The sequence below is a fragment of the Zingiber officinale genome, chromosome 4B (genome assembly GCF_018446385.1).
Source record: "Zingiber officinale cultivar Zhangliang chromosome 4B, Zo_v1.1, whole genome shotgun sequence".
In the NCBI taxonomy this organism is placed as follows: Eukaryota; Viridiplantae; Streptophyta; class Magnoliopsida; order Zingiberales; family Zingiberaceae; genus Zingiber; species Zingiber officinale.
In genome coordinates this window covers 113156473-113262467 of record NC_055993.1, presented here as the reverse complement: position 1 = coordinate 113262467, position 105995 = coordinate 113156473, and the positions used below count along the sequence as shown (strand labels likewise).

General features: G+C 38.0%; 3 protein-coding genes and 1 pseudogene across 19 annotated transcripts; 3 read left to right on the top strand and 1 right to left on the bottom strand.

Moving 5' to 3' along the window:
• The first annotated feature begins 38758 nt into the window (after positions 1–38758).
• On the top strand, positions 38759–39900 carry LOC121978542 (annotated as a pseudogene).
• A 389-nt stretch (positions 39901–40289) lies between these two features.
• Positions 40290–41926, top strand: LOC121977861 (60S acidic ribosomal protein P3-like). Its single transcript, XM_042530270.1, has 2 exons — positions 40290–40566; positions 41632–41926. Exons 1-2 carry the CDS (start codon positions 40369–40371, stop codon positions 41803–41805), a joined length of 372 nt encoding a protein of 123 aa, XP_042386204.1. The 5' UTR covers positions 40290–40368; the 3' UTR covers positions 41806–41926.
• Positions 41927–57981: 16055 nt separating this feature from the next.
• Positions 57982–71523, top strand: LOC121976090 (oxysterol-binding protein-related protein 4B-like). 2 transcript variants are annotated; one of them, XM_042528094.1, is made up of 7 exons: positions 57982–58107; positions 62615–62791; positions 66439–66684; positions 68196–68292; positions 68382–68676; positions 68784–68886; positions 71157–71523. In XM_042528094.1, the coding sequence occupies exons 1-7, from the start codon at positions 58060–58062 to the stop codon at positions 71430–71432; spliced, it is 1242 nt and encodes a 413-aa protein (XP_042384028.1). In that variant the 5' UTR covers positions 57982–58059; the 3' UTR covers positions 71433–71523. The 2 variants fall into 2 exon arrangements, with proteins under 2 accessions (XP_042384028.1, XP_042384027.1); XM_042528093.1 differs by having other exon boundaries at positions 71154–71523.
• A 3230-nt stretch (positions 71524–74753) lies between these two features.
• Positions 74754–105427, bottom strand: LOC121976088. 16 transcript variants are annotated; one of them, XM_042528087.1, is made up of 12 exons: positions 105179–105423; positions 104430–104500; positions 98007–98077; positions 97823–97900; positions 97315–97743; positions 97050–97250; positions 96498–96939; positions 88329–88389; positions 88131–88246; positions 86154–86244; positions 79169–79216; positions 74765–75019 (listed from the first exon to the last, which is right to left on the bottom strand). In XM_042528087.1, exons 5-12 carry the CDS (start codon positions 97397–97399, stop codon positions 74978–74980), a joined length of 1086 nt encoding a protein of 361 aa, XP_042384021.1. In that variant the 5' UTR covers positions 97400–97743; positions 97823–97900; positions 98007–98077; positions 104430–104500; positions 105179–105423; the 3' UTR covers positions 74765–74977. The 16 variants fall into 16 exon arrangements, 7 of the variants coding, with proteins under 7 accessions (XP_042384019.1, XP_042384026.1, XP_042384024.1 ...); XM_042528092.1 differs by lacking the exon at positions 98007–98077 and having other exon boundaries at positions 74764–75019; positions 97050–97270; positions 105179–105427; XM_042528090.1 differs by lacking the exon at positions 104430–104500 and having other exon boundaries at positions 74764–75019; positions 97050–97270; positions 105179–105427.
• Positions 105428–105995: the final 568 nt, after the last annotated feature.

Sequence of the window (105995 nt, the reverse complement as noted above, 5' to 3'; positions counted from 1 at the left end):
GCCGGAAATCCATAAACCGGGCGTCACCTGCGCGATTAACGCGCGCAAGGGGGGGGGTGCAAATCCCCAGCCCGTGGGCCTTGCGCTCACGGGCGGCCCAGTCTGTTTTTGCTGGTTTGGTTCAGTCTGAACCAAACCAGTTTGGTTTCCGATTCTGGTTCGGTCTGAACCAAAACGTTCCGCGCGTGAGGAAGGGACGCGGACTTCGGTTTTGTTCCGCGCGTGAGGAAGGGACGCGGATGCGACACTGAGGCGCGTTTCCTCGCTAGCGAAGCAGTGCTTCGTACCTTCTCAGAGTGAATAAAAGGGGACTTGCAGCACCTCTATTCTTCACTCAAGCCTCGAGCTTTCTCCCTTCTCTGTGCGATTCTTTCTGCTTTCTTCTCGTCTTTCTTGTCCTGAGGCTTGGTCTTCCGGCGATCTGAGGTTGGGTCCGAGTGTCGCGTCCGTTTTGGAGTGCACCTACGGATGAGACGAGCGGTTGTCGGATCTTGGGAGAATTTTGCCGGAGAGCCTTTGCACCGTGAGGCGGCAATAAATTCTCTAAGGACAGTCGGCGTGCCGACGCTTCAACCGGATAACTATATTCTAAACCCTACTCCTTTATTTATCTGTCTATTGCATGCTTATTTTTGTGTAAATATAATACTGCTTGTATTGCTTTATTATTTTACAACATTTAACACCCTCACCTCCAAGCCCCACCTATTTTTTTACCCTTAAGCCTTTTCCTTATTCTCCATCCACGTTTTTTTTCCTAGTTTTGCTTTTTTTTTTTTTGTTTTTGTTTTTGTTTTTGTTTTTTGTATTGGTTTTATTTTTTTTATTAATCAATTTTTTTATCGGTTTTATTCTTTTTGAATAATTTATTTTTTATTATATGTTTATAATCTTTTATTTATTTTTGAGTTATAGATGGTAGGAGTTATTATTTGTAAAATTATAAAAGGTATAAAAATATAGATGAAAATAAAAATTATATATATATATATATATATATATATATATATATATATATATATATATATATATATAACAAAAAATACTAACAATTAATAGTAAACATATTTATAGTTTACGAAAAAATATTTTTTTCAAATGAAGAGTATATATAATAATACATAAAAAAATACATCAAAATATATAAAAATAGACATTTTAATCAATTTAAAAGGAGGAAAGGTTCTGACATATGTCAAGAGTTGGAAGAGGAGTAATTTAAAGGTAGAAGAATGTTTTGACATGTGTCTAAGGGTTGGAGGGTAGATAATTTAAAAGGAAAGAAGGTTTTGACATATGTCAAGGGTTGGAAGATGAGTAATTTAAAGAGAGTGAAGTTTTGACATGTATCATGTGTCAATAGTTGGAGAGAGGTAATTTTAAAGGAGAGAAATTCTGACATGTGTTAAGGGTTAGATGTGATAATTTAAGTGTCGAATTAGGAAAGTAATTTAAAGGAAGATAGAGATTCTGATCTATATTAAAAATTATATAAAATAAAAAAATAAAAAAATTGATGAAAAAAATTGATTAAAAAAATAAAATTATAAGTAAAGGATTAGGGGTATAAAAGTCATTTACATTGGGGGGGCCTAATAAATTTGCATTTAAACTATTGCTTAGATGTGAATTTTCCCGAAATGCAAAAACTACCTAGGCATTCTCTGAATGGTTAAATGCAACTGTAACTTGCATAGATTTGTCCCTTTCATAAGAATCACTGTGGCCCAAAAGCATAACCTGAATTCACAAAAAAATGTTCTGGTAAGAAAACTTATGAACACATTTAATCTTGGAATCTGAATCAAATGAGGTCAGATAAATTATTGTTGGGTTAACAGAAAAGCGGTTAGGCCACTCTTATCATATGCACACACTAGAACAGACCTTCACGTGGTGCTGATGGATGGCGATGACTGAGTCGGTGGTATTTGAGCTCTGCGCGTACTCAGACAAATACACAGAATGTTAGAGGTTAGAAACCAGGAAAAAATTTCCGGAGTAGACCCTCCGACGCTCAAGTCAAATACTTTTTCCCTAAAATAAAAGTATACAAAGAAAAAAGAACTGTAGAAGATAAGTGCAGAAATACGCGCGTACCTGCTCAAGGGAGAGGATCTTCCTTTTTATATAACCGTGTGTATCTCTGGAGCCTGATCGATGTTAGAGAATGTCGGATGTCAATGTTGGGATCTTAGATGGCTAGAGGGGGGGGGGGGGTGAATAGCCTCTTTAAAAACTTAAGCAGAGAGTTCTACACAGAAACTAGTTAGCGCAGCGGAATAAGCAAACTAAAACAAAACGAAAACCAACACACAAACACTGATACACAGATTTACGAGGTTCGGGGATAACTTGCCCCTACTCCTCGGCGTGTCCGTAAGGTGGACGACTCCTTGATCTTCGGTAGATCGCACCCCGGAAGAATTCCGGCTAAAGATCCTCCTTCTAGGTGGAGTAACCTTCCCACAAAGTCTCAAGAAATATCTGAGTTAAAGCACGAGACTTACAGAAACTCGGTGGCAAAGGAGAATAGAAATGCTTACAACCACGCGAGGATCAGTAGCAGAAACAGAGATCGCAGTTCACCCGAGAGCTCAAGAACTTCGCACAACAGCACACTTTTCTTTCAAGCTTTCTTGTTCTGTTCTTGTTCCCCTCTCGCTGTTTTTACTGCTTCTCAAAACCTGATCTCTGCTGTCACAGATCTGGTCCAAACTACGCAAATCAGCGCTGCAGCCAATCCCTTTTCCTCCTTCTCTGATTCTCTGAACTCACACCAATGATATCACAGTCAACACTGGCGTCTTCTGAGCTCGAACCAATCCCCAGGAGTCAAGCAGATCACAGCCAGATCACAGCAGTATCCGTTGATGCCTGAAATGCACCATGCGCCGCTGAAACCAACAGAAAGACCATTTGTCCGCATTCCTCTTACGAACTTAATTTGAAATTAGGCTTGGAATGATACCTGTTAACCTGCAAACTCAAAAGCTAATAGCACAGAGGATTACATCACATAAATGAAATGAGATATATCAAAAGCAGTGAAGGAATCGTTGATAAGGCGAACAAATCAGAATGTGTGGATCGGTCACCAGACTGATCACAGTGCCTTGGACCGATCAGGCAACAGCCTGATCGGTCTGAGGCCATTCTGATCGGTCGTAGTGACCGATCAGATTGAGTGTGGATCGGTCCACAGACCGATCCACCTCTTTCTCTCTTCTGCGGGCTTTTCTCCTGATCGGTCTCACGGCCGTCAGTTACCTCGATGTGCTGCAGTGTTTTCGATCGATGCTGCGCCGATCGATTTCACTCGATGTGCTCGGTGTCATCGATCGGTCATCGACCGATCCGTGGAACTTAGTTTCACCGATCGGTCGCCGACCGATCCATCGATTCTTGTGTCACCGGATCGGTCTGACCGATCCAATGTGCCATGAAAGTCCACTTAAGTCTCTCTCGACTTAATCCGGAGAACGAGCTACCCTCTCGACTTCATCCGGTCCGAGAACGAGCTACCGAGCCCTCTCGACCTAGTCCGGAGCACAGCTCGAGCCCTCTCCGACTTCGTCGGTCCGGAGAATGAGCTACCGAGCCCTCTCGACCATTCCGTGCCAAGTCGTCATACTTGGACTTTTCCGTGCCAAGCTCCTCGCTTGGACTTTTCACCAGATGTCTTGACCCATCTGGATTTCCCTGGCTTCACTCACGGGACTTTCCCTCCTGATCAACCTCGATCAGTAGTCATTCTGAGTTTAAACACTATCGATACAAACTTAAATCGGTGTCAACATCAAAATAACATCCATGGTGATCAACAATCTCCCCTTTTGTTGTTTGACAACACGATTTAAGTTTAGATCAGAATTGTTCAAATTTTCATAATTTTAGGGGAATCAAGATCCTCCCCCTAAGACGGATACAACACTATGTGAGGGTCTTCACATTTGCATTCATCTAAACTTAGTTATCTTCTCCCCCTTTGTCAAACACCGAAAAAGTACGAATAAGGTAAGATAACTTAAAGAACTCCCCCTTAACCCTTACCGTCTGGTTCTTAAAGCGCTTAGAATTCCCTCTAAGTGTATTCTAAGACAGTAATAAGGAAATAAAAGACAAAACAAGACATGCAAGTGAACAGCATATTAATGACCGATAGAAAATGAAGCATAATAACGAGCAAGTAAATATAAAACTGAGTAGCATAAATACAGGAGTAACATCAGAAGTGCAAACATCCAGGTCAGTCATAAAGACTAACAAATAACATCCAAAATACAGGCAGTCAACAAACAAACTGTATCAATCAACATCCTCACACTGAGGAACATCACCATCATCGGCAGGAGGGGTGAAATCCTGAGGCGGCACGCTGGAGGATGGATAGCCTGGGTAAGACTGCGGAGGCGGGTAGCGTGCCATCCATCCGAGTAGCAACTGCTGTGTCACCACCTGATGACTGCGCATATCATCGAAACGCTGGTCAATATGCCCGCGCAGGTCATCATAGCGCTGGTCTATCCGAATACGCAGGCCATCCAGCTCAGCAGATATCATCTCATCATGCTGATCAAGGCGGCTCTCCAGCTCGGCGATCTGCCAGCGCAGATCAGGATCGGCCTCTCCATCGTCAGCAGCAGGAGGAGCAGCAACAGGAGCAACCTGTCGTGGAGGTCCCCGTGGTAACTCACCCAAAGCTCTCCCATCCTTCCACTGAACACCCCCATTTTGTCCAATGATGCCAGACTTGGAAAATGCCCGTTTCCCAAGTCGGCAATCCTGCCTGACCATTTTGACTACCCTACCCTTAGACACATCTATCTGAAGGGTCTCGAGCCAATCTGTAATTATATGCCCATAAGGCATATAAACAGTAGAGTCGCTGGGCCGAGAATATGAGATGATCGAAGAGTAGATGCTGGACATAATGTCAAAGTCGAGACGCCGACGTAACCCATAAAGCATCAAACAATGATAGGGTCGGATCTCAGTAAGAGGTTTGGATGTGATTGGAAGAATACAGTTTGTGACTATCTTAAAAAGAATATAGTCAGGGGCAGATAGTCGTAGGGCAGCAAAGGTGGGAAAGTCAACATCCAACTCATCCAGGTCATCTGGTCTAGGATGACCGAAGAAGTACTCATAGATGGAGTCAGGTGAGACATCAAGTGGAGGACGTAATGATTCTGGTAAATCAGGATAAATGGAAAAAAGATCCCCCGAACACATTCGGCAGCCTAGATACCCAAAAAATTCTCTGATGGAGAAATCGATAGGTCTTTTAGCGACTCGGGTTTTATAAACACCATCACTGTTCTGATGAAGATTGTTATAGAACTCAGAAACTAGGTCAAGGTTGATGTCCCTTTCTAAGTAGACTACCGAGTCAAGTTTAAAATAGGCTAGGGTTTCGGACACAGAAGGACAAAATTCATCCATATACTTTCGATCCACAGATCGACATGGAAGCAGCTTGAATGTCCTCTGTTGAAATGCTTGCTCAAAATGGCGGTTCGGGAACCTTGAAGAGGAGGAAGGTTGAGGTCGGGTGGGTGCCTGGGACTTGGATTTCTCAGGTGACTTAGATTTAGAGCTCCCTTCACTCACTACTTTCTTTCTAAGGGTCAACAATGTGGTAACATGGGGCAATGAGTGAGCACCGGAGCCACCAGCACAAAAAAAAACATATATGGTGAGAAATGAAACCGAAACGCCAAAGGTCTAGAGAGGTAGAGAGTTACCTTGGTGCCATTTAACTTTAGGCTAGGGCTTCCGAGGGCTAGAGCTTCGTCTAGGGTTCGGCGTGCAACGAGAAGAGAGTGAGGTTAGGGAAGGAGTCGGCTAGGGTTCCGCGTGAAAGAGGAAAAGAAGAAATCAGGAGGTTTTAATGGTTACTGATGGGTATACAGTTGATGAAATGATCGGACGGCTGTCCGATCAGTGAAATCCTGACCGATCAGGGAACGTCCTGATCGGTCAGGGATTGTCCTGATCGGTCGTGGGGACCGATCAGGGAGCTTCTGATCGGTCCCTGGACCGATCAGATGTGGATCGAAGGGTCGATCGTGCGGTGCCTCCTGATCGATCCCTCGATCGATCGGTGAATAGGAATGTCCCGATCGGTCGGGAGACCGATCGGTATCGTTAATCTCCCGATCGGTCGTGGAGACCGATCAGGCATCATCCTGATCGGTCCCTGGACCGATCAGTGTCTGATATAATTTCAGAGGTCAAATTATGAGCCGTTATCTATCGAGAATTCTGAAAAGTTCAGAACTCAAGAATTCAGAATCTCCCAAATTCATAATCTAGAATCTACGAATCAACACCCACAAATATATTTAAAAAAAATTGAGCTCTTATGGTCTGAGCTTGTTTAGAGCCCGAAAGTTTCAAACTTTAAATCCAAAAACTCAGACATTTGGAATCTTAGAATTCCAATCTCAGAAACCCTTATAAAACTATATAGTGAGCCAAGGTATTAATTAAGACTTAGAATTGCTATGATCAGTTTCAAGTTTGTCAAAATATATCCAAGTTAATATTATTTCCTTTAACAACCTATCGTATTGACAATCAAAGTCATGAAATGAATCATACAACCATATCAATCAACACATCAACCAACAACCATAAATAGATAATTTCTAGGCAAAAGTCCAACCAAGATTCCTTGATTGGAATATATGAGTAAGATCTAGGAGCCAAATACACATGAATTATGTAATGGTCGTCCCCATACTCAATTTATGTCTCTTCAACCTAATTATTCAAGGGATGCATGATACATTTTGAATAATTTGATTGATCCTAGCATCTCACCCCATTTCTAGCAAACAAAAATACTTTGTTAAACCTTATAGTTTGTGTGAGATGTTCCCAAGTTGCCCAAATTATTGTCCCAATTACTCTTGTCATTTTAATAGTCCTTATTGATCATGATGAAGTCCTAAGGACTTAAGGAGCCAAACACATTCTCAACTCCCTCCTTAAATGACTAAATTCATTCTCCGGAAGGGGTTTGGTGAAAATATCAGCTAGGTTTGACTTTGACTCAACATATGTGAGTGCAATGTCTCCCCTAGCTACGTGATCTCTTATGAAGTGATGACGCACTTCAATGTGTTTGGTCCTCGAATGATGGACTGGATTTTTAGTTAGGTTGATCGTGCTAATGTTGTCACATAGCACTTGTACACCCTTATAATAAAGTCCATAATCCTCTAGGGTGTGTATCATCCACAACAACTGTGATACACTCTCTCCCATGGTAATATATTCGGCCTCGGTCGTGGAGAGAGCAACACAATGTTGCTTCCGACTTGACCAACTAACTAAAGATGAACCTAAAAATTGGCAGCCCCCACTAGTACTTTTCCGATCCAATTTGCACCCAGCATAATCGGAGTCGGTATAACCTATCAAGTCAAAAGACTCAGTACGTGGGTACCAAAGACCTACTCTAATTGTGCCTTTAAGGTATCTCAGAAGTCTCTTAACTGCAATTAAGTGAGATTCCTTGGCACAGACTTGATACCTAGCGCACATGCCCACAGCAAAGAGTATGTCCGGTCGACTAGCTGTGAGATATAGAAGACTACCAATCATGCTTCTATATTGCGTTAGATCAATTGGTTTTCCACTCTCATCATTGTCAAGGCGAGTGTTTGTCGCCATTGGAGTGGACACTTCCTTAGAGTCACTCATATTGAATTTTCTAAGCATCTCTTGAGTGTATTTTGTCTGATGGACATAAATTCCATCTCGAGTTTGTTTGATTTCAAGTCCAAGGAAGAATGTCAATTCTCCTACTAGACTCATCTCAAACTCACTTTCCATGTGAGAAATGAATTCATTCAAATAGCCCTTGTTATTTGAGCCACAAATTATGTCATCGACATATACTTGGGCTACAAAAATGTTTTCACCATCTCTTTGTAGAAATAGTGTTGGGTCTATTTGGCCTCTTACAAAACCCTTCTCTAGTAAATAGGTTGACAACCTTTCGTACCAAGCTCGAGGTGCTTGTTTAAGCTCATAAAGAGCTTTCTTGAGCTTGTATACGTGGTTCGGAGCTTCGGTACTCACAAACCCCGGTGGTTGCTCAACATAGACCTCTTCTTTGATGAGACCGTTTAAGAAAGCCGATTTAACGTCCATTTGATAGAGCTTGAAACCTCTATGTGCAGCAAAAGCTAGCATTAAACGAATGGACTCTAATCGGGCCACGGGAGCATAAGTCTCATCATAATCGAGACCTTCGACTTGACTATAGCCCTTGGCTACAAGTCTTGCCTTGTTTCTTACAACTTCTCCCTTTTGATTTAACTTATTTTTGAAGACCCATTTAGTTCCAATAATGGTGGTCTTCTTAGGTCTAGGAACTAAGTCCCACACTTGGCTCCTTTCAAATTGACCTAACTCATCTTGCATAGCTAAGATCCAATCAGGATCGTGCAATGCCTCATCAACTATTTTTGGTTCAATCTCTGAAATCAATGCGACTTCATTAGATTCATTTGTAAAGAATGACCTAGTCCTAACCCCTTGTTGGATGTCTCCCACAATTTGATCTTGGGGATGACTAGTGGCTAACCTAGACTGCCTTGGTGTTGGCGGTGCCTCATGAGTGGTCTCACTCGACACAGGCAAGGACTCAATATCAGGCAAAGGATCAGATTGAGTTCTTTGTTGCCTTTGCTCATCAACATCAGAGTCAACTTCGACTCGTTCTTCATTTTGATCATTCAAACTTAGATTTCTAAGTTCAAATTGAATTTCTCCTATATCCCTTGGTTGATCATTTAAGTTAGGGATTTCTTCAAAAGCTACATCAGAGGACTCTTCAATCAATTTAGTCCTATTGTTTTAGACTCGATAGACTTTGCTGGTAAGAGAGTACCCGACCAGTATCCCTAGATCAGCCTTCGCCGAGAACTTCCCAAGATGGTCCTTGGTGTTCAAAATAAACACCTTACAACCAAACACCCTAAGATGTTTAATTGTAGGTGGTTTCCCAAACCAAAGTTCATGGGGAGTCTTTCCTAAAAACCTATGTATTAAAACTCGATTTTGCACATAGCAAGCTGTATTCACAGCTTCAGCCCATAAGTAGCTCGGTAGTGAGTACTCATTGAGCATGCTTCGTGCAGCCTCTTGTAGGACTCGGTTCTTTCTCTCCACAACCCCATTTTGCTGTGGGGTCCTTGGAGTAGAGAACTCATGCCTATATCCCTTTTCTTGACAAAACTCTAGAAACCTATGATTTTGAAATTCCCCACCATGATCACTTCTAATGGTTTTAATTGTTGTAGATTTTTCATTTTCAGTTCTTCTACAAAAGGAAATAAAATATCTATAGTTTGGTCCTTATGTTTCAAAAGAAAGTCCATGTGTATCTAGTAAAATCATCAACGATTACCAAGCAATATCTACTTCCATTCAATGATATTACACTACTGCAATCAAATAGGTCCATGTGCAATAAATCTAAAGCAGTAGATGTACTTACAGTGCTTTTACCTTTATGAACACCTTTTGTTTGCTTACCCTTTTGACATGCATCACATAGTTTGGTCTTGTGGTACTTGATGCTGGATAAGTCTCGCACTAATCCTTGGTTGGCCAACTTCCGGATGTTCTTCATGTTTACATGTGCCAACCTTCTATGCCATAGCCAAGACTCTTCTTCTTTCGACATGAAACACTTAATCAAAGCATTAGTAGCACTTTTAAACGATACTTGATAAATATTATCAACCCTTGTGCCTACTAGTACCGTGTCAAGTGTGTCAATGTGTTTAACCAAACATTGACTTGAATGAAATTCAATTGTGTAACCCGTATCACACAATTGACTGACACTTAGGAGATTAAAAGTCATCCCCTTGACTAGAAGGACATTCTTGATATGGAGACATTCGGATATATGAATGTCTCCAACTCCTACAACCTTAAGGCTACCATTGTTACCAAATGACACATTACCTCTATTTTTGTTTTGAATGGTAGAAAACAGTGATCTGTCCCCGGTCATGTGCTTGGAGCATCCACTATCAACAAACCAAGTTGATAGATGCTCCCCCTCGACCAATGCCTACAAGACACGGAAGATAGAGGTTTTAGGTACCCAAATCTTGGGACCTAATGCTTCTACAACGAAAGACCTAGGAACCCATGCCTTGGTCATACCTTTCCTAGTTCCATGAGCCCTAGAAACATGTGATCTACTATGTTGAGTTCTAGACATTAGAGAAATGAAACTCGACTCCTTGGGTTGATACCCTAGCCCGACCTTGTTGTAGACTGCCCTTTGGGCATTTAGAATCATGTCTAGAGTCTTAGAGCTAGTTGAGAATTTCTCAAGCATTTTCTTGAGTTTCTCAACCTCACCCTTTAACGCCTTGTTCTCATCCTCAAGGACTTCTAGATGTAGGTCATCGACCTCATCTTCCCTAAGGGTCCTTAAGGTTTTTACTTCTTCTTTTAACAATTTATTTTCTGTTTTTGACTTTTTAAGCAATGTAGATAAGTGAGTGATAGTCTTATAACACTTTTCTATATGAGAAGAGGTTACCTCTTCATCATCCGACGATGATGAAGCCGCGGTTGAAGCGTCGCTCGAATCTCCCTCACTTCCGGAGTCCGAAATTCCCTTACCATAAGTGCTAATTGTCGTGTGCTCTTTTCCATCTTCTCTTCTTCCTCCGATGAGCTTGATGAGGACTCATCCCAAGTGGCCTTGAGAGCCTTCTTCTTCTTGGCTCTTTCCTCCTTCTTTTTGGCTCGTTCCTCCTTCTTCTTAAGTTTTGGACACTCACTTCGATAGTGTCCCTTTTTGCTGCACTCATAACACGTAACATTAGTTTTGTCAATATTTTGTTCACTAGGTTTACCTTTTCCTTTGTATCTCCTGCTCCTTCTCATGATTCTTCTTACGAAATTCGCCATCTCACTTGATGATGATCCACTTTCATCATCGGATTCTGAGGAAGAGGTGGATGAGGAAATCTCCTTTTCTTTCTTCTTTTCCTCCTTCCTTCTTCCATCCTTGCTCTTTGGTCCTGCAAACAAAGCAATACCCTTCTCTTTTTGACCTTTGTTAGCAAGCTCATGAAGTTCCATCTCACAGAAAAATTCATCTAATTTAACAATGGAAAGATCCTTGGATACCTTGTAGGCATCTACCATAGATGACCACAAGGCATTCCTAGGAAAATCTTTTAGAGCATACCTTACGAGATCGCGATTCTCCACTCGTTCGTCCACAGACTGTAGACCGTTGATGATCTCCTTGAATCTCCCATGAAGCTCACTTACCGTTTCATTGTCCTTCATAGTTAGATTTTGGAGTTGATTCAAGAATAGGTCCCTCTTGGTAATCCGAGAATCTCGAGTTCCCTCTTGGAGCTCGATGAGTTTGTTCCATAGGTCTCTTGCACTCGAGAACGGACCTACCTTGACGAGTTGGTCCTTGGCGATTCCACGTTGCAAGGTGACCATAGCCTTGGCATCGGCTTGTGCTTTGCGTAGTTGTTCGGTAGACCACCTAGACGAATCAAGTTTCTTACCTTCTTCATCTTTTGGTGGTGTAAAACCCTCCTTGACGGAAAACCACATGGAGATATCGGTCTTGAGGTAATACTCCATGCGGCTTTTCCAGTATTGGAAATCTGCTCCCTCGAAATAGGGTGGACGGTTGGTGCTGAATCCCTCCTTCATGGCCATTGTTTAGCTCTTTGGGTTGTTAAGCCGAAATGAAGAGCACCAGGCTCTGATACCACTTGTTGGGATCTTAGATGGCTAGAGGGGGGGGGTGAATAGCCTCTTTAAAAACTTAAGCAGAGAGTTCTACACAGAAACTAGTTAGCGCAGCGGAATAAGCAAACTAAAACAAAACGAAAACCAACACACAAACACTGATACACAGATTTACGAGGTTCGGGGATAACTTGCCCCTACTCCTCGGCGTGTCCGTAAGGTGGACGACTCCTTGATCTTCGGTAGATCGCACCCCGGAAGAATTCCGGCTAAAGATCCTCCTTCTAGGTGGAGTAACCTTCCCACAAAGTCTCAAGAAATATCTAAGTTAAAGCACGAGACTTACAGAAACTCGGTGGCAAAGGAGAATAGAAATGCTTACAACCACGCGAGGATCAGTAGCAGAAAACAGAGATCGCAGTTCACCCGAGAGCTCAAGAACTTCGCACAACAGCACAGACTTTTCTTTCAAGCTTTCTTGTTCTGTTCTTGTTCCCCTCTCGCTGTTTTTACTGCTTCTCAAAACCTGATCTCTGCTGTCACAGATCTGGTCCAAACTACGCAAATCAGCGCTGCAGCCAATCCCTTTTCCTCCTTCTCTGATTCTCTGAACTCACACCAATGATATCACAGTCAACACTGGCGTCTTCTGAGCTCGAACCAATCCCCAGGAGTCAAGCAGATCGCAGCCAGATCACAGCAGTATCCGTTGATGCCTGAAATGCACCATGCGTCGCTGAAACTAACAGAAAGACCATTTGTCCGCATTCCTCTTTCGAACTTAATTTGAAATTAGGCTTGAAATGATACCTGTTAACCTGCAAACTCAAAAGCTAATAGCACAGAGGATTACATCACATAAATGAAATGAGATATATCAGCGATGAAGGAATCGCTGATAAAGGCGAACAAATCGAATGTGGATCGGTCACTGCATCGATCATGGACCGATCAGCAACAACCGATCGGTTCGAGGATATTCTCGACGGTCGAGTGACCGATCAGATTGAGTGTGGATCGGTCCACGACCGATCCACCTCTTCTCTTCTGGCTTTTCCCGATCGGTCTCGATCGACGATTGCAGTGCATCGAGTAGCCGATCGTCGCAGATCGATCGATTTCACCGTGTGCATCGAGTGTCATCCGATCGGTCATCGACCGATCCGTGGAACTTGTTTCCGGATCGGTCTCGCCGACCGATCCATCGTTTTCAGGATCATCGATCGGTCTACCGACCGATCCAATGTGCCATTGAAAGTCCACTTAAGTCTCTCTCTGACTTAATCCGGAGAACGAGCTACCGAGCCCTCTCCGACTTCATCCGGTCCAGAGAACGAGCTACCGAGCCCTCTCTGACCTAGTTCGGAGAACGAGCTACCAAGCCCTCTCCGACTTCGTCCGGTCCAGAGAACGAGCTACCGAGCCCTCTCTGACCATTCCGTGCCAAGTCGTCATACTTGGACTTTTCCCGTGCCAAGCTCCCTGCTTGGACTTTTCACCAGATGTTTTGACCCATCTGGATTTCCCTTGCCTGGCTTCACTCACCAGAACTTTCCCTCCCAACTGATCAACCTCGATCAGTAGTCATTCTGAGTTTAAACACTATCTGATACAAACTTAAATCAGTGTCAACATCAAAACAACAGCCAGGTCAGACTGTATCAACAGTCAAGACCTGTCGGGTAATGAAGGACGCGTGACACCCTTCTATGAGATGGAAGAAGGTTCCACTAGCAGATGACAGCCGTCCCTTGGAATATTCCCTGAGATGCAGCAGTTATTCTCTGATAGGCGGTTACGCTTCCTTGACCTCGTTGTCACCTAGCGCCTTTTGTCCTACTCGAGTTTGACTAGGTACCACTAGGGATGATCTTTCGAGTATAACACCTAGCTCGAGTCTTGATGAAAAGGACGAGTCATGGCGAGAGTTCCATCTTCCTATTTGGATTGCTAAAGAGCCGACCAGGAGTTGGCCCATTGAGAATCCCAGGCCTAGACATGTAGACTGAACTGAGGAAACTCGATCAGTCGGATCAAGTCAGGCATTACCACGGTTGTGCATCATATCTCAGATCTGGGATACAAATCTGTAAGCACCCGACTGAGAATCATGCGGCTGATGACGTCAGGTAGTCCCACTTTTTTTTTCCCTTACTGCTGACTACCCCGTCCTCTCGATTTCTGACTATCACGTTCCTTTGATTTTTCACTGTTATATCGTCTTGACTTCTGACTGCAACATCTCCTTGACATCTGACTGCAACGTCGTCTTAACTTCTGACTGTTACATCCCCTTGACTTTTAACTGCCATGTCGCCTTGACTTCTGACAGCCACGTCGTCTTGACTTCTGACTACCACGTCGTCTTGACTTCTGGCTGCCACGTCACCTTGACTTCTGACTACCACACCCCCTTGACTTTTGACTGTCATATCACCTTAACTTTTAACTACCACGTCACCTTAACTTTTGACTGTCTGACTTTATCAGACTCTATCATTATGCATCGTATCAACATTGATAAATTCAAGTAGGCTAATTATCTGAGCAGTATAAAATTATAATGAAATTGCACATAACTTTCTTCAGGATAACCGATAAATTCAAGCAGGCTCATTAACTACACAGTAAAAATATGGATGACATTGTAAGTAACTTTCTTCAAAGAAACTAATCATCTTCTATACTTGTTCCTTTTTTACCTGACCTTACATCACCCTCAAGAAGCATATGATGCATTAACCTTGTGCAATAAATCCACTGCATTGAGTTAATTTAGGGGCAACTCAAGAATGGGAATTTATACCTCATTGTGGTGGGTGCAATAACTGTTGGCGACTTTAATAGCAGTAGAGCTCATTACCGCATCAACAAGCCCATCCGCACAGTTGGACAGAGAGCAATGGTCCACCCAGACATGACTAGAACCAAAGATGGAAATTGCATCCCCATCAGCCATGGTTCTCCAACCATAATGGGAAGGAGAACTGCAAACCATAGAATTTCCGGTGGGTTTGCAGGCATGGATGTCGAGCCCATGGATGATGAGATTGGAGATATATTGGATGGTGATACAGTGCATAAAGGTACGATCTGATCCAGGGGACGTGACAGTCAGAAGTCAAGGGGAGGTGACAGTCAGAAGTCAAGGGGAGGTGACAGTCAGAAGTCAAGGGGAGGTGGTAGTCAGAAGTCAAAGGGACTTGACAGTCAGAAATCAAGGGGAGGTGGCAGTCAGAAGTCAAGGGGGCGTGATAGTCAGAAGTCAAGGGAAAGTGACAGTCAGAAGTCAAGGGGAAGTGACAGTCAGAAATCAAAAGGACTTGGCAGTCAGAAGTAAAGGGGACGTGACAGTCAGAAGTTAAGAGGACGTGGCAGTCAAAAACCTGGGGGCTTGTCTGAGTGTGCTCAGTCAGGGGGTGTGACAGTCAGAAGTCAAGGGAGCGTGGCAGTTAGAAGTCAAGGGGGCTTGTCAAGGGCTAATTTATAATAAGGGGGAGTCCCTGGTTCTTGGTCTCTAACGACCTGGGGGCTTATCTGAGTGTGCGCAGGAGGCTCTCGCCTCGTCGTCCTAGTCATCGTCTTCCATCACCATCCCGCAGCAGCCCTTGGAGGAAGTACACGCCAGCAACGCGTCTCAACAACCCCTGTCAACGTCGACAACAGCACAACCGACCTTCATCTGACTCAGCTTCCGGACAGGATCAGATGATAATGCAAGCTCCATTGGCAATGTGGACATTTCTACCACGTCCATCAATTGTCTTGATCCTATTCATGATAAGCTCCTCCTTGAGTGTAATCACCATGTCCTGCTTAAAAGTGATCCAGAGGGGTTCATCCTGGATGACTACATATCTAAGTGTTCCTGGCCGTGGATTCATAGAGTTTCCATCCTGGCCACCAATGGCATTTCGACCAAAGCCAATCCCATAATCAGCAGGTCTTTTCCGATTGTTGTGCCAGTCAGGATCACACCGCTAGCGATCATCAATTGGGTTACCTGTGCCAAATGACAAGTAAGCAAGAGACCTGCGAGCTGTGTTGTTTCTTATGGATAAAATAAGTTCCACATCAATTGTTGTTAATTTCTTCTCCAATAAAACATAAATGGAAACTTAGCAAATCAGCAGAATAACTAGTAAACTTAGCAAATCAACAGAATAACTAGTGATACTGTCCGAACGCTGAATTGATGGACGCTGGGCACGTGGCGCTCTCCAGACCGATGACGTGGCTCTCTGACTGGCCATATGGAGCTCCGGCGAATCTGCAAAGAAGTCGGGCCGGGAAGGGGTTCCCGGCGACGACCCTCCGACGCTCAAATCAGGCAAGAGGAAACGAAGGAAGTGGCTTCGAAAACGGAAGATCGCGTACCTCCGGCGAAATGTGAAGGCTCTTATATAGAGCTGTGGGGAGGCTCGTGCACACCTACCGAGGCGTACACGTGTCCTGGTACCATACCTTAGCATGGGCTTGTCAGAGGAACATGCCTGATGCCATACTGCTACAGTCTGATCACCTCTTTGATGGGACAACAAATCCTTCCTTCGTACGATTATATGTATGGCCTGGTCGTCGAACATACCTGCTGTCAGAAAATGATGTTCCCGAAAGTCCCCTTGTCCTTGTCTTCTTTTTCCCGACGCCATGCGTCCAAGCGCTCGGCCATCTCCAATCGTCCGACCGGGCCTAAGTATAGGTCCGACCAGGTGCTTGGCTGAGACGGCTTCCACAGTCTGGATGTTTTACACTTTGGCCGAGCGGGCAGGCGACCCTATTCCCATGAGTGTCAGAACCCCGAGTCCTCGCCGGGTCGCCTTTGATTCCGCTAGGATCCCGCTCGTCCGGTCGGCATCCTCTTCTTCGGTCGGCCGTTTGACCTTTGACCTCCACGTGGCGTTGACTTACCTCAAAAGGGGGTCCCCCGTCGTTACCGTCGGATCAATTGCCTCCCCTTCAAGTCTAGTCGAAGGAGGTGATTAGTCCGACTGACTAGACCATCAGTTTTCGCCGAGCGACGTCCATAAGCAACTGTCCTCCGCTCGGCTCCCACGGGGGCAGCTAAAACGCCAGTCAACGCCAACCCTCCTCGATATCTTTTCGAAAGTTTCGCCAATCTCCATCATTAAGGTCGAGCACGCGCTCATTAAATGCGTTCCAGTGGCTGAATGCCATGTGGGATGCTGCCGTCATTATACGGCGGCGGCGTGGTGTTCTGACGGGATCGAGGCGGTTCGAAATGGACGGCCAGATGTGGACTTCAGTTCTCGTGACCTGCAATCGACGGCTGAGGCCGCTCGGGCTTAACCCTATAAAGCCTTCGTCTTCACCCATCGTCGTATTTCTGCTGTCGCGTGCTCTTCTGTTTTCGGCGATCTCTGGTGCTATTCCCTCGATCCTCCTCTTCGTTGTAAGGTTCTCCTTCTTTCTCTCTTTGGTTCTTGTGCTTTCTTTGCATTTCTTTCCCGAGTTTCGATCCTCGGGGCATCGTTTCGCTTGCTGTCTTCTTTCTTCTATCCTATACTTTTCTTCGCCTTTTTTGATTTCGTCTGCTCGGACAATGGCTAGCTCCTCACAGCCACAAGACCAAACCCTCGGCCCATGGTATACAACCATGGAGTCGCGCTTTGATCGGCGCGATGCCGATATTTTGATAGACACCTTTGACATCCCCTCCGACCTCGAAATCATCTTACCCACACCCTCCGCTCGGCCACACAAACCGCCATACGAAGCCTTTTGTGTTTTCTGCGACCAGTTCACTGCCGGTCTGCGACTTCCAATTCATCCTTTTATCATTGACGTTTGCAATTTTTTCGGCGTTCCGCTCGGAAGCCTAGTTCCCAACACTTTCCGCCTTCTATGCGGCGTTGTCGTCCTTTTCAAAATCCATAACATTCCCCTCTGACCGGAGGTTTTCTACTATTTCTACTACCCTAAACAGTCTGAGCCGGACACTTACATGTTCCAGGCTCGGCCCGGTTTAGTTTTCTTCAATAAACTACCTTCTTCCAATAAGCATTGGAAAGAATTCTACTTTTATATTTGCCTCCCCGAGCGGGCCCCCTTCCGAACCCAATGGCAGATCGGACCGCCAGTCTCCCCTGAGCTCAAAAGGTTTAAGACCCGACCGGACTATCTTCATGCTGCCAACATGCTGGCCGGCCTGAGGGTCGACATCACCAACTTCTTACCCGAAGGGGTGATGTACATATTCGGCCTGAGTCCGATCAGGACCCCTCTTCTGAGCGGCTTCGTAAGAATCTTATTTGTACACTTGCCTGGATTGCTAACTGATTTTCTTCTTTTTCCTTTGTAGCGAACATTGTCATGGAGTCGGTGATGGCTGGAATTTTGAAGAGGAAGGCGGCGGCGCTCGAGGCCGCGGCGGCCAAAGAGATGGAGACGCTTGGCATCCAGCTGGTCGGCTCAAATGAAGGAGAGAGCGAGACAAATGCTGGGGAGTCGACCGCTCAGGCTTCTCTCCCGGAGCCAGCGGCTGGCACAACTGCTAGTTGAGAGCCTTCCGTCCGGGAGGAAGGCTCGGCTTGTTAGAGTGTATACTAAAAGCCTAGCTTTTGGTATGAACATTTATCTAGAAATAAGAATCACATTGGTCAAATGTCTACATTTATGATAAATGTAGTTGCTCAATTAATTTATATTATAGATAACATGGTGTGTGGTGTCACACACAGAAGATCATGTTATCGGTTCCTTATAAATTATAAACAGTGGCTCACGACCAAGATGGAAAGGAACAAACCATTGGAAGGTCGTAGTGTAATTAGGTATTAGTTTATCTTTACTATATAATTACACTAGTACACTTAGAGTGTATTGAGTAGGACCATTTGAGGTCGTTCCTTTTATACTGACTTTATAAAGGAAAAAAGACCTCAGTTATTATGGAAGTGTGTGCTCTTAATCCTAATATAATAACAAGCACATATATTTGATATTTATTTCTTTAATTTATCAATGGGTGAAATTTAGTTCAATAAATCAATAAGCCCGATAAGTTGGGAAATGATATCACTTATAGTGTGTGTTGTTGATTATAGAAGGAAACTGTGTCCTAGTGATCTAGGTTGAGAATGTCTCCAAGAGGAGCTCATAAGGATTGTCATGTTAAACCCTGCAGGTGGACTTAGTCCGACATGACGATGAAGTTGAGTGGTACTACTCTTGGAGCTAGATATTAATTAAGTGAGTTGTAAGTAACTTACTTAATTAGTGGACATTTGTTATCTTAAACACAGAGAGACTAACACACTCATGATAAGAAGGAGCCCAAAATGTAATTTGGGATTGGTGCGGTAGTTCAATAATAGTTCTCTAGTGGAATGAATTATTATTGATAAAATTAAGTTGTGTGTACGGGGCGAGCACGGGATGCTTAATTTTATCGGGAGACCAAAACCAATTCCTCCTCTCGGTCCCTATCGTAGCCTCTTAATTATAGAGTACTATACCCACCTATACCCACCTTCTTACCCATCCTATAGGGGTCGCCAAGCTAGCTTGGAGACCAAGCTAGCCGACCATGTGTATGTTCATGGGTGAATTCATGTGGTCGTCCTATTAAAATAAAAAGGAATTTTAATTTTAAAATTTTTCTTATGTGGATAATATAATTTTAAAGAGAGTTTAAAAATTTAAATCCTTCCTTTTATAAGATTCTACAAAAGATTAAGAGAAGAGTTAAAATCTCTTTCCTTATTTGTAGATTAAAAGGTTGCTTTTAATTTTGGTAAAACTTTCCTTTTAATTATATTCATGATTTAAAAGAAAGTTTGAAAATTAAATCTCTTTTATTAGTTTCTACAAAAGATTAAGAAAAGATTTAATATCTTTCCTTATTTGTAGATTGAAAGGAGATTTTAATTTTTAGATATAACTTTCCTTTTTGGAAATTATCCACATGTTTAAAAGAAAGATTTTAATTTATAAAATTTCTTTTTATTAACCAATCATGAAGGGATTAAAATTATTGGAGAAATTTTTATAAATTTCTAGAAACAAATTAGAAAGTTTTAATTTTTGTTTTAATTAAAACTCTCCTTGTTTTGGGGAGAAGAGTGGCCGGCCATTATAATTTGAAAAGAGAAAATTATTTTAATTAAATAAAATTTCCTTTTCAATGGCAAAAGAATTAAGGAAGTTTTTATTAAATTTTCCTTATTTGCCAAGACCAAGGATTATAAAAGAGGGGGTAGAGGAGGCTTCAAGGCTAATGACTCTATTCTTTTCTTTCCTCTCCTCTCCTTTGTGTGGCCGAAACCTTCTCATGGTGGAGATAGCTTTGGTGGCCGGATCTAAGAAGGAGAAGAAGGAGAGAAAAGAAGCATCTTTTCTAGCATCCCTTGGAGCATGGTGGTGGTGGCCGAACCTCTTCATCCTAGGAGAAGTTTTGGCCGAAACTTGTAAGGAAGAAGAAGGTGCTTGGTGGTTCTCATCTCGGAAGATCGTTGCCCACACAACGTCCGAGGTTAGAAGAGAAATACGGTAGAAGATCAAGAGGTCTTTCTAAAAGGTATAACTAGTAATTTTTGTTTCCGTATCATACTAGTTATTTTTGGAAATAATACTAAATACAAGAGGCATACGATTCTAGAGTTTTGAATTTGTTTTCGATATAGTGTTCTTTTGTTTTTCTTTCCCTTGTGATTTGATTGTTCTTTTCGGTTAACCTAAAGTTATTTTAGGAAATTAAATATTAGCTTTCCATAAAAGGTTTTGTCTAGTCGGTGGTGGTTGCTCCCATATCCAAGAAGGCCATGTGCCTCGCCACGTCAGTACTGGGAACCAATTATGAAAATTAATATTTAATGAAATTAATAACTTAAGGTGATTTGGGTCGAACGTGTTAAGTTCCGCAGGAGACCCAAGCCAAAACCTAAAAGAACGAATAGATTAAGTTTTGGATCAAATGTGTTAAGTTCCGCAGGAGACCCAAGCCAAAACCTAAAAGAACGAATAGATTAAGTTTTGGATCAAACGTGTTAAGTTCCGCAGGCGATCCAAAATTTAATTTAAAAGAACACATGGTAGCTAGGAAAAAGTTCAGACCTTTGTACAAAATTTTTGTACAGTGGAACCTCTAGGTTTTCCGAGTAGCAACCAACACGGCTCAAGAGGAAGGGCGCCCCCCCCCCCCCCCCCCCGACAAAAGCGGCGCCGCACGGAGACACCACTCCGCTCGGCTTCATCTGCGGTCCATCCTTCCGAGTGGACCACGGCTGATTCTCGAGGCAAAGCTCCAGCGGTCGAGGCGATATCGTCCGATCGAACCCCATCGCAATTGGACGCGTCGGCGGACCCTCTTGAGGTCGTTCCAGTCAGCGTCCTTCCGCCCGCTCCCCGCCAAGTCCAGTGTTCAACAATTTTGTCCCAGTTCTCGGCGCCGGCTTCCGATCCTTCTCCCGCTTCCGCCCAGACGACCCCCAGTCGGCGCCGCACCGTCCGGGTCTCCCTGCATCTCCCCACCGAGGAATTAATGCCCGAAGCCGATCGGCCTACCGCGCCCGAGCACACGATCACTTTGAAAGGGCCTCTAGTCGAAATGTGGGCTGACGCTCAGGCGCGCGTGGCGATGATTCCGCTCAGCAATCTAGCCAACAGCCACATGCAGCAGGCCACTGGGGTAAGCGTGTTCTCTGAAGTCCTTTTTGCATTCTTTCCGATCGGCTATTAATGATTTTGTTAATTGCAGAGATGGGTAGAGGAGATCGCTGTCTCCAATCGTTTAGCGATGGTAGACGAAGAGCTAAAACGGTTAAGGAGCTCGGGTGGCGCTCCTTCCCAAGGCCCATCATATGCTGAGCTGCAGAAGGAGCTTAAAAAGACCCAAGAGTTGTTGGAGGGCGAACGGAAGAAGACGGCCGACCAGACTCATAATTTGGCCGAACTTGATCGTCTGAATAAATCATTGGATCGCAAGATAAGCCTAGCGACCGAGCGGAAGAAGACAGCTATCTCCGATCTGGAGAAGAAGAATGTAGAGGCTCGGGGCCTGGAGCAGAAAGTGAAAGAGCTGATGGAGTAGCTTGATGGAGAGAAGGCGGGCCGCTCGGCCGATGCAAATAAGCATAAGGAAGAGCTGAAAACTCTACAGGAGTCCCTCGCAGCCTCCCAAGCGACATTCAAGGAATATCAAGACGCCGAGCCTGGCCGAGTCGCAGCCCTGCGGTTAAACTACATCCGTTCGGCCGAATTTTCAGAGAAAGTCTGTGAACGGATGTACACTGCCTTCGACCTTGCTATGACCGCCACCACAACATATTTGAAGTCCAAGGGTCTTCTTCCCGACTCCGCTCTTATCCCGGCCGCAGATCAAGTGACGCTCCTCGACAACATCCCGAAGGACCTTTACGATTATCTAGAATAGAAATTTATATGTAATTCGGCCGCTCGGCCAAAAAACTATCCTTTTTGTAATTCGGTCGTTCGGCTTTAATTTCTCTAATGATATGTCATCCTTTTGCTTGCTTTTTTTTTTCTTTGTAAGTCAATACGTGTGATGTCCGCTCGGCTACCCAACTTCTGTTCATGTTTCCTCACCTCTCCCCGTGATTCGCTTTTCATCCCCCCTCCCTTCTGTTCAAAAGGGATTTTTTATGAAGTATTTTGCATAGCTAGTCCGCTCAGCTGAATATATCCCGTTTACCAAATGGGATTTTCGCTAGATGTTCACGAAGTACCTTTGGTGGTCTTCCGGCCGAAGGGTTTATAGTCGCCGGCGTGACTCTCGATCTTTAACGTCGGAGCTCGACGGTCTTCCGGTCGGAGGGTTTATAGTCGCTGGTGCGACTCTCGATATTTAACGTCGGAGCTCGACGGCCTTCCGGCTGGAGGGTTTATAGTCACCGGCGCGACTCTCGATATTTAACGTCGGAGCGCGACGGTCTTCCGGCCGGAGGGTTTATAGTCGCCAGCGCGACTTTCGATATTTAACGTCGGAGCTCGACAGTCTTCCGGCCGGAGGGTTTATAGTCGCCGGCGCGACTCTCAATATTTAACGTCGGAGCTCGACGGTCTTCCGGCCGGAGGGTTTATAGTCGCCGGCGTGACTCTCGATATTTAACGTCGGAGCTCGATGGTCTTCCGGCCGGAGGGTTTATAGTCGCCGGCGCGACTCTCGATATTTAATGTCGGAGCTCGACGATCTTCCGGCCGGAGGGTTTATAGTCGCCGGCGCAACTCTCGATATTTAACGTCGGAGCTCGACGGCCTTTAAGGCTAATTTCAACACTGCCGTTCGGCGAAGGTTGCCAAATGCGTTTCTTATCATTTTGCTTCCTGCATTAAAAGAACACAGGCAACCAAGAGATACACAAAATGAATTACATCAGCGCACCTCTCACCCAGCTCGGTACGGCTGGAGATGATTTGCGCTCCATGGTCGATCCAGTTGTCGTCCGTCCTCATCTTCCAGATAATAAGCATCCGAGCGGAGTTTTTCGATGACTTTGAAGGGACCCGCCCAAGGAGCCTCCAGCTTGCCAACGTCTCCGACCGGCTTTACTTTCTTCCATACTAAGTCGCCAACCTGGAACGCTCTGGGAATCACGCGCCGGTTATAATTCTGCTTCATCCTCTGCCGGTACGCCATCAGCCGGACGGACGCCTTGGCTCGCTCTTCATCGATCAAGTCCAACTCCATGTTCCTCCGCTCGGCGTTGTCATCATCATAGTTCTGGATCCGCACGGACTTGACACCGACTTCAATCGGGACCACTGCTTCGCCTCCATACACTAAATGGAATGGCGTGACTCCCGTTCCCTCCTTTGGGGTCGTGCGGATAGCCCATAAGACGCCCGGCAGTTCGTCCACCCAACTTCCTCCTGTGTGGTCCAGTCGGGCTCGAAGAATTCTGAGCATTTCTGTATTGGTTACTTCCGCTTGGCCGTTACTTTGGGGATACGCCACGGAAGTGAAGTGTTGCTCGATGCCATAACTTTTGCACCATTCTTCGAGCTGCTTCCCGATGAACTGTCGTCCGTTATCAGATACGAGCCGGCGAGGAATGCTGAACCGACATATTATGTGCTGCCAGATAAACTTTTTGACCATTTGTTCTGTGATCTTCGCCAGCGGCTCGGCCTCACCCATTTGGAAAGTAGTCGACCGCCACCAGTAAAAACTTCCGCTGACCGGTCGCCATAGGGAACGGACCCACGATATCCATTCCCCACTGATCGAACGGATAGGAAACTGTAGATGCCTTCATTTCCTCCGCCGGTCGGTGGGAGACGTTGTGGTACTTCTGGCAGGAGAGGCATGTCGCGACGGTCCGAGCAGCGTCTGCTTGTAGGGTTGACCAAAAATATCCGGCCAGCAGGATCTTCTTGGCTAACGATCGTCCGCCCGGATGTCCTCCGCACGATCCTTGCTGCACCTCCTAGAGGATGTACTCTGCGTCTTCCGAGCTCACACATTTCAAAAGTGGGCGGGAGAAAGCCTTCTTGTAGAGTTGATTTCCAACGAGTGTGAACCGGCCGGCTCTCCTCCTTAATAGCTGGGTTGTCTCCCGATCGGAAGGTGTAGCACCCGAGCGGAGAAACTCCATGATGGTTGTCCTCCAATCGCTAGGGAATGCTAGGCCCTCCATCCGGTCGATATGTGCCACCAAGGATACTTGTTCAATTGGTCGTTGTATGACGACCGGTGATATTGAACTTGCAAGTTTGGCTAACTCATCTGCAGCCTGGTTCTCCGCTCGGGGTATCTTCTGGATAATGACCTCTCTGAAGTTGACCTTGAGCTTTTCAAAGGCTTCAGCGTAGAGTTTGAGCCGAGCGTTGTTAATCTCGAAAGTGCCCGAGAGTTGCTGAGCGGCCAACTGGGAGTCCGAATGGATTGTCACCTGACCGGCACCTACATGGCGAGCTGCCTACAAGCCGGCTATGAGGGCTTCATACTCCGCTTCGTTGTTTGTGTCTCTGCATTCCAACCGGACGGATAAATGCATCCGTTCTTCTTGTGGAGAGAGCAATAGCACCCCAATTCCGCTTCCGAGCAGAGTGGACGACCCATCCACAAAAATTTTCCACATAGCTTTGGGCTCGGGCTTTTGCACCTCGGTAACAAAATCTGCCAAGGACTGTGCCTTTATCGCCGACCGGGGTTGATACTGAATATCAACTCACTCAACTCCGTTGTCCATTTGATAAGCCGTCCGGACGCTTCTGGGTTCAACAGCACTCTCCCCAATGGGCTATTCGTCCGGACGATGATTGTATGTGCTAGGAAATAAAGACGAAGTCTCCGAGCGGTGAGGACCAAAGCAAAAGCCAGCTTCTCGAGTCCGGTGTAGCGAGATTCAGCATCTTTTAAAATATAGCTTAAAAATACACAGGTTCTTCTCCACTCGCCCTCACTAATACCAAGCCTACTGCCTGCTCGGTTGAAGATAAATAGATACATAGCGGCTCACCCATAGTTGGCTTGGCTAGCACGGGCAAAGAGTTCAGATATGCCTTCAATTCTTCAAATGCCTTATCGCATTCCTCGTCCCAATGGAACTTAGTAGCTTTGCGCAGGATTTTGAAAAAAGGGAGGCTCCGGTCGGCGGTCTTGGAGATGAATCTGGACAACGCAGTTATCCGACCGGTCAGGCGCTGTACTTCTCTTAGATTTCTCAGGGGCGGCATATCTTGCAACGCTTTGACCTTGCTTGGATTTGCCTCTATGCCCCGCTCGATCACTATATAACCCAAAAAACGCCCTCCTTTCGCTCCAAACAAACATTTCTGAGGGTTGAGTTTGACTCCATACTTCCTCAGCGTTCGGAAGGTCTCCTCCATGTCCGCAAAAAGATCGGCCGCTCGGACGGACTTAATGAGAATATCATCCACGTATACTTCTAAGTTACGTCCGATCTGCTCCTTGAATACTTTATTCATCAAGCGCGGCACTTGGTGGTAAGTTACGTCCGATCTGCTCCTGCGTTCTTTAATCCGAACGGCATTACATTGGAGCAGTAAGTGTCATCGGCTGTGACGAAGCTTACTTTCTCTTGATCTTCGTGGGCGAGCGGCACTTGGTGGTAACCTTGATAGGCGTCTAGCATGCATATTAACTCGCACCAGGCCGTGGAGTCCACCAGCGGATCGATCCGAGGCAGAGGGTAGAAATCTTTTGGGCATGCTTTGTTGAGGTCTCGGAAATCAATGCAAACTCTCCATTTGTTGCCCGATTTGGAGACTAGCACTACGTTCGCCAACCAGCTCGGAAACTGTACTTCACGTATGTGGCCGGCCTCCAAGAGCTTCTCTACCTTCGCTCGGATGACGACATTTTGTTCGGCGCTGAAGTCCCTCTTCTTTTGCTTCACCGGCCGAGCGTCCGGTCGGACGTGAAGCTCATGTTGTGCTATTCTTGGCGAAATTTCCTGCAGCTCATGCGTCGACCAAACGAAAACGTCACAATTTCTCTGAAGATATTTGATTACCTCTTCTTTCTGGCTTGTCTCCAGATTGGCCGCTATAAAGGTGGTTGCTTCCGGTCGGGTCGGGTGGATTTGCACCTCCTCTTTTTCTTCATAAACCAAAGAGGGCGGCTTCTCGGTTATGGCGTTCACCTCGATCCGTGACGTCTTCCGCGCGGAATTAGCTTCGGCTCGGACCATCTCGACGTAGCATCGCCGAGCCGCCAGTTGGTCTCCCGTACTTCTCCAACTTTATCTTCGACCGGGAACTTGATTTTCTGGTAGAAGGTGGAGACAGCCGCTCGGAACTCACTGAGTGCCGGTCGCCCCATGATGACGTTATATGCTAAGGGAGAGTCAACCACGACGAAGTTTGTCGTCCGCGTCCTTCTGAGCGGCTCTTCTCCCAGCGAAATTGCCAATCGGGCTTGTCCGACCGGCAGAACTTCATTGCCCGTAAACCCGTAGAGGGGGGTTGTCATGGGCAGCAGCTCAGCTCGATCGATTTGCAGTTGGTCGAAAGCTTTTTTGAATATGATGTTGACCGAGCTGCCTGTATCAACGAAAATGTGGTGAATAGTATAATTAGCTATTACTGCTTTGATGAAGAGGGCGTCATCATGTGGCACTTCGACTCCCTCCAAGTCCCTGGGCCCGAAGCTGATTTCGGGCCCGCTTGCCCGTTCTTGGCTGCAGCCGACCGCATGAATCTGGAGCTGCCTGACACTTGCTTTCCTTGCTCTGTTGGAATCACCTCCGGTCGGCCCGCCTGCGATGATGTTGATCTCGCCGCGGGACGTGTTGCTTCTATTTTCTTCCTCCCGGGCGGACGACCTAGGCAGCTCTTTAGACACCCGGGGATTATCCTCGTGCCTCTGAGGACGATACCGCTCGGGAGACTGTTGCTGTCGCCTGTCAGATATACGCTAATCGGCTTCATGGTGTCGATGTCTTCTGTCGGATGATGACGATCGGCGATGGCTACTTCGAGGAGTGGGGTGGGCGATCTGGGGAAGGCTTCGGCAGTCTCTTGTATTATGCGTGTTAGTCCAATGGAACGAGCAAAACATTGGGGTCCATACTTTCTTTTTTGGTTTCGGGTTTAGGCCGCTCAGCAGATACCTCTTGAATGGCGTGGGATCTTGCATGTTGCCGAGGGCGGGCTGCTTCAGCTCGCGGTCCTCTAGGCGGCAGGTGACCAGTGTACGGCTTCCGCTCGGCGGGGGATTGTCGCTCGGTTGGAGCTTCTTTCCTTCGGGCCGCTTGGGCTTCTTCCACGTTGATGTACTCATTGGCCCGGTGCAGCATATGATCATAGTCCCGGGGTGGCTTTCGAATGAGCGAGCGGAAGAAGTCACCATCTGTCAGACCCTGAGTGAATACATTCATCATTGTTTCTGAGGTGACCGTTGGAATATCCATGGCCACCCCGGTTGAATCGCTGGATGTAAGCTCGGAGCGATTCTCTGGGCTCTTATTTGATGGCGAATAGACTGACACTAGTCTTCTGATAACGCCGACTGCTTGCAAAATGGTGGAGGAAGGTCGTGCGGAAGTCCTTAAAACTTGTGATGGATCCGTCCGGCAGCCTCCGAAACCACCGTTGCGCCGATCCCGAGAGAGTGGTAAGGAATACCCGGCACTTTACTCCATCTGTGTATTGGTGTAGGGTAGCGGTGTTGTCGAACTTACCCAGATGATCGTCCGGGTCGGTGGTTCCATTGTATTCCCCGATCGTCGGTGGAACATAATGCTTTGGCAGAGGGTCCCGCAGGATGGCCTCTGAAAATTGTCGGTTGATCCGCTCGGGAGAGGCGTCGGTTCGGGGAGCCTTGCCTTTTCTGTTGTCTCACATAGGCGCCTCATCGGCTGAAGATCCTCGATCACGGTGAATTGCTGCAACTTCGGGAGGCGTACGGAATAAGGCTCGATGAAATGGAACCGTGCCAGGCGGTGCTTCCGCTCGGCCTCCGGTCGCGGACGTCGCTTGCTGCTCCATCCGCTCGGCTTGTGCCTTCTGTTTTTGTTATTCCACGAGCTTAGCCGCTCTTACCTCGATTAGAGCGTCAAGCTCCTCCTGGGAGAGCATGACGGCGTGCTGTCGTCCAGCTTCGTCCATCTCTTCTGCTCGGATGCAGGTGCGTTCCCACAGACGGTGCCAAATTGATCCTATCCGAACGCTGAATTGATGGACGCTGGGCATGTGGCGCTCTCCAGACCGATGACGTGGCTCTCTGACTGGCCGTATGGAGCTCCGGCGAACCTGCAAAGAAGTTGGGCCGGGAAGGGGTTCCCGGCGACGACCCTCCGACGCTCAAGTCAGGCAAGAGTAAGCGAAGGAAGTGGCTTCAAAAATGGAAGATCGCGTACCTCCGGCGAAATGTGAAGGCTCTTTTATAGAGCTGTGGGGAGGCTCGTGCACACCTACCGAGGCGTACACGTGTCCTGATACCATACCTTAGCATGGGCTTGTCAGAGGAACATGCCTGATGCCATACTATTACAGTCTGATCACCTCTTTGATGGGACAGCAAATCCTTCCTTCGTACGATTATATGTATGGCCTGGTCGTCGAACATACCTGCTGTCAGAAAATGATGTTCCCGAAAGTCCCCTTGCCCTTGTCTTCTTTTTCCCGACGCCAAGCGTCCAAGCGCTCGGCCATCTCCAATCGTCCGACCGGGCCTAAGTATAGGTCCGACCAGGTGCTTGGCTGAGACGGCTTCCACAGTCTGGATGTTTTATGCTTCGGCCGAGCGGGTTGCCCGCTCGACCCGGCGACCCTATTCCCATGAGCGTCAGAACCCCGAGTCCTCGCCGGGTCGCCTTTGATTCCGCTAGGATCCCGCTCGTCCGGTCGACATCCTCTTCTTCGGTCGGTCGTTTGACCTTTGACCTCCACATGACGTTGACTTACCTCAAAAGGGGGTCCCCCGTCGTTACCGCCGGATCAACTAGTAAACTTAGCAAATCATCAAATAAAAGTATGTTCACACTTATAGACACGTTTATTGTTGATTTATATAGATGTTATCGTACTTCTTGAATTGCACCAGTGCATCAATGGCGTGGGGAGCTCTTCATCTTCTTGCCTTCTTCCTTCTGTGTTTCATCGTCGTTGGACTCGACGTGGTGGTGCCAGTAAATCAGTCGGTGAGGGTGGCCCAAGACAACACTGACAACTTCAACACAATTGGGGAAGCGATTACTTTCGCCCTTAACAACACACTACTTCACCATCTGCATCAGCGAAGGGGTGTACCGGGAGAACGTGATCATGCCCAAGAAGAAAACGAACCTTATTTTGATTGGTGCAGGAACAAATTGGACAGTGATCACATCCAACCGCAGCTTCCGCATGATCTAATATTAAATTAATAATTAATGTTCAAATGCTTATAATGATAATGTGATCAGAGAGACGAACCGGTACACAATGGAGGCGTTGATCAGTGATGGGGATTGGATTCCGGCCACTGGTGTGCAGTTCCAATTAGGGCTGGAAAAAAATATCGAAATATCGAAATACAAAAAAATTGTACCAAAAAATACTGTATATATCGAAATTTTCAGTATACCGAAAAATTCGATACGGTATCATACCATACCGAATTTGTCGGTAACGGTAACAATTTAAAATATTTCGGTATACCGAAATATCGAGTAACTATAGATTAAATGATTAATTTAGATTCTCCTAAAGCCTAAACCAAACCCTAAATGACCCCAAACCATGTTCCCTTCTTGTACAGCCGACGCACACGTCGCGACTCACAATTCTCTCCTTGAGCGGCCGACGCTCACGTCGCGATTCTTCTCCTTGGTTCCTTGGCTCCTTGCGCAGCCGACGCTCACGTCACATCGCCATTCTTCTCCTTCCACAGTCGACCACCGCACGTAGTCGCCGGAGAAGATGCACAGCAACTTAGAAACTTCTTCTCCAGCCCTAATATTTTTTCCCTTCATTGAATCTGAAGAAATCTAATCACCGAGCTCTGTTCTGAGAGCTGTGCTTGCGCAAGTTCTTGTCTGATTTACTGGTGAGTTTTAGCTTTTGTTTCTTTGGTGGATTTATGGTATTTTTAGTAGGGATTGAAGCCTATATGCTTCTCCTATTTTTCCAGCTAGCATTTAGTTATTTCTGGCAAGATTTCGATGAGTCTCCGACGAGCCACCACCCTGGGACCACCAGCTACTAGTTTAATCTTCAATCTTGCATATTTGGATCTGAAATCCCAACTCTTATTCTTATATGATCACTGCTCTTTATTACAAGAGAATTATTTTTTATATATTATATGTAATATATATATAACTTCAGCATGACGGTATTTTATCGATACTATACCAACATTTCGGTATACCGAATATGGTATCGGTATCATTTTTTAGAATACTGATTTTTTCGGTACGATATACGGTATTCAATTTTGGGTACGATATACCGTACCGACTCATGCCTAGTTCCAATCAAACCTGTGCTAGCGAGAAGCAATCAGTTTATTGATTTCTGATGAATTCTTTTTGGAACAATCCTCTTCCAGATTCGATCAAGTTCCTCATTGTCAATTGAGATTCAAATTATGTATCATGCATTTTGTTTAATTCCAAGACGTGTTCTAGAGACTTTAGGTATTTCCTTGAAATGATCTTTGATTGCTCTGAGTTATCTTGTTTGAGTCGTTCCACACCTATTACTCCCCATCATTTTGAATCACTACTACCAAACTCCCTCGTTTCTAGAGACTTTGGCAAGTTGATGAAATTCTGTTCACACTCATCCTTGCTAAAAAAAAAAAATGGTAACAATACACTTTCTTTATTTGCATATGTATTTATGGTAATACGATACTTTGGTAATTTGATGAAGTTATGTTCACACTTATACGTATTTATGGTATACGAGACTTTAGTAATTTGATGAAGTTATGTTCACACTTATACGTACTTTTGTTGCTAATCTATATAAGATGCTATTGCAGTTCTTCAATTGCAGCATTGATTAATGGCGTGGGATTGCGGCAGTGCTATGGCATGGAGAGTTCTTATTATCTTCTGCCTTCTCTACATTAAAAAAAAAATACTATTATTACCGACTGAATATTCCGTCGGTATTTCGTCGATATTTGGCATTACCGACGGAATTCATGATATCGGAAGTATTTTGGTCGGAATTCACTTTACCGACGGAATAGTATACCCATCGGGAATTACCGACGGAATTATATTTTCCGTCGGTAAATTACCGACTGCATATTTTACCCGTCGGTAAAAAACCAAACGGTGGTAAACGGAGATTTCCGACGGAATCCCTGATCCGTCGGTAATTTTCGACGGAATCACTGATTCCGTCGGGAATAGGCCGACGGAATCATCGATTCCGTCGGCAATATATCGCAAACTTTTACTGTTCTTTCGATATTTTACCGACGGAAAATATAATTCCGGCGGTAAAAAACTGAGAAAATTTTAAAACCCAGCCCCTGTTTTACTCGTTTCCCATATACAATTTTAATACAAATACAAACCATCACAAACGATGGCATCACAAACACAATTCATGCATATATCACAATCCACATAATATATTAACAACATACAACAACAAGATCACAATATAAATCAATCCACAATGTCCAAAATACAACATACAACAAATACATAAACATAACTGAACGACAAATAAAAAATCTCCAAAATATAATAAAATCTAAATATCAAGTTCTCACAATCATAAGTATAAGTATCTAAAAGTATATAAGTGAACGACAAATACAAAATATCCAAAATACATACCATGATATATCACCTGTATATATATCCGAATATAATCCTGTAAAAGTCAAATACAATAGATTATGATTAGAATAAATCGATGCAAATGTAATATAACTCAAACATTGTTATATATAACTAATTTTACTTATAAAAAAAATACCTGGATTATATTTTGGATAACCAATAATAGTGGTGATGGTGAATGTATCAGTATGAACTCCTGAAAAATGTAAAACACTTTAAGATAAGCATCTAATAATATCCCAATAGAATAAATATATTTGACTTAATGAATTTCTAATAAATTCTAAAAAAAATCAAGTTATAGTTAAACATACCTCAAAAAAAAATCTAATCATCAGCTGGGTCTGATAGGTCTAGGGTCTCCTCTGACTGGGGCTGCTGTGATGGGTCTCATCGTGCAATGATTGCTTGCATCTGGGCCAATGTCTGCTCCTGTGCAGTCCACTTCTTCTCCCACCTCTGATCCATGGTAGTCATCTGAGTCTTCAAGTCTTGGTTTTCTTTTCTTAATGACTCCACCTCAGAAGAAGAAGAAGAGGAAATCGCACGGCCCCTAGGAGTCCTCGAGCGATCAAATACCACCTTGGCCTGGGATCCAAGGCCGTAGAGGGAGGAGTTCTTTGTCCTTCCACCCACAACATCATAATAAATTTCATTTATTTCCTGGGTGGATAGATCCTGTGACTCCCCTCCCTCTACTGGCGGCTGAGATGCCTGAGCAACCCTGCTTGTCATTTCCTCCTGTGTAGAAAAAATATACAATTTATATCTTATACACAATTATTAAAGCTAATTAATCATTATTAAAGATTAAATATAAATTGTAAGTTAATAATTCAAACCCCAATGTTCTTTGATCGATCATCAACATATGTGTCATCCTTTCTCTGGTGAGTCTTGAGAAAGATCTCCAAGCAAGTGGGTTGTCTTTCTAAAGAACGCTCCTACATGCACAAATAAATTTGGCTAAAATTATACAAGTTCATTAATAAATAAAAATTTAATTTATATAACTTTAAATTAAAATTATCAGATCCATAGTGTGCTCAACAATGGATCGAGATCCTGATGTATGCCGAGCAGATCCGGTACTCGGGTCACCTGGCTCTGTATTCCTATTCGCTCGAGCTTTTAGGGCCTTTGTCTGTTATCTTTCTACAGACCAAGTGGTCGTCCATGCACTCCAAATCTCGTCGGATACATAAGCAGGCGTGTGTCATCCTTTCTCACATAGTATAATAGGTCTTTGTACAACTTGGCACAATAAATATTCCAAGTTTTTGCAAATTCTACCTCGTGCCCCTTCTCCCATGTATATGTTTTCTGCAATTAAAAAATAAAATTTTAGTATATTAAAGGATAAGTATAATGTACATATTCAATTTACTTACCACAAATTCTTGATAATAGAAATCCTTAGTTGCAGCATCTACATGTCTCTATGTAGTCCTAGATATGTAGACTCTTTCCTTAAATTTTCGTGTGATATAAGTGGATACTCGATGGCCGTCGGGAGTAAACCTACATATAAGCAATATTAAGACATAAGATATATGTTATAAATAAAGAACTTGAATTACTAATAATAAAAAAATACTTACGACTCTCCAACAACCCTAAGGACGGTGGATCCACGGAGTGGTGCTGGAAGATCTCCCTTGATACCTTATATCTACAAAAACATATTACAGCACATCATAATAAGTCTTTAATAACATAATAAATAAGCAACAAAACATGATTAAAGCATAACTTACTAGATGAATAATAATGCTAAAATTTAATCAATGCTAGACTCTGGAAGCATTTCTACTCAACATTAACAGTTTGTAAGTCGTCGTCGCTAGACTCTGTTAGTTCAACAAAATCCTCACTGTTGGATTTCTCTCCATCATCTATCTCCTCATCAGTGACATTACCATCTACAAGTAATTGTGATGTAGATTTGAGTTGTGAATCAACCGAATGTCTCTCTATTTCGTCATTCTGAAATGCATCATGGTTTTGAGCAGTAATGATGTTCGACATTTCTATGGTAGAACGAGACTTCAATCGACAAACAGACAACCATTCACTAGCTCTTCTTCTCTTCATAGGATATTCAAGATAAACAACCTGACCCGCTTGTATTGCAAAAATGAAAGGTTCAAACTTATTGAACCTTCTGTTTGCATTAACCTCTACTAAATTATAATTTGGATGTATTCTGGTACCTGTTCTTGGGGTTGGATCATACCATGAGCATTTGAACAACACACACCTTTTTATCGGTAATGCAGGATACTCAACCTCTATAATTTCCTCAAGTCTACCATAGTAATCAAACTCAGTGTTATTGGTGTCGATAGATCCTTTAACGCAGACACCAAAATTAAAAGTTAATCTCTACGAATCTCATTGTCTCACATGGAATTTGAGACCATTAACATAGTAACCCGAATAGACCATTATTTGGCGTAGGGGTCCAGATGCAAGATTCAATATTCTATCATCTTATACATTAGATATTCTTCGGTCTTTCACCTATCAAAATAGTAATAAGAAAAATTAGGACCGAACTTATTTTAATAAAGAATTATGAAAATTTCTCTAACTCACATATATTTGAAACCATAATGCAAATTCGGTCTCTAACTTTTCAGCAACCTCACTTGCAGTCATTGATAGATTTTGAAGATATAATTGTTGCTCATACAGGCTTTGAAAGAAGGTAATTATAAGAAAATTAGGATATCAAGCAATTAAGTACAACGAAATAAAAGCTTGATTAGAGAAGTTAACTTACTTTATGTAGGGTTTGACCTCATCACAATTTAAGAGTATGTATGTTCTTGCAGCATGGTATTCTTGTTGAGTTAACCATCTAGAAACATATGCACCAATTGGTTTATCAGAAAATTTGAAAATAGAAAGCATCGATGGATCTATATTATGAGTATCATCGGAATTTCTAGGACATTTGTTGTGTCTAGTTTTAACATTATCAGCAAAATAATAAGAGCAGAAAGAAGATGCTTCCTCCACCAGATAAGCATTACATATTGACCCTTCAACTCTTGCTTCATTACGAACATTATTTTTTAATTTTCTCAAAAATCTTTCAAATGGGTACATCCATCTGTACTGCACAGGACCAGCTATTCGTGCCTCATATGGTAAATGTACCGGTAGATGTTCCATTAAATCAAAAAAACTTGGTGGAAATATGCGCTCCAACTTACAAAGTATGAGAGGAATGTCAGTCTCTAGCTGAATCATATCAACCGTCATAATACACCTCACTGTCAAATCTCTGAAAAAAAGACTCGGCTCTGTGAGTGCTTGTCAAACATTATTGGGAAGTAAATCATGAAAAGCTATTGGAATAAGTCTTTGCATGAACACATGACAATCATGACTCTTCATTCCAAATATCTTTAATTTGTTCATGTCAACGCATCGAGCCATATTCAAAGCATATCCATCTGGAAATTTGATTTCTTTTAACCAACTACATAAAGCTTGTTTATCATCTTTGTCCAATGTATAACAAGCTTTTGGAAACTTATTGGTTGTTTCATTCTGATGCAACTTTGGTCTGTTGACTAGTTCTTTTAATTCCTCACGTGATTTTGCAGTGTCCTTAGTTCTTCTAGGTACATTCATCACAGTGTTGAAGATATTATCAAAGAAATTTTTATCAACATGCATCACATCTATATTGTGTCGAATGAGTAGATACTTCCAATAAGGCAACTCCCAGAATATGCTCCTTTTCTTCCAACCACACTTACACATCTTCACAAGATATTTATTTATCTCATCAGAATTAGGCTGAGATACTAGGAGGAATCCATAACTATCTATTTGTTCAATGATTTGTTCACCTGAAGCATGGATTGCTGGGGGAGGTTTTCTGACTATAACATTCTTTAGAAAATTTTTCTTATTTCGCCTAAAAAGGTGATCAGTGGTAGAAATTTACGATGATTATCAAACCAAGATACCTTCCCACTGCAAGTCAATGAAAATGCATCAGACTCTGTCATGCAATGTGGGCATGCTAATTTACCAGCCGTGCTTCATCCCGACAACATTGAGTATGCTGGAAAATCACTGATCGTCCATAATAAGGCCGCATGCAATGTAAAATTAGTTTGACTTGCAATATCATAAGTAACCGACCCTACATTCCATAATTCATTAAGCTCGGCAATTAGAGATTGCAAGAAAACATCTATCTTATCTTTTGGATTGGTTGGACCAGGAATAAGCACGGTAAGGAACATAAATTCATCTTTCATGCACATCCATGGTGGTAAATTGTACTGTGTTAATATAACTGGTCAAGATGAATATTGTTGTCCCGATTTACCAAATGGTTGAAATCCATCTGCAGAAAGTCCCAATCTCACATTTCGTGGTTCCATTACAAAGGAGGGAAACACAATATCAAGATGTTTCCATGCAGGAGAATCACAAGGATGACACAATTATACCTCCTTCGTGCTCATGCTCATGCTTATGCTCATGATGCCACAACATGTGGTCAGCTGTAGTTGCAGATGCATACAAGCGTTGAAGTCTAGCAGTTAACGGAAAATAATACATCACTTTCCCAGCAATATTTTTCCTCTTCTTCCCTGGTATGCGAGTACGATGCTTAAAACGAGGGTGAATACAAATTTTACATTCATTCAAATCACTGTCTTCATTCCAAAATATCATGCAGTTGTTTATACAACAATCAATCTTCTCTACAGGCAAACCTAAACCTCTGATCAATTTCTTAGTTTCATAGAAGCTATCAGTCATTATGTTATCAGTAGGGAGCAACTCTGACATCAATTGACAAATGTCATCATAACATCTTTCTGAGAAATGATGTTCTGCTTTTATATTCAATAACCTTGCTGTAGCTGATAGTTGTGAATGACCAGAATGAATGCCTTCCCACACTTCTCTTTCACTAGCCTTTAACATTTCATATAGTTGATGATATTCAGGGGTTGATATTTCATCTATATTCGAATAATTAACTACATTCATCGCATCTTGAACCATTGATTGCATTGAAATATCAATATTATTTGATGCTTCAGGAGCTGTAACAGTAGTCCCAGAATACGAACCACTAGATGACCCAATTGATTTATATAAATAAGGCTCTTCGTGACAATACCAATTGTAGTAATTTGGCACAAAACCATTTCTACATATGTGCATTTTTACAGTATCCTCATCACGAAATGCTCTATTTTGACATTTTTTATGATTGCACGGACAGCGTAACTCAGCACCATTCATACATTCTGGATGACTTTTAGCAAAATTCACAAACTGTTCAACTTCAGCAATAAAATCATCTATGATAAAATCATTGTCTAATCGATTGTACATCCAAGCTTTGTTCATATACATTGTTATAACCTAAAGAGAACATAATTTGAAACATTATTAAACTTGTTGTATCACTTGAAATAAGCTTAAATAAAGAATTATGTGCACAATTTCATCTCACGATCATCATATCATATTATCGAAAATTTCCTCTACACTAAAGTAAATAAATGAAACTATTATAAACATGTTGTTCCTTATAACATCATCAAATGAAATAATCATACATATATGAGAAGCATCGATCAAACACCTGTTGGGCACTACATTTTATGCAAGTACAATAGTGATATGGATCAAAATATGTCATGACACTTAAATTTTCTAGGGTTTTGATTGTGCTCAGCTACGAACAGTAGCAAAGCACGGCTACAATTGCAAGCAGGCTGCTGGCTGCGAGCAGCGAGCCGCGAGCAGGCCGCCGGCTGTCGGCTCTGAGCCAGCCGCGAGCAGGCTGCTGGCCGCGAGTACCCTGCCGCCTGCGAGCACCCTGCCGCCCGCGAGCAGGCCGCCGGCCGCAAGCACTCTGTCGGCCGCGAGCAGGGCGCCGACCTCGAGCACGCCGCTGGCAACGATCCACGAGCAGGGCGCGGCTGCCGGCCGTGTGAAAACCAAAATGAGAGAGGAGAAGAGCATACCTGAGAGATCGCGCGGATTGCGGTGAACGGGAGGAGAGGGCGCCGAGATTGCTGGAGAGAGCCGTTGGAAAATCGCCGAGAGAATCGCCGCTGGAAAATCAGAGGAATAAGAGGGTCGCGCGAAGAGGAAAGCCAAGCCGATCTGTGCCCTAAATCGTGAGTTACTGACGGAATAATTTTTCCGTCGGTAATTACCGACGGGACACTAATTCCGTCGGTAATTACCAACGGAATTCACAATTCTGTCGGTGATTAAGCCTAGTTAACGGGCCAACTTTAGCGAATTTAAAAGCTAACGGGTACGGGCGGAACCCCACCGACGGAAACATAAATCCGTCGGTGGATACCGACGGAATTATATTTCCGTCGGTAATGTTTACGCCGTCACCTGTTAGCTCTACCTATATACCGACGGAATATTAATTCCGTCGGAATTACATAAACCCTAAACCCGGATCTACCGACGGAATTAGACTTCCGTCGGTAAAGTTTACGCTTGCACCCATTAGCTGTACCTATTTATCGACGGAATATTAATTCCATCGGAAATACATAAAAAAGCTAAACCCGACTCTTGTAAATCCGTTATCTCGTCGCGCGGCATTCCGATTGAAATTAGGTCCGTCGGTAATTACCGACTGATTATCCAATTTCGTCGGTAATTACCGACGGAATTCACAATTTCGTCGGTAATTACCGACGGAATTCACAATTCCGTCGGTAAGTTCCGACGGAATTATGGTTCTGTCGGTAATTACCAACGGAACCTATATCCGTCGGAAGATACCGACAGAAGTAGAATCAGTCGGCAAACTCCGACGGAGTTGTGATCCCGTCGGTACTCCCGTCGTTAATCACAGGCATTTTTGTAGTGTTATTCAATCGTCGCTGGACTCGACTCGATGTGGTGGTGCCGGTAAATCAGTCATAGTCGGTGAGGGTGGCCCAAGGCGGCACCGACAACTTCAACACCATTGGGGAAGCGATCGCTTTCGCCCCTAACGACACTACTGTCGAAGAGGGTGGCTACTTCGCCATCTATGTCAATGAAGGGGCATACCGGGAGAACGTGTTCGTGCCCGAGATTAAAAAGAATTTGATTTTGATTGGTGCAGGAGCAGATCGGACTGTGATCACATCCAACCGCAATGTCGAGGACGGCTGGGAAACCTACGACATTGCGACATTCGGTGAGCAAAGCATCAACCAAGTCATTGCCTTCAATTAGTATCATGTAAATTTATGTTTGGTGCAGCGGTACATGAGGATCAGTTCATTGCCCCCAGGACATGACCTTCGAGAACACGGCAGGGTCGGCGAAGCAACAGGTAGTGGCAATGCGGAACAATGCCGACCTCTCCATTTTCTACCGTTGCAAGTTTCTCGGGTATCAGGATACACTCTATGTGCACTCAAACAACCAATTCTATCGTGACTGTGAGGTCCACGGCACCATCGACTTCATCTTTGGTGATGCCACCGCCGTGTTCCAGAACTGCCACATCTACGCGCGCTTATCGCTCCAGGGGCAGGTGAACGTAGTGACGGCGCAGGGTAGAACTCTCTACAACGAGAGCATCGGCTTCTCCATCCACAACTGCACGATTGGGGCAGCGTCGGAGCTGGTGGCGGCGAACTACTCAATGAAGACCTTCCTGGGACGGCCATGGAAGGAGTTCTCAAGGACGGTGTACATGCAGTCGTACATCGAGGGGATAGTGGAGGCAGCAGGATGGATGACATGGAACGGGAGCTTCGCATTGAACAGGCTTTACTACGGTGAGTACCAGAATTACGGGCCAGGCGCAGCAACGAGCGGAAGGGTGCAGTGCCCAGGTTACAGACTGATGAATGTAACGGATGTTTATTTACACCCCTAAATAAATAAATTATGTGATGTTTTTTCCAGTCCAGATCCTCTGGACCGCAAAAAGCGATCCAGGGGATGGTCCCTTGATCTGGATTGGTAGAGATGAATGATTTCCACCTATTTTATGAATGGGAACCATCTTCTGAACCAATCCAAGTCAAGGGACCATCCCCTGAATCGCCTTTTACGATCCAGAGAATCTGCCCTCTGTTTTTTCACAGTACAACAGCCTTTTATACCAGACAAGCAAAAGTAAAGCACTTTTGTTGATATTCTACATCAGCTAAAAATTAATCTTAAAATCGTTGATTATTACTATTAGCCGTGAGGGCATTTTCGTTATTAACTGGAAGTGCCTTAAGCTTTTATGTCTAACCAAATGTGCGTCTGCCTTATAATGCGGAGCAGGAAACATCCGAACTAGGGTTGGAGTTCCCGTGCCGGCGGCTGACGAAGGAAGGGGCAGCAGCAGTACATAATGGGCGTCTTTACCTTTGTGTGTCGCACCTCCGGTGGTGAATGGAGCGCGAAGCAGCTCTCCGGGGACCTTGAGGCGTCGGCTGCTTCGACCTTTGATCTCCAGCGGCGTCTCGTGCAGGCTGTGCTCGGTGTTGATGCCTCCGGCGGCGTTCAGTCTTCCTTCTCGTTAGTCTCCCCGTCATCAGCAGTATTCCAGGTGATTGATCGATTTTCGCTCGACTAACGTCCTTGATTTGTTCCTATGTTCCATCCGTGTTTCCTTGATTTGTGGTGGTTTCTGATTTAGGCGTGTTTCAATGTCTTTTCTGTGTGGTTATTTGCTCATTCTGATTGAGGGTGTGGTGCGAGCTACCTTAAAGTCGTTTGATCAACTGTAACCACACAAGTTTAGAATTTGAAATGAGATATGTGTTTGTCTTGAATCATTGATACATTAACAAATGAATGGAAAAATACATTGTTGAGAAAGTGAATGATTTTTTTTTTCCATTTTTGGAAAAATGGACACTAATGTGCATGGGAGTTTAGTCCCATATTAAGTGGTTTGAGGGAAACATGGTTGGTTTATATTGAATTACAACCTTTTATGTGGTGAACATGTATGGATGAGAGACTCTTTCAACATTTTGTCACATGAATTATTTTTTATGGTCCACTTGAAACAATCGGACGTTAATGGCTGACTAGTAACCACATGTAGACATGTAACTTTATTATCACCCAATGCACCATTTGTTCATGTTCATGGCTGGCCAAATGTTGTAATCGAATTATTTCATGCTATCATGGAATATTAATAGAAACACTTTCTTACATGGTTGGTCAAAGAACTCTGGATATGATGCCAGATTCATGGCAGTGCACCATGTTCTTCCGATATCCATCATTTGATTGAAAAAAGGGGGAAGAAAAGATGAATCCTCTAGTGCTGGTCTGAGATTAGAATTTTTTTTGGTGAAGTTACCACCTTGCTAACCAGTTGAAATACGGTGGAGCTTTTTGCAAAGTAATATTAAGTAATATTACAGTTTACCAATGGACGGTGAAAACAAATTGCTCTTGCAATTGTGGTTTCTAGCTTTTGTTTCTTTTGAGATTTAGCACTTTTCGTGTTCTGTGAATCTTCTCAGCTAGCATGTATCTCTCGTCTTTGCCTACCTTTTATTTCCACCTCTTTTCTCCTTATGCATTGATTTCATTGCAAGTTTATGTAGTGCACTGTCACCTTACATAGCAATTATGTGCTTTGTTTGTAGTATAGGTGATAGTCGGCGGCGGCGGCGGTGCATTTGTCAGTGGTGGTGCTCCATCTGGTGTAGCTGCTGCTAGTTCCAGTGGTGGTGTTGGTTCTGCTCCTGAGGCACCTCCTGCTGAAGAGAAGAAGGAAGAGAAGGAGGAGAGCGACGAGGACATGGGATTCTCCCTCTTCGATTAGGCTGGGTGGCAGGAGAGTATCTCTCAAGTTTCAATATTTTTTTCCCTATATGTTTCCGAGTTTTTTGGTTGCTACAATTCAAGGACTGAGTTTAATAAACAATTGCAAAGGCTTTTGACGACCTATGAGTTTACTTCATGAAACATTTTTCTTGTTCTTTTTCTCTCACGTTTTGATTATCCCTTTCTCTTGTGTATATATAGTGTGGACTGATTTTAGAGGTAAATGAAAGAGCAAGTGAATTGCTTGGGTTTAAAGATGACAAACAATTTTTTTAGCATGGAAAATTGACATCATAAAGATACTTTGCACTATGATATTTAATTAATTTAATTCTTTTCAGATAGCATTTTAAAATAACTTGGTCTTAAATTCTATGTAAGTCATGGTGTACAATGATGAAAGAACTGAATTGCAAGACCACCATTCAGTGAAAGGCTAGGTTACAAGATTGAATAGTTATGATATCTTACTAAATACTGTCATGATTTGTGCATTGGCACAATGACGAGAGGTCTTCATGTAAATCTATTTTTTTAATTGATCTTTATTATAAAAGATCAATTAAATTATTTCCAGAAGAGTTACAGTTGATTTAATTATTATTATTAACATCTTTTATAGTTTCCTATTGAAATAAACTAAGGTGTGGACTAATATAAAGGGATCTAACAAGATGCAAGAATGGTGATGACAATGAATAATAGCAATATACTAAACATGGTTCAAAGCTTTTCGATTTTCAAAAAAAATGAATAGCATAGTTTATAAAAGAATCATTAGTGGAATTATTAATAGTAATGGTGGATATGTTACTATCAATATTTCAATCTCAAGTATCACATTAGCAAGGACTTATAAAATATGTGGAGAGCTAGCATAAGCAAACCTATCCCATGTGTGTGTATATATATATATATATATATATATATATATAAAAGTATTTGATTAATTGAAATCATAAAACAAGTATGAGAAATATTACATATTTGTGTGACCAGCAAAAAAGTATGTCTCAAAATATGACTTTGCAAAGTCAAATTATCATCTATAAAATGGACCGTCAAAGACAAAAAAATCTCTTCCTCTGATTAGATACTATTTGTATATCAATGGATAAAACAATCCGTCATTTATTAGATTCCAACAAAGTCAATGAGCTTGCCTTTTCATAGTCATACATTATCAATATATCACCCTTAATGGTATTGCAACATGGAACTTTGAATAAAGGGTGAAGACTTGCTAAAAGCTTATAAAATTCATGATGCTCTACTATTGTGGATGAATGAATATTTATGTAGAATTATCATTTCAATAAGAATACATTTTGATATTTCTTGGTCAAATTGAAAGTAATAGCAGAGTCTTCCTTGTTTTTCTCTTCAATTACTATTTTTTTTTTTTTTGCCTTATATCACTAACAATTCATTTTGGACAAATTTTGAAATGATTTTAAAAGTGTGTTGTCCCATGTTTATTATTACCAAAAAAAGGATTTCTCATCGTAGTTGCAAATTGCTTTAGCTATTATTTTAAATTTTTTTTCTTCCAAAATGATTCCAAATCTTATATATTAACCTTCTTGTTTTTGTTGCACTAGGAGAGACATCAATTATTTTGTACAACTTGTGGAACCTCACGATTTACTTCCATAGTGGTATTTCATTTTCTGTTGTAGGATTTGTTGGGTCCATTTTATAGACATGAAAATGGTATTGTAATGTATGTTAAAAAAAGAAAAGACAACATAAAATAAAATAAAGAAACCAACAATGACTTTCCGGTTCAAACTTCAAAAAACAAAAATGTAAATAAAGATTAGAAATAACTCTTTCTCACTTTTGGATTCTTACCTTCAAATAAGATTAATAATGACAAATACCTTGACAGTACACTCCTCGTCCCTTGTCGAAAATTAGGATTTCATCTTATTTTCATCCAAAAATGCTTAGTTACAGGGTTTAGGGTTTAAAAGTGGAAAAATGAGATGGCGACGTTAGTTGAGATGGAGAAGAGAAAATGAAAACGTGAAAAGTCCTAGTGAGGAGAAAATCATATTTTTTTAAAAAAAAACATAGTTTATACATCTTTATATGAGTGACTATGGGTAACATCCGATATAGGTGATTTGACACCGTCAAAATTTATTTATTTTTTAAAATTTCTCTCATCTGTCTGTAATAATTTTCTTCTCTCTTCTTTGATTACATATAAGGTAGTGTTAGTTTCTATAAGTCAACACTATCTTGGTACTGGTTTATAGAAACCAACACTAAGATGATGCTGACATCATCAAACCATAACCATCCACCTTAGTGCTAGTTTGTAAACATTAGTACCAAGGTGGTGCTGATATCACTAAACCAGAATCATCCACCTTGGTGCTAGTGTTTACAAACCAGCACCAAGGTGGTGCTGGTTTCTAGTGATGACATAACCAAATTAGCATCATCTACCTTGGTACTAATTTGTAGAAACCAGCACTAAAGTGACATTGATTTTTACAAACTAACATTAAGGTGATGTTGGTTTATACACTTGGTGCTGACTTGTGGTGTTGATTTTTATAAACTAGCATTAAGGTGATGCTGATTTCTACACTTGGTGCTGGTTTACGAACCAAGTGCTTGTTTCTACAAACCAACACCACTTGATGTTGGTGCTGTTCTTTAAAAATTAACACTAAGATTTGTAAAAACCAGCACCAAGGTGGTTCTGGCATCACCAAACTAGCACCATCCATCAAGGTGATTTTTACAAACCAGCACCAAGATTGATAGTGTTGGTTTAATGGTACCACCTTGCATGTAATCAAAGGAGAGAAGAGAGTTGTTACGTGCATATGAGAGATAAATTAAAATATATATATATATAGATTTTGGCTGCATCAGGTACCCACTTTGTATAAGGGTGTGCAAGTGTGTATATATATATATATATATATATATATATAATCAGGTATTCAGGTACGAGTATGATTCTACTAAACCCACTCCATACTTGATTATCAAAATATTCATACCTGATTATCCGATTATCTAATTATTTAATCTGATCTAAAAAAATTCTTTTATACCCTCCTTTATTCGGATTAGATATCAGATCATCTATCGGATTCAGAGAAAATTATCACCACTAGGATGAATATTTTGAAATTCTAAATGTCTATAAATTGATCCGAATTTTTCTGATAGATGAATCAGAAGAGAAGATTATCTATCTGTTATATATATATAACAAATTATCATTGATAAAAACTCTCAAAGGAATAATAAGATCGACAAGATTGGAATCCTAAATGGAGAATATTTTAGAAGTGAGCTTTTAAATTGTTAGATTTATTCAATAGGAAAGTGAATATAAGAAAGACCGTTTATCTTCCAAACTAATCAACTAAAGTTGTTGGGACGTCTAAATTAATAATAATAATAATTATTATTATTATTATTATTATTTGATCAGGTGGTAAGGACGGGGCTTGCTTGGTAGAGGGTCTCATCGTCACGTGGAGGATCACGATCAAAGTGGTCAATGTCCTAGGCAGGCGCCTGATCGGGTGAACCACCTTCCCGATCAGCATGAAGAGTAGCCGATCCAACACTTTGACAGCTCGGTCGAATACCGAGCTTCCGACGCTCATAAAAGATCAAGCAGGGAAGGACGAAGGCCGAGCGACCGTCTTGCTCGGTTGAACAGTGGACGCAGCCCCAACCAAGCAAGCACATACTTCCTCGCTCGACCAGACGGAGCCGAGACAGTGGACCATTGGCCGAGCGGACTCTCTCGCTCGGCCCGGCCATAAGGTCACCCGGATGGCAGATTGACTGAACGACTCTCCCGCTCGACCCAATAACGGACAAAAGGAGCAGTTTGCGATATCTTTCTAGGGACCAGTGTCACCGACAAGCGGCATGGTTGGCGGCATGGTCAGACGAAGAATCGTATGGTAGAAGCTTCCATTGTCACATCAGGGATATGTCCGGGTTGTTAAGGTATGGCGCCAGACATACTTTTCTGACATCCTTTCCAGGTATGTTCTGAGAAGTGCGCACGCCTTGGGTAACGTGTACCCCCAGACTTCAACGGAGGTATGTTCATATATACTGTAGCTACAGTTACGTTGTTGCTTTTTTCCCTTCTACTTCATTCGCTTGCCGCCGGTGAACCCATCCCTGGCTCGGCACTAACGACTTGTGGTTACATGCTTAACTCGTTGGAGGTGCACATCATCTTAATGATGGATTGACCAACTTAATTAGCCTCTTATTTGCTTAGACCAACTAATCCCTTCCTAGCCAACATATTTGGACTAAGTCCTGGACCAACTAATCCCTTCAGTCTAAGTCTTGGTCTGCCTCATTTATTTTGCTCCATCGCTCACTTGAGTTGATTAGTCTAGTCGACCTATTTGGACTAGTATTCCTAGCCTGACTACCTCTCTTAAATCAATTCGCCAGCTTGGCAAATAGACTCCTCTAACTAATATGATATATATCTATTTAAAGCCACCAATTTATTTTGATCGATTAGTTCTAGCGAACATTTAATTAAATAATTTGACTCAGACAAGCTATTACTTTGAAAAATCTAGGTGTTGTCAATGACAGCGTTAAAGCACTTGTGGATTGGGTAGAGGATTTATTGAATGTGTAACGAGCTTGCACATGGATTGATTAAATAAGTTTCTCATTTTTTTAAATGAAAATGTTCATATTTATTGATCATCAAAAGTAAAATTTCTTTTACCATAAATATATATTCACTAAACATAAAAAATATTTTCCATAATTTTAGACAAATAGCCTCCCTTTTCCATTTTAAAATCAACTTTCTTCTTAATAAAAGCTAAAATCTAAAATACAATACAATACAATTCCAAGTACATAATATTCAAACCTTTTTTTTTTACAAAAAATTTCATTAATTTCTACTTACATTTTTAAAAAAAAATAAATATGAGTCTTGCATGATTGATTAAGTTGGCGTTCCTTATTAAATACAAATCCAAACCACATATTTAATTCATTTGTGTTATTCTAATATCATTATTATATTGTTCATATTAAGAATTTAATGATTACTAAAAAAACAATACACTTAAAGTATTTAACATTTTAAACTTGTGTAGACATCCCATATACATATTTTTTTAAAATTTCTATTTAAAAAGGTTAGGATTGCAAGCATAATTATTTGAATGACTTCCTTATTAAATAGGCACCCTCCATTATGTATAATCCTATCTAAAAAGGGGAAAGATGGTGCACTAGGAACGATGACTAAAAGGTTGACTAGAACAATCCTTTTTCCTTCTTAGAGATATCTCCTTGCGATTCTGTGCACACTCCGACGATCCAACAGAGTGTTAATGACCAAAAATCAGGGATAGGATTCCTAGCAAGGCCCTCCGATGCTCAAGTTAGTATGGTCCTGAATGAAGGAATGAAGAATCACAGAGAAAGGTGTTCATGCGAGAATAAGGTGCAGATGATGGAAATTGCGTACCTTGCTAACGGAGAAGACCCCCTTTATAGACCACTTATTATCAAGGGCGTAGCCACATGGATGAGAGGGAGTGCGACTACTGATAACCATGATTTTACTGCATTATTTTGATTCATATATGCATGATTTGATGTTGATTTCATAGTTTAAATCATGATTATATCACATTTTGTGCATAGTGTGTATTTTTGGACTTAATTGCAAATTATATTATTTTTGGTGTTATTTGATGCTAATATTTAATTCTTATTTTGCAGGCATCAAAGGATCTTAAATTTGGATCTATTTGGACCGAAATTGGGCTCGAATCGGAGTCCAAACAAGAAGATCAAGCTTTGAAGCATTATGGACCGTTCGTCAAGAATAGGACAGATATGAACCATCCGTTGAAGATCTGGCCGATCCAACCTAATGGGGAGCAGATCTAAGCCATTGATGAAGATCTAGAAGTTTTAATCCAGATCTGAGTTCATCCAGCCATTGATCCAGCCGGATTAATCTGGACCGTTCAATGACGACTGTGCAGATCCAGGCCATCCAGTGATGATCTGATCGATCCGACCTACGGGAGAGTAGATCCAGACCCTAGATCAACATCAGTACATTCAGATCAGATTTTGGGCAAACTTTCACCGTTGATTTAGCTCCAAATCAATCCCAGCCGTCCGTTCAGATCCAGATCTGATTCAAAACAGAAGCTACAGTACCCAGCTTCCTTCGTCGATCCCCTTCGCGCAGCTCAGTCCCGGCGCGCGTCTTCCAGCGGATTTCGGCCCCGATTCTTCCAACAATCAATCTATCAAGCTTCAACTTCATTGTAGAGCTTCACGGCAGCTCATCCCGATCATCTGGAGCCTCCGGCGGGTGTTCCCTCCTGCGAATTCTGCGTTTCTGTCCTTCTCTGTTCCCGCACCGATTTGGAGGTGGTCTTCCAATCGGCGACTCCGATTCCCATCAGCGACGTTCGGCGGTGGTCCTCCGACGTTCCTGAGCTCCATCCGACATCACACCAACATTCATAGCATCATTCCAGATTCAGAGTTGGGAGGTTGCAGAAATCCAGATTTTCGGCCATTCTTGGGGTTTTGGGTTGTTTTAGCTCGCCGGGGGTGGTCCGTCGGTGTAGCTGAGCATTCCTTGAGCTGATACGCTGCTGAAGTTCTCCACTGAGGTCCAAAGTTGGGTGGTCTCAACTTTGGCACTCTCGTGTGACGGCAAGAGTGTGAAACTTGTATGGATTGGTTGTTAGTTGGATTGGTTAGGATTTATTTCGTTTTATTAGTGTTTTATTAGTATTCTTATCATTGCAATTTAGCATTTCTTTGTTTTGTTGAAGTTTAATTCATGTTTGGTAGTTGTTTAATTCTTGTTTGATGCTTAGTTAATTGTTTAGTGTTTAAGTTATAAGTTAGGGTTTAAATTCTGCTTAGATTAGATTTTATTTCTGTCTTGTTATTTCATATTTAGTTTAAGTGTGTTGATGGATTTATCACAACGTAGTGTGACAATGCGTAATGATTTGTTCATTGGCACATAGTTAGGTTTTAGTTATGCTTTAGATTAATTTCTTTACCGATGTACTTTTTATTTGTTAGATTTAAATTCAAGTTTAATTCCCCCCAATTCCATTTTTATATCGAAAACCCCAAAAATAGGAAATAAAGACAATCCTAAATTACATTCTACCGTTGGTTCCTCGGATCGATCCTGGGCTTGTTACTACAACATTATTGTTTAATTAAGGGGTTCAGTGGAATATACATTTGTACAATTTGATTAGCGGATGTGACAGATTCGCTATATCAACTACCCCCTCTCACATTTTGTTAAAATATTAATATTATATATTTGAAAGTCTTCATCATCACTTTGATGGCTGATTCATCACTGTTCATTTTCATAAATTGAAATTGATCACATATTTGAAAAGACCACAACCTAAGTTATCCATTGGTGCCGCTTTTATTAAGAAATATCACAACTTAAAATATTAAGTATTGGATTTTAAAAATAAAATATATAATAATAAATGGATGAACTAAATCATAGGACATGAAGTGAGAGTGCTAAATAAAATTGAATCAAGTTTGAACTAACTCTAACAGGTAGGTGCGAGATAAGGATTACATTAGTTCAAAAAAGAATTGATTTAGAGTTGATTTGGTTAAGCTATAGCCGAACCAAGTTTAAGATTTAAACGAATTTGATCAATTTAAAATAAATTAGGATATTTTTTGAATAAACTTTTTATTTCATTTTTTTTCTCACCCTTTTCTATGTAAGAATATTGCAACCCCGACCCATTGTACCTTATGTCACCCTTTCGTCCATCTCTCTCTTTTATTTTTCTCTTCCTCTTCTTCCTCATTTGCTTCTTCTTCAATAGTAGTAAACTTACCACTTTTTTTCCTTCTCTTCTTGAGCACAAGAGTTCTCTTTTCTTCTCCTTTCTCTTCTCTGGTAAGCAAGAAATGTAGCATCAACTGCTACCCTCTTTCAGCAACAAGAGTAACCCTTAGCCCTCGCAACTTCTTCCTCTTCTCGTGTTTTTTAGGATTTTATTGGCACCGCAAGAATAGTCATATTTTGTCTTGCCTTGCTCTCTTTCTGTGGTTACCAAACTCACCGAAACTAGTGAAGGTTGTTAATAAATAAGGTATAGTTCTCCTCTTTTGCTTATTCCTCCCTATTTTCTTTTCTCTATTTTTCTCAAAAACAATGATATTCCAAGAGGAGTAAATTATTTCGTTCTTCTTTTAATATTTCATTAATTGAAGGAGAGCAGTAAAGTATAAATTTTATTTTATTAGGTTGTTAATTAGGATGGTTATTTAGATCGCAAATGAAAACCTCGTATGTAGGAATGCTAAATATTATAAGAAAATGAGATTACAAATGATTTTTCAACTTTGAATCATAAATAAGCTTTGGAGATCGACGGATCATTGTTCAACTAGAACCAAGGTCTATGGTCAAAAATTTCGAATTTAAGTTCATTTCATCTCCTTAAATTTGAAATTTCGGCTTTTAGATGGTGAAAATCGCCCCTCCTGATTGAAAATTTTGGCTACGCCACTGCTTATTATAACCTTCGTGATCATGAGGTGACATCGTGTGTTAGAGTTTTGTTAGTTTGTTAAGTAATGAAAAGTGTAACAAGTGTCCCATAAATCTTTTATATATCTAACCACAGATGTACCTCTTTTGTCTTTTATGGCTTAGACCGTTGATGAAGCCATTAAAAGAATATGCTTTCATAAATGGTCGACTGATGGGAAACAAGATAGCCTCGAAAGGAGGTCACAAAGGAATATTTTCGGACAATTCTGATAGGTTATTAAAACATTATCTGTTTCTTGCCTGTTAGATATATATCTCGGTCAGCTAACAAGGTCGACCGCCCTTATGCTTGTCCTTGCATTAAGTTGCTTGATTATGTATTAGATGTTGTTATAAACCTAGTCAGAGATTTATATGATACATTGAATATGCTAGAAATCCGTTTAAGCGACCATCTGATAAACTGTGTACTAAAGATCCATTTAGAAGTAAATGTGCAACTAAGTTTCTTAATTCCGACCAACTTTATGGCCGGCCATGCATGGAGAGCTTTATGAAGTTAAATACCTTAAGTTCAACAGGTCTTTCATCTAGCCAAGCAAATATGGACAGATTTATAATACTAAGTACTTTAGGCCTAACCCGTCTTTCATCCGGCTATGCGCACATAGAAATTTATGAGGTTAAGTGCTTTAGGCCCAACCGATCTTTTATCCAGCCAGGCACACATAGAGATTTATGAGGCTAAGTGTTTTAGGCCCGGCTAGTCTTCCGGTCAGACACACATAGAGATTTATGAAGCTAAGTACTTTAGGTCGACTGGTCTTTCATCCTGCCGGACGCACATAGAAATTTATGAAGCTAAGTGCTTTAGGCCGGCCGATCCTTCATCCTACCATGCACACATAGAAATTTATGAGGTTAAGTGCTTTAGGCCTGGCCAGTCTTTCATCTGATCGGGCACACATAGAGATTTATGAGGCTAAGTGCTTTAGGCCTGACCGATCTTTCATCCGACTAGGAACATATAGAGATTTATGAGGTTAAATGCTTTAGGCTCGACCGGTCATTCATCCGGCCGAGCTCACATAGAGATTTATGAGGGTAATTCTTTAGGCCGGACCAGTCTTTCATTTGACCGAACACACATAGAGATTTATGAGGTCCAGTGCCTTAAGCCCGGTCGACCTTTAATCTAGCCGCTTGGCCCTCTCCTGAACAACTTGTAATCCGATCGAGTTAGATCTAAGAGCCTTGATATTGGTGAACAACGAAGCTAGATGGAAAGTACACTCCTATCTCGACTTTGACTATCACACACCTTGACCTTGACTGTCAGGTCATTTCTTGGGTCTATTCATTATAACCCGTATCAATATCAAATTATATTATTATAATAGAATGACAAATTTATTATAATAGCACATAGATCAATTTTCAATGAATGCATGCTCTAAAAAAAATTCATTCCACCTCCTAACCACTTAATGGTAAGCTATAAGTTGACATCGTGATTTATCTTTCTTCACATAACTCGAGGACGGACTATGAGAGGTGTTTGTGATGAGCATAACGTAATTATCTTTTTACTATAATATTCAAACCATATTTATAATTGATTTTTCTCTTTCTTTTTCTTTTTATTTTTTTAAGAGGGTTTAGGTTCATATTTATAATTGATTTATCATCGTTGGTATCTTAAAGTCATACATATCCAAATCGAAATTATAGCTCATATATCATATATTAAAAAAATATCTTTTTTTTTCCAAATCATGTGTGGTGACCGATAATGGCATCGTTAGAGCGATGAATAGTTAGTCATAATGTTTCGATTGATTATACACGTGTGCTATTCTATAATGAGCTATACGCAACGAAAACAAACATACACAACATAAAAGTAAAGATAAGCATAGAGACCAACTGATTCACTATGGTTTGAAATCTTCGATTCTTATTCTATTCCATGGTCTACCATCCTAATTAGGTCATCACTAATTATACATTTTAGAGATGAAGAAACCTTTTACCATCGTCTATGCTTACAAACAAATACAAGCTAAAACACAAATATAAAAATAATATTAAACTGAAATGGAATGAACAACTTCATACAAAAACTTGACTTTAAGTTGTTTCGAATCTGCCTCATGATGTTTTAAAATACAATAACACTCTCCTCAAAACTCCTAAGATACAATAATAAAAACTTTCTAGAAATCCTTTGTTTATAACCTTTTTATCTCTCTCTCTCAGTCGATTCCTTCATTAAATTTGACCATTCCACCGATAAAATAGCTCTTACTAATTTTGATTTAATTATGAATAATCAACTATTATCATTCATCAGTCAATTGATACCTAAATAATCCAGTGTGCAGCCGAATTAAAAATGTTCAAATTTTTTTAATGAAAATTCTTTAATTTGTACTTAAATTTAAAAAATAAATATTAGTCTTGCATGCTTGATTAAGTAGGTGTTCCTTATTAAATATAAGTCCAAATAAGATGTATAATTTATCTGTGTTCTTCTAACATCATTATTATATTTTCACATTAAGAATTTAATGATTACTAAAAAATAATAGACTAAAAGGATTAAACAATTTAAACTATTTGAATAAAAAAATTAGTATTGCAAGCACAACCATTTGAATGACTCACTTATAAAATTCTTTCCATAGAGAGGTTATTCGGCCATCATAATTTATTTCCTTTCATTATAGTGCCAAATGTTCAAATTATATGTATAATTGGTTTGTCATTGTCGGTATGTTAAAGTCATGCATATCTAAATCTAAATTATAGCTCATATTAGCATATATATTAAATGTATGATAATATGACTGAGGTGCCCTAAAGCATTTAATATTTAAATACTTTAGTTTCAATAGTAGAAGTTATTGTAATAATAAATTCATAAATATCTAAATCTTAATTATAATTCATATTATCCTTAAAAAAAAATTACGGTAAATCAAGATTCATCAAATACTAAGAAGTTCTCATAAATTGAGGTTAATCGGATACTAAATAATAATGTAAGAATTTAATTTTGGAAGATTAAAGTAAAAGGTAGCAGACAACTATAGAGAGTAGTAATCGATTGATGACCCCTAAACTCTTAATTCGAGGTTTGACGAAGTTTGTTATGAATTAGTAGACTATTGAGTATGAGCAATTGACTAATGATATTATTGCAGGAAATAGATGGTTTCTGGATCAAGCTACAAACTCAACTGATCATTATTAGTCGATTGATAGGGATGGTGAGTCGACTGATAATGTTGTTATAGCAGATAGAATGTTTAGAATTCAACACTGCTCTACAATCTACATTCGCTGCCTCCGGCGTAGGTCAGCTGTTCCCGCCACTTTTGGTGCATATCCCATTGTTGTCGTTGCATGCCTTTGGCTTGGTTCCGTTGTTGTTGTTGTTGTCACCGCCTTTGGCTCAGATCCAGCCGCTGTCACTGTCACTTCTTCCGGCGCATATCTTGCTAATGTCGTCATCCTCGGCTTGGCCATCACCCTTGGCACAGATCTCGACGATGTCACCCTTCTCGCAATGTCGCCTCCCTCATTGCAGCTTTTGTTATCTCACTGTCCTTCTTGTGCTGCCTTTGCTGTCGACCTCACAACCTAGTCCTCCCTCTCCCTCTATGATGTAGTTGTCGAACACACATCAGGTCACCTCCCCTCCGTTGCCACCTCCGACGATAAATCTCACCGCTGCTGCATACCCCGCAGTGTTGTACTCCGCCTCCTAGAGCCCTCCGACCATCGAGACGTCGCCGCCTTACATCCTTGTTGTACACCACCTCCTGTAGCCCTCCGACCTCCAAGTCGTCGTCATCACCGCACACCTTGACTGTGCTCTATCTTCCAAAGCCCTCCGGCTGCTGAGCCCTCACCGTCGTACTATTATCCCGCTGACCCGACACTTTGGTTCACCCTCACTCTATGTTATAGAAAGTCCCACCCCTATGGGTCAAGGTACACGTACATATTTGCACGCATCTATTTTCATTAGAATATGCATCTTCTTCATCTCACCTATCGAAGACTGACTTGAGTGTTGGAGTGGATGAGTCGAGACACCTCCGGCTTCTATTCTAACCCTCTCTTATGCTCCTCTACTCCTCTCCTGATGATTCGGTTCTCCCTGCGGCTCACGACTTACAGTGATGCCTTTCTATAGCTCAACAGACATCTCTAACAACCCTATCTTCCTCCGGGTTATGGCAACTTTGTCAATATCATTGGCACCTCACAACCTAGTCCTCCCTCTCGCTCTACGATCCCTCCCCTCCGTTGCCACCTCCGACGATAAATCTCGCCACTACTGCGTGCCCCGCAGTGTTGTACTCTGCCTCCTAGAGCCCTCTAACCATCGAGACGTCACCACCTTACATCTTTGTTGTACACCACCTCCTGGAGCCCTTCGGCCTCCAAGTCGTCCTCATCGCCGCATGCCTTGACTGTGCTCTGTCTTCCAAAGCCCTCCGGCTGCTTAGCCCTCATCGTCGTATTATTATCCTGTTGACCAAACACTTTGGTTCACCCTCACTCTATGTTATAGAAAGTCCCACCCCCATAGGTCAAGGTACGCGTACATATTTGCACGCATCTATTTTCATTAGAATATTATGCATCTTCTTCATCTCACATATCGAAGACTGACTTAAGTGTTAAAGTGGATGAGTCGGGACACCTCCGGCTTCTATTCTAACCCTCTCTTATGCTCCTCTACTCCTCTCCAGATGATTCGATTCTTCCTGCGGCTCACGGCTCACGGCTCACAGCTCACGGTGATGCCTTTTTATAGCTTGACAGGCATCTCTAACAACTTCATCTTCCTCCGGGTTATGACAACGTTGTCAAGATCATCGACATCTCACTAGTGGCTCTCGCGGATAGAGGTCCTTTCTTTATCTTCCCCAACAATCTTTGAAGAGTATTGAACGTCAGTAGGTTTATTGACTGGTGGTCTGACTGTCTACGATATATTGGTCGGAACACAAGCCAAGATTGACTGGATGCTTGATAAAGTAAAATTCTTGCAGGAGTGAACATCAAGGACCAATGTATTTTGAATGTTGTTAACATTGTTTTACTTTACTATTTTTTATCTATTGAGCTAATTCGATATTGTAGAAAAATTTTAGTGGATCAAGTTAATCAGACACTAAGCAGAAGAAAAAGTCTAAAAAGTCAGTTAGACCTTATAAAATAAGTCTTGGAAAGGTCTTTCATTCTCGAAGGCAGTGAATACTTGCCCCAGTTGGGATAACTTTAGGTATTAATCTGATTGAAAAAATCAACAAATATTTCTTAGTCAAAATTAGACATAACTCATGTGTAATCATATTATTTCTTAGTAACTTTGTTTGATAGAAAATAGAGAATTAGGTTGACTGAAGGGTTCGATCGACCGAACAGGTTGATTCGATTGGCCAATCCAAGTTAATAAGCACAGATAGATCTATATCCATGCAAAGAAGGAAACAGAAGTTGAGTCGACTGATTAGGATGATCAATTGACCCAATAAGTTTGGAAAGAATAAAATGGATATGATTGGATTGAAATAGTAAAAGAAATTCTAGGATCCAATCGACTGGATAGGTTCAGTCGACCAAAAAAATAAATTTTGCAAAATTGATTAGATCAGATCGGAGCAAGCAAGCAAAGAAGATGGACCAGACGTTTGATAGAAAGTTCAATCGACTGGAAGGTTTTAGTCGATTGATCGATTTTCAGTTGATCACCGAATGAAATCTATAAAAAAAAACCTCGAGATCCAAGGCTCGGCATCAATTCTCTTATCGATCTGTCATGCTCCTACTGCTCCGTTCATGCAAGTATTGCTGCTACTATGCCAAGAGGTTCTCCGACTAAATTCTACTTTCATGTTGTCGATATAATTACTTGCATTTATTTAAGGGGATAGTAGTGTGTTACTATCTTCCTCACATCTTGTATGAGTTTTCCTCCTCTGAAAGATTTTTGAAGAGAACTTTGGTTGATTGCCTATTCAGAAACGGTCCAAGAGATCGTCAGCCTTGGAATAATAGTCGTTGGACTGTGAACCAAGTAATCGACCTTGTCTTTCATAATCTATTTTTCCGCTATGATTATGTTTCTAATTTCAAAGACAAAAACGTTCTCAAACGAGCGATATTTACACTCTTTCTATCGTGTGTGTATAATAATAATAATAATATTGTAATATTATTTTTTAAAAATATTAATAATAGTGTCATTAAATAATATTGATAATAATATTAATATTATTTTTAAAAATATTAATAATAAAATTATTATTATTATTGATATTAATATTAATATTATCATTAATACTAATAGTAAAATAATACTAGTATAAAATTAATTTCGAGGATGGAGATTTGGTCCCCATTGGTTTAGATTCAGAGTTTTTTCGAATATGAAAAAATGGAGATGGGGTGGGGATGGAATTCGGGAGGAGATGGATATATATATATATATATTTTGTAGTTTTATTTTTATTTATTTATTTTATATATCTTTTTTTCACTCTCTTTTACATTTTGAATGCTACATTTTATTGTATTTTATTTTGATCAAATATAAAAACAAGTTGCCTTATCCAATTTGAATGTTTTCTGTATTAACTATGCATCCTTCCTTAAACATATGCCCAAATATTGTTTATAGATAGTTTGTAATATCATTGATGTGTCATCATACATGTCTAAATACTATTTATAATTTATATTATTATTATTATCATGGAGCATTGATCGACGTTACATTAACCCTCAAGCTACCCTCAAACCATAGACAAGGATCGAGCTTTAATCCCAATTCATTATTTAAAATTGTAACAATTTGAACCAAAGTCAACCATGACTAGATAACACATCTCTTCTATTCCTCTTTAGTTATGAGCCGACATTACAGTTCAAGTTTCAATATTTACTATTTGCATTTATTATGATATTGGAATTAAATGTAGGAAAGACTTGAAGGTAAGAAGAGAAGATAATAAATTTGAAGCAAGCCTACTAGAAACTCTAAGAAAATGACTCACAAAGACTCTACGTAGTCAAATCTTCTTAACGCCGTCCAAAACAAGCGGGATCATGGATTATAATGAATCACATCTATTTAACAGATATGATTTATTAAAATAAACTAATTCATACAGTAGATTATTCTCTGATATGTAAATTATGGATCAAAAGGATCTATCCTTCATCCAAATCTTTAGTCTGAATTTTTTTTATTACCTATTATAAAAAAATTATAAAAATGTTTTCATTATTAAATTTATTTTAATTTTAGTAAAGGGAGAAGTGGTATTTTAGAAAATGAGTATATTCTTTAGTAAATATGATACACTTTTTTTTTTTGGGTTATTATGTAAAATAAAGTTAAGTATTTGGTAAATTGCTATTAATACAACTTTAATATATAAAGGTCGGCTTTGTACTTGAAAGAATCATGCAGTTATATTTTGAGAAAAGCAAAACTAGAAAGGGAAATAATAAAAAAGTACAGGGCCGAAATGCAATTAGCCGGCTCTATAAATCAGAATCTTCACCTCCGATCTCTCCGCTCGCTATCGACTCAGCGAAACAAAGTGCGGTAGCAGCGATCGGCTCGCGACGGAGAAGGAATCTCCGCCTCGAGATCGAGGGATGGCATCGCCCATTCATAGGATCGGATTTCAGTCGCATCGAGTTATGGTACGCTCCGTTTAATCTCCGTCCCCTTCTTCGATCGCTTTCTTTTGCCTAATTGATTTGGACGAGTAGCGATGGATCTGATGTCGCCTTGCTTCGGTGAAATCGCCAGCGGATTTATTTTTTTGTTTCTTTGTGAAATTTCGTTTGTTTCATCCTGTCTTCCTCGATCCGAGCGCTGTGCTTTCCATCTGCGAGAGAAGATATGGATGCTGCAATCTCTACATTCACGAATCTCGCCGCGAAATTTCGATCCGCCCTTTCCTTCTTCTTTCTTTCTCGAGCACAACCCGATCGAAATCGATGCGTCTGAGTAAACGTAGCATTTTTCCCCCCTTGTGTTTAGCTTGGGGGGGCTCTGTTTCCTCGTCTTTCTGTAGAAGAAAGACGAAGGGTCTGCAAGGCTAAACGGTGCTCGCTCAGGAAACTAGCGGCGAGACTGGTAATAGTAATAATTGTTCTTTAATTTGATTTGCCTAATTTTTTTTTTTATTGATTAATGAATATTTAAATATTTAAATAATAAATAAAGAATATTTTTATAATAATAAAAATATATTTATATAAAATACTCAGAAGCCTGCGTGATTTGTTCCGCTCATATCTATCCAGTCATCTCAATGATTTACTTGACTAATTTAATTAACTCTATTAACTTTTATTTTGTCTTTACTAACTTGCTCGACTTGCTTAACTTTATTATTCACTCAACTCGCAATTTTGTATAGTTTGATTAGTTTGCTAAGCTTTCTAAATCAATTGGTCAGTCTCTGTCTTACTCATTTGGTAAAGATCATATATATTGAATGTCCACATGTTTAATCTTATAGTCATTTATATCGAAGTAAATTAAAAAATTAATAAATCACCACGTAAAAGGATGTTTCTCCTGACTTTATCCGAAATCCACTCTTATTTATTTTGACAATTTTAACCAACTCAGTCCCGTTCCGGGACCTCTTTGACTTACTCATTCCCCTTAGCAAGCCTTGTCTATCACAACTAATTAATTGAACATGCAAGGCTAGTCTACTCTAGTTGATTTGTCAACTAGCTTAATTGGTCGAGTGGACCCAATCAAACTACATGATCTAATGAGTGTTGATTGGTCCTCTTGATCGATCTGCTTGATTGGTATGCTAGACCTAATCTACCCAATTGGTTCACTTAATTTGCGTACTTGAGTTGTCAGATTCGACTTTGTTTGACACAGTTGATGTTAGGAGCCATGTGCGAGAGGGAGTGGGTGTGAATGGTTTTAATCATTTCGTCTTGATCTTGTCCTTATCATTTGCATACATAGTAGAAACTTGAATTAACTTAAGCCACATGTACAACTATAATATTTTATTTGGTATCCGCTTTTTACACGACTAATCCAAAATTTATTCCTAGTGATCTTTCTTCACTATAAACTTCACCCCTTTTGAATATTTTTTTTTTTGTAGGCAGAGAAATCTCTTAACCTTGTTCTTACACGACCACAATAAATAAATATAAAAACAAATAGTCAAATAACTTTATAATCAACACTTTATTTTGCTCGCTTTTTTGTCGCTTTTAAATGTCTTTTTATGATTGAAAATGCATCAACGCTTTATTCCAAAACCCACAAGCATGACACTGAGAATCCTCCTCGAAATATTCATTATAAGATTCTTGTTTGGGTTGATTTTCATCTATCAATTCATTGGTAGACTTCATTAATCGATTGTCATCAAATCCGATAGTTTAAACTTGCAAAACAACTATTTTTTTACCTTACCAATCAATTAGTGTGGCTCACCAATTGATTGTTTGCTTCCAATTGATCAAACCAATTGATTGCACAACATTCTATTAGCTGTTATAGTGTGCTAATCGATTACTCCAATCGATTGAATCACCAATCAATTGCACTAATCGAAGCAGGAAAATATAAATCTTTGAACGAGCTCTATTTTGCACCAAATATTGTCTCATTCTGATATCTAAGTCAAAGTTATGGCATTCGAAAATTTGCTCTGTTAGAATTTCCTTGTTGCCTGACATTCGATCAACCTCGACTTGTCAGAACTTCCACGTTACTTGACTTCTCTCTTGCCAACTCTCTATTAGACTTTCGATCACCAAATGTTCAATCAAATTTAACCCACTTGGACTTTCCTCTTGCCAAATTCCTGTTGAACTTTCGATCACCAAATATTTGGTCAATCTTGACCCATTTGAATTTTTCTTTTGCCAATTTCTTATTGGACTTCCAATCATCAAGTATCCGGTCAACCATGACACACTTTGAACTTTCTTCTTCTCATGTCAACTCACTGTTAGACTTCTAATGGCCAAGTGTTCGGTCAACCGTGACCTACTTAGACTTCTCGTTTTCGTGCCAATTTCATGTTGGTCTAACAATCACTAGGTGTTCAATCAATCATAACCCACCTAGACTTTTCTCGCCTCATGCTAATACCATATTGGACTTATGATATCGTCAAGTATCTGATCAATCTTGACCTACTTGATGTCTCGTGTTAACTCTTTATTGGACTTCTAACATTATCAAATATTCGGGCGCAGACTCTATGTTCACCTCAAAAAATTATCGATTAAATTTTTTTTTATGCTTAATATTATAATTCAATCCTTAAATCTTAAATATAAAATCTTATTGGCATAACTAGAAGTTACGCGATGTATCATCACGTGATGTAAGTGTGTGTGTATATAGTCCAAATTAGTTTTGTATTTTATTTTCACGACTAAGATGAATTGGGACATTTGGAAGTGATCCAAACTCCTCGAGTGAGTCAAGGTATCTTGAATGACTTTATGATATCTCGATTTATCTCAATCGTGAAAATAAGGTGCGAAAGTGAGTCGAACACCATATCATTTCTATGCATATGCACTTTATTTTTATTCTATTTTTTATATCATTTATCTATAGTGTATGAAGAGGGCTAAAAACTTATTTAAACTTTGTGGGTTGCGTTTTCATTAAGGTTATAAATAAATGAAATATTTCTAACCAAAATCGGTATTTATATTTAGTTCGATATTTATATTTGCTTAATGGTAAAAGAATATATTAAATAAATAAGCTTAACACTAACTATAGTAATTTATAAAGTATTATAATCTTAAATTATTCATAATAAGTTAAAAATAAAAAATAATATAAATTAAATATATTAATAAACGTTTAATCTAATTTATAAAGACAATATTATTGAGCTGGATAATTAAAATCAATTCGAGATAAAAAAAATTAATAAATAAATTTGAATAGACATAAATATATCAAAGTTTGGCCCGGCGTCTAATTTACGTCCACAGAAATAAAATAATAATAATAATAATAATAATAATAATAATAATAATCTCTTGTGGCTTTATTGTTTGTGGGTTGCGTTTTCATTAAGGTTATAAATAAATGAAATATTTCTAACCAAAATCGGTATTTATATTTAGTTCGATATTTATATTTGCTTAATGGTAAAAGAATATATTAAATAAATAAGCTTAACACTAACTATAGTAATTTATAAAGTATTATAATCTTAAATTATTCATAATAAGTTAAAAATAAAAAATAATATAAATTAAATATATTAATAAACGTTTAATCTAATTTATAAAGACAATATTATTGAGCTGGATAATTAAAATCAATTCGAGATAAAAAAAATTAATAAATAAATTTGAATAGACATAAATATATCAAAGTTTGGCCCGGCGTCTAATTTACGTCCACAGAAATAAAATAATAATAATAATAATAATAATAATAATCTCTTGTGGCTTTATTGTTTGTGGGTTGCGTTTTCATTAAGGTTATAAATAAATGAAATATTTCTAACCAAAATCGGTATTTATATTTGCTTAATGGTAAAAGAATATATTAAATAAATAAGCTTAACACTAACTATAGTAATTTATAAAGTATTATAATCTTAAATTATTCATAATAAGTTAAAAATAAAAAATAATATAAATTAAATATATTAATAAACGTTTAATCTAATTTATAAAGACAATATTATTGAGCTGGATAATTAAAATCAATTCGAGATAAAAAAAAATTAATAAATAAATTTGAATAGACTTAAATATATCAAAGTTTGGCCCGGCGTCTAATTTACGTCTACAGAAATAAAATAATAATAATAATAATAATCTTTGGTGGCTTTATTGTTTCTTGGTCAGTTTCGCTAAAATTCAGTACAATGATTGCAGGGTCAACAACTGGGTCTCGGCATTATTTGATAAACTTCCTCTTTTGGCTACTGCTTAATAGATGAAATTCCTCTTTGGGCTAATCGAACGTTAACTAAATGATAATCCTATTATTCTTTTTTACTTAAGTAAGATAAGGAGTTCATTCTTGACTCAGGATTCACTCCTATCCTCTAGCCACTTGGGCCCTTCCTCGAGCACTAGGCATGCGTCCACTCCTTCAGCCCCAGAATAATTCAAAATTTATATTAAAGTTTAAAGAATTTGTTAACATGTTTTTTTTGGGGGGTTACAGATCAGGAAGAATGAAAGGGAAGGGGAGGCGGAAGAAGAAGGAAAGAGGGTGGTGCTGACGGCGCCGCTGGCTCTGGAAGGAGGCCTGGCGGCGGAGCACCGGCCGCCTAACTTCCTCCAGCAACTGCTCGGGCTCTTCTGCAACGTACGGCCAGGATCCGATCTCAGCCGCTTCCAGGTATGCCTTAATGGTTATCATATATATATGTATCCTCAATTTAATTAATTAATTAATTAATTAATTAATTATTCATTCATCTAATGAACAAACAGCCAGTTAGATTTTAGTGGAAGGGAGGATGGGAAAACATCTGATCACATTAAACTGCTCCTGGTTAATTAGTTTGAAGTACTAATTAATTCGATCTTAATTAAGTTTAATAGTTGGAATTATAATTACTGATCACTAAAGATCGTGGCAAAAGAGTGACTAAGAGTGTGATACATCGATCACTTATTATTTTGCCTAAATTCTCATTTAAAAATATATTCTCCTTATTATTCATGTGAATAACATCATCCCAAATTCTTAACATAATGGTTGTATTTATGAGGACTGAGAAGACACTTGCATGTCTGAAGGGAAAGCATGTGCTTGATATGATTGAGGAAATATGCTTGGCACACCCACAAATACAAATATCAACAAGGATAAAAGATTGGTTTAGAAACTAAACTACCACATAGTTACAAGGCCACACATCTCATTTTGCATTCAGTACTGTGATTTTCCGACTTCTTGAGATGCCATGACATGATTATTTGGATATATTATTAGTCATTATCATAATAATGCCTAATAATTGTTCCATCTAACTGTTATCACATATCATGCTAATAGCTGGGGAGTTTGCATCACCAAATTGTTTTGTTTGAACTATTTAATGCTGGCTATATTAATTTTATTCATTTATTGAACCAATAGAAGGGAGTAGACGAACATAAAATAAAATTTGACACTAGTAGAAGTAGACGAAATCAAGAATTTAAATACCTTTTTTTTACTAATAAAATGTAGTTTAGTAGAAATCTACATTGACAAGTAGATCCACAGAGATGATGAAATTTTGTATTAAATTTTGATTCCCAACCATTACGGTCATTATTCTATACATTTACTAATTAAGACGGCCCTAGAACCTATGATTTTTTACTAAAGATCTATCTATATAAAAGTATGATAAGTATTGTCAGTGAAATATCTACTTATGGATGCAAGAGCTAAGGATATAAAGTTATGTCTGTCGGTTTATCTTGTCTTTTTAGTGAGGTTAACTATGCTAAGTGATGCCAACTGTTTGAAAAGCTAGTTGTCGTTTTATGTTTAAATGTTCGACATGACTACTCAAGACTAATGTTTGAGGACGTTTATAGATGAAAACGACTAGGAATTGGAGTTTGTTTGGGCCACTGCTGCATGAGTGACCAATGAACTCCGTCAAAGGTCATCAATTCATGACAGCAACGTTTCAACAAACTGAAATATACCCACACAATTTGTTTTAGTTGGTATTCAATTTACGCAGATTAAAAAAATTCATCCCACTGCATTATTAGTTTATTACCCGGGAGATACACAGTTTATATCAATATCTACATGACTTCGTATATTTTGGGTAATTTGTATGCATGATAACCAGAAAAGAAATCCAACATCCTTTGATTGTGCGTTTTTTTTTTTAAATTTTTTTCTTCTTGAGGTGGTGCATTCATATAGTTATAATATGTCATTTTATATAGTTATATCAAATTGCTTTATTTAGTTATAGTAGGTGCCTTTGTTTCGATAATATGAATGTGCTTTGATTTAGATATAGTATGTAATTTAGTTAAGTTGTAGCAAATGTTTTCTTTTTTGTAAAACAAATTTAACCAAAATGTATCAGCTTTTAGTTATTTCTAACTAGTGCCTCTATTTAATTTTTTTTTATAAATGGTACTTTATGATTTGTGCAAAATCATTTTTAGATTTGTGTGCAAATGATGTAACCATCCTTCGTAAGATCACACCCTTCACGTAAATTTTACCATACATTATCAATACTTAAATCGTAATTTTGAACTAAGTACCTTTTCTTCTTATAACTAGTAACATTTAATTCAATACAAAGTATGCAACAAAAATGAAAAGAAACAAAAACATGCTAATGTCTTGATTTGATGTGGTTTGAAAACCTCCATCCTACTCTGACTTACGACTCTTTGATAAGTCACTCCTGAATTATCATTAGATTTTCTCCTTCTCGGGTTTTCTTTCGAAGCTGAAGAAACTTCTTATCAGATCTTTACAAAATTATAATATGAAAGCTAAAGGATTAAGAGTAAGAGTACATAAGAAAGCTCAAATGCTCACAATAACATCTTAGGACATTATTCTTCGAATGCTCCCCTTGGTTCCCTTATATAAGCTTCAATCCTCTTCAACTTATCTTTACTATTTGATTATGCTAATGTTGATCAGTCAACTAAATCCATCGCCTCAACTGATACACCTTAACTATTAGGTCAGTAAACTGTTGTCATTTTGCATTGTCAGATTAGTGACTATTTTTAGCTTGTCTCTTATTTCATCAGTCAATTTGAATTAATCATCAATCAACTAAGCCAGATCAATCGATTGCCCAATTGACTCGGACATAAATATAAACATTCTATTCATTAGTTGATCATCTTGAATAGACTCCGCGCTTGACTTGACTCGACCATCATGAGTCGATTGACAATAGATAGTCAACTATCTAGATGGCTCATCCATGAATACAAATATTTATTTGTTGGCTAATTCACTTGAGTCAGCAACTCAGTTGACTCAACTACCAGTCAATTAAATACAACCTCCAATCAATTGGATTCATCAATTATGACCATTCTAATGATTGAGTTGACCTAAGTTGAGCATTATCCTCTCCCAAGTACACGTCTCCCTTGTCGGCTAAAATGCGTATCCTAATCTTTAGGTCTTCTTCTATCAAAAAGTCTCTTTCAGATGTTCGTCATATACCAAGTATGTGATCAATCTTCTATCGAACTTCCAACCACTAAGTGTTTAGTCATCCTAAATTTATTTAGACTTCTCCAACTACCAAGTGTTAATCACCCTTGACTATTTGGATTTTTCAACCATCAAATCTTTTATCACCCTTGATCTATTTGAACTTCGGCTCTATCATGATCTTCTTGAACTTCTTCTCTGGCAACCGATGTTGTGCTTCTCTTTTACCAACACTTATTGGACCTCTCTTTATCAACACCTCTTGGATTTCACCTATGCCAATACTTATTAAACTTTTTCAATTTAATTATCAAGTATCTAATCAACCTTAATTTATTTGAACTTCTTCTATCCACTACATTTATAGTATCTTGTCAAGTATTCTACACCTGCACATTTGACAAACTTTATTAGCCTAACTTAAATCCTTTACTCAAACATCAAAATTACTTAGTTGAATACGACAACCTAGAATACGATTACACTAGCAATCGTTCCAACATCATTTAATTGAACTCGACCGCGTGAGATAAAATTGCACCAACAAATATACATGTCACTCATCTAGGACATCCATAATTAGTAAACAACTTTATCTACATCAAATTTCTAATATTTCTTACTAATCAAAGGATAATTATTATTTTTATTTATGAGATCCGCTGGTTAATAATCCTTGACATACTAGATATTTTTTCATACCAAACTTGAGTAGCCTTTGCAAATTTACTTAAGTGTGCCTCAAGTGTTCTAATTAAATGTATAATTGTTCTTCAAGGATTTCACTACTATTTAAATTGAGAATCTTTCTTTCCTTCTGTTTTTATATGCAGCTACCATCTCTCTTCAACATGCCCAAGTCACAACTCCAATGCTATGGAGAAATGGTTTACTGCTACAATGAGGACTACTTGTGTAAGTGTGCCCAAGGACAGAGCAAGCTTAATAGGTTTATTTCAGTGGTTGCTTGGAGCATATCAACCACAAGACCTGCAATATTTGGCCAGGCTCCTTACAATCCCATTTTAGGAGAAACTCATCATGTTTCTAGAGGATCCCTTAATGTCCTCCTTGAGCAGGTGAGTACACTTGATGCTGGACCTCATCATATTTTCTTTCATGCATTCTTCGAGGTTTCCTAGTTCATGTTAAATATTTAGTTCTCTTCATAGTTTAATATATAAAATACTATTTTGCAAATCCATCATGGTTTCTTAGTATCTTTTAGTTTGGATGAGAACATGGGAAGAAAATACATCCATTCATAGGCCAATTTGTTAGGCCCCACTGGTGACTTTATGTTGACGATCTACACAACAGAAAATAATCTACAAACAATAAACATCACATGTTAAGTATCAACATCTTTATGAATAATAAAAAAAATCTTTCAAGAAAAGTTGAACCAGAACACTCAAGAAAAAAACATTCAAAAACTCCATTTTGCAACTAGTGAGAAAGCCTTTTAGCACTACAGTAAATTTATTTATATAGAGAGTAATGTTATGCTGCTCACCTCCTGTGCACAATTCCGTGGACGACTGAGTGCATTTCCGAGTGTCCTGCTTACTCAGTTGGGCACGGGAGTCGAGCATAGAATGTGAGCATCATATCATTCTCGTGTGTGTATATATATATATATAGAGAGAGAGAGTGTGTGTAATATTACGGTGCTCACCTCCCATGCGCAACTCCGTGGGTGACCAAGTGCACTTTCGGACGCTCCACTCACTCAGTCAGAAATGGGAGGTGAGCACCATATCATTCCCATATATATATAATTTTTATTTTTCTTCTTTTTTATTGTACTATTAAATCAACTGGTAGAAAATTATAATTGTCACTATAACATCTATTTATGTTTTCATACATCTATTAGTTTCAATTTCCTATCTAGTTTCACTTGGTTAAAATAAAGAACTAAGTTCTTATTAAATATTACCAATATATAAATGGTAACACTAATGTAGTATAAATAAGATAACATGTATGGCTAGAAGCCCACCAAATGTAGTGGTAAATGGGTTAGATCCCCCACGAATAATGAGTGGGATCAACCTTCCACCCATCTGCCACCCGATAAGCATATAGTAAATGAGCCATAGTTCTCACTGATAACATCTGAGCTAAAGCTCAACAAGTATAATTGCACAACTAGTAACAATGTAAATCAATTAAAATAGAGCAAAAAGAACAATTAATATTTGTATCAATCTTCATGGGTGCTACCCTACTTCATTTGTCCTTAATTTTGATACTTTAATTTGCGTTTTATGAAAATTTGTTCTTGCATTCCATTTCTACAAGGAAGAATATCCAAAGATGGATACAAATATACCAATAAGAGTCTGGAGAAAGATAAAGCAATTTAAATGAGAAGTTTCACAGGATGAGTAGTATACATGGATCAAGTTATTAGCAAACCCTTTCCAATTGTTGTATCTACACAATCACCACCTGTAATGGCATGTAAGCATGAAACCAAGTGCCATAACTCTACCCTGCCATGAGCTTGCATTATAGAATCTCTACTTTCTTCCATGTCTATTCTTGTGCTGTCTATTCTCAGTAACTAGAACTGATTTGGCAGGTCTCTCATCACCCTCCAGTGACTGCTCTCCATGCAACCGATACAAATCTTAATATAGAACTGAATTGGTGCCACAGCGTTGTTCCCAGGTTCCATGGTAGGTTTTCTTTTATAGAATCCTAACTATCTCAGCCGTGATATAACTCTTAGTCACACCTCTGTTCCTTTAAATTTCTTTATAAAAAGGTACCAGTGTTGAAGCTGCAATCAAAGGAAAGAGGCAGCTGAAGCTTTTGACGTTCGGGGAGAACTACGAAATGGATTCACCAAACTTGATGATAAAACTAATTCCCCCAACTGGTGCTGACTGGATTGGGAATGTTAGAATCAGGTGCAAAGATTCTGAACTGGAGGCAGATCTCTGCTACTACAAGAGCCATAGGTTCCTTGGGTTTGGTGGTAGTTCTCGATTTGTCAAGGGAACAATCTCCCACTCAAACACATCGAAAACAATCTATCAAATAGAGGGCGAGTGGGACCGGTACAATACACATATGCAACAAACATGAATATAGTGTTTCTTTCAATTTTCAAGATCTTTTGTATATGCATGAACTTAGCACTGACATCTTTTTTGTTCAAATGAAGAGTCGTCGAGTTGAAAGATGTCCACAGCGGAGAGGTTATGGTTTTGTATGATGCCAAGAAAGCCATCTCTCAACTAAACACTCCTGTGTTGGGGGTTCCACAGGTATACATCGAATTATTTGCTTGCATGAAAATCATCGGTTTTTGCTGTTCCTAAAGTTCAAATAAATCCTAAATAGTTTGATGTTATCTTGCACACGTTAAAGTACAAGTGATTTACATGGAAAATATATCTTTTGCCTATTTCACATTCTTTTTTTCAGATTTGTCGAAAATTAATCTTTAGAACTATGCTCGATTCCATGAGGAAAGTCCCTTGTCAACCATATAGTCTTCCAAGAGCAATTAAGCGATACAGATGGATATAAAATGCACTGAAAAACATATATAGCAACATGGCTAGTAGTGACAATTTAGGCCAACAAGTCTTAATAGCTCAGTGCACAAGACAATCGTCAGGCCAGGTTTATGCATGAATGTCTCCACCACAACTCTCTCCAAGGCATTGGTGATCCCACCAAGTCTTGTACCTGAGAATCCTCCTCGCATGGAGGTGTCCATTTGCAGGAGGAAACTGTTAGTTTTCCTATTCAACGACGTCTACCTGTTGGTGTCCATGGTCGCGATCAGGGGATACCTCCAAGATTAAAAGATATGAAAGAAGTCATACCTCCAAGAACTAATATTGATCAAGAGGTGAATGCCTCTAACCCCTCTTAAATAATATTGATTGTTGGGCAGTTTTTGGAAATTTTTGGAAACATTGACCCCACCATGGCCGCACAAACTTAGTACACTTATATCCTGCAGAAACCTCAAGAAGAATTCTAGTTGCTAGTCATTGGAGAAGACTAGTAGGATGGGCATGAGCTTCTACAGTCCTATTTAATTGCACCTACAAGGACTGAGTCATAATAGTAACTTGTGTTGGAAATCAATTGTGCTTTGGTGGAGAATGCACCTGGGAGAATCTGGCCCTAGTGGAGAATCTGTGCAAGTGAAATTTTCCTTAAAATTTAATGCCAATGAACTTGAGTTTTTGAGACTTGCAATCTAGTCCTAGTGGAGAATCTGGGCAAGTGATCAGTGAGGACGGTACCTGGGTCAATAGTGCGAGAGTTGGAAGAGGAAAGATTATACGTTGTCTTCAGCTTATTGAGTTTGACTTAGCTCCAAAATGAAAACATTCATAGACTCTTGGAGAGTTAAAACTTTTGAATTAAGTATCCTTGATGAAAGAATCTGATGGATGAACCACGAGTTCTTGAACCATCAATTGATCTGTAAATCTGTGTGTTGGTTATCACACGATGGTTTAACACTAATCAAAGGTAGGAGTGAGTATTCGGTTAATTCGATTAATTTGATATATTTTTTTATTATTTTTTTAAGAAAATTCGGTTAATTCGGTGTTAACCGAAATAATCGATTCGGTTAATTCATTTGTAGTAAAATTTTGATTCGATTCGGTTAGCAAATAGTAAATCGGTTTTCGATTAATTCGGTTAATTTATAGACCGAATTAACCAAATGCTCACCCCTAATCAAAGGAATCAACAGACATGGTATCAATGAGAGAGGAGATTATGCTAGCTCTAGGACATGGATCTCAAGAGTTGACAGAGATTCAACCATGGAAAGATTAATGAAGGGATAATATCTTGTTAAGGACACTACATCAAGTACCTAACCAAATAGAAGTTCATGGATGATTGTATTTCCCACTTGATTAGAACACCCCAATTGCTGACTAGTTGGCAAAGGATATCTAGTTGATAGTAAATGAGGATGTCTCAAAGGGTAACTCGATAGATTAGAACCAAGCTCCTAGGGAGTGTCATCAAAACAACAGGTCAAGGAGAAAGGAGAGTGAGCAATAGTCCAAGAGCTTGTAGGTGATTCAACGGCCTGCAATGGAGAGCATTTAACTAGAATATAGTCTTGCTTCATCAACAATAGAATCCAGTCTACAAGAGATAGATCGATAGTTGGATCCACATTCAACAATTGGAAAAGTTCATGCTTTAGTTCATCTAGCTTAGGAAGGAACACATTGAAAGAGATAATACAAGCAGATCCTAAACATTTGAAAAGCTAGGATCTGCTTGTATTAAGCTAGGATTCAATTAAAATTTTGAATAGAACAAAACTAGTCTTGAACTTGATCCAAGACATGTTGATTGTGCAAAAATAAATAAATAAATAAAATAAAATAACACTTTTGGTTGAATCTACAACTAATGAAATCTATCAACGCTGCTTCAATCAATATGTCTATCCAAATTTTGGAAGATTGATTCCATGTGTTTCTTTTCTAATTAAAAATTAAGAAGTAAAATTAAGCAACACTTTTGCTAATTTCTTGGACAGAAGGTGTGGAACACGGAGTCGACCAAGGTATGGGGTGAATTAAGCCAAGCTATTTTGAGCAAGGATTGGGGAAAAGCTTCAGAGATAAAGAGAAGAATAGAAGAGCATGAGAGGAAGAAACAAAGAGAAAGGCTATCAAATGGGAAAGTTTGGATTCCCAAACATTTCTCAGTGCCTCACTCCATGGCGGACAACAATAATGAGTGGGAATGCTCTCCATTAGAGCCATTAGTTCCACCAGCTCCAATCATTCTTCCCCTACAAACCATGGGGATGTAATTACTGATTACAACGTGGGCAAACCTTATGTGTTTATTGTCATCCTTATATGTGTTTATTGTCAACTTAAGAAAAGTTGACGTTATTATCACTTCGTTGCATTCCTTCTATGTGATTTCTTTTATTAGTTTGCCTAGGTATTATTAGAGGTAAACTATGACAGATATAGAAATTGGCTAGAGATGGTCTAGTAGGGAGGAAATTCATTGAGTTGAAATGCAGGTTGGGTTTGGTTAATTGGCTAGCTAGCAATGAGTTCATCGATGTGGCTGAGGTCATTGAGGTGGGTGCAATTTGTGAAGTGCATGAGTATGGAATTCAGTTGGATTTCTTAGAGGTTATTGTACATGTATGGAGTTTAAGTTCAATTGAGCGGTGTGGTGGAACAATACGATTCTTCTATGCTAAAGTGGAGAGAACTAAGAAGCAACAAGAATACTCCAACATGATTATGATGAGATATTATTGCCTAGAAATCACTCAGTGGATTGTGCTACTACACCTAATCACCCTTTTCAGCATTCTTTCAGTGTAGCCCTTGTCTCCCTTTTATCGACTCAAAAATGAACCTGTGTCTCATGATGAAAGGTTATGGGATCTAACACCTAGGTGTTAAGTGTAAGATTGGCATGAAATCAAAGTCAATGAATGTAAAAGGACAATCAGGGTTGTTCTTTTGCTTGAATCTACTTGGAATTATTTTGTTCCTTGTCTTTTTGTCAGTCACTGTGAATTGAGTATTCATTTAGAGTTACTGAAGTCATTGCTTGTAAGATTATTGCATGGCTGAGCTAATAAACTTCATCCTATACTATTAATGTCCAATGTAGTTCCTTCTATGCATGGGGCAAATTGCAAAGGTGACCACTTTCCCTAAGCTATATTATTGACTTAACTACAACACTATGGTACATACTTTTTTTAAAGTAGTTTAAACTGCACCATTGGAGTTTTTTTTTAAAGCATAATCATTTTTGCTGAACCATTTCAACAACTTAGAAGTGCACCATCTTCAATCCCTTTTTGCAAAAGGAGAGGAATGACACTGAGCCCAAGCTGATATTCAAGAAGGAAGCTTGTTTTTAATTTTATTTTCTGTCTGTTATTTTTTGTTCTACATTCCAAAAAGATTTCTTCTTAATTGCATCTAGTTGATTGCCAAACATCTAAATCATTTTGCAATTCTCTGGTTGGAAGGAGATGCAGCATGTTGTGATATCCTTGAATTTAAACATATTTGACATTCAACTAGTTTAAAAGCTCTCTGGTCTGTCTAATGGTGATTCTTTATAAGATTGTCTAAGTCATGCCCCATTATTCTTTCATTTAGTCACTTAGCCACTGGCATCTGTTTCCATGTAGTTCTAGTCATCCACTTTGACTTTTGTTATTTCATGTGTTACAGATCTGTAGAGACTAATCTGTAGCAGTATCAGAAAGTGCTTAAGATTATCATGCTGCCCGTTTAGTTTCATGGTTGTTTTCAACTTTATCTTCTTTGTAATGCCCTTAAACTATCTATTCTTCTCAGTTTCTGATGATGTATTCTTACATCTTATAAGTCGCAGTACAATCATAAGGGAAGGTTTGTATCAACCTGGAAATTATTTCCAGATTACCCGTTCACCTCCTTAATACAAACTTATTTTCAACACTTGCCAACATGAGTTTCAGCATGGATGAGCTTTACTACTTGTTCTTATCGATTGCTTGTGTTGTTTTCAAGTATCAAGTGGTGTACTAGCACTGGAAGCTGCAGCTTGTTTGGTTGATTTTATTTCTGTTTGGCTGGAACTGCAACTTGTTACCAGATTTCGTAGTTCCAAACTGCTGATAGAAAGCTTGTTTCTAGTTACTTACATTGGCCTAAAGCTGTTATCAGGTACATACTTGAATCTGGCAAGAGTATTACTTTGATCCTTCTGTTCTCTGTGTTTTAGTGCTATCCATATAAGCTTCTCAGAGTTGATCATTTTTTGTGGCTTAAACTGTAGCTTGCTCCTAGATTTTGTACTTACAAATAATTGAAAGAAACTTGTTACCAGTTACTGCAGTTGGTCTTCTAGCTGCTGTCAGGTACAAACTTGATTCTGGTAATAATTGTGTTGATGTGTGAGTTTAACACCAGCATTCCTAAATATTTTCACATAGGAAGCATATTTTGTTTCTATTTAAGGTTCAAGTAATCAGATTATACTAGGAATTAATTCAATTTCACAACTCATAAGTACTGTTGTGTCCCCTACACTGAACTCTCTTCTACAAGTGATGCCTCACCAGCTTCAACAGTGGAAAGTAAGAGCCTAGCCCAGACATAGAGTGAAGATTTTTGGTCACTGGAAAAGTTTACCTGAGGCATTCAGTGTCGTGCACCCACGCTGAGAGACGATCCTCCAGACGAGCAAGGTTTGTGAAATTCTCAAGGTCTGAGAGATAATCTCAGTTGTAGTTCCACCCAGTTACACAAAAGCATTACACTTGGCTTCTTTTGAGTGCTGCAAGTATCGAAGTTAGGAAGCTATAAGGGCATTGTTTATTATGTTAGTGTATCATGGATTGGTTGTTGTGACTCTCCTGAAGCATGTAGCATAGACCGTGTAGCTTTTTGTGTATTGATGTATGGATTCAGTCTATTTTTTAACCAAACTGGATGGTTAGAGTGTGTGTTTTTATAGTATTTTAGTGATAACTTGGCTATAAAACTAATTCTTATCTTAAAATGTATAAATTAACCAAGATTTCTTTATAGATAAATTATTATTTGTCTCTAGAAATATCATTTACTTTTAAAAAACTTTTCTATTGTCAGCATCAGTAGTGTGCCAATGGAGGCAAAATTATTAATTGTCTTTATAGTTATTGAAGACAATTATGCTTTTGTCTCCATAAGAATTTTCAGTGTGTGTTTCTATAAAAAATCATTGACTTTTAAAGACTATTATTAATTGTCCCTATATATATACTTTTAGAATTAAATTATTAATTCTAAAAATAATTGTTGCAGTTAATTAATTTTAGATGCAAGTTTTTCCAAAATAGTTAGAGACACTTGCATTAGAGGTATATTTTTTTTTAAAAAAAAAAACTCAACATGTTCGAGGAAATTCATGAGATTTAGGAGCAAATAAGTATGCCTCTAAATCTAACATTGCAGTGTGCTGTTCACTATTGTTCAAAGAATCTAACGTAGCGGATCTCATCTAGTAGAATAAAACTTGATTGTTATTGTTTTACCTTGACATTTTGTGTCTTGCAGTATCAACAAAGTTTGCTCACATAAGATGATCAAAATCAGTCTGAATTTCTCATCCTACCATATTAATTTGCACACAGGTATGATAAAAATTGGATGGTGAAACAGTATTTCTCGTATATCTAATTATATTTTTTAAAAGAATCGTAATTTCGTCATAGGCAGCCATTCAAATAATTCAATTAAGAAAATACTCAAGAAACACAAAGTTCAAATTAAGATGCTCACTCCTACAATGCAGTCAAGACTGGCCATCACTTTGTATGGAATTATATTCGTACAGTGCTGCCGGTCATCCAAATTTCTGCTTCCTATCAGCTAGCCGAGACCTCAACTGCACGTAATAGGAATTTCTTGGATCAACATGTAATTGCTAAATAGCCCGCAACAATTTAAGAATTCATTCTTGATTTCTCTACTTTGACATTAAGTGGTGGATCATCAAAGAACTGTCCACAGAAAGAAATAAACACTTCCAAACAATATCTTAGTCAAATTTTTGTTGAATTAAATCAGTAATGAAGGCTAACAAATGAAGGAAACATCATACACTAACACCCAAAAACCTGAAAGAATGGTAATGTGTATAATTGAATAGTAAACAAACATGCAGCTTTTTCAAAAAAAAAAAAATGATATCAAACAATCAACTGCTGTCAAACAAATGTGATTGGAAATGTGGCACAAACCAAAATGATTAGGGTTGAGACAAAGGCAAACTTTGTTTAAGGGGGAGGGCAAATCCTTTTGTAGCAACCCTAACTACATACTACTTGAACTAGTGGGAGTACTTTGCTAATTGGTTCACGCTACATTTGTCCAACAAAAAAAAATCAAAACAACTGCCAAATATCATTTAATTGTTCTTGCCTCTCCCTCACTAAGCAACTAATTTCATTTGATCGCGGAAATGGAGATCTCCTTGGGTTATAGTACTTGATAAATATGCCAGCACTGCATTAAAAGAAGTTATTGACGAAAAATCAAGAGTGAAAGTTTTGAGTGAACATGTGGACCTTTAAGACAGAAAAGTTTTATATTAATGGTAAGACCAACCATACAAATGTCAGAGTCAAGTAAATAAAATAGAAAAAGTTAGTGCAGAAGAGAAAAGAATGATAAGATCATGTGTAGGGTTACTAAATAAAATAATTATTGTCCTCTAAATGATAAATGAGAGAGAATCAACCAAATTTGGTAGAGGATACAGAAAGAATAGAACACAAATATAAATTTTATTGATATGGTCTAGATAAAGTTAGTTATTTGGATACAATAGGTTACGATTAGGGTTTTTATGTTGAGTCTATAAATCCATGTGATGTAGTTATACTTTATAAAATAATGCAATATAATAATTCACTTTCCTAATTTCCACTTGGTATCAGAGTTATTGTTAGAGATTTTATCTTGAGTCTATAAATCCATGTAATTATACTTTATGAATAATGCAAGACAATAAATTTTAATTGTACCAAAGCCACTATTTATGGTCAGTTTTTTTCAAGAGTTCTTCCATTGAAGGGAAGGATGTCGATTCCCCCTTATCATCTATTCTCCTCTCTCGTTCTCTCATTCCCAACAACTGCACGAAGCCTCCACACACATCCTATGCCTATGGTTTAAGATAAAATTAGTTATTTGGGCAACAAGTAGAATTTTTATGCAGAGTCTATAAATCTTATGGTTATGCTTTAAATAAAATTAGTTGTGGGTAGAATAAGTCATGTTTGGGTGTTTTATGTTAAGTCTACAAATACATGTAATTAAAATTTATATATAATAGTTCTCTTATGGTATCAAAGCATCTATTTAAGGTTGGGATTTTTCAAGAGATTCCCTTAAGGAGAAAATCATCTCCTCTCATCCTCTCTCTCTGTCTTGCTCCCAGCCACCACACCAAACCTCTACTCAAGATTTTCATGGACAACTTGCACACGTGATTTCCAACCTAGTCGCTCTTGCTCATCCTTTGCCTTTTCATCCTAGTCCCAACTTAGATATTGATTTTGTTGGAAGATTTATATCACTAGTTTGCATCTTCCTAGACTCCTTTTTATCATTGGAAGTAGATCTAGTTCCCTTTTGCATAATCATAAAATTGGTTTACAGTTTGTGTTATCTTAATTCTTTAAATCAAGTTGCGTCAAAGTTTCAATCTTTGACTATTATATGGTGTCACTAGCAAATTGAAGATGAAAGGAGGCAGAAGATAAAGAGATAAAGAAAAATACAATAATATTATCTTAATTCATCTTAGACTTGTGTTGTAGCATGCCAAGGGGTATTGAGTGTTGGCATGGCATGATACTTATCAACATTAATTAACACAATGACATGGAAATGTTGCTTATGCTGAGTAGTATCAAGTTTGGATAATTTGTCGAAACGATACATTTCGATGGTGCCACCTGACACATTACGAGATTTCAAACCTTGCTTAAACTATCAACCACATTTTGTTCTACTTTATATGGATATTTGTCTCTTTTCCTTCTTCTATAACATCAGCTAGCCTTCATTCTAATTTTTTGTGAGCTTCATGTGTATATCTAGTAAAGACTTAAATAGTGTGATCATCTTGTAGAAGTCTAGCAAACAAGCTATGTGTTGCCTAAAGCCAACATAGATCTACAAAAGAAGATATCTTTTTCTCATCTTGTTCAAGTATAAAAAAGGGTAGAATTGTGGTTTTTATTTAACTTGTATCTCTTCTCAAGGAACCTCGAGTGCTTCCACTTCGCTCACTTGATGGGTTATTTCCTGATATCTCTATACATCTTTTTCTCTTTCTCCTCTCTTTATCAGTGTATCATAAGATTTAAAATCTCAAGTCATGTAATAATTTGTCTTTAATCGGAACGATAAAAGGATAAAGTTTCAATACTGAATTATATTGTGCTGGAACAATTTCAGTACTTGTTTACTTTATATATAAGAATATATTAATTAAAGAAATGTTCATTGTCATTAATATTTGAGAATAATGAGTTATAAATTATCACAAGGATCTCAATCACTTTGTTGATTCCTTTGTTTATAGAATTATCAACATCAAGTGTATACATTATACCTTTTATTATCTATCCTATTGTATCTATGAACAAATTACAATTTTTTAATGTTGTTTTTTATTTATTTTCCTTTTTAGATGAAAATTGATAACCATTTGTACTTGTTTATATTGTAGGAAGTAGGAACTTACTATATAACAAAATAATTAGCTTAGTTGTGCATAAAATGTTATCCTGCATTCAAAAACTAGACGAGCCAAATTTAATTCATGTAAAATAATATTTGTATTAACAAAAAAAATTATTTTTGCAAATTGAGAATCAAAATCTCTTATTGCAAACTTTTTCATCCAAAATTAAAAAATATTTTTTTTCCTTTTTTCTTTTTAAAATTTATGAAAAAATATAATATCAATTGTTCTACTGAACATGATTATCTATTCATCTAATTGTGATTGTCATTCAAGAAGATACAAATATTTAAATTTATTTAATTTTTATCATCATTTTTATATAAAAATAAAAATAAAAATAAACTGATAGAACTATAATACGTTGGCTAAAGCAACAATGCGATCTTAGATATAAATTAACTGCCTAAAAGTTTTAGTTTCTAAGAAAAAAAAAGGAGAATAATTAAATTTGATCCAAAACTTAAACAAAAATAACTTCAAAATGTAAAAAAAATAAATATCTCAGAGCACAATTATAATATTTACATTTATTGTTTGTAATATATAATCTGTGTGTTGAAAACATAGCATCCGTTTGATTTCATTTAGCATAACCTACGATTGGGGATACCAAAATAAAGATACATTAAAAATTTAGATTCCAGTATGAGCCAATCAAAGCCATCAAAATTGAGCATCTATAAAAAAAAACCACTAAACTTTTTCTTCACTACAAGAACTATGACTACATTATCCATTATGAAATATTGTACTTCAATGTTTTCCCTTTTCTAATTTCTACAAATGTAAGAGGGATAAAAGGCCATAGAAAATCCTATATACCATACTAAATAAAGATTTAGAAGACATGGAAATCTCTACTAGATATTTTTACATAAGGTTCAATGTGAGGCAAATCCATATCACTTACTCTAAATAGTTAAGACTCATGGCTAAATTCTGTTATTGTATTGATGATTTCTGTCCTTTTTCAAGCAAAGTTTAACCCAATCGTTCATGAATGAACAGATTTTTTTAATTTTATTTTTCCGGCACCTTATCTATATATATTCAATATATTATACAGCAAGTACTATTTACAGCATATGTAACCATATCAATATCAATAAAGGCTGCTTGTTTTTATTGAAATATCAACACAATGCCCTATAGTAAAAGCACCGCACTCTCCATCACCACTATCTAAACTAACCTATTAACAGGATTCTCATATTTAAAAATAAATGTAAAAAGGTTGGTCAAGATAACTACAGATGAAGGGAGGAGCTTAAATACCGTCTCTACGAATTTGAGGTGTCTCATGACTTCTTCTGTTGGCAGTTCCTACAGTCACATTGAAAGTCACATTCATTCACACATGCATCATAAAAAGGTCGAAACCAGTGCAACTAAATGTTATAAAGCTGATACAGAAATTTGAACAAAAGCCGATTCCACATAGCACCAGTAGAATGACAAGCATGAAACAATAAAAGAAAAAATGTATAGGATCATGCATCAATAACTTACAAGTGGCATCCTCCTCATATTGCATGAAATGCATAGTTAGTACACAAACACGATTTTAATCGTGATGAAGGACTTGTGACACAACGCTAAGTTGGCGTCTCAAATTACACAGATAAATAGGGATGAAATTGACAAAGCAAAGAATAACTATCTTACACACACATTCATATATAAACTAGCACATAGAGATTGAAAGTGGAGTATTTTACTAATCAAATACTGAAAAGATACATAGAGACACAATAGTTTTATAAGGTCATTCATCAATAACTTATAAGTCACATCCTACCCATATAGCACCAGAATGCATAGCTAGTACACCAAAAACGATTTTAATCGTGATGAAGAACTTGTTATGCAACACTAAATTGATGCCTCAAATTACAAAGACAAATAAGGACGAAATTGACAAAGCAAAGAATAACCTCTCTCTCTCTCTCTCTCTCTCTCTGAGACACACACACATATATAAACTACCACACAGAGATTGAAAGTGAAGTATTTTACTAATCAAATACAGAAAAGATACATAGAGACAATAATTTTATAGACACAGTAATAACTAAACAAAGAAAGAAATGCCACTGATTGGGGAAATAATAATCTCAGTAAACTTTTACTAAATTAAAAGATTCCCATTACAGTAGAATCAAATTAAAAATACTCCAACAAAATTTCCACATTAGAAACTACATGGTACCTAAAATAAATCAATTGTCAATCAAATTAAAATTCAATATTCAAATTAATGTTTTGTTTGCAAATTACCAAGTCGTGTCAATTGACACAAGTAGAGTTTAGCATTTCGTTTACCAACTCACACGAGGAACACTAGCGAATCGAGATACTACAACCGACACATTGAGTGAAAGCAGACAGTGATGGATTGCACCATGAGGTCCCATGACTACTTCACAGTCAAAGACCTGATCAAGAGCTTCTCCCCACTTCTTCAAGGTTCACCTCAGTAAGTACCCGGGTAGTTTTGATGTGGTGGTCCAACAACCTCTTCTTTTCCTCTACCACCTCTTCCCCTTCTTCCTCCACCGCATCATTTGTCTTTTCCTTCCCTCTATCTCATTCGCATCGTCCTCCACCACATCATCTGGCTTTTCCTCCACCTTATCAGCCTCTTCCTTCTCTTCCTCCTCTACCTCCATCGCCATCTCTATCTTCCCTCCTTTGCCTACAACCACGTACAACTGCCCTTGGCTTCACTTCAGTTCTAGTAACCTAGCTCTTTAGTCCCTGATCTTGATTATGATCTCTGGATTGATTCAAGTTCTCATGGCTCATCCTAGTTCTCAGCGTTCTATTTATTTCTCTTCTCCCACCACCACCACCACCAAGGCACCTAATGGTACATGCTGCAGTTGTGGTGCTCCATGTTCCTGTTATAGTGTTGTTTATTGTCATAGACTTGATGGATCCTGAAGTGTTCCATTGTGCCAAAGATCTCTGCCACTATTGGCTACTACTAGCAGAGGAGAGGAAGGGAAAGAGACAAATAGAGGGAATTTCGGATCAAAGTTTACATGCATTGATGGCCCAAACCATGAAAGTTAATTGCCACTTTCCTTCCATCGTTGGCCGTCATTGGTTGTTGCTACCTGATACAGGTTGTGATAAGTGGACCCAGAAGGTAACGTGGCAGTCAAAGTCTAGGTGATGAGGCGATCAAAGTCAAGGCGAGGGGGCAGTCATACTCTAGAAAGAGTAAAATCCCCTCATCCGACTTTGATTAAATCACCCGGTGCTAAGCTTCTTAGATTCCACCAGACCGAGTTATAATCCGGTCGGGGAAAGATGATCAACCCTTAAGCCGAGCGAACCGAGGAGTCTAGTGTCTCGAGAGCGGCCAGATCTTAAGGTGGTCAAGCTTAAGATAGGCTGGCTTCACATATCCGCCGGAATGACAAACTCACTCCACAACATACCAATCATAAGTGATAGTGTACATATGCATCCATCCAATCTCAAAGTCAGACGAGTATACATACCCTGCCCATATAAAAATCCGGCCGAGCAATGACATGACGTAGTTCAGCTCAATATACTAACCGAACTTCTCAGAACATAGCTATATCTCTAGGTAGCTCATTATAAGCCCGAGCGGGAAAAGGACGACCGGGCCTACAGTACCAATCCTCATATTACCACCCAGGCGGGATTTCAGTAAAGCATATTTTATCAGAAGGACTTCTAAGGAGCATGAGGCTCTATATTATTTCTTGAGCAGATTTCCAACATGACTAAGATATTATATCACTCTCAAACGAATGTCTCAAGGCTGCACAAAATATAACAAAGCAGCTTAAAGACTGGCCAAAATATACTCAGCAAATAGCAACACAACGAGGCAGTCGAATTAAGGACCAGCCGAGATACATGCAGTATAACACACGACAAAGCAACTTATGCAGAATGCAACTGAACAGCTCAATAAAAGTGACCTGCTTAAGGACCGGTCGGATTATATTCAGCCAACAATATCATCTTAACAAAGCGACCGACTTAAGGATAGGTCGGATTATATTCAGCCAACAATATCATCTTAATAGGGCGGTCGGCTTAAGGACCGGCCGGATTACATTCAGCCAATAGCATCATCCTAATAGGGCAGGCGGCTCAAAGCGACCGGCAGGATTATATTCAATTGACGACATCATCTCGACAAGGCGGTCGACTTAAGGATGGGCCGAATCATGTTCAACAGACAATATCCCAACAACTTGTCATAATAACAACTTTGTATCGGAAAATATTCTTCTAAAAACTTCTTCAAGGATCATCGTGTCTCCTATCAGCAACCAATAATAACAACATATTCCTTCAGCAACCCCGGCAATAACAGAAGCTATAAACGACAAAAGAGGTATACATGTGAGTAAAATAAAGACTCCTCGGACGATTATGGTGAATTACTTAACAAACTCTGACACATCTTGCCAGCTCATGATTGCGGAGGTTATGCAAGCTGGTATATAAAAGGGGAGTCTTCTTCGTGACGAAGGTACGCTTACATCTGCAACTCTACTCTCGCGCATACATTTTTACTATTCTTCATCCATTCGTTCAGACAAGGGCTGACTTGAGCGTTGAAGGGCCTTCGCCAGGGACTCCGCCTGGTTTCTAGGCGCTAGCGTTTTGTTGGATCATCTCCTTATGCGCAGGATTGAAGGAGAAGCTTGTTTCGGAGAGAAAGGTCCTCTGGGGGTCAATCCTTCATTCACTGTGGTCAACGCATTATCTCCGCAGCCCTCAGACAAGACACACAACCAAAACCCTGACTACCTTCTCCCCAAACAAAATATGTGAGTTATTACCTTGATGAGTGTAGTAATAATGTCAGTGCCCTAGTTTTATTATTGGATGCTGCTTGGTTGATCTTTGGGACTCCTGGATTTTCTATGTATGGGTGAGGAAACAGGTGACAACAAATAAAAAAAGGTTGTGTTACTTTTTGGTATAATCCATTAAAAACTTTAAATTCTATAGATTCAATACAATTCTAGCTGTTTTAATTTTTTTCTTCATATTTTTATTGCAATTCACTTGGCTGGATTTGTTGGTTATTAGTTTTCTTCATTTTTCATGCTACCATTCATTTTATATCACTTTAGATTCAATACAGTTTAGCTGTTTTGAATTTTTTTCATAGTTATATTGCAATTTACTTGGCTGGATTTATTGATTATTAGTTTTCTTCATTTCTCGTGCTACCATTCATCTTTTACTGAAAGTCCCAATTTTCTGATGTTGGATTACGAGAGTTATACGAATTTATCCAGGGCCCAATTAGTCCAGCATCAAAATACAATCTTTGTCTTGTCACATTTTTTGATGGTGTTCCTCCATTTATCTGCTCTTTGAAAAAAAAAATCTCTCTCTATATATATATATATATTCCTAGCTAATTAATACATTGTTTCTATGGTATTGTTACATTTGCTCAGTTTTCTGAACTTCATTCTTTTATAAAATTTCCCCAGCATAACATCTCATAAATTCTAGAAAGAGCAATTAAGATTGATTTAAAACAACCGATGACAGCAAAGTTTTTATTTCAGACTCTAAAAAGTGGAAACTTGGAGGAGTTGATGCAAAAACTAGAATCGTTTGTTTAATTCATGCATAATGATTTGCCTAGAACATTGCTCATAATATTGCTCTCAGGTATATATATAGTTTGTTGCCATTTCCTTGTACATGTACATTGTTAGATATCTATATAAAATAAATACCAAAATTTTATTGGCACGATACGGTATAGTATTAAAATTTAAAACCATATCATTCTTGTAGACTAAACTCAAGTACAACTCAAGATTTTAAACCTTGATTCGCATCAACCTAAATGCTCTAATCCTTGTCAACATCATTTCCTTTCACTAATTAATACAAGGATGGAATACAGCATAACAAAAGCCAGCTGCAACAAGCTAAATATGGACTAATAGTGAAGAACTTGAATCAATATATATTTTTAATGTTCTAGTGCAATAACTGAGAGAGCAACTAAGAGCATAAATGAGTTGGCAAAAGTCTAGAGTATGAACAATTAGGGAGTGAAATTTAGGAGAAAGAACTTTAGGAAAGCTGAAAATTTTGGTTCATACCATCTTAAGATTTGACCACCTCACATTTTAACTCCCCTTCACCATAGATGGAGTTAAGTATATTAAAGACCACAAATTACATTAAAGGCATCAACTAATACCATCCTAATTAACTGACTCAAGTTACAAAAGCAGCATTGAAGTTAAATGGAATGAAACTTGTGCATTGGTGATAGTAGTTGACTGATTCAGAAAGTAATGGTTAAGAGATGGAACAAGGAAGCTAGGAAATTTACGGTTAGATACTGTAATTTTCTTAGAAGATATTTGGTCAATAATGTTAGAAGTCGATATTTGACTAGTTCTTTGTCCTCCCTCTCACTGCATCATTTATCCTCCCTTCCGCCATCTATTCAGCTGCCATCATTTCTCCAGATAAGTAATGATATCTTGGACATTCGAAGTGCTACAACTAACACTTCTAGAAGAAATCAATCTTGTAGGCATTGTAGTTGATCCTTTTAAGGGCTCATCATAGGCAATCGTCTTTTCTTTTCCCTAAATTTACACTTTAAAATGTTCCTACAATGTTTGGCAACTTCCATATAAGATTGATTGGTCACCTTCAACATCCCCTAGTTTTCACCTAATTCTCGACATTAAAGTATAAAAAATATCTGGCTTTCTTGTCATTGGTATGGCAAGGGGAATGTTGGAACATCAACAGCAAGGCCTAGATAATGATAGGACATCCTTCCAGTCTTTCCATATGCTGGTTTAGATCCATAATTACCAAAGCCCATTTTTAGGCTTTTATGAAACTTCAATTAGAAGTCCTAGTTCTACTAACCATTTTTTCAGCCAAAGTTGAGCAACACACGCAATATACCTCTATAGTTGCTAATCATTTAAATGATATCATGTGTATAAATTATGGCTTAAAATTTCATATTGTATCGTTCTAATAAATTACGTCTTGATACTCTTCAGTATAAATAATCAATCATGTGTTGTTGTGCCAATTATGTATAAGTCTCATATTATGTTAGCATTCGACACCCCTTGACATGGCACAAATGCATCAAGATGAATTGAAATACTATTTGTTATATTACTTTTGTCCATATAAAGCAATGTTAAAAGTATAACATTTTAGAATGAATTCAAATAGTTGTGCCCTCCTCTTATTCTTCTTTTTCATATACTTTATCCCCATCCAATTCTCTACTAGCAACATACGTCAAAACACCAAAGTCCAAAACTCCAAGACGGTTCGACATTTTGAACCTTGAGTTAGGGTCTAGTTGAGTCATTTGCTATTGTTTAGGTATGGTGGGTTCAAATTGGATTTAATTTGAACACGGTCTGAAGGATTTAGAATCAAAACAAACTTATTTTAGTTTGGGCTATATTTTGTATTCAATTAAAAAAGTCTTAGAAAAAAATACTAATTTACTTTTGTCTCCCCTAAACCTATTGCACGTTCCTCATTGTCTTGCATGCGACGATGCTCTCTCTCGTGTGTGACGGCGCTCTCACTCATATGTGACACCAACGGCTCTCTCATAATATGGACTTTGTCACTACCCGCTCTCTCTCATCGTCTCTCTTGCAACACTGGAGTGGATTGAGCCATCGGTAGGTGATCTTCTTTCTCTCTCACTCTCAATCTCGCTCTCTCCCTCCCTTGCTTCTTCTTTCGAGCTTCCATGCCGATATCAATTGTTTCATGTCTCAGTATAAGAACATAATGAAAAATCTCAATTGTGCCGACCAACATAACACGAGATTTAAATCCATGGTTAATGTATACAGTAGTGTGAAATAAATGCACCCATTGAAGTAAAAATGTAGACGCATGAAAAAAAAAAAAGTAATTTATAAACTATTAAAAAGGTTAATCCTAGAAGAGAAACTTATTTGTGGTAAAAGAAAAGGGTATATCAACATGTACAAATGTCAAGAATCAATCCACAGGCACCTTATGATGGAGCATGACCTGTAATGAGATCATATAATTGAAAAAGAAATATCATAACTAATATTCATGAACATCTCAAACTAAGCTTCCACATTGCTAAAAATAAATATTAATGAACATTGTTCGGCAGAAAATTGTATTATTTGACTATACTTACAAAAAAATTAATTCAGTAAAAAGAAAAAAAAACATTATCTAGATGCAATTTAACCTGAGGAACAGCACAGTCAGCATGATCTGGATCCCAGGGAATTGCAGAAGAACAATCCCAGTCATCAGTTTGAAGCAGAAATAAGGGTGCTCTTCAACAAATTCACAGAAGATATTGTTACTAAATTTTAAATTCATTCCCGAGAAAGTAATGATGCAAAAAATTTAAATGGATATGTTTTTGAGGTTCAAAAAAAAAATTAGTTTCTTATCGTGTTAGTGTTGCATTAAATAACACATAAAACATTACATATCCTGTTCAGTTGATCATTCGATCACCAAAAATGTGTCTAATGACAAGATTCTTAAACTTAGGCCCAAACATATAACTCACATGTTAAGCCGAGAAAGTAAAAGAGAAACCAAAACAAAATAAACATACTGAATTAACAATGCAAGAAGGTCATTTGAGAATTGGTAAACCACCTAAGATTTTTATAGATATGTGCTATTTTATAGTTATTTGACTCTAAAGCACTTCAATCTAGAAAGTTTACTTCGGTGTCTTCTGCTTGTCACCATATTTTGACTTTTATATTGAGACAATATGAGAGACACATTTTGGCACCCAAAAAAAAAAGTATAAACTAAAGTATTTAGTGAACAATAGATTATCATATTCCATTCATGAACTTTTAATTATTTCATAACTACTTTAGGAGCCTCTATGTCCAATTTATTTGGTCATATTGTGAGAAAATTTATTCTAATACATGTTTATATAAATTACTAACTTATACAACCATTAATACAATTTTAAAATTAGAGCATAAGCTATTTTACTAAGAGACATTCTAAATCTACCATACATGTTGACTTTAACATAGGTCATATAGTTCATTTTTGGTTCAAGCAAATTCATTCACTATTGTCATTTCCACTGGACATGACTACATTGAACATCCTCCTCACCCACTATTGTCATTTCCACTGGACATGACTAACATTGAACATCCTCCTCACCCCGTGATTAGTCCAATAGAAGGGATGAATAAAAAGAAAGAGAATAAAGTTGAAGCTTAATTCCTCAAGAACTAAATGGAGAAATGAAATGCACAAATTCTCACTCTTTGAAATGGACAACAAAAGATAGATAATAATAAAAAAAACTATGCTTAATAGAGTTGGCAACACAATTATTTCTTATACTTGAAAGTGATTGGCTAACAAGATGATTACAACTCACTTGAAGCTGAAGTTGAGTTCTCTTTGATAGGGGAGAATAATATGGATTAGGAATTTGCTTGCAACTCCTAGATTCTTGTGAACTACACTCACTGTCTAAAAGACAGTTTTGAAGTCCTTATGGAGTAAATAAAGAAATAGAATATCTAGCAGGGTAGACATAAACCATGCAGCAAATTTTGTTGTCCTGAAGATTCTTCAAAGAAACTGCTTCGTAGATCACATCTTAGGCCGTATAGCATACGGCCATACACATTAAAGAACATTAAGACCGAAAGAGCACTACAACAAAAAGAAATCTTAATTTAAACCTTCAGCTAGGAATTAGAGTACGGTGTAATGTTTACAGAGACCTTACTCCCCTTGCAATAAGTAGAGAGTACATAGGAAGGAAATAGAAATACCAACCAAAGTATTAGATCAGCAGATCATACCAAGAAGAATATCAGAATTCCCAGGACATAAGTCAGCAGCCTAAACAGGATTTAAGTTCAATTGATTGTACAGCCAATGCCCAAACAGAGGTGCAACATTGTGTTGCACAAAGGCTGACTCTCACTTCTCTCCAAGACCATATGCAAACACCATAAGGATTTCATTGAACTATTTAAACTTCAGTCATAATATTAAACACTAAAGTTTCATAGAAACTCACCATGTTTGTCAAGGTTTGCCATCAATCACTACTCTATTTGTACTCCAATTGCAATCAACAATTATATTAGCATAGTCAAAGGAAAAAAAATATTATTACATAATAGAAATGGATAGAACATTACAAAAGATGACTTACCTGCGCCACTTTCCGCATATGGTTCCCTCATCATCATCACCACTATATACTATCTCACGGCACTGGATCCAATTACCCACAGAGTCAGATTTTGGTTGCTTGTTGAAGTTAGATGCCTATAGTGAGGCATATATATCAAAATAGGAATAGAAGACACCTTAAAAGTTTAACAGTAAAGATTAGTTTCTCAAGTCTTACAGTAAGACTACATTCAGCAAAATCCACTTCCAAAGGCTCCTCAAATGGATGGAATTCCTCACTACATACATGCATGTAGAAATAATGGCCCAAGCAGAAATGAGATTCGATAGCTATGCTGATATTAAACAAGAAAACTTGGTGCTAAAGAATTTATCTTTTGTTTCTATTTTCTAATTGTCATTCTCTGCAAGCCTAAGACAGAATTAAATACACTACGGATAATATGATACATCTTATAACTTTAAAGTATAGATTACATGATACAAGTAAACCAATGTGAACACACTTACACATCAAAGGGAAAATGCCAAGACCTGAGCCAAAAACCTGATAAACATGAGTAATACAGTGTTTCCCACAAGGGAAGGAAAGAAACTGTGGAAAAAAAGGTAGGGAAAATGCTCATACGTAAAGGATTGGAAAATATTTCTATAATTTTAGCTTTCTTGGAAGCTATGTAACTCAGACTCGAGAAGTCCATATTCATACAGGATACAAGTCTTAGATACATCACGCATGATTTTCTCAAAATGATAACACATTGACACATTAAAAAAGGTCCAAACTTAAGATACGGATAGCAGAACATCACTAATCTAAAAATTTAAAATATTAATATTTAATCAAATATTACCAAAAATCAATTTATATATATTAAAAGTTATATAACCTAATATTACATATAATAGATAGTAATTGTTATTATCAAGCATATATTTTATAACTTACATGTCAATTTATATAACTTTTAAAATGTGAATTTATATATTATAAATAGTAACATATAATAAGTTATATAAACTAACTTATAAAAGTTTTATTAAATAAGCCTTACAATTCTGCCCTATCCCTGATAACCATTAAGCATAACCCACCTCTAGTTCTGTTATATATCATATTTTGACATGAACACAACCTAAGAGCTATGATTGCAATAATGTTAATATCTAAGTCCAACACCAAGACTTCTAGAAAAGTATATTAGCTATTTAAGAGAGAGTGATATAATTCTTTAACCATGTAAAGACTACCCAGACATGTCACATGTAGTCACTCATATTGTCTATGGTCAACATAGTCGTTGTCATTACTATCACCGCCACCGTCGCCACCATGTGCACCATCAAATTATATTAGTTGTTTAGGAAAGGGTGAGCATGTATATTATCTAGGGTTGTCACTGAGTATGTTCATCTCATTTATTTAGGATCGACTAAAATGGATCTTACCACTCAATTCTAGGGGTTACAATTTAAGTTGTCATGTATTAATCATGTCATAAGCAGATCATGCCATTTTATAAACATAAACACTGTATATAATATAAAATCCATTATACATTTCTTAAAAATAATTTTACATGAACTAAAATTAATTAAACTCCTAAAAAGTTATATAACATAAAAAATTATTAGATTTAGTAAAATAATTTAACTTGGTAAACGATTCGATCCATGTCATCTGTTTGCATAATGTTATATTATTTCCAAGTATTGTCTCTGTTAATGGCACTTCAAATCAAGTAGGGTCATTTACATAAAAATTATTAGGTCTTGTCCAATATTATGAGCCTACTCGATTAAATATTAATACATATAGTCTCCCTCTAGAGTTGTCTGGAACCGAGAACTTTAAATATTTAGGATTATTTTTACAAAATAATAACGATGGAGAAATTGAGAGAGATGTCTTACATAAAATACAAGCAAGATGGTTGAAATGGAGGAGAGCGACAAGTATTTTATGTGACCGTAAAATACCTCTAAAATTTAAAAAAAAGTTCTACAAACCCACAGTTAAACCTACTATGCTATATGGAGTCGAATATTGGGCTATGACTCGAGCACGTGAGCAGAATATGAGAGTTGTAGAAATGAGAATGTTAAGGTGAATGTGTGAACATATGAGGATGGACATAATAAGAAATGAGAGCATTAGAGAGAAAGTCGGAGTTGTATCTATTGAGAGAAAACTCCGTGAAACACGTTTAAGATGGTACGAGCATATATTTAGACGACCAATAAATGGTTCAGTTAGGCGATGTGAAACTATGACAAACACACATATCAAACGAGGAAGAGGAGGACCAAACAAGACTTCGTTAACAACAATAAAATAAGATAAATTTAATTTAAGTATAGATGATGATATAATAGGAGATAGAGCTAAATGACATAAAAGAATCCATATAGCCGACCCCACCTAGTGGGATAAGGCTTGGTTGTTGTTGTTGTATAGTCTCCCTCTATCCCTTGGAACTTTTAATTTGATTCAATACTTGTAACTATAGAATGTATCGGTCAACATGTACATATCATCTTAGCTTTTTTATTTTTCATTTATTAGAGTTGCACCTAATTGTTCTCATATGTTCTCGTATATTAGTATTTTGTTAGTTTATACTAATTAATGATGCCACATATCCAGCTCAGACTATCAAAAAAATGTTTTGTCACTAATGTTTAACTTTGACGTACTATTTGCTTAAATAGATGATACTGGACAAAAATTGAACACTTTGTACACCCCAGCTGCCCAAGAAAGAATAACATGCAAATAGAAATTTTACAAATAACAATCATACAAGTACAAAAGTCATACTGGAGAACTATCCTATCCTTTACGATATTGACATTCTTGGTCAATAGATGGAAATTGCCAAAGATGAATAGAAGATAAAAAAAAAAAAACTAAACTAACAAGCTTTTTATGTAAAAATGTTTGTTCCATGTAGATATATTATTAGTCATAGTACAAAACAAAAGAGCAACTTATCTCACTTCTTTAAGATTCCATCTCACATGCCCAAACGATTTACTATCAAAAAGTAGTTTCATGAGGGCATGCCATATCCTTTCTTATTTTCACCGGGGTAAGGAACCATCTTCATGCAATGCACATCGCAAAGTTTATAGTTAGACTAACCATGAAATCAGAAACCATGACAGAAATGTGAAGAAATTAGAGGAAGATTGTGTCAACATAATAACTCAAGAGTCCTCATATCATGTATCATGTGAAACACAGTTGTCAATGAGCACTACTAAACATGCTGCCTTTTTTGCCTTGCTTGTAGCTCATGCTGATGAACACTCCATGTTTTACAAATGGGCCCAGGAGATCTACCCATGTATGTTAACAGTAAATCCACAGTGAGACACAAAAGGAAATACAATGTTTTCAAGTATAATATATAAGGAGCCTGTGATAGAGTACTAGTCTTCTGGTGGTTTTACACTCATTGCATGAAATTGTTGGACACTCAATAATCAATAATATGAAGATATTTTTCATATATATAAACTAATTAGATAAAACCCACCGATATCAATCTCAAGCCAAGATAAAAAGGATGAAGGTTGTGCGTTTGACTTTCTTGGCAAAAGTTCAATGAATGGATCCATAAAACTATTATGTTAATGGTAAGTTATTCCCCAAAAGGAACGCGTTGCAGTGTCCGGCTGTAATAAGGACCGTTGTATTTTCATGGGAACTTGAGTGTAATATTAAATATGCCAGAGTTTTCAAACCAAAAGTTGGATAAGAATAAATATTATTAGAAAACTAATTGTCTAAAATTTGAAACATAGAACTTAGAAACGCTCATTGATAAAGCAATGGAAGGAGTAGATACCACGATTAGGAAAAGAATTGATATTGTGTATATACAAGAGATAAAATGGATAGAAAAGAAGATAAAGATCATAGCGAATTCAAATTTTAAATTATGGTATACAAGGAGTAAAATAAGAAATGAAGTAGAAATTGTTGGATAGGATTATATCTCTCGAGATAGTAATGGTGAAATAAATTATTAATATAATTAGCAATTATGCACCTAAAGTAGGATTAAATGACACACCAAATCTAGATTTTGAGATGACCTAGATGAAGGAATTACAAAATATTTTGCCGACCCAAATGATTTTAATAAAAGGAGTGAAAAATGAGGATAATAGGGTGCATGAAGGTTATAGGTTTGGAACAAGAAATGAAGAAAGAAAAACTATATTGGAATTTGTGATAACATATAAACTTATACTAGCTAATACATTTTTCAAGAAAAGAGAAAAAGAAAAACAATTGACCAAGTTCAAAAGTGGGAATAATAAATCGTAAATTGGCTTTCTTATGGTTAAGAAAAATGATAAAAAAAATTTATAAAAATTATAAAATCAAACTTAACTACTCAACGGAATTTAGTAGTCTTGGATATGCATCTCAAGTATAGTATCAATAGAAGAAAAATGTGCACAACTCCTAAAATTAAGTGGTGGAAGTAAAGGATGAGAAATAAAATATATCTAGGAAGGAGTAGGAGTACAAGTATTAGGAAAAATACATAGTGACTCAAATACAACATGGGACAAGATGATATTAAAATTGAAAATAATAACCCAAAGTGTACTCAAATAAACGTGCACCACCAAATAAAGAATTTTAGTGATAGAATGAAAATGTGCAAGAGAAAGTAAAGGAAAAAAAAGGAATAACCTATAAGGTACTATACACTTGTAAAAACGAGAAACACTTTAAAAAAGTATAAAGTAACCAAGAAAGATGTAAAAAAAATAGTGAATGAAGCCAAGAATGAAACTTTTAAATGCTTATTGTTGGTGCAATCAACTCTATAGTTTTGATGTTTGTTTGACAATATGTTTAATGGAGTCTAATCAGTTCAAGGTTGACTGGATGACTAGCAAGAATAGGATGAGAAGTCTACCGAGTGACTAGTCCTAACTGCGGTTAGGCAAAGGAAGTCCTAGTCATGGCTAGGGAAATTTCGGTAGATCGTGGAAATTAGGTAGGATTTGGTAGGTCTGGAGGACCCGATATCGAATCCCTGGTGGGCCAATTTGATGCTGAGTCATGGTGAGTGAAGTCAGGTGGTGAAACCCCTACAGGAGGTAACCCAAGGTCCTGGTGAGTGAAGTTAGGTGGTGAAAACCCTAGGGGAGGTAATCCTAGGTCTTGGTGAGTGAAGCCAGATGGTGAAAACCCCAAGGGAGGTAACCCTAGGTCTTGGTGAGTGAAGCCAAATTGTAGAAACCCTAAGGGGAGGTAACCTTAGGTAACAAGAAGTCTTAGAGCAGTAAACTCCAAATAAGGTTGATCGAAAGGTTTCCAGTCGACTGTACCTCCCTAGGTCCTGGTGAGTGAAGCCAAGTGGTAGAAATCCTAGGGGGAGGTAACCTTAGATAACGAAAAGTCTTAGAACATAAACCCCAAGCAAGGTTGATCGAAAGGTTTCCAGTCGACCGCGCGGTCGACCGGACAAGTATATCTTAGTAAATTTAAGTTTAATTTTACCATAGTATTTTACATTACTATTATTGTTGTTGGCTAATTTAGTATTGTAGCAAAGTCTTAGTGGATCAAGTGATCAAACACTAAGCAGAGAAAGTCCGAACAGGTATGGAGGGTCAAATGTTTGGCAGATAGGTTGAGGTAAGCAACTGGAGTGGAGCGACGGGAGGGCGTGTCCCTGGAAAGGACAAATCCTAGGTCGATAGTCCAACTAAAGAAATCGGGAGGTTTCCAATTTGAGATCAAGACAGGAGATAAAGATAGGTTTTACTATCTTTTCCTATTCATGCATTATTACACTATACTAACTCTATTTTGCAAAGTATTTTATACTTATGGAAGTAACTCTGTTTTGCAAAACCAGAAGGATCGGTCGACCAAACAAGAGATTTTGTCTACCAAACCTAACTGACTTAGCACAGAGTTCATGTCGAGCAGAATAAATTTGGTATACATGAGGATCGATTGACGGAATCCATCTATCAGTCGACCGAACCTATTATGACAAGCACGCAGATCACGATCTCTGCAACAAAGGAAATACAGGGATCGATCAAATGATCATTAAGTGCTCTTAATTACGCAAAGATTAGATCTCAGCAAAGAAAGAAGGGAGCTTGTTCCGTCGATCGATAGGGAGATAAGTCGACCAAACGGATCAGTCGACTGAATAACTTATATAAAGGCTTCAAGATCTGAGTCGAGCGATTAACTTTTTCTGTGCAATCCACTGTTACATTTTGTTCGTGCTTCTACTGTTCTGTGCCTTAACTTCACGTGCAAGCTACTACGCCGAGAAGTGCCGACGAGCTTCATCATCTATTCTTTGTCGGTATACTTTACATTTTAGCTTGCATTATTTACCAAAAGATAGTAGTGTGTTACTATCATTCTTTTTCAATGTACGAATTGCTTTTTTCCAAAGGTTTCGGAAAGAAGGATTATAGTGAATTGCCCAACGATGCGATCAAGGATCGCGAATCTTGGAGTAGGAATCGTCATAGGCACCGAACCAAGTAATCGAACTTGTCTATCTTTTATTACTTTATTTTCACTGCTACTTTGATATTTGTTTTAAGAATCAATACGAAAAGAAAGGTTTTTAAACGAACAATATTCACCCCTCCTCTATCGTCTCTACTTGATCCTTCACTTATATCGAAAATTAGATACAAAAGAAAGAAAAAGAAACATTTATAGAATAATAAATGGAGAGAGAGAAATCTTATCCAAATAAAATGTATTAAAGTTGAATGCAATATGGTACTATTAAATGATGAGGAAATAAAAGAACGATAAAAGTATTTTCATTAACTTTTTAATCAAGATTTAGGTGATCAACTTAATTTAGGTAATTTATGCAGATCAAAAGAGTAATAAAATGTTAAATTTTTATCATAGAATTCAATCTTTAGAATAAAAAAGGTTTTAAATGTAATGCAATATGAAAAGTAGTTCTACTAATGATATTCTGATAGAAGTATGAAAGTATATAGGGAAGCAAGGTATTGAATGACTTATGAAGTTGTTCAACCAGATATTGAAAACAAAAAAAAATGTCTCACGAGAACAAGTACTCTAATTCCCTTATATAATAATAAAGGAGACATAAAATTGTGCAAACTATAGGGGTATTAAACTAATGAATCATATTATGAAATTTGGAAATGCGCAATGGAAAAAAAAGACTATCAAAAATCAATTTAGGTTTATGCTTAGATGATCAATTGAAAAGTATTGGGACAGAAGCGAGACTTACACATAATATTCGTTAACCTAGAAAAAACTTATGATAGAGTCTTAAGAGAAATTATATGGAGAATTCTAGAAAAAAAATGGTGTTAGTATAGCGTATATTAAACTAATTAAGGATATGTATGAGGATATAATGACAAGAGTAAGATTTCAAGCAGATTAACCAAAACGTTTCCTAAAAAGATAGAGTTCAATTAAGGATCAGCTCTGAGTTTCTATCTTTTTACACTAATAATGGATGAACTCACTAAACACATCCAAGATATAGTACTGTGGTGCATGTTGTTTGCAAATAATATTATTTTGATAGATGAGGCACATGGAGACATGGAGTAAATGTTAAACTCTAATCTTGGCAGGAAATGCTAGAAGTAAAAGATTTTAGGCTTAGTCTAGTAAAGACATAATATATAAAATTTAATTTTAATAATATTAAACATAATGAGACAATTGTTAAGATAGGAAATAACAAATTGTTTGTAGCAAAAGCTTTAAGTATTTAGGATCATTTTTTAAAAGAATGGAGGGATTGAGAGATGTCTTACATAGAATACAAGCAGTTAAAATAAAGGAGAGTGTCAGGTGTTCTTTGTGATCGTAAAGTAATTCTAAAACTCAAAAGAAAGTTCTATAAAATGGTAATTAGACCTGGTATTTATATGGAGTTGGACTATGACTCGAGTTAAAAGATGAGTTGTAGAGATGAGGATATTAAGGTGAATGTGTGAACATATTAGGATGAACAGAATAAGCAATAAAAATATTAGAGAGAATTGGGGGTGCACCTATTGAGGGAACTCCAGAAAATAAATTTAAGATGGTATGAACATGTATTTTGATAACTACTAAATGCTCCAATTATACGATATGAAAATACACACATCAAACGAGGAAGACAAAATAAAAACTTGGTTAGCAATAATAAAACAAGATAAAATTTATTAAAATATAAATGATGATATAATAGGAGCTAAAGCTCAATGGCGTAAAATGATTCATATAGCCGACCCTACTGGAACCTAGTGAGATAAGGCTTGGTTGTTATTGTTGTTATTAACTAATTAGATACTTTTGAGAAATAAATAAGGTATTAACAAGACATACTCTGGTACTGGACCAGACCACTCTGAAACTTCTGCTTGAAAATCTTTACCAATTCGAACCCCAGTTGTATAAGGCAATTTGTCTCGCAAGATAAATGCTATAGAGCTCAAATCTCCACAAGATATACTTAATCCTTGCTCAGGGACATTTGGTTTGTTTCTTGAACAAGGTTGACAATTCCATTCATCTATTGGTATCTTGTTTATCTTAGGATTCAAACAATTAATATGAAATGCTTCTTCACATAGGTCACAAATTAGCATTCCTGATGGACTTCCAGATTGATAGCATAGCTTGCACAATAGATTAGACTTGGAAGTTAGTCCATCTATGACCTCAAGAGAAACACAAGAAACACTTTCAGAAGTTACTCCAAGCAATCCATGACTTTTAAGAATGAATATGCACAGCTCCTTTGTTGAATGGAAGTCACCCATCGATTCTGCAATGACATCATGCAATGAAAAATACTCCACTTCACTATTCACAAAATATGAACTGTGATTGGATTTTTAACATTAAAAATCTGTCTCTTATGATACCCATTGTCACCTAAATCAAGCTTTTGAAATTTTGTGATGGATAATTCAGCATGGACTTTGTTTCCTCCAGTAGCTTCATTCCCAGGACTATCATTTGAATCAACTAATTCACCTGCAGTAAGATTTATCTGCTTGACATAAGGGGTTCCAATTAGATCCTCGAGATGGTGACAGTCATAATTGTTTCCATTCTCAATGGCCTTGTCAGAACCTGCAAAATTCATTTTATTCCTGTGAAGCCCATTATTTTGTAATACTATAATGGAAAAAATTACCTCCTACAGCATCTTCAGACAGAATTGCAACATCAAACTTCTGAAACTTCCTACGTTTGCATACACAACTATCTGTTTCACTCATGATCCTCAAGTACAATTCATTTGTGATTGAAATATTAGGGAAAAAATGCCCTTCTACTTGTTGTGACAAGTTGGATTGCTTTCTTCATCTTCAATAGCTTCCCATGTTCCATGGCATACATCACAAGTAAGAGAATTCTCCCCAGTTTCACTTTTATGGGATGAGAAGTATAGTCTCAAGTTTTAGTGTTTCTCTTGTGAGATACAAACAATGATGAGACAGTCTGCATCAACATTTGAGTTATTGTAGTGCTATAGCTACATCTTGGGGTCATTAGATTTTTCACATTTATGGAATGTGCCCTTAGCAAATATATGATATTCCAGAAGTGGAAAATGTATATCCTGAAATGAGCAGGCAATAGGATAAATCCACAACACCATAAAGTTAAATGGCTTACCTTATATAGATACAGAAATATACCAGTTGAATTAGGTAGCTCTTGAAGACTATTTTTCCAAGATCAACTTTGTAAATGGTTTTACACAGCCATTGAAGATTCTGAAGAAAAACATATCATCACAAACACTAACAAAATAGAAAAACCTTGACACATAATGCTAGAGTCAGAAATTAGCTAATAATTAACATGCATTGGAAAGATTACCATGTATAGTGCATAACAATATCAAGTCTTCGACTTATAATGTGCTATTTGGTCACAACAAATTCATCACTCTCACCCATGCAAAAGAAATAACAAAAATTAGCTGGTTTAATTATTGTGGACATTAGGTAAAATCTCAAACTTGGTAAGTTGGCAGGCATAAACTTAAAGAACGTATAATATTTGTTTTAATGTGCTTCAATTTGCACTAGTTAAAATTTTTAATGAAATTCACTGAGTTAACAACAAACTTATTGTAAATATCTTTAAGATCATTGTACTAGAGAAATATAGATCAACTATTAATTTCTTCCTTTTGGAACTTGGATTTATCTACTTAAAGCTTAATTTTTTGACATGCCTCTTTCAGTGGTGGATCTAGGACCCAAGGGTCAATGGGTGCAAAACTATTACTCTAGAAAATAATGGTCATCTAAATATTAAACTAGAATTACATCATATCTTTTTTCTTTTTACTGCAGTATCTGTTTCCTGCACTATCTTTTTTCTTTTTACCTACATTATATAATATAAAATTTTAGAGTTAGATAGGTGCAAATTCATATATTAGGAAAACTTCTTGGTCGATCATGTTTTTTGAGATTATAAATGAATATTTTTAAAAACATTTTACAAATTAAACTTTTTAAATGAAATGCAATAATAATGAAATATTGAATTATCAAATCATTCTAGCAAATTATAGAACTATAAAAAAGTTAAATGAAATAATCAACCAATCTTTGAAAAGTTTACAAAAAATTATGGAGAACAATCATAATAAAAAAATTTAACTCACTGAGAAAGAAAATTTAAAACAAAGAAATATGGAAATAGCATTTAACTAGGCTAATAAAATTATAAGTAAAAGATTTTTTTTTCTTTTAAAAACATGGTTAATTAGATGCATGGATTCAATATCATGTCATGTTCGGAATGGTGTCACAAATAATGCCGTGACCTCGGACGTCCTCCGGAGGTCATGGCTGCCTCCGATTTTTTTTAAATAAATTTATGTATGTATTTATTTTCATTTCTATTTTAAAATTTTTTATTTTAAAAAAGTATATTTATTTATTATTTTTCATTTCTAACTGTTAACTTAAACTCCTTTTTTTGTCTTTTGATTTTTTTTCTCATTAATCCGTTAATTTTTTCCTTCTTTATTTTTTTCCCTCCTGCATCCATCCACAAGGATAAACAGAGAGGTACAAAAACCTCTTTAGCTCTTTAACAATGGTTGATTTTTTTCATAAATCTATTTATAAAAAAAAAAAATCCCTCTTAAATGATGATTAATCTTTTCTCTTTATTTATCCATAAGGTAAATCAAAAAAAAAATAAACCTCTTTACGATGGTGGTAACAAATTGTTACAAATAAATAAATAATATAATATAATATAATATAATATAATTTTCTAACCTTATAAAATATGCTACTATAAATTAAATTATTAGTTCAATTCATTCATAAAACATTACTTTGTATTTAACACTAGCTAGGAACCTAACACACTCTCCAACCTTTTTCATCTAAGTTTGGAATTGGGTTTGGCGATTTTACTGTCAATTAAATTATTATATATAAAAATTTAGTTTAATTTTAAATTGATCAAAATAAATCCAAATTCAATTCAATTTAAATCTATTTGATCATGTCATGTCTATTTGATGGGTTTTAACTAATCCTAAATTAATTTTTACTCAATAAACATAAAAAATTTTATGAGATAATGTCAAAGTTTAAACTCAACTTTCAACATCTCAAAATATAACTTAAATATTTATAATGATCACATATTAATAAAAAAAATAATCAATATATTTATATCTAATGAAGTGCAAAATCATATCGACACAGCATGATATGATACCGAAACTAGGGGTGTAAACGAATCGAATCGAGCCGAATATATAGAAAAACTTAAGGCTCGAATTCGGGTCGAAATAGGTATATTCGAGTTCAAGCTCGATTCGAAGCTCGAAAAATTCAAAATGTTTAGTTCGAGTTCGGTTCGAATTAGGGCTCGGGTTCGAGTTCGGCTCGAAATATTCGAACATGTTCGCGAACTATTCGAATTATTGCTCGAAAATAAGTTCGAAAGGCTCGAAATTTATTTATTTAATATATATTTAACTTATATTAATAAATATTAAGGCTCGCGAGCGGCTCGAACAATATAATTTGGGCTCGAGTTTGGCTCGAAAAAAAGTTCGAACATGTTCGAGTTCGGCTCGAATTCGATAAATTCGAATACGAATCAAATATTTTTTGAGCCAGCTCGAAAAGCTCGCGAGCTGGCTCGAAAAGCTCGCAAGCCGACTCGATTCGTTTGCAGCCCTAACCGAAACTGTATCATTCCAATTATAAATGGAAATTTTGGCATGGCTCAAAATTTTAAACTTTGATTAGATGTGATGTATATAAATATCATCGTGTAGACAAATTAACTAATAAATATTTAAAAAGAAAGGGAGTTTTGGCACAACGATAAAGTTGCTATCATGTGACCTTGATGTCATGGGTTCGAGTCACAAAAACAACCTCTAGCAAAATGCAAGCTAAGACTACGTACAATATACTCAATAGTAAGTATCTATGATAATCAAATCATAAGAAAAATAATAATTAATATATTTATATCTAATGAAGTATCAAAATCATATCGGCACGACACAATATGGTACTATGTTGGATGCTTAGAATTGGTCAGATTAGTCCTCCAAGGTGTAGAATGTTATTGGCTCTCCATTCTTCCCATACTGAGTGGGGTGATTGATAAAACCTATGGAATTTGTCGGACTTTCGTTTGGTCTTCCATACACCCATCAATCTCTTGGGGCTAAGATGTGCCTCTCGAAGCCAGAGAGAGGTTATGTACTTCGGGATTTACAAGCATGGAATAATGCCTTATTATGCAAGACACTATGGAATATACAATGCAAGACAGATTCATTATGGGTGCAATGGTCCATCATCACTACGTTAAAAGAACGAATTTCTAGCAATGGCATTTGAAAGCCTCGGATTCTCCCTTGGCTAAGCGACTTGTTGATATTCGAGATCAGTTGGTTCAGGGGCTGAACGGACAAGGAACAACAAACATAAAGTTGTTGGAATGTTTTGCTGTACAGAAAAATGGGACAGCCAATGCATGTGAGTTCGTCCGGCCAAAGGGACCAGCGCTAACTTGGGCATCACTGATTTGGAAACCAGGAATATTGCCCAAACATCATTTTTTTTTGTTTGGCTACTTGCTCATGAGAAGCTATGCATATGAGTCTTACAAGAGTTGTGCATTATGTCGGCAAGTGGACGAAACAAATGCACACATTTTATTTAAGTGCTCCATTATCCGAGCTAACAAGGTAAGAAGATGGCTTAACATTCAATATGAGGCCCGAATGATTGGAAGATTGATGCAGATTTTCCAGCAGCATTATAGAGGCAACCAGCGCATTATGAAGGCGCGATACCTAGCGATTTCATGCATGATTTATCTTTTGCGGGAATGTCACAATAGATGTCATTTTGAGAATGATATACCTGATATTGATAGGATCAATGTTTGAAGTGTCGAGTCGTACCACCCAAAATCGTCAAAATTTACCGTTCCAGTGCGGAAGCGAAACCGGCACCACACGCTAATAAATTTCGCGTGCATCATCTGCGCGCGATAGACGATCATGGGATGCCTTTGTGCCGTCGAAAGTGTTCGGCGAAGCTTCCGACACCACCAGAAGCAACCCACGACGCTTCCGGCGCTACCAGAAGCGACCCGCGACGCTTCCAGGGCTGCCAGAAGCGACCCGCGACGATTTCAACGGCGTTGGAAGTGTCACGGGGCGCCTCCGCCGCGTCATAGGTTGCCTCTGGTGGCGCCGGAAGAGTCGCACGACCTCCGCTGCCACCCGAAGCATGGCGCAACGCCTCCGCTAGCACCGAAAGCATCACGCGGTGCCTCCACAGTGCCGGAAGCGTCGCAGGACACTTCACCGCCTCGCGCCGATCGCGCGATGGTGCGATTGTGCATACTGTTTATGAAGAGAAAAAAAGATTTAATTAATTTAAACAATTCCCAACTGAGGTGATATTTCGAATAGGCTTTCATAAACCCTAATTAAATTATCCCTATAAAATATATAAAAATATATTTAAAATTTAAAAAAATATATATATTAATTGATAGTATAAAAAAATTCTTTTTTTACTATTTTAAATTTTATTTAAAAATTCTAATAAATCATATTTATATTCTAATAATTTATTATTAATATTATTTTATATTTTTTTACTATTTAATTTATATTTTGATATTTTGTACTATTTTAAATATATATTATTTAAACTAACAATTAATTTATATAATTATGATATATCAATTTTAATTCAAGTTATTAATAATCTTTAAAGAAAATTATATTTAATTATTTTTTCTAACCATGTTAAGTTGTTCAAATAACTTATACAAAATCAATTTACAATTTTTTTAAATTATACACAATAAATATATTTATCTAAAAATTACTATAAAGGGTAGCCTGGTGCACGAAACTCCCGCCATGCGGGGTCCCGGGGAATGATCCATTATACACAACCTTATCCTATTTTTTGCAAGAGACTGTTTCCAGGATTCGAACTCGTGACCTTTAGGTCACAAAGCAACAACTTTACCATTGCACCAAGGCTCTCCTTCCTATCTAACAATTACTATATATAAATAAAAAAAATACTGAAATTGTATCAACAAGGCACAATACGATACTGAAACTGTATCGTTCCAGTCTGAAACCAAAACTTCGACACGGGTCGAGCTTTTAAACCTTGGATAGGATGTTCCACAAACTACAGACGCATGTCTACCGGTTTGTGGATCTTAATTGATTGTATGTCTTATTGTATGTTAGTTTGACACCTATATATATTTACCTTTCCAAAAAAAAAAAAAAGTGATCCGACCCTCCCCGGGACCACGCACTGGTGAGAGCTTCGTACACCGGGTTACCTTTTAGAAATATTTAAAAACTATGGTATTAATAACTACACTTATTAAAACTTAAACCACTAGTACCTTTTAAATCCACATATGCACCAACAAGTACAACAATAAATATTGAACAATGGCTTCAATCATATAAATAGTTTATATAGTATTGCAGTGCAACTATTAGAAGACCTTATTTTCTTGATTTCATTGGCTACAATTGCACCCCACTTAGGTATATGTAGATCTACTGTGCCACTTTAGTGAACACCACAAGTCCAGACTACACAATTAACTATGGTTGTTACTGACACTAGTATTTGATTGAATCAACTGGGTTCTGGATTAAAACTAATCAGATTAGTCTCCATTTCAGATTTCCTTTTAGGCATTCGATCAAGTTTTCACTATTCAATGATAAAGTGTAGTTCGATTTTGGAATTTGTTGAGGAAAGTTGACTAGACGGATGGTACTTTAAGCAATTGTTATCTATTTTTTATAATTCAAAACTCCTGAGAATTTTCAGAATTAAACTGAAGTTGGATACAATTTTAGGTAGACAAAAGAATGCAAACTTTCCTCTTTTTTTTTTTTTTTGATATCCCAAGTGTCCGGATTTGACCCGAGTTTGCCTACCAATTAAATCTAGAGATCGGCTTATACACATTCAGAAGTTGACCTCTAGAATATTCGTCTCATTTAGAATTTGAACTCTGATCCTCTTATTATTCCTCTGAGGGTTTTACCACTGCATCACACACGTGGGAGCGAATGTAAACCTTTCTTAAACGTATGCATGATGGAGGAGTTATTAAAGTAGATAATGTTTTAAAAAGACACCTCAGTAGACACATATGTGAACATCTAGGCATATATAGTAAGGCACTGCATCGCATATGGCATATGCAGTCTCACATGTGGTAGGCTTCAATATGCAAGACATCTTTGATGCTACATATGTAGCCCACATACCAAAATCTAGTTCATTCAAACTAGTTTGGGATGAACCATACTAAATAGAAACCTTAGTTATAGGGGTTTTATGATGTTAATAATAAAAACATTTTTATGATGTCATTCATTCACATCAAAATATTAGTATTTTTTATTGCAGAACACTTATAAGCTAAGGTTTCAGTGTGGTAACCATGTTTAAACATCTTTATCGATATAACTTCTAGTACTTTCCAACTAACAACCAAAAAATGTGCCTGCAATCAGCAAATGCAGCAAGTAAACCATATACTACCTACATGTGCTATGCTTTTTGAAACATTTAAAGTAGCACATACTCAATGGTTTCCCATTACAATGTAGGCAAATTGACATTGCAATGTAGGAAAAAATTCCCCCAGATTTTTTACTCATTAATAAAGAAAGGACAATTTACACAATAATTAACAAATTACTACATCTAGCCTGTTAAACAAATTTACCTATGCTATTAGGATAGAATTGGAACATTATGGAAGAACAGCAGTTAATTGCAACAGAAGTAGGTCAGAGACTGCAAAAAATGTTTGTGTTGTTACTAATAATCAACCTTTCAAATTTAAACAAAATTTAAGAGAAGCAACAGGAAATACATAAAGATGCCTAACCCAGACTACTTTTACTTAACAATTGCATAGCTCAAAGTCAAAACCAACAATCCATGTTTTATATCATCTAATCAGCTTCAGATTTCAAAGATATTAACGCATCTAGCTAATCATTTCATGTATAAGTTTAGAGTATGGTTTGCTTATTCAATAAGGATATATAAACCTTTCATGCATGCATTCATCATGTGGGAATATAAATGGTTGAAGTGGTACGTATTATGCAGATAAGCTGTAAATTCAACTGTCCTGATTAAATACAAGAGAGAGAAAAAATAGCCCTAAAGGGTGATAGAAAACCATTACATATCACATAAGTCATTAACAATCAATCTGTACTTATTTTATCACGTGGGTATAATCAGTTAGCTACAAAGATCAAGATATCATGGTTGTTGATCTACGATAGCAGATGCTTTACCCAGAAGTGAATCTTTTTATTGCTTAGGAGTGAACAAGAAACCTAGTTAATTTTATCCTGAACCTTTTTATATGGCCAAGATTGATTCACAAAGACTTATACTCAAGAACACAACATGAAGTGATGCGAGGAAAATGAACAGAAGAGCCGCGTAGTTGCTTACCACGGATGGTTGGAACAGGATTGGAGAAAGGCGTCAGAACGAAAAGATCAAGAGAAATGAGGGAGAGTCTACTGAAATGTTCACAAATGATGAGGATGCTGCGCGGCTCGATTGGGATCAGGGACGGAGGAGGTGGAAGCGAAGGGACGGAGGCGGCAACTGGCGAGGCGCCGGCCAGCGAAAAGGGTCTACTGAATTGAGCCGGGTCTCGGCCTGGGCCTGTACGAATTGGGCCCTTCGGCGAGCTGGGCACTGCTTGGATCTTGATCTGTATGGTGCACGTGGGTCAATGCCCACGACAAAGCAGGCGGAGTTATTTCAAAATATATAAATAGTAATAATAATAATATATTTTTTTACCGAACCAAGTGGATAAATTTCTAAAATACTCAAATCATATTCTATAATTTTAAAATTATCAAACCATGTACCCACTTTCTATTTTACCCTCATCCTCAAATTAATTTGATTGAATTTTTTTTTCTAATCAACTAATTTTTTTTCAATCGAATCGATTCTTTTTTGTGTATTCAAAAAATCTATTAGTTAGTTTCGATCAAAACCAACTGATGGATATAGAAATCTTAAAATGACATGAAATCGATTCTTATGTGTTCATCTAGTTCTCTTGTTTGTAAAAATACTATCAAACATCAATTTGACCCAATATGTTAAAAGTAATGATTTTTTAAATACAAATTAATTTTCAGACACATTCATGTTCAAAAGTTCACTGCTCTTAATATATTTGATCAAATTAATGTTTGATAGTCTTTTATAATCAAGAGAACTAAACAAACACATAGGAACTGGTTTT

Bases quoted from the DNA above. Each gene is read 5' to 3' on its own strand.
- LOC121977861 (XM_042530270.1), top strand. From the start codon at position 40,369: ATGGGCGTCTTTACCTTTGTGTGTCGCACCTCCGGTGGTGAATGGAGC. The intron at 40,567-41,631 runs GTGATTGATCGA...TTTGTAGTATAG, and splicing joins CGTCATCAGCAGTATTCCAG to GTGATAGTCGGCGGCGGCGG.
- LOC121976090 (XM_042528093.1), top strand. From the start codon at position 58,060: ATGGCATCGCCCATTCATAGGATCGGATTTCAGTCGCATCGAGTTATG. The intron at 58,108-62,614 runs GTACGCTCCGTT...GGGGGGTTACAG, and splicing joins TTCAGTCGCATCGAGTTATG to ATCAGGAAGAATGAAAGGGA. The intron at 68,677-68,783 runs GTACAATACACA...GTTCAAATGAAG, and splicing joins ATAGAGGGCGAGTGGGACCG to AGTCGTCGAGTTGAAAGATG.
- LOC121976088 (XM_042528085.1), bottom strand. From the start codon at position 97,399: ATGAGTGAAACAGATAGTTGTGTATGCAAACGTAGGAAGTTTCAGAAG. The intron at 88,390-96,497 runs GTATGTCTTGTT...GCATGTATGTAG, and splicing joins TGGTCTGGTCCAGTACCAGA to TGAGGAATTCCATCCATTTG. The intron at 75,020-79,168 runs GTATTTAAGCTC...TATTACGTGCAG, and splicing joins ACCTCAAATTCGTAGAGACG to TTGAGGTCTCGGCTAGCTGA.